At 36.9% G+C, this 144,179-nt stretch overlaps 7 protein-coding genes and 1 long non-coding RNA gene across 10 annotated transcripts; 5 read left to right on the forward strand and 3 right to left on the reverse strand.

Moving 5' to 3' along the window:
* The first annotated feature begins 13,350 nt into the window (after window positions 1–13,350).
* On the forward strand, window positions 13,351–13,929 carry LOC141350933 (uncharacterized). The gene is made up of 2 exons (XR_012359022.1): window positions 13,351–13,610; window positions 13,790–13,929. It is a non-coding gene; the product is annotated as an uncharacterized lncRNA (long non-coding RNA).
* Window positions 13,930–18,664: 4,735 nt separating this feature from the next.
* On the forward strand, window positions 18,665–20,692 carry LOC141351200 (junctional adhesion molecule-like). Its single transcript, XM_073857770.1, has 3 exons — window positions 18,665–19,219; window positions 19,841–20,185; window positions 20,271–20,692. Exons 1-3 carry the CDS (start codon window positions 19,168–19,170, stop codon window positions 20,648–20,650), a joined length of 777 nt encoding a protein of 258 aa, XP_073713871.1. The 5' UTR covers window positions 18,665–19,167; the 3' UTR covers window positions 20,651–20,692.
* Window positions 20,693–25,513: 4,821 nt separating this feature from the next.
* LOC141351201 (uncharacterized) lies at window positions 25,514–31,963 on the forward strand. Its single transcript, XM_073857771.1, has 10 exons — window positions 25,514–25,682; window positions 26,997–27,083; window positions 27,396–27,488; window positions 28,704–28,750; window positions 29,459–29,486; window positions 29,708–29,821; window positions 29,908–30,042; window positions 30,391–30,471; window positions 30,856–30,954; window positions 31,550–31,963. The coding sequence occupies exons 2-10, from the start codon at window positions 27,017–27,019 to the stop codon at window positions 31,666–31,668; spliced, it is 783 nt and encodes a 260-aa protein (XP_073713872.1). The 5' UTR covers window positions 25,514–25,682; window positions 26,997–27,016; the 3' UTR covers window positions 31,669–31,963.
* A 5,954-nt stretch (window positions 31,964–37,917) lies between these two features.
* On the forward strand, window positions 37,918–55,609 carry LOC141351202 (dual specificity mitogen-activated protein kinase kinase 4). 3 transcript variants are annotated; one of them, XM_073857772.1, is made up of 12 exons: window positions 37,918–38,102; window positions 42,948–42,980; window positions 45,712–45,814; window positions 45,900–46,074; window positions 49,158–49,277; window positions 49,359–49,478; window positions 49,572–49,623; window positions 49,715–49,842; window positions 52,084–52,161; window positions 52,270–52,418; window positions 54,791–54,836; window positions 54,950–55,609. In XM_073857772.1, exons 1-12 carry the CDS (start codon window positions 37,988–37,990, stop codon window positions 55,061–55,063), a joined length of 1,233 nt encoding a protein of 410 aa, XP_073713873.1. In that variant the 5' UTR covers window positions 37,918–37,987; the 3' UTR covers window positions 55,064–55,609. The 3 variants fall into 3 exon arrangements, with proteins under 3 accessions (XP_073713873.1, XP_073713874.1, XP_073713875.1); XM_073857773.1 differs by lacking the exon at window positions 42,948–42,980; XM_073857774.1 differs by lacking the exon at window positions 42,948–42,980 and having other exon boundaries at window positions 45,724–45,814.
* Window positions 55,610–58,442: 2,833 nt separating this feature from the next.
* Window positions 58,443–60,362, reverse strand: LOC129436725 (PC4 and SFRS1-interacting protein). Its single transcript, XM_055194960.2, has one exon. It carries the CDS (start codon window positions 60,256–60,258, stop codon window positions 58,981–58,983), a length of 1,278 nt encoding a protein of 425 aa, XP_055050935.2. The 5' UTR covers window positions 60,259–60,362; the 3' UTR covers window positions 58,443–58,980.
* A 1,240-nt stretch (window positions 60,363–61,602) lies between these two features.
* Window positions 61,603–66,561, reverse strand: LOC141350934 (uncharacterized). Its single transcript, XM_073856771.1, has 2 exons — window positions 66,348–66,561; window positions 61,603–62,960 (listed from the first exon to the last, which is right to left on the reverse strand). Exons 1-2 carry the CDS (start codon window positions 66,433–66,435, stop codon window positions 61,960–61,962), a joined length of 1,089 nt encoding a protein of 362 aa, XP_073712872.1. The 5' UTR covers window positions 66,436–66,561; the 3' UTR covers window positions 61,603–61,959.
* Window positions 66,562–72,900: 6,339 nt separating this feature from the next.
* LOC129436726 (zinc phosphodiesterase ELAC protein 2) lies at window positions 72,901–92,196 on the forward strand. The gene is made up of 24 exons (XM_073857775.1): window positions 72,901–73,317; window positions 73,529–73,579; window positions 73,675–73,745; window positions 73,827–73,891; window positions 76,520–76,577; window positions 76,667–76,735; window positions 76,828–76,986; window positions 77,103–77,158; window positions 77,308–77,366; window positions 77,458–77,530; window positions 77,983–78,095; window positions 78,845–78,943; window positions 79,018–79,156; window positions 79,394–79,479; window positions 80,816–80,937; window positions 81,846–81,936; window positions 82,831–82,969; window positions 83,220–83,258; window positions 83,332–83,441; window positions 83,531–83,630; window positions 84,542–84,662; window positions 85,281–85,359; window positions 90,492–90,636; window positions 91,502–92,196. The coding sequence occupies exons 1-24, from the start codon at window positions 73,064–73,066 to the stop codon at window positions 91,742–91,744; spliced, it is 2,541 nt and encodes an 846-aa protein (XP_073713876.1). The 5' UTR covers window positions 72,901–73,063; the 3' UTR covers window positions 91,745–92,196.
* A 27,417-nt stretch (window positions 92,197–119,613) lies between these two features.
* On the reverse strand, window positions 119,614–136,096 carry LOC141350865 (GTPase IMAP family member 8-like; the record flags this gene model as incomplete). Its single annotated transcript, XM_073856705.1, has 2 exons — window positions 119,614–120,934; window positions 135,220–136,096. Coding segments are annotated over 2 exons (2,124 nt in total), but the record flags the coding sequence as incomplete, so codon positions are not given.
* Window positions 136,097–144,179: the final 8,083 nt, after the last annotated feature.

The following is a 144,179-nucleotide window of genomic DNA, read 5'->3' on the forward strand; positions in this document are numbered from 1 at the left end:
CGAACCGCTCCACGCTCATATTCGCAGGAACCTCTGACCAATATTAGCATGCTCAAAGTCTATTTGCGCCTTTGTGATGAAGAAACTTTCCTTATGTGTACTGTACCCGGACCAGTTTGTTTACGCATACTTGGGTGTACACGCACAGTCTTGCAAAGCATAGTTAATTTGACTCGTCTACGTACACAGACATTCGACGCATGCGCATTGTGACAATTTGCAATACCTTTCCTGGCCTACCTACTATATACTCATGTATATTTGCGGCACGTGCACTGTGTGCTGACCCTCGCATACGTGTACAAACTGTACTATACTTCAGGCTTTAACCCTACCCCTCATCCTAAACTGAATCAATGAGGTTAGCTGCAGGGTGGGATTTTCGCTGAACTACATTTTGGGAAAATATCTGCACATGGCAAACGCAGTGAAGATATGCTCTTATGTGAAGAGTAGGTTTTTGTAATTTACGCTTATAACTAATGTTTTATACATGCCTGTGTAAGTCAAAAACTAGATGCTAGAAATCTGGACCTGTTGGTGATTCAAAATCATGCCATGTGAAATGTATTCTGACTGAAAATAACATTGGCGATGACCTACAGCCAAGACTTACAGAGAGTAACATACAGGGCACCTGGAAGTTCGGGGAGGAGTTATGATCCCAGTCTCATGTGAGAACTCCGTATTGCTTTCACTTGTTTATTCACAAGATACAACCGGAACTTCAAACAGACACTAGATGGCAGTACAACTCAATGTAACTCAATAGCACCACTCATTGTCAAAATTACTGTATTACAACACTCCCACTAAATTTTTACAATGGCATTAAGGCACTTCATATTAAATTATATTACTAAGAGCCGTGCTCTCCTTCATATACAGTATCAAGATAATTGTTATTCAGACTAAACAACAACCAAAAAAAAAACTTTGTAAGAATCCCTTTTTCTTACTTCTTTTACCTTAACGTTTACTATTCTTTTACTCAACACAAAAACAGTGCCTATACCAGTAATTACATTAACTTGTTTGACTCTGTGGACCCTGTACCGGGTCCAGAATTATCTTATTTTGACTTAATATAAAATATTCCTTTAATTTTTAATGGTCTGTCATGGACCCAGTACCACATATGAGATACTGTTTGAAAGCTTTGGGCTCTATCTTACACCCGGCGCAATGCAGCGCAATGCGCGACGCAAGTGTCTTTCGCTAGTTTCCACCTTAATTTTCACGTTTAGCGCCGCGTTGTTTAAATAGCAAATGCATTTGCGCCCCCTTTGCGCCCATGGGCGTTCTGGTCTGAAAATGAGGTGTGTTCAGGCGCATTGTTGGCGCGTTGCTATTTTGAGGCAACTAAAATAGACTACGCCATTGACCAACAAAAACCTGGTCTAAAGTCTAAAATCAATGGCGCAATGTGTTTTATGTTATTTAAAGAGCGCATTAGTATGCGCCTATAAACGGGAGGACAACGCGGGTTTGCTTATCACAAAGTACATGAATGCGCAGCAGCACAAAAATGCTTTTAAATATGAAAGATTAAAGGATTGAATGTAAAAGATTATTATTGAGTCTCTTGGACATATTTATAAATGAGGACTAATTATGAGACGTTAAAAGGCACAAAGAGCTGCTTCACCTGTAGTCTGGTAAGTAAATAAATGCTTTGCTTTAAACAAATGCGTCTGTTTTTAAATGTTTTTTTTTTTAATGCTACCTCACGGATTTATTGTATATGATGTACCTGTGGATATGGTGAGATGAGAAACATTTGTAAGTAAAAAAACTCTTTGCTAAAAAAAACGCTGTCCAAAGTGCTGAAACGTGAGGAGAGCCGTTTGTAATTTCTTTATCTCCTGTTTGTTACAAATAAAGTATTTTTAGAGTACAAACCTTATCTTACATACTTGTAAATTATGTTTTGATGATATTGGATAGCCATACATTTAAAGCAATTACAAGGCTGCTTTTAACTTCCATGACGGGTTTTAAAGGTTTTAATAAAAAAATAACAATTTCAATACAAGTGAAAAACAACACAATTATTTAACATTAATCTTAAACTGGGGATCTTCTTCCTCCGCTTAGTTTTTCAGTTTACAAAGTCCGTCATCTAAATAGGGATTAGACATAGCGCCAGCGCAACTTGCTTTTAAAGGGAATGAGAGCTGTGACTCTCATTGGTTTACTGCACGTTACGCCCAAAATACTCCCATTACAAAAGGACCTACCCTTTTCGACCATGCGCTCGGCGCAAAAACAATTTTTCCCGTCGTTAAATTAGCAAAAGTGGATTCAGACACGCCCATTTAGACGTTGCGCTGTGCGCTTTAGACAATGAGCTTAGATCGTTAAAATAGGGCCCCTAGACTCTCTACTTTCTGCAGATATGCATCACTTTGAGATATGTTTCACTGTAAGAAAGTTATTTACACTTAATTTACACTATCACCCCCCCATAATTTTTAATATCATTTAATATTCACATATTTCATATTTTTCAAGTATGACAAACATGGGCAAGTCTTATATCAAATGAAAGCTCTCACTCTCAGGAATAAGGCTGCAGTGTTATTTTTGTCCTATTTTTATCACATATCCAACAGTTGTCGAATGAATAATGATGTAAAAAATCGTCTTTTGTAAACATATGGGATAATTGAGTGTGGACTGCCTCAGATAGCACATATTGCCACAAATGATACACCATCTTTTCTCTTAGGTCCTACTCTAAAAATGAGTCCATTCACAGCATTTTCTTTGGTTGTGTGCATGAATAATCCCTTGCTATTTATCATATGTGCAAAACAAAAAATTAATATTTATATGAAAAATGTATTTTCGCACACTTCAGTAAAATGAGAATAACTTTTGAATGCGACATGCTAAAAAGTTCATTCTTTTTTTGGGTGTTTACTGTCTGCTGCTGGTAACAACCAGAACTGTCTGCAGTCTGCTAGAGCACCCAGAACCAGAGTTATACACTATCAGAAGCAGTATTTACAACATAAAAAAAGAAAATTTGGTGTTTTATCATATGAAAAACCACATAAATAACAATATTTGTCACAAACAGCAGCTTTTTATGTAACTTCAAAGGGTTTTCTGCAAAATGATATAAAGATATTGGATTTATTCCACTGTATGTGGTTATGGGAGCACTTTAAATGTTTTTTGGCAGAAATTGTACTCCATAAGCGTATTATTCCTCCCATCAGTTGGAGTAAAATAACTTTTGCATTTATAAGGATAGAGAAAAAATTTCTTTTTCCTCTGTAAGCTGGCAATTGCTGGAATCAAATAAAACTGTCTGCAGGTTTCGTTCCCACTCAGGGCCAGAGTTATACACTTTTAAATACAGACTTTAGAAAAAAAACATCAAAAAGCGCCTATTTATTTTTGTGTTTTTTAGAGGACTGACAACACATACAACCATGTTGAGCACTTTTAACAGTGTTTTATGTAATTTCAGAGGGTTTCTTGTAAAATGATACCAAACTTTTGTATGTGCACCTCTGCTTGTGGGTATGAGAAGCTTTTGAAATTGGGTAGGCCAAATCCAGGCGAAAATCCCCAAAATAGCCTCAGAGTGTAAGAGGTTAAACAATTACATGGGAAAAAGCCCAATCTCTCTTCTAAGATATTCAAACTTCAGTTTAGTCAGTGGCTTGGTCAGGATATCTGCCTTCATGCCATTTGTTGGACAATATTTTAGTTCTATTTGCCCATTCTGCACACATTCACGAATGTAGTGGTAGCAAATGTCTATGTGTTTAGTTCTTGAGTGGTCCACTGGATTCTTCGTGATTCCAGTAGCTCCTTGGTTGTCCTTCAGGATCATTGTAGGTGAAGCATCCATACCCAAATCATTCAGTAATCGTCTCAGCCAGGTACCCTCTTGTGCAGCTTGACTGAGTGCTACATATTCAGCTTCGGCTGTTGAAAGTGCAACTGTTGCCTGTTTCTTACTAAGCCAACTCACTGCTCCACCACTCAGTAAGAATATGTTGCCAGTTGTTGAGCGGCGATCATCCTGATCACCGGCCCAGTCAGCGTCTGAGAAGCCGATCAGAGTTCCAGACTCTGACCGCTGATACTTGAGAGCAAGGTTTGCTGTACATTTTTTAAGTAATGAAGAATTCTCTTCACTGCAGTCAGATGTGCAGTATCTGGATTTGTGTTAAACTTTGAAACAGCACTCAATGCTTGAGTTATGTCTGGTCGTGTGGCCATCGCAGCGTACAGCAGACTCCCAACCATGGACTGATAGATGCCTTGGTCCACCAATTTACTGACACCATCCACCTTTTTTAATTTCACATTGGCATTGCAGGAGTTGCAACAGGATTTGCATTGTCCATCCCATATTTCTGAAGAATGGCTTCAATGTAACTCTTTTGACAAAGACAGATGTAGTTATTTGCTTTGTCTTGGACAACAGAGATGCCCAGGATATAAGACAGTTGACCCATGTCTTTCATCTTATAGCGTTTCTTGAGAGACATTTTCAGCTCGTTCATGCTTGCAATTGACTCCGTAACGAGAATTAGATCATCCACATAAACAGCAAGAATCTCAAGCTCTTGTTTTGATCTCACAAACACACAGGGATCTGATGTGCTCTGTTTGAATCCAATGTCTTTCATGTACTCCGTAAAAGCCTTGCTCCAACAGCGCGGAGACTGCTTCAGTCCATAGATTGACTTATTCAATTTGCACGCCAGGTGTTCTTGTCCTGGTTTGATGTATCCCTCTGGTTGCTCCATGTAAATTTCTTCTTCTAGGTGTCCATTTAGGAATGCAGTCACAACGTCCATATGGTGCACATGTAGATTATTCTGGATAGCATACTGTAAGACAGTAATGTACGAATTGAGCTGAATCGTACCACGGGTGAAAAGGTTTCATCATGGTCAGCACCATACAACTGTGAGTAGCCCTTGGTGACTAGTCTGCACTTGTATCTCTCTACTCGTCCATCACTTTGATGCTTGACTTTGAACACCCATCTTGATCCTATGGCCTTCCTATCCCTTGGTAAGTCCCACGTCTCATTTTTCAGCAGTGACTCATATTCCAAGTCAGCGGTCTCCTGCCATTCCTTTCCATTAGGACTCATCATTGCTTCTTGCAGTGTGCGTGGCTCTGTAACACAACACATATTGGCATAGTGATCAACAGTCACCATATCAGCAAACTCCTCATATCCATATCTCCTCGGAGCCCTTCTGATTCTGCTGCTTTTTCTAACAGCTTCATCAACTGCAACCTCTTCTTTGTGTTCCACTCTCATTTGTGTTCACAGTTACCTCGTTCTCTGAACAGGTTACTTCCACTTCATCTCGTAGGGTGTTTCTGACTTCAGAAGAGATGTTGGAAGCCTGTTCTGCATGTAAGCTGCGGTTGCTACAGCCTCTGCCCAGTACATCTTTGGCAACTTAGCATGAGATAGCATACTTCTAGCTGCTTCTATTAATGTCCTATTCTTTCTTTCTGCAACTCCATTTTGCTGTGGTGAGTGAGGTACAGTTAACTCATGGTGAATACCTTGAACCTTCAAATATTCTTGAAACTTCTTTGATGTGTACTCACCACCATTGTCTGTTCTCAGTTTTGTGACGTTTTGTCCACATTCATTGGAGTATGTTTTCTCAAATTCCTTGAATTTGTTTAGGACCTCACTTTTCTGTTTCATGAAATATACCTTGCAGCATCTAGAGTAATCGTCGATAAAAGTCACAAAGTACTTTGCTCCACCTATAGACTCAGTCTGCATGGGACCACAGACGTCACTATGGATCAGCTGCAACTTGCGTTTGGAGCGTATTTCTCCCACTGGCTTGTATGGCTTTCTAGAGAGCTTGCCCTCCACACATCCTATACAGAAATGAATCTCTTTCTCTGCAGAGAACTCCACTCCATTCACAAGATCTTTCAGTTCCTTCAGCTTTGTGGTGTGACCCAGGCGCTGGTGCCACAGGCTGGCGGATACTGATACACTTGATGCACCATAACAAACAGACAAACTTCCTTCATCGTCCAGCTGATACAGTCCATCAGATCTTTGTGTTCCCATTCCTTGGAGTGTTCCATCTTTCCAACGTATGTAGCAGCGAGACCACTTGAACTCCACTGTGTTTCCTTTTCTTGTAGCAGCTCCCACTGAGAAAAGATTTCCAGATAGCTTTGGAACATACAACACATCATACATTGTGACATTTTTGCATCACTGATTTTAAAAGTCATTCTCAGTCTGACATTGCCAAGTCCTAGGGCTTCAACCACTCTGCCATCACCGAGTTTCACAGACTGTGCTTTTGAAAATTGCTGGTAGTCATGAAGAATTTCTTTATCACATGTCATGTGCTTTGATGCTCCTGAATCAATCAACCATTGAATCGGTTGTGGCTTCTTAATCGGGTTTGCCTCTTCAGCAACAAAGGCACATTCAGACGAGTCATCTGCATCTTTACACATCATACTTTTGGCCTTGTGGGTTTTATTTATTTTTTTCAACTTGGACAAATGTGTCCTTCTTTCCCACATTTGTAACATCTCCACGGGCTGGGTCTTTCAGTTCCCACTGCTTTGGAGTTAGCCTGCATATTTTCACGAAACTGTGATGACATGGCGGATGCACCACCTGACGTAGCATCATTGATATCAGTAGCATTCACTTGTTTTTGCTCTTCATTTATTAATGCTTGCTGAACAAATTGCAGTGTCAAATTGTCTATCTTTGTTTCTAGAGCAGTGACAATTGCATGGGCGGAAATCCCGGGGGGGTCGGGGGGGACAGGACCCCCCCTATCTGAGGGTTGTCCCCCCTAAAATATCATTAGAATATGTGTATTGAAAATAATTTAATGATTTATAATACTTAAAATAGTTGTGTAAGAAGTGAAACAATACAAATTCAAACGGAGCAACAACAAAAAAACTTTTAAACATTTTGATTCCCCCTCCCTTGCCTCACAGTGGTTTGGTCCACTGCCCGCGCCCCTTTTACCTCACCACTGACACACAGTCCGGTGGTAGAGAAGTGTACGGAGCCGACGCGTTAATCAGCTATATACAATACAACGTTTCCCATCACTTATCAGTTTATCCTCATATGTTTTAAAACATTTAAAAATTGACTATTTTGACGTATAAACATGAACATATTTCGTTTTCTGAGAACAGAAGCAGATAAACGATCGAGAAAACATTTTTATGCATTCATGCAGAGGTGAGGCAGAGCTGAAAGTAACAAATTACATTTACTCACCTTGCTGTACTGAGTTTTTTGTGTACTTTTACTTTGAGTAGTTTTTAAAATCTGTACTTTACTTTTACTTAAGTATGTTTAAAGTATTGTAGGCTACTTAGCTACATGTTAAATCATATCCGTTACTGAGTAAATAATAAATAAAAAATTAAGGTGATAAAGATGCGTCACGGTCGGATGATTGATTGATGGGCGGGGGAACGCGCAAAAAGAACCATGGAGAAGGACGAGACAGGCGCGGGCTAATGCAGACCCTCAATTCAATTCTTACGAAAGAAACCCCTGGCCATTGACGCAAAGCGATTGTTTCATTCAGGTAGGGTTCATGCTCTTGAGTACGGAGTTTGAGAATTGCCGTTTTTAACCGCTAATTTGCACGATGCGTTTTTAATACATGCGCATTATCTTCCGAGGTCTAGCAGCTGCGCGTCAAGTCAAACAACTTAAGAACGTCCTCGAGAGTGCGCAGATCATTAGACATTGCAGAGAGAGAGAGAGAGAGAGAGAGAGAGAGCGCATCTCATTATATGCTCATTTATGTATATAGTTTAATAACATAATGTATGTTACCAGCAATACATCAATTACAACCTTCATATAATGATTGTATTTACTAGCTGCTGACCTCATATTATTTTTGCTTCAAAAGTGCATAACTCACCTGTAAAAATCATTAAATAATTCCATAAATGTTTCTTAGTTATAAAAAAGCTTTTTATTTTATTAACATTTGTTATTGCACTTTAATTGCAGAGATGTTTACAATTAAAAACATAGTTTGAGATGTACATATCCTTCCTTTGTGAACTATACTAGAAACCTCTCCCCGCTGTAAAAAAGTAACTTTTACTCTTAAAATTAAAATGAGTTACTTTTTACTTGAGTAGATTTTTAGACCAGTAACTTTACTTTTACTTAAGTAAAATATTATTAAAGTAACTTTACTTTTACTTAAGTAAAATATTATTAAAGTAACTTTACTCTAGAAAATTTTATTACTCTTTCCACCTCTGAATTTATGTGTATTAAAATTAAATTTGCGTCCGTTCATAGAGAAAGAGAAACGTTTTCTATCTGTACCTATTTCCTTGCAAGTACAATTTTGCCTGTATTATTGGTGTCCCCTTCAAAAATTGTTCTTGAAAAAATTTATGTTTATTGTCCCCCCCAACATTTAGATGAGATTTTCGCCCCTGGACAATTGTAGCATAGCTTGGTGGTAAGCTACCCAGGAGTGTTACAATCTGGTCTTTCTCTTCAATCACAGAACCTATTGCTCCTAGTTGATCAGTAAGTTCCTTCATTCGTTTTAAATGTTCATTTAATCTTTCTCCTTCCTTCATTTCACATCTGAAATATTTTTTCTTCAGAAACAATTTCTTTGCCAGAGTATCTCTCTCAAAATGTCCTTTTAGCGTGTCCCACGGCTCTTTTGGAGTCTTGCAGCTTGTTATCAGATACAACTGGGGTGTACTTACATTCAGCACTAACATAGAGAATGCCTTCTCTCTCCGTTTTGCGAATTCAGCTTGTGTGTGTGCGTTAGCATCATTAGCTAGGACATCTGTCTCCATTAGCATGCCCCATAGTCCTTTCGCTTTCAGAAAATGTTCCATCTGAAATTTCCATGTTACCCTGTTCTCTGGTCCGCTCAGCTTGTCAATAAACAGCTTATCTTCCATTGTGAATTCCACAACACTGTGTATCTAACACAAATCTCCATGTAACACAGCTTTTTAGCGATGCACTGGGCCCATAACCTATTGCTTTCCCTTGTTTATTCACAAGATACAAACTTCAAACAGACACTAGATGGCAGTACAACTCAATGTAACTCAATAGCACCACTCATTGTCAAAATTACTGTATTACAACACTCCGGTCTTGCATTGTTTCCTTGTCACTTCTTGCGTGCGTTTGGTTGTGAGATGTAGTTTGCAGACCGGGACAAAGTTGTCGGCGATTCTACCTATGGTTAAATCATGCAAAGTCAGTGAAACCTCCTGTCGCCAATCCATCGTGCAGTGTAAAAACAGCAGCGACTGAACGCTACCCCAGATAGTCATGCAGTGTGAAAAGATCTGTGAGCCGACTACTTTGAAAATTGTGCAGTCTGAACTCGGCATTAGAAGCACCTGGGCTTCTTGTTTGTTGCCACATGATGAGATTTGGGAAGCAAAACCCTATGCTTTTTAAAAATTATATTTATGAAAATAAATCACGAAATTTGGGACTTGACTATGGAGCCCTGCAATTTCAATTCCAGTTAAATTTTCCTAATAACATATTATCAAATGTAGCTTTGCACACTGTTGGCATTTAGAACTGGAATTTATGAACTTTTATTGTTCATACAGTAGCAACTTAAAACTTTGGATAAGATTTTGTAAGATTGTTGCATACCCCGAAAGCCCCCCACATATCAAATCCAATTTAACCCCTGAAAATAACCCAACTTTTTTGAGTGTACATAAACAAAATCTATATATTCATTTATTAATTCAATTCCTTGTTTAAATTGTTTGAACTTCAGTCAGTGTTTTAAACATTGCCTTTCATTACAGATTTTCCTCGTTATATCTCTGTGTATGTGTTTGGATCAGTTGGTGTTGTTTTAATCAACGCTGTTGCTCTGATAACTGAACTGACACTGAAAACAAGTGAGTAAACACTTTAACATCTTAAACATCAGGATTTTTTATCATAGAATAATAAAATTGATTCTTTATTGTGTGACTGTATACAGAAGTATTTTAATGTTTCATCTCAAAATGATTAATATTAAAGTATTATGAGCTGAATCACTTTATGTAAAGCAACTAAAAAAACATGCAAATAATAATTTATCATATGTTTATGCTATAAGAGTTGAATTTGTTTGCTTTTAACATTGAAATATAATTGTGTTTTCTGTTTGTCATGAGTTAATGGTGATCGTACCGTGATGGATCTGAGATTTATTGTCTTTCCATCTGAATGTTTCTTCATCATGTCTGTGATGATTTCAGGACTACTTTCAGCCAGTGAGTAAAAACTGAAAATGTTTCTTTAAACTATCAGTTCACATTATATGAGTTGCTCTTCATATGGTTTCTGTCTTTCACCCTGAAAGGTTTAAGACGGAAAGGTTACAAGGTGTTTGGACATAAATTTGTATGAGACACAGCAACCCTACAATGAAAAAATCTACCCACTCCTCATTTTTAATCCCCATTAAACCAAAGCAATCTCATTCGACATGCTGTTTTGATTCTCTTGTCAATGTGATGTCACACAAACAAAGCCCCATCCACAGCCACTGATTAACTGCTTAACATTCTCCAAAAGCTTTTCTAAATGTGTTTGTTAGCACCTTGTAGCATTATTGCAGCTAAAGATACTAATGTCCAGAGGTGGAAAGTAACGAATTATATTTACTCACGTTACTGTAATTGAGTAGTTTTTTTGTGTATTTTTACTTTTTTGAGAAGTTTTTAAAATCTGTACTTTTACTTTTACTTAAGTATGTTTTATTTAAAGTATTGTACTTCGCTACATTTTAAATCATATCCGTTACTGAGTAAAAAAATATTTTAAAAAGCAAGGTGATAAAGACGCACAACAGATGTAAATGGGCGGGGCCCGGGGAACGCGCAAAAAGAACCATGGAGACGGACTAGACAGGCGCGCGCTAATGCAGACGCGCCTCAGTTCAAATCTTATGAAAGAAACCCCTGGTCATATTTAAGCGACCACTTTCCACTGACGCGAAGCGAGTGTTTCATTTCTATGAAAGGTAAGATTCATGCTCTTAAGTACGAAATTGCACGACGCGTTTTTAATACCATGCGCATTATCTTCCGAGGCCTAGCAGCTTCGCGTCAAATCAAACAGAACTTCAAAACGTCCTCGAGAATGCGCAAGTCATACATTGCAGCGCGAGAGAGAGAGAGAGCAAGAGAGAGAGAGAGAGAGAGAGAGAGAGAGAGAGAAGAATAAAGGTCATCAGGTACCCAGGTCAGGGAAGTAAGAAGATAATAAACGTGTCAAAAGTAAGACATGGCACTCATCTCATTATATGCTCATTTAAACTATATATTGTTTAATAAAATAATGTATGTTACCAGCAATACATAAATTACAACCTTACTATAATGATTGCATTTACAAGCTGCTGACCACCTTCAAAAGTGCATAACTCACCTGTAAAAATCATTAAACATTTCCATAAAGGTTTCTTAGTTTAAAAAAGCTTTTTATTTTATTAACTTTTTGTTATTGCACTTTAATTGTAAAGATGTTCCTTCAATTAAAAACAACTAGTTTGAGATGTATATTCCCTTGTCGTTTTTGAACTATACTAGAATCCTCCACCTCTTCCCGCTGTAAAAAAGTAACTTTTACTCTGAGTAAAGTTAAAATGACTTACTTTTTACTTTTACTTGAGTAGATTTTTAGACAAGTAACTTTACTTTTACTTAAGTAAAATATTATTAAAGTAACTTTACTTTTACTTGAGTACAATATTTTAGTACTTTTTCCACCTCTGCTAATGTCACAGACTGTATTAATGGGAATCAGATCTATTTTAACCAAAAGTAGTAGCTAATTTAAAGATACACACATGAAAATAGCGCCTTTTTGCTCCCACCCAAATAGGAGCATTGTGGACATGCTATAACAAATGATCTGTGGGATATTTTGAGCTGAAACTTCACAGACACATTCTAGACTCACTTGGCACTAATATTAGATCTCTTAAAATGGGGATAATATGTAACCTTTAATAAAGCTTATTTTGTATAACTGTATAAAATTTTGCCACAAATCTGATCAATCATGTGCCTCTACTTGATCACTAGGTTTGTAATATCACTGAAAATGTCAATGTTCACCACAGAGTTCTGCCTTACACACACAGTACCTGTTGGAGACAGTTACTTTAACTCTTGTGCTGTTTTCAAAACTTCAAAATCACTTGTTGTGCTATGTTACCACCCAAAACTGGATTACTTTTTCTTTCAGTTAAGACTGGTTTTGCATTTCTATTCTGAATGAATTAATCACAGGCCAAGTTAACTTGAGCTCATGCACCTCAGGGTTTTTTTGTGTGAAATGAGCATTATTTGATTGACTTTTTCTGATCAAAAGCTATGGCGCATAAGATCAGATCAATTAAAAAAAGTAATACAAAACCAGTCCTAAATGAAAGAAAACAAGTTGACAAAAAGATTGAATCCAATATTTGGTTCTGTTTTTTCATAAAGAGTGATTTATGAGCTGTTTTATGTAAGACACTCGGAAACAGCACAAGTGTAACAAGGTGGAAAATACTCACAAAAAGGTGAAATGGGTAATACATTTTTTTTGTGAGAGGTTCTTAGTCAAAGCCCTCGGACTGTAATTGTTTCTCGTGGGGACGTAGGGTATTTTCATTATTTAAAGGGGTAATTTTATTGCCGTTTCGAATACAGAATGTCTGTAGATTTTCTCAGAAACCACATCTCTTAAGTTTATAAAAAGGGATTAATGCAAAAGTCATTTTACATGTTTGTCCTGTGGCAGCTACCATAGCTTGACTTTGCTTTTGCAATTTCACCACTAGATGCCGCTAAAAATACACATTACACCTTTAACCTCTAACCTTAACCCTAAAATGTCCAATATATCATAGCAGCAACAGGTACTAAATACAATTTTAACATGTATTCAATTCACATACAGTATACATATTAACCAAGTATCCGGGTCATGTGAATGATCATGTGATTAACTGCATGAGCAGCGCATTTCCATGTGTTTCGAATTATAAACTCACACATCCACCCCAAACTTATCTTCATCAGAATAATAGACTGTAAAAAAAGATGGATGACACAACGTCGCTTCCTTCCATTGTAATAAATTGAAGACAAAATGTCTGACCATGCGCGCTGTCTTGTACTGCAGCCAGCCACCAGGGGGCGATCTAAGAGCCAGAGGCTTCACTTTTCAAGATGTATGAGGCACACCTGGCGATCCAAACTCATGAGTTTTATCACTAAGGAGCCATTCAAATGTACTTTTACAGACATCCTCATGATAAACAATTACTGTCCGAATTTTGTGAACAAAATCATCAAATTTCAGTTTAATGCATTAGCATCATCTAGTGTTTTTGTATAAACAAGGATACTCTCCTGGTCATTTGTTAGATCTACTGTAAGAGTGTGCTATTGTATAGTAGGCTACATCTGCATCAAAACATCTGTGCTTTAACTGAGAGGATGAACAGATTTCTAAACAGATCCACTATCCTTTCTCTCACTGTTCTGATCTTACAGATATTAAAACCTGTCTACAGTGTTGTCAGGTTAGTATCATTTATAAATATGCATTCATATCAGACTTAATAGCTATTACACGATCGTCCAAAATCATATATTAATTTTACAGCTGACCTGGATTACAATTCAATTGCTTATATCTTGTTGAATCACTGTCCTAAAGCAAATCGATTTAGTAATATTGTTTTCAACATCTTGCACACAGAGAGCAGCAGGATCAGCTGAAACTCCAGCTACTGCAACAATCCAGAACACAGAAGAAAATGAACTGAATCCTCAACTGGGTGAAGCTCTCATTCAGTCTCACGAGTGTAATGAAAGAATAACACAAAATGTTTAACACAACTACAACATTGTTAATAGTGATTACACACAACAACTCAAAATGCTTCACCTTTGTTCATAGGCGCAGGAAGATATTTTTGGTAAAGGGTGCAGGGTGGGGGGGTTATAGAACGTAGAGTTATAGAATTCTAAAGGTGTTCAAAAGCTCTGTACTCTGCAGACCACTATGTCTTCTTTTAAAAACTCACTCGCACCTCCCATCCATAAAGTACAGCTGAGCTGGTGCATACAAACTATATAGCCTATTGCAACATAGTAGAGTTAAGATTCTCTGCCCGGGCCGTTATTTTCCGCTACTATCCTTGGGCCGGGCCGGGCCGGGCTGTTGATTAACCATATTTTTAATCATCACTTTATTAGCCTGGGTGGGGAGAAAGCTATGCCATATAATCAGAAATATTACATATAGACTATATTTAGGCTAAAGTAACAAATGTGTCCAAAAAGTTACACAAATTACAAAAAAGATTTGTAAAAGTTACAACTTGTGTCGTGTGGAGTCTCCTCTGGCACCCATCACGCACCAGGTCTGCTGTGCTGTATGCTGTAGCTTAAGTGCAACATGGAGTTTGAAGATGTAAAGAAAAACAACCCATGAGAATTACCTTTGAGCAAGTTTGGAGGAAAGTCAGAGGTATGGAACCAGTTTATGAACACGTATGCATTCTCACTCGTGCCAGTAGCCTAGATAATACGCCTTCTTTGTTGTCCTTTTGCTTAAGTTGTTAATATTTCTAAATTCTAACATGGAAACTTTATTGACATCACTCGAGTTAAGGCGATTAATAGACCTTTCAATTCATGGGTTTCATTTAATTCAATGTTTTAAACGTAAATGTAATATTTGTGTTTTAAGTTTTGTTTCAGTTTGCCTCCGCACGGCGGTGTAAAAATAAGAAATTTTTTGACTTAAAACATCATATCTTAAATTATGAAATATATTCCATATGGATTCATTTGGATTTACAGATGTTTAACATTAAAATCGATGCATGAGAATAATTTATATTAATTTTTAAAATACCCACCACTCTTAAATGTTGCATGTTCCTTATTGTACATTAAGGCTTTAAAATTTTGTTTCTTTCATGACGTTTTAATCATTTAATTCAATCGCTTTTACTTTCATTCAATAAAGCACGTTTTGTAACATTTACATGTGCGTTAATCACAGAAAATAAACAACAAAACAAATTGGCTATATTTTTTATATTTTTTGAAAAGATGACGAACTAGAAAATCGTTTCCTGAGCTTAGGTTGGACACCTTTTTGCATCAGAATAGGCCTAAAATGTAAAAATAGACCAACATATTTTGTTTAAAATTTATTCTTAAACCATGTTAAATTATTTTAGAGTAGTAGGCCTTCTCCTATATGCCATCCACACTCCACAGTTTATTCTTGTTCATTTTCTGTGTGTATCATTGTTGCATGCGCACTTTTTACGCATACAAACTAAAATGTTATTTATATAGTGCGACCATTGTAAATCATATATTAGCAATACATGCATAGTCAAAATGTTTGTTAATATAACAATGAGCTTGATGCACCAGGATCAGGGGCAAGTTCAATCTCACACCGGTGCGCAACGTTTTGCTACGGTTTCCGGGTTGAACGACATGTTTCCTGGAAACGGTGTGCAACAGGTTTTAGATGCGTTTTCCCTTGTATGGTGGGTGTGTCAGAATTGTCGGCCCAATCAGCGGCAAGATGTATATAAACCACGCAGTACTAAAGAGACAGCTTGTTCAATGGGTTCAAGTTGGAATGTTGTCTTTCATTCTGGATGGCAAGGTCAGTGACTGTAACACTGAGGGTATTTTACAGTATTAAACACACATTTATAACGATTTCATCAGGCTTCAGAAACATTTCATAAAGAACACATAGAATGTCCTCTCAGCTACCGTAGTTGCAACTCTTGTGTCATTACAACAGGGTGTTCAACACATCACTGTTTCTGTTTAATAAACGTTGTGCAACGTTTTGTCGGGGCTGAACGCAGCCCAGGTTTCAAGATGACAATGTATTTTTTTAAACATATTTATTTTAATTTGTTTAATTTATTAATTTTATTTATTTTTATTTCTGTTGTGTAATTGAAAAAAAAATCAAAATTCTCTTCTGACACATTGCGAAGCTGATAGATACAGATAGCCTAGTAAACTCATTCGTCATTCTATGTGGCTGTGAGGGTGCTTGTGTGTTATGCTTATGCGTATTCGCAGCGTATCGGCTGAATCGCAATCATGTCGTCAAGGCAAATCTGAATGGCTAATACACACTGAAATTTTAAAATTACTAACCTTATCCCTCTCTTCATCACACACCCCAAACATGTTTTGGAACAGAAACAAACAACAATCAGAGATATAGACCAATTTAGGGTAGACGTCACAGTTACGTCACCTCAAGCTGCGCATGCAATGCGGTTGCAGAAAAACAGTGGAAATGAATTAGACATGAGTGAAAAGAGCAAGATAACTCACTAGAAAATGTCTTGTTGTGCTGTTAAGTGTCAGAATAAGAATGCCAAAAAAGATGGCTTTCATTTTTATAGAATACCATCGTCGAAGACACCATTTGAAGATAAACGTAGTTGTTTATGATTACAATAAGCCCTTAAACGGACAGAATGGAGCGAGGAAATCATCTGGAAATCTTTTAATAATTAGAATAGAAAATAAGTAGAGAAGATGTCCGGTGTTCTGTTGAAGTCTGATCCCTTCATGTGTTTCTTATAGCGTTTTTATCACGTTACAATTATAATTTATTCAGAATAAATGTTTTTTTATACTGAAAAATCAATAATATCAAAATTTTTTTTAATATTTCATAATTTTTTCGTTTTCTATTATTTCTTTTTATTTCCTTATATCTTAGCTTATGTCTTCTTCCTGTTTGTTCTAAAATTATTATGTTTACATACTTAATAAATATATATATATAGCACACACACACACACACACACACACACACGATGTAAAGTGTTATTAATATATAAACAGGCCTTTTTAATGTATGTTTAAACATAATACTTTTATAATAGTTTAAGAACAAACACGTAAGATAAATATAAGGAAGAAATAATAGAAAACAGGAAAATTATGAAATATTTAATAAACGCTATTATATATAATACATGATAGTATTGCTTTTATATGTACTTTAGCTATTCAGACTGTAAAAATAATTGATTTAGCAAAAAAGAACAATACATATACATTACATACATGCATATCAGTAGCCAAGCCATTTAAACTTTTTATCCATCTAAAAAATAAACGTAACGTGATTAAAACGATATAAGAAACATTGCACTAAAGGGAAACATAGGGGAATCAGACTTTGACAGAACACCGGATCCATAAAAATCACGGTTTAATGCTAAAACACTTCACAACCCTACTGTGGAGCAGTCACTTTCTGCAACCAGTTTGGCTCCGCCCGCAAAAAAACGTCATCTCTGTTTACAAACACGAAATTGGTCTATTTATAAGCTATCTTTTTATTGTCATCACAGGTGAAATCTTTGAGACCAGGGCACTTCCGGTGCCCATGCCTTTGTTTCTTTTTATGTTTTTTACCAATTGTATTATGGCTTTAGAAAATACATTTTAAACCTTGAGAATGAAATGTATATTCTATATATATATACTTACTATGTATTTGCAGCTGTAGCATGGTTGAATGATTTGTTGTAAATTTCAATGTAATTTTATCAATAAACAAAATGTTAATGCATCTTAAATATTGTCTTAATTGTGGGTATATGGCGGGTGGCACAATTGCATTTTGCCCTAAAGCAGCAGTTGAGCTTGCGCTGCTGTTCTGTTGCTTTGTGCTACCTTACACTGGACAGAATGATTTTTGGAGTACTGTAACAGGCTTTTTTGTCATGTTTTTTTTTTTTATTACAGCTCAATTTTTAATTTGTGGTTCATAAATCAGTTAATGTGTTCTATATTTCATTTACACCTGTGGTTAGCACTAAAACGCCCCCTTTATCTGATTGGCCAAATTTTCACCTAACTTCTTTCTGTCTGGCATTTGGCACTGTCAAATCCTTCAAGTTTGCAACGTGAAGCAGAAATATATTTTATGCTGCTGCAAAGCTTTGCTTCTAATGTACAACAATGGAGAGATTGCAAGCCATGCAATATGCTGACACTGAATTTGAGTTTATAACAATTATTATTTCTGTTAGGAGCATTGTGACATTTTTGTAGTTTGTCCATGAGTAGATATTTTCCATGTCCCAGTGATAAATGCAAAAGTAAAATGTACTGTATTACCCACTGGACGGGAAATGATTCAATGTAAAAATGAATCATTGTAAAAATGTTGATATTTACGTCAAATCAAATAGTGTGAAATATGTAAAGAGTAATTTGATGACAGGCCGTTGAATTATTGAAAAAAATAATGCACACCCAAGGTGGTAATGTGTCATGATGCAAAGCAGAGTGAGCATTATTTTCAAATATTACAACACTTTAAAATTGTCTGGATGATTTTTGACCCATAATGGGTTAATATTGGACAGAACACAACGCTGGGTTAACATTGACCCAATGCTGGGTTGTTTTAACTCAGCTGCTGGGTTATTATACCCCATGGTTGCATAACAACAACCCCCTTGGGACTTTTTTTAACCAGTGGTGTGTTCTGTCCAATATTTACCCATTATGGGTCAAAAATCATCCAGACAATTTTAGAGTGAAAGGACGGGAGACAATTATTCTGCTTATATTTGTATTGTCTTCTATAATATATAGATCTACATAATGAAATGAATTGATATTGATCCTTTGCTAATTGTTTATGAATTAAAAAATGTTGCACAATTGCTTAACAATAACAACTATGAAGATTATTTAACACATCTCAGTTCAGAGGTCGGTTCTGTTAGGTCTGACTGATGATGGCTCACTGTACAGATCTCCCCCTACTGGACGCATCAAGAACAACAGGGGACTAAAACTGCCTGGGCCGTTATCTGCCTGGGCACCTTGGTCGTATATCTGCCTCCTCCAGGTCTGTTAAAACTTGAAAAGATAACAGTCTGACCCAACCCAGCCCTTACAACAAATCGAAAGTCAACGTAATTTAGCTAAATGTTCACCGTCCATCAACATTTTATGAACATGATCGTCCGTCAGCGCAAAAATACTTTAACGATAAATTATAGTAGACCTGATCATTTAGTTTAATTGTGTATATACAGTATAAATATGCATCTGCTTTATCTTCTTTTAATGTCAGTATTGCTGAGGATCGCTGATGGTGAGTGAACTCATCTGTTTACTAAGAAAAAATGTATATGACACACACACACGCACACCAGTATGGTTGGGTGAATCCTGGTTTTCAGGATTTTCTCAAAAAAGATCTGTAGTTCAGTGGTGTTCCTCTGTTCTGTTTGTGTGCAGACTTCAGACTTATATGATGTATACACTAAAGTTAAGATGTGCAATCTTACTAAATTTATAAAACAAGTTAAAACTCACCTACCACCTCCTGAATTAAGAAATATTACGAATCTCCATAATACAACATGCTTGCATAAAAAATGTAAATGAGTGATTATTTTACTATATTACCACAGATTAAGAATGTGGCAGACTAAAGATATGTTGTTGTTGTTTTTTATAACTTAAACTAACACTTTATTTTGATGTTCCACTTTGAAATTCTGTTTAAATAAAAAGATTTGACAAATGCAAAAATGCATAAAAGCTCACCTGAAACTGCCTTTACAGTCAAAGTAGAAAACAATTTTCATTCAGATCATTGATGAATGTGACTTTTATTTAAAGTGAAACATAAACAGAAAGTAAACTTTTTATAAAAACTGAGCTTGAGCATTCTGTGATATCTTTATTTAATAAATAGTTTGATGTTTAGGCTTTACACTGAAGGGTTCTTCAGGTCCTCTGGTTGTTCCTCTGGGAGGTTCAGTGGTTCTGCCCTGTTCTGTTGATTCACTCTTATCACTGGAGGATCTGGAGGTGGAATGGAGAAGATCAGACTCACAGACTCTCATTCATCTGTATCAAGATGAAGATATCAGACCAGAGGCTCAACATCAGGATTATCATGATAGAGCTCATTTCTTCACTGAAGACATTAAACATGGAAACTTCTCTCTTCGACTAGATCATGTGAGAACTGAAGATGAGGGACAATATACATGTAAAGTTTACATTGGACACGAGTCTGGAGAAGCTGTGGTGGAAATTAAACATGTTGGTGAGTAAAAATCATACAAATTCAGGTTAAACATTAAACACTACGTTTTATGTTGTGATTATTCTGTTCTGTTCAATTCTTTCAGAGCGTTTGATAGTTTCAGGTTCAAGTCCCTCCATATCTGCATCTGTGGGTGATGATGTCACTCTGAGCTGCTCTGTGAATTCTCACATCAAACCTGAAGAGATTGAAGAGGTTTCATGGAGGAAAACAGATAAAGATGAAGAAATCCCAGTTCTGCTTTATCAATACAATGAAACTTTATCAGACGCTTCAGATGAGCGATACAGAGACAGAGTTGAGTTCTTCACTGATGAAATCCACAGAGGAAACTTCTCTCTCAGACTGAAGAGAGTCAGAACTGAAGATAAAGGAGTTTACATCTGTCAAGTGTTTACTGGACGACTTTCAGCAAACACAACTGTAATACTGGAAAGACTGGGTGAGTCAATGAAGAAATTATAAAAACACACTGTGCAACATTTTGAATTTTTCCTACGATATCTAGAGGTTGCTCAAAGCCTTTAAATATTTCCAAAATCACATATTTTTGCAAAAACGCACAACACACATAAAACTTGCTTTTTGGAGGGTAACTTTGTTCCAGTTATTTCAGTCTCTTCTGATCCGAGTAACCATATAGCGGTTACAGACTTGCTTCATGTTGCTTCAGCCATTGTCTAGTGTATATTGTGTTATTGTGCTTCATTCACGCTTTCTTGAAGACATATCACAACTAAAACAGGAGTTTTAATTGCATGGAGCATGGTCAAATAAGTCCATTGCTGCCATAAGTATATATTATTAAAGCAATAAGCCCCAAGAAGCAGTGGGTTACCACTTCGCGTCGTGCCTAACAACGCCCCTTAGTTGTTATAAAATGCACTGTAACCCCACTGCTTCGCGGGGTTTATTGCTTTTATAAAACGGTTACTTCATATGCCATTCAAAACACGCTGTTTTAGTGTTGAGTGAATGCGTCAGTGTTTAAGTTGGGTAAGATCGCCACCTAGTGGATAGCGGAAATATGAATTTGAGGTAGAAACAACTCAGGGAGCGTTTTCTCTTTATTGATTAGATGAATCAACAATATTTATTGACATGTATCTGGATATCGCCATAATTGTGCAATTGTATACAAATAAAAAATATGATTAAGACTGTGGTGTTTATTTTCATAAATCAGTACGCAGCAACAGTGGCGCAGTGATACTTATGTAATGCGGTCTGAACCGTGGGTTTACCGGGGTATTTTATCACGGCTTATACCACGGGTCTGTTGAATGCTGTATTCTGATTGGCTGAGAAATGTTCCGTGGGTATGCATTAATTTCTGATAACTGCACACCTAACTTGTCAAATGTCTTAAAAATAGGCACCAGAGCAATGTTTGTGGTAACCGTGGTATAAGAGGAATAATTGACTCCGGTCCTTTTAATTATTTGAAAATAATGCACACCCGCGGTGTAACTCCGCTTCGCATCATGCCGCATTTCACCTTGGGTGTGCATTATTTTCTTATAATTCAATGGCCTGTCGTCAATTATTCCTTACTTAGAATGCGTTTCATCAGAATGAAGAACCAGAACTGCCCGTTTTATAATAATCAATTATACATGCTAGCACAAAGTTTCACATAATACACAAATGTGTTAAACTTCAAAGGTCTTGAGCAACCTCTAAATATTAATTAATATTTCAAAAAATGTTTTTTAATTCAAACATATTGGTGGGGTGAGAGCATGAACTTTTAAAATGTGAAAAATAAGGACCACCCTAATGTTGATTGTGTTCCTTTAAGGTTTTAAACAGATCTTTCTTATAAAGAACAGTACAGTAGGTGTCAGCATTACTCAACTGAATCTAAAGGTGCTACAGTGCAGCAGATTAAATGTGTTTTACAGCTTTATGTGTTTACATGCACAAAATTTTGTCAATCCGACTGATTTTTTTATCCGATTTCAGGTCACGACAATACAGTTTACATGCACCCTAAACATTGCAATCTGATTAAAATGTTAGTTTACATGTACATTCTCTATAATCTGAACCGAATGTCTGCCCAAGCGCACAGCCAGGGTTGCCAGATTCGCTTATCAAAGCCAGTCCAATGGACATTCAAAACTATTCCAAAAGCATCCCAATGACCATATATAGCCCAAATACCAATAACAAATAAACAAAAAAATTCTTAGTATAAAAGAAGCCCAAATCTGAACTCCCCCCAAAAAATTGAGGACTTGGCAACGCAGTGCACATTATCTCTCGTTGAGTTCCCGCTTGGATAAATGTATAAAAAGTTGAAGAAAGTTGTTCTTAAGAAGTGATTCAGATATAGGCAAAGAAAATTTTTTCTAAAGGCACAGTGCTATTTTACTGCTTTATATGTAATGTTATGAAAGTACACATGAACGCTGCAAAATGTACAGCGCGTGACCCCATTACCTTTATTAATTATTAATAATGTGTGTTGCTATTGCCGTGCTGTTGCATGTTTCTGTGATGATAATCATGTGATAAGAGGTAAAGATAAGGCGTAAACTTAAAGTCACCATGAAACGGAAGTAGCGATTGTCTTATTTTACCCGTCGTGACATATCTCCGAGTGAAATGGCTTCTGAAATTAAATAAGATTTAGGGCTGGACTTTAATTAATCCATTGAGATCTGATTGGATCATTGAAGTTGAGTTGTGTTGCTAACTGCTAATCGCTGCGACCACCCACTTGCCATACCATATGACCGGAAGTAAAGAGAGATTCGCGTTTTTATTAAACATAATGAGGGCACATTAATTTTCACAAAATTATGAAGCTCACAGATCAAGTCATTTGTAAATTTACCACAAAATTCCACCAAAAATAACAGTTTTTCATTTAAATTTCATTTCGACTTTAAGCAGAATTGTTCTGCGTATGTGCACAATGTATTTTTGCATCCGAATAAGAAAATACCATTCACTACAATTGATGATTCCGATTTTGTATTTACTTTGTAAGCAGCAATGTATTGACTTTGTTTCTGTGATTTATCGCTGCTAATATCTCGCCAATAATCATTACATATCGTGTGTTTGTGTGTTACAGGTTTCTCAGTTTTACACATATTGGTGTTGATTCTCTGTATTACTGCATGTGGATCTGCTCTTCTGTTCTGCTCTCTCATCTACTGCAGACCAAACACGGGTATGTTTACATAAATAAATTCTTTAATTCAGAGACTAATGAATCATTTGTTCTTCACATAAATAAAAACTAATTGAAATTATCTCCTGATTTTAAATCTGCACTCCTGATAAAGAGTATACCATATTTGCTCAATGATTATGTACAAGTAAGCTTTATTTTAAATTCATTTTATTTTTAACTAAATGTCAATTTTTTTTAGGGTTCATTGTAGAAGGTTATAACTGTGTTCATTTTGGAGATGCAGTGGTTCTGCCCTGTTTCATTGATCCATGTTTAATAAAAGAAGATCTGAAGGTGGAATGGAGTAAATCAGGCTTGGAGAGTCCAGTGTGTGTGTATGAAGATGGAGATATGAGACCAGAGGTCCAGCATCAGGATTATCATGATAGAGCTCATTTCTTGACTGAGAAAATGAAACATGGAGACTTCTCCCTCCTGTTGAAGAATCTGACAGCTGAAGATGAGGGACAATACACATGTAAAGTTTACTCTGGACAGAGATCTGTTTTTTCAGTCAGTGTGAGATTGAAACACAAAGGTAAGTAAAATAAATTGGGTATATAATTGAGTACTTTAGTGTTATATAATAATATTAAATCTGTGTCCAGACAGTAAAGTGAGGTTGATTTCATATAGTTATAAATGTAACAGTCATTTATGGATGTGCGGCAATGGGTGGGGTTTTATTAACAATTTAAATCCCCCCCTAACCTAAAAAATGCACTTTTAAATGTGTTTCTATCAGAAAATAAATTACGAGTTGCAGTTCCCCTGACGCAGGAAAGCACCTAGACCCGACGGACTCCGTGTCCTACTCAATAGAAAATGGGCTCGTGTTCCCTCGCTGTTACGCCATGCCAAATTTCGAGGCCCTGCGAACATCAACCCCTAGGATATAGGCCTTTCCGTCTGCCGCTTAATAAGTTACAAATGGACCTTCGCGAGACAAAGGAGGCACCTGTATCCGTGGAACTCTGGGTCCCGACACGGTTTTCAGGCCCCTGTGACCTTTGACCCCCGAAATATTCATGTGATAATATGACAGATCAAGTCATTTGTAAATTTACCACAAAATTCCACCAAAAATAACAGTTTTTCATTTAAATTTCATTTCGACATTAAGCAGAATTGTTCTGCGTGCCAAACTTTGGGGGGTTTTTTGGTCAGGGGGATAAAATAGGCTGTCTGCAGGAGCGAAGAAGACTGCGGTGAGGCTAGGGGGTCAGGGGGATGAAGTGATGCTCCCTGGACGAGATGAAGAAAACTAAGCAATCAGGGGGATAAACAATGATTTTCCCATAATCTGTGCCTGCATTCACACACATACCGCAAAGATCATGGTAAGACACATGACGTATTTAAAATCCTGCACTTGGTAGGTTTTTTTCCACAGCGTCTGAAGTTTGCTAATTATCTGTGATTTCTCTCTCAAGAAACCACACACGTGCATGTTTGTTTATGCCAAGATCATAGGAGCGCGTGATGCGCTGTTCTGTCACGCTGGTGAATGATCTCAGCTTCAGCACTGATAGTGACGAACTCCCTGATCTCTGCTTTAGTCCAGTTTACAGACATTTCTCATCGTGAATGATGATCTGTGTTCAAATCTTTGTGTCAAAGAAATGAACATAACTTCTGTTTGCGATGACATGTGTCTCCTTACACCATTGTTTCTGTGTCTTGTTCACACCGAATTTTATGGAAATCTTCAATGACCAAAGTGTTGTGTGAATGGGGTTCATGTTTATTTTACACTAAACCTTTTTAGTTCTGCCCTCCTAACACGGATAAATGTTGATGTAGTTTTAGATGCTTCCTTACTGAAGTTGTGTTGATAAACATTTAGCTAACTGTACATTTCATTCTGTATCGGTCACCACTACAAACTCTTCAAAAACATTTGCTGTGGACATAATTAAGTATTAAACAACTTTACTTTGATTTTGTTTTTACAGTCTTTTTTGGTTCGTGGTTCAGTGTGGAACATTCTAGTGATCTGGTTGTTCCTCTGGGAGGTTCAGTGGTTCTGCCCTGTTCTGTTGATTTACTCTTACCACTGGAGGATCTGGAGGTGGAATGGAGAAGATCAGATTTAAAGAATCCATTGTGTGTGTATCAAGATGAAGATATCAGGACAACATCAGGATTATCATGATAGAGCTCATTTCTTCACTGAAGACATTAAACATGGAAACTTCTCCCTCCTGTTGAACAATCTGACAGCTGAAGATGAGGGACAATACACATGTAAAGTTTACATACAGAAATATGAGTTTTCACTAGGCAGAAAGTTGGTACCGAGACTTCTAGGTAAGCAACGGATAAATTTTGAAAACTACTTTTGCTACAATTTTTTCTTTTTTTTTTGCTGTTACAAACATTTTACTTTTGTCTATGTAGTGTTTTTATCTCTGAAAAACTTTTACAGTCATGTATAAAACATAAATTATAAACATAAAAGCTTAAATTAAACAAAAACGAACTCTTCACGTGGCTAAAGCATAAAAATTCATAAATGTGCGGAATTATTTTCCAGTTTAACCAGTTCAGCGAAAGTCCCGCCTTAGAGCTAATCTCATTGGTTAAACCCATATAGCAAAAATACATCTTTTCAAATATAATTTTAAATATATTCAACTTTTTAAAAATTCCAAAATTGCCAAATATATTTAACATTATACATTCACACGGCACGAAAGTGTTAACGCTTGACGGAAGTCTTGTCTGAAGCGTGACGAACAGCCAATCACAGTGGCCGCAACATATGTTCAGATCTTTCATGAACATAATTGGCTGGCTCTGCCTAGGTTATTTGCATAAGGCGATCTGATTGGCTGACGCACGCTTTGCCACTTGAAAAGTTAAGAAATGTTCAACTTCTGCCGCGAGCAACGACAGTGATGCAGCGCCGACAGACCCACAATTCAATTCGTCAATGCATGACGTCACCCATTAAAAGTGAATTTGATCCACTTCGAATGTTGATTAGTGTATATTTTAAATTATGTGTACAAAAACGTTTGATTAACCAATATATTTTTAGCCATTTTTTTTGTATGTTTCCTCTTTCTACAAAATGTATTTAGTATATATTTATATCATATTTTTGGCCAGACAAATTAATTTTTTGTCGTATAGGAATTAGGGGTTAAACACAGGTGTTTATGGGTCGCGTGCGAGAAGGGAGCTTTGACGTAATCTTGTAAACTACATGGCAAAGCGTGAAGCCTCGTTTCTATAGGAATGAACGGAAAACACTTTGCTCGCATCACGTCAGTGCACACGACGGGTCGTTGCACACCAGAGAGAGACGAGGCTTAATGCCACGGACGGCACCCTCAGATATATCATTTACTACCTGTATTTCATGATAAGTGTCATCTACACAAACAGTTGAACCGAATAACAAATATTATGTTGTTTGCATTCCTTAAAAGGGTCTAAAAGGTCATTCGCTGTGTCGCTGCATAAATAATTAATGGGAAACACTTATAAGGATTTTTTGCACCAGTGGTAATTGGATTCAGAAATGAAATTAGAGACTTGAAATGAAACTGAAATAGAGATTTATTTGAAAATTTGATGACTATACATAATGTTTTTAGATTGTTTACAACTCTTCAGTTTCAGGTTTCTGTCTTCAGATGCTTTTGGTCTTCTGTCCAAATCTCATCATGTTCTTTGCTTTTATCTTCTGGGGTGTTTCTGAAGGTCAGAGTTTATCATCATTATATCCCTCAATATATTTACTACACATCCCTGTGCAATGAGTCAAACAATGACATAAAATCTTTTATGAGCCCAAAATGTCCACAAGTAGCAAAGCAGTTATTGAAAGATTGTCATTATTACCAGTGGTGTAGTGGTGTCTGGAGAAGTGGTTATACCCCTAATTTATGCCCCCATTTTTTAAAAGTAGAAGTGTGTATACTTCATGCTATCAAATAAAGAATGGGTATACTCCGTATACCTGTGTATGCCCTTCTTTACACCACTGATTATTACTCTTTGTTTGTGTTTTAGGATCTGTGAATGAGATGATCAGCTGCTGTGCTCTTTATTTTCTCAGACCTCTCACTTTACTCTGGGCGGCTCCATATATAAATGATTTTAAAGGTATGAAGTGACGCTATGGTAGCGCCTCTGCGGGATAGCATCACAGAGATGCTTACTTATGTTTCAATTCTTTCGCAGCACAAGAAGATCCTGAGATTTGCTTTTTGGGGAAAGCATACAAAATATCGTGTCCTAGTCTTTTACTCCCCACATTCAATAAATGTATTAGATGCAGTATTGGCTCAGGGTTCCCACGAGTCCTTGAAATCCTTGAAAGAAAAAATTCAAGGCCCTGGGAAGTTTTTGAAAATATACATATATAGATAGAGGTAATTGAAAATGCTTGAATCTACTTTATGCAAGAAGTTTTTTTGGGAAAAAAATCCCTATTATTCCCTGTGTAGTGTAGGATAATATAAAAATTCTAGACTTTTTAATCACACGTGCTAAACTGTTCGCTTTAAATGGTTATATCTATATGTATGCGAATGCTGATTCATACCAAAATGCTTTTTTGCATAGTTGTGTTTGACACTTGAAAACGTCTCGGGTTACGTATGTAACTGTTGTTCCCTGAGAAGGGAACGAGACGCTGCGTCTCCCTTGCCGTACTTCCTACGTCCCTGTAACGCCGTCTTTGGCAATATTTCAGATAGTGATATACTTCATGGTTCCCACGTCACCCTGTCTTTGTCATTAAGCCTCACCATTGGTTGAATTTGATATACACATTCAGACGCACTTACCCATGGAGGCGTCCCCAAAGTGTCACCGCAGTGACGCAGCGCGAGTTCCCTCGAAAGGGAACTGTAACAATGTATCTTAAAAGGTAACATGATGTAACCTTGCTCTCCCTTGAAATGTGTCCCCACATTTAGTCCTTGAATTTGAGGGTATTGGACCTGGAAAGTCCTTGAAAGGGCCTTGAATTTGAAGTTAACTAAGGTGTGGGAAAAAAAATACACGTTTACAAAATACATGCAAGACACTCCCTTAACATGAGATTATGCGATAATCTGACAAATGTGAGCGTCTTTTATCATAAACCCTTTAGGCGCATCTGCAGCAGGCACTTTTTTGACAAGACACGTGATGCACATAGGTCACTTGACGTGCAGAACACATATTTTGAAATTACGAACCACACACATGACGGGCTACATACATGTTGTGACAAACTTTGCATCGAGCGCCTTAGACATAATATTAGTTTGCGTTCATTTAAACCCGCCATTTCTTCCTCTCATATTTAATTATATCATTTTTGTTTTAAAGACAAAATTAAAACGCTGATTTTGAAGTGCAGTTATGTTGCTGAATATTAGGTGTGTTCGACTTCATGCGGCGCTGCGCAGACCGATCGGCGGCTGACTTGAAGCAGTGCATTTTGGTTAGTACTTTTGTCCGACTTCAGCTGGCGCTGCAGGCACGTGACTGTGTCATATGGTTTTTAAGTACCGCGAGAGCGTTTCGAGAGTAGCCGGCTAGCTCAGCCGGTGCAGCTTCTCCAGAGCGGCTGCCCGGAGTTGTGATGACGTAACAGCTTTACTTGATTGGTCGCCTCATTGATGACAACGATCACGTGCGTTTCAAGTTTAATCCAACCTTTAGTTTCACTAATAAACATTATAATTTCATGTTTTAAAACAGGAAAAACCACTTTAATATCCTTAAATATTTTATATTGTGTCGTGTAATAAAATAAAAATGAAAATAACATACTCTATTGGTATTTTAATAATATATGCTTGTTTCCCGTTATTTTCGGGTATACAGTATAAGCAGCAATTAAAATATTCGATATAAAATGTTTCTGGTTGCAACTTTTTATTAAAAGGTTTGTTTTTATCAAATTCAGCATCTAAGTCACTTCATTTGCGATTACAAACAAGGAAACACGGCGCACACGTCACTACGGCAAGCAGCAGGTGTCCGGCTTGACGGCTCCGTCTTCAGTTCCTCCCTCGACTGCAAGCGGCAAACCTCGCCGATCGGTCTGCGCAGCGCCAGATGATCTCGAACACACCTAATGTCTTTTGGCAGCTGTTTCTTATTCAGGTAAACAAATGCGACACAATCATCATACTGTACATTATCATGAACGCATTCAAATAAGCAGTCACACTTTTTACAAATCATGGTTGTCAGAATTATAGTGAAATATTTTGAAAATTAGTTAGGATAATTTAACAAATGATGTTCATGTTGATCTGTATTCATTTTTAGCTGTGGTTGTGTGTTGGTTTGAAGTTGCTGATTTTGTTTTCTCTTTCCTTCAGTTCTTCTTACAAGTACTTGGGAGAAAATTCTGAATTATGCAGATTTTGACAAAGTTGTGATAATAATCCTGTATGTAATATTGTTTCTGTCCTGCTCCTGCAAATTTAGTAACAGTAAGTATTTCTGTATGAATATCTTTCCATACGTCTTCATATATCACAAATATTCAATAATGTCAATATCAGTATTTGTCTTATAGTTTCAGTTTCACAGATTGGAAATGGAAAAGGACGAATAAATGATATATTGGAGATTGTGGCTGATCTGACTTTTGAAATACTACCTACATTAAAATGCGTCATTCTGTTTTATACATTTGCATCGAGTGGAGGAGGTGAGTTTACATTTATCATTGATCTGAAGTTAATAAATAAACTTTGACTTTGACAGAGAGCAAAACTCTCAGACAGAACACAGACAGGTGTTACAACAACTTATTGCAGTGCATATTCACATACTTTAAACCATTTAATAATGTTTATGATAATGTCCAAGGCATATGAGATGAAATATTAGAGAAAGCTGACAGAAGTAAGCAGAAACAGAAAGTGCCCAGTCTGCGAGTGGTCCTATTTTTTATTTTTTTTTGCTAATAAATAAATACACGTCTGTGGTGAATAAATGTGTTGATATATTGCATCACTATTCAACATCTTTATTAATAGTTCTTTTTTGTTTTTAGGACTCGTCGCTATTGCTGTTTTACTAGTTTTACTACTGATGGCAAACGAAAGAACGTTTTATAAATGTGGCAGGTTGGGCTGTAAGTATACAGTACACAGTAAAGTGAAACCTCAGTTTCGAAACGCAAAGAGAAACTACGGTAGTTTCCACGGGACAAACATGTCGTCGTCTGACACAACATAGGGACAAAATGTGCTCTGTAGAGCAGTTTGTCCATTTAGAGCTACTGTAGAAACATGACAACAACTTCCATGTAGGGAGACCCGTGGTGTACGGAGATAAAAGCAGCTCATAATAATGTAATAAACACAATATGGTTCATTATGTAAGGTCTTTATACACCACTGATAATATAGTTATGTATATTATATTCCATTTCTGTCAAGAGATCCTTCTTAAAGTTAAACAATGCACCTTTAATATGAAAAGTTTTATTAATGAAAACATTCTCACACTTTTTCAGGGTCATGGCCCGTTATAAGAACAGTTTGGCTCCTGGTCATAATCATTTTGAATATAGTGATGATCGGTCTTTACATCTTTACACTGGAAAATGAAACAGGTATTTCAATGTTTTTAATATCATTAAAGAGATACTCCAGCCAAATATCATATATACGCTATGATTTACTCACTCTCAAGCTTTTTGTTTGTTGTTTTGCACTCTGCTCTGTGCCTCCACATTCATCACGTCCCTATGCATTGTACCGATGATGGCAATGAACGCTCACTACAATGAAACACAGTCCTGAAAGCAGAAGAGGTCAAGATGACGGTGTTACTGGAAGCTAAATAAATAAATATGATATTTGGCTGTAGTGTCCCTTTAAGTAGTCGTATATGTTATTATCTAGCAAATATAAGGAGACCCTTACAGACTGAGTTACGCTAAAGTTCATGAACTTAACATTTATGTACAGGAATATACAGTACTATGCAGAAGTTTTAGACACTTGTGAAAAAATACCATGAAATAAAATTGTCTAAATGAATGCAAAGTGAGGTGAATACGAAGTGATATAAACATGATACTCAGACTTATAATATAAATATCTGTTGTTTATGATTTTCTGTCTCTCTCTCTCTCATTCTTCTCCTGTCTGCTGTATAAATGTCATTTAATAAAAGCATAAATATTTTCTCTTTTTAATTCATAGATCCTATTGGATGGTTTTGTGTGATGCTGTTTCTGCAGATACTCTGGGCAGTTGTGAGATTTACAGATCAGTCTTATTACACTTTTCATCTGGGTACAGTATTGATATATCTTCTTTAAATATTTGTGCTCCATTCTGGCAAATCGTTTCACAAAGAGCATATTTTCATAACTGAGTTATTATTATTTTCAAATACTCTTTCAAAAAACCTTCAAAACGATAGATGGTGGTTGGAATTAATAAAATGACAGTGCTGCACTTGTTTGAAGTTGATAGGGTCAACAAAGTCAATTTTAAGAAAAATGAAGTTAAACATATTTTAAGGATCCAAAACAAAATCACGGCCAACATACCTTAAATAGACTGAGGAAGAAGTAGTAGATGACGAGGAAGAGTAAAAGAAAAAGAGTGTACGAGGAGGAAGAGTATGAGGAAGAAGGAGTGAATGAGGAGGAAGAGTATGAGGAAGATGTGGTAGATGAGGAGGAAGAGTATGAGGAAGAAGTAGTGGATGAGGAGGAAGAGTATGAGGAAGAGGTGGTGGATGAGGAGGAAGAGTATGAGGAAGAAGGAGTGAATGAGGAGGAAGAGTATAAGGAAGAGGTGGTGGATAAGGAGGAAGAGTATGAGGAAGGAGTGTATGAGGAGAACGAGTATGAGGAAGAGGCGGTAGATAAGGAAGAGTATGAGGACGAATGAGTAGATGAGGAGGAAGAGTAGAAGGAAGAGGTGGTAGATGAGGAAGAGAAAGAAGGAGTGAATGAGGAGGAAGAGTATGAGGAAGAGTATAAGCCAGAGGTGGTAGATGAGAAGAAGGAGGGGATGAGGAGGAAGAGTATGAAGAAACGTGGTAGATAAGGAAGAGTATGAGGAAGAAGGAGTGGATGAGGAGCAAGAGTATGAGGAAGAAGGATTGAATGAGGAGGAAGAGTATGAGGAAGAGTTTAAGGAAGAGGTGGTAGATGAGGAAGAAGGAGTGGATGAGGAGGAAGAGTATGAGGAAACGTGGTAGATAAGGAAGAGTATGGGGAAGAAGGAGTGGATGAGGAGAAAGAGTATGAGGAAGAGGAGGGGATTAGGAGGAAGAGTATAAGGAAGAGGTGGTAGATGAGGAAGAGTATAGGGAAGAAGGAGTGAATGAGGAGGAAGAGTATAAAAAAGAGGTGGTGGATGAGAAGGAAGAGTATGAGAAAGGAGTGAATGAGGAGGAAGAGTATGAGGAAAAGGTATAAGGAAGAGGTGGTAGATGAGGAAGAGTATGAGGAAGAAGGAGTGGATGACAAGGAAAAGTATGAGGAAGAAGGAGTGGATGAGGAGGAAAAGTATAAGGAAGAGGTGATGGATGATGAGGAAGAGTATGAGGAAGAGGTGGTGGATGAGGAGGAAGAGTATGAGGAAGAAGGAGTGGATGAGGAGGAAGAGTATGAGGAAGAAGGAGTGGATGAGGAGGAAGAGTATGAGGAAGAAGGAGTGGATGAGGAGGAAGAGTATGAGGAAGAAGGAGTGGATGAGGAGGAAGAGTATGAGGAAGAGGTGGTGGATGAGGAGGAAGAGTATGAGGAAGAAGTTTGGATGAGGAGGAAGAATATGGGGAAGCAGTAGTGGATGAGGAGGAAGAGTATGAGGAAGGAGTGGATGAGGAGGAAGAGTATGAGGAAGAGGTGGTGGATGAGGAGGAAGAGTATGAGGAAGAGGTGGTAGATGAGGAGGAAGAGTATGCAAAAGATGTGGTGAATGAGAAGGAAGAGTATGAGGAAGAGTATAAGGAAGAGGTGGTAGATGAGGAAGAAGGAGTAGATGAGGAGGAAAAGTATAAGGAAGAGGTGGTAGATGAAGAGGAAGAGTATGAGTAAGAAGTAGTGAATGAGGAGGAAGAGTATGAGGAAGAGGTGGTAGATGAGGAGGAAGAGTATGAGGAAGAGGTGGTGGATGAGAAGGAAGAGTAAGACTCCCCGAACAATTAAAAAATCCTTTTAAAATGATATGGCTTCACACCTTGGGCCCTAAAATTTATTTTTATGCCTCCAATGTCAATTTGTGCAGTAATTGATGCAGTAATCTTAATTTATTTGTTTGTTTACACGTTGTCTTTTATTCTAGATTTTCATCGTTTTGTCGCTCTGTATGTGTTTGGATCAGTTGGTGTCGTTTTAATCAGCGCTGCTGCTCTGATGACTGAACTAATACTGAAAACAGGTGAGACAACACACACTTTATTAATATCGTCCTCATCTTCAATAATGAAAGCATGTTTGTAATTATTCTCTGATAAAACCCAAATGCAAAATGGCTGGATAAATGACGTCACTGGGTAGGTCAAATGAAAATGAATCTACCCAGATCAAGATAACTTCACCTACTGTTACATCATCGCATCATTTGCTCCACCCACTGGTGTGCAGTCTGAGGGGCGAGTGCATCTGGAGCCCGTTTCTGAAAAGAGGTTTAGTAAATACTGTGTATATTATTCCTAAAATTAGTCTTTCTTCTGTTTCTTATCAGTGAGTGGTGAGCATGTAATGATGGATCTGAGATTTGTTGTCTTTACCTTTGAATGTGTCTTCATCTTCTCTGTGATTTTAGGACAGCTTGCATCTGGTAAGTAAAAACTGAATGTGTTATTCAAATCATCAATTTTCATATTATAACCTGATCTCTGGTTTTCCGTCTCTCACTAAATACATTCTGTATTATCTATCAAAACAGTATAGAAGTGTATGAATGTTGACACAAATCTGACCACTCGTGTGTCTCTTTTAACTGAAACAACAATTCATCATTAAGTGTTGACTTTTTACAGTCTCCCTCTTTTGGAGATCTTTTTAGTAAATATCTTTTCTCTCACATTTCTGACCTTACAGAGATTACAACCTGCCTGCAGTCTTATAAAGTTTGTATCATTTATAAATGTGCATTAATCCAAAACATTTAGCTTCATATTACAAGATTCGTCAAAATTTATACAAATATAAAAACATGTTTTGCTCTTAACACAGAAGACATTGAGATCTAAAGTAAATTCATCCAGAAGATCACAACAGAACAAAAACCAAGATTCACAGGTGAGGATTTTATAAGATTACATCGATGTTTTAGTTAATCGACAATATAAGACGTCATTTATATCCAATCTATCCTCCAAAACATATGATTGTTTTGGTCATTTGTCCATCCTCCCAAATACGACCAACATGCGTGTTTACTAAATTATTGCCTCTACCGGCAGCAAGTGAAATTTAATATATTAGGGAATGAAATTAAATTTGGGGGTATAATTTTGCTGTGAACTGCTGGCCACTAGAGGGCAGTAATTCCTTACACGTACCTTGACGTTGTATTATATCCTATAAATCTTTATGTTTGGAGGACAATTTATTAATATCATGTTGAATTATTGTACAAAAGCAGACAAATTTAGTAATATTGTTTAAAACATCCTGATAATAGGAGGATCGGGTGACACTCGAGCTACTGCATCAAACCAGAACACAGCAGAATTCAATAAACAGAATCCTCAACTGAAGACTGAAGATCACGAGACTCAGATTCATGTCTGATTCACTGATTCAATGAACAATGAAAGAAGATCATTCATCCAGATTCATCACAAACACTCTGATCATTAGATCAAATTCTCATTTTTAGTGTTTAATTTTTTTCTACTCATTTTTACTGCCTTTTAATGTACATATGTATGTTTGATGGAGTAAATGCTAAATATATATGTGTAACTGAACTCAAATGTATTTCTTCACTATACTGTACATTGCTGATATTGTTCAGCTGTATTATATTTGATATTTTTTATATATATTTTCTTTTATATATTGATGTTATGGTTCTTTGGAGTTCAGTTTTCAGTTGTACAGTTTTCAGTGTGATCTCAGCTCTGTGTTCATGTTGTAACAAATAAACAAATTAAATTGAATGGAAACATTGATTCTCACAGCAGTGAACAACATCTCTCTGAATGTCTACACTAATAAGCTGGTGTGTGGTTGGCGTTCTGGAGCAATATGGCTGCTGTCACATCATCCAGGTGGTGCACATTGGTGGTGGTTGAGAAGATCCCCGTTTCATAAAGTACTTTGAGTGCTCTGGAGAAAAGTGTTATATAAATGTAACAGATTATTATTATCATTAAACAATAACAGCCAGAAAACTAGACTCTAGAAAATTCCAATAAGATCAGATGGGATAAAACGTGCATTGATACGAGAATGAATCAGACTAAGGTTTTTGTATATTTAAATTATTTGTATTTAAAGTGTATGCTAACTGGGAAAAGCAAAACATGTATTATAATTTATTGTAAGGGTTAAAGGGGACATGGCACAAGTCTTTTTTAAGATGTAAATAAATAAAATATAATAAATAAAATAAAATAAATCTTTGGTGTCCCCAAAGTACATATGTGGAGTTTTAGCTCAAAATACCATATAAATAATTTATTATAGCATGTTAAAATTGCCACTTTGTATAGGTTTAAGCAAAAATGTGCCGTTTTGGGTTTGTCCCTTTAAAAAGCAAATGAGTTGATCTCTGCACTAAATGGCAGTCCTGTGGTTGGATAGTGCCGATTAAGGGGTGGTATTATCACCTTCTGACATCACAAGGGGATTTTTTCACATGCTTGCAGAGAATGGTTTACCAAAACTAAGTTACTGGGTTGATCTTTTTCACACTTTCTAGGTTAATAGGTGCACTGGGGACCCAATTATAGCACTTAAACATGGAAAAGATCAAATTTTCGTGATATGTCCCCTTTAAGTGGAATGTGTTTCTATTGCACTCCACTAGATGGCACTGTCGTGTTAAATTTAACTGCTGTTATTCATTCACATTGTTTTGTTGCTAATAAATAAAAATCAAATAAAACAATTAGACCACAAAAATGTTTAACAGCTTATGCTATAAGTTAAAAGCCTTACAATATGAATATCAGATTGTTTTTTAAACCAAAAAGGAGCTACGTGGTTTAAGACACAATTGTATTATATCAAACAAAGTTGTTTGAAGGCTTATCAATAACAACCTTTACTCTGTTTAAATAATCATTATAATAATCTAAACACACTGATCTTTATAATGGTTTTGTTTTCTGGTGGATTAAAGCATTATGGGAAAAATGATGTTTACAGCATAAATAAATCATAATGTAAAATGAATGCAAAGAAAAACAAATAAATACATCTGTAAATGACAAAACATCTTTGTCCTTTAACACATACTTGGTTTATCTTTTAGAAAAGATTTGTCATTCTTGTGTGAAACTAATAAATAAAAAGAGCAAACTAATGTGACAAACAGCTTACATCAGATCATGAGATCCTATATCTATACACTCACTGAAAAAAATCACTTTCTCAGTATTTTTGTCTTGTTTTCAGTAAAAATATCTAAACATTTTTTAAAAAAGACACCACAATATACAATTTAAGTGAATTAAAACAAGCACAAAAACAAATCTGGCAATGGGATAAGAAGGTTTTTCTTGAATTGTTCTCGAATTAATATAATATAATGATCATAAATCTGTCTCTTTTTCTATTTCAGTGTTATAATTGGGTCCCGGTGTGATAAATGTAATACGTATCAACCCAGTTACTTATTTTTGGTATACCACACTCTACAAGCATGTGAAAAATAGGTCATTGAAATTTGGCTCCCCTTGTGATGTCAGAAGGGGATAATACCACCCTTTATCTGCACTATCCAACCACGCCACTGCCAAAACGGCACATTTTGAACATGTTATAATAAATTATGATATTTTGAGCTAAAACTTCACAATCATACTCTGGGACACCAAATATTTATTTGACACTTTAAAAAAAGTCTTGTTAAATCTCCCCCTTAAGTGCTTAAGAAAAAGTTTACTTATTTCAAAATGTTTTTTTTTTTCTTACCCCATTGGCAGATTTTTGGCTTGTTGTTTAACTTAAATTTCATATTTTTTGTCTAAAATCTAGACTTATTTTCTTAGCTAATATTGCTTATCAAGGAAATACAATGTTAAGATATTTGTACAAAAACAAACAAACATGCTTTATTGAGTTTTTATTTATTAGTTTTAAAAAATGTACACTCACAAACACTTACACTTTGTTTTATAATGTATTTTTCTACATGATTAAATGTTCACATTTTAATAATTTGTTTACATTTTATTTCTTACTACTATGTACCATTTTTATATTAATTTAGATGGCGAATTATTTTATTTAGCACATTTTTATGCTTTTTTTCTTTATTTGTTACTTCATCTGTACCTTTCAACACAGAGAGAGAGAGAGAGAGAGAGAGAGAGAGAGAGAGAGAGAGAGAGAGAGAGAGAGAGAGAGAGAGAGAGAGAGAGAGAGAGAGAGAGAGATTGCTCGCTCGCTCTAGTTTCTCACTGCATTGCAGCCCGCGCTGGCTGCTGGAACTCAAACCCAAATGGCGACTTCCAGCTCCAGCAGTAATCCACTATCAAACTCCAGCACCAACACGCCACAGCACCATCAGAACCAGAGCCAGAGCCAACACTTCAGCACCATGAGCAGCATGCAGGGTAAGACAACACAACCCGACACACTTATATCCATCTGATGTGATTTCTGGATCGGTGTTTATCAGTCTGATAATGAATCTCTATGTGATGTTTAATGACTGTACTCGCGCATTTGTGTTGAAATGACAGCATACATTTATATATTTAAAGGCTTTTTATGTCTTACATTTAACGTTAGCTTTAGTGTTTCATGTATGCAACGCTAAATGTCACCTTTAGTTTTTTTACTATCACCAAATAAACCTGTTTAATCTAATGTTTACCTGATCCGAGTTTAAATAAACATCCGTTTCATATCTTCAGTTATAATTTCAGTCAGTGTCATGTTAGCCGCACCGCTAACACAGCTCGTGACAAACACTGACAGGCCTGTAAAAATGTCATTTTCTCACACTAAATGCGTTGTTTACTAAATATACTACATTGAAATTCATATTTTGTATTTTTGTGATGTTATTAGTGTTGTATTGATATATTTATCATCGCTGTTAGTTTTCTGTCACTGGCGTTTGTTGACATTATTGTAACTAGCTGACAGGCTAACATGCTAACGGCACGTCATTGCTAATGTAAACTAGAAATAAATATGAGTGTTTTAGGGATTTAAAGCTTTAGATTTAAAATGTGTGTTGTTTAAATAATTGTGTTGATCACGTATCTGTTCGTATAATACAAAATGACACTTTTAAATGGAATATAACCTTTATAAGGACATAATGTACCAGAGTAAATGAATGTATGAATGAGTTTGTGTTAAAATATGCTAATGGTTGAGTTGTGTTTGGTGTTTGGGATAGTAACTATAATAGATTGTGTTTTTGATTTAATGCTGGTTAATTTAGTTACATTGATTAACCACACAGTAATATGTGTATGTGAGTCCTGATGAAAATGATATTTTAAACATCTGTGTGGAGATCTGTGTACATCACAAACAGTTTAATAAGTTGGCAGGATCTATTAACTGCTACCCTCTTTCAGTGATTTTAGGGTTTATTTTGGTGATTGTAGATTAAGAACTGAGCTGATAACTAGATGGCTGTGGGTTCGAACCCCTCAAGAGTTAATTCTGGATCAAAACAAGTACCTCATTTTTCTCAAGAAAGATCCTGTTATAGGTTTACTGTAAGACAATGATTTTGCAAGACCCCATAAATAAACAGTGCAGTGTAGACAGTTCAAATATGAATATTATTATTGTTTTGTGTGGTTTGATGTTAATTAAAGGTCTTGATGATTTATACTTCAGTTTTATGGATCTGTTACAGGTATAATATATCCACTGATCCAGTCTCAGTTCATTGATATACTGTACCTGTGAGTGTTTAGTACAAACAGGTGTGTTTGTTTTGTTTGCAGGTGTTAGAGTGATTCAGGTAGTGATTGACATTACATTCAATGAATTGGATTATTTTGTAGTCATCACATCCTATATTTCAGGAATGCTGTATTATGTTACTGTAATACATCAAAGAGTACCTAATAAAGATGAACCATTATTGAGAATTTAAACTTGAGGTAAAGCATCCATATTACAGTGTTAAAGGGGTCATATGATCTTGCTGATTTTTATTTTTTTTTGAGGGGTGGGCGATAAATGGGTAGGTATGATAAACCAGTAGAAATTTTTCAACCGGTGGAGATTTTGGACTATCGTCTCCATTTAGATTATTCGCCCACGTCCCATTGCTGTGTGTCGCATGGTCACGAAAACTTAATGTTTGTTTTTTGCCGCTTTATTTGCTTTAAATACACATATGTAGGGCTGTAACGATTTATCGTGCAAATGCGCGTTTTCTCAATGAATGAATTTGAATGAATTACAGTGAAATGCCGCCACATCCAAAAGCCAGGGGGCGCTCTCGTGCAGAAACACCCTTTGTGCCACAGAAGAAGTAGTTTTACAAACACTATTCCAGGAAATGTCTACAGGAATATGTATATCGCCGTTCTTCAGATTGTTTCAGGTATTTTCATGATAATAAAGAATATTTTAAATGATTTTGTTTAACGAGTGTTGCTTTTTTAAATGCACATTATAAACGACTCAGACTCGTATTGATTTTAGATTGATAACGGACTTCTTACTGACCAAAACGCCATAGTACACGCACAAGCTGTGCATGAAACACAGAATCGCGAAGCCGTTTCGATTTTAGACAGGTCTTTTTAATGGAACATGCGATATATCGTTACAGCCCTACACATATGCATGTGCGTATAAGCCCCTCCCACTTGTCGCGCACTGATTAACCAGTGGGAAAATTCTGTGACCGCAACAACCCTAGTTGAGACTTCAATTATTGCAAATTTGCAGATTTTGTAAATGCAGCTTTTAACACACCAAAGACATGAAGTAACATCATATGACCCCTTTAAAAATTGTGCACAGGAATTCTAAAACGGGCTTTATTTTTCCTACAAAATCCTTTGGAGCTGAAATATGACTCAGACGTGTGTTTGTGCGATTCATCCATTAGCTCATGTACAGTACTACATGATATATTTTTCTGTGGAGTTACTGCATTGTGTTTTGTTTTGTACAGAGGAACTGCAGTCAGTTTCGTTCATTCAGTTTCAGACCTGAGTTTACTGTAGAGGGAAGCTGAATCTCATTGTAAAGCCTTTCATTCTTGAATTGTCATTGTTAGTGAGTTTTATTCCTCCAAAATGTCTAACATCACTCAGTAGTTATCTGAGGTGTCTGTAGGGATTCAGATTGGGAAGGTTATCAATTGGTTTGATGATTGAACTTTGTATTAAAGCTGAGAAATTTACATAGTCACCTTTTATTTTTAGAAACCTTTAATGTCAGTAATTTTTAGTTGCACATGCTCTCTGGATTTGAAATTTATTTTGACATTGTTGTCTGTTATAAAATAACCTAACATTAAACTTTTTCCCAAAATATTTGTTTTTAGGGTCCGAAGTTCCCAATCGGATGTGTTTTTTATGATAACCCTATCTTTTTTATTGAACTAACGAAAGAAAATATTTCCCCTCATGATGTTTCTCTCCCTTTATCTCCTGCCTCTTACCCACAATCCTCTCTGACGCTGGACCACGGTGAGACCCTACAAAACTATTTCCATCAGAAGTGCAGTTTGTTTCCCCTCCAACTGCAAGTGTCCTTCATAGTTTCATCTTTATTTGCAGTAGATTTCTTCATATTCTGTTGGTTTACTTCTGGTTTTAGTTTGATGTTTGTTGTCGTGTGTGATGTCTCTCTGCATGTCGATATACTTCCCATGTTTACCAGTTTACTGATGCACATCCTGGCACAAAGGTTTGGATTATGTGAGATCATGTCAGCTTTATTAGACTCTATATGGGGTTTGATTTAAAGCTGTATTGTTTTGAAGAGCAGGTTAAGATGAACTTGGTTGTTGTTTGTTACATGGAGGTTGATAACATTGTTTTGATGTCTCTCGCTCACCACCGGCACATCTTTTAAGAATCCATAAAAGACGTAGCTGTAACATTCTGTTGTTTGGGTGTAAAACGTTGTTCCAGTTAATAAAAGATTTTATTAGCGATTGTGTTTTTTGGATTAACATGAAATCAAAATGTTAACGGGACATTCACACGGGGCGAAAGCGTCAATGCTTCTCATTTACTTTAAATGGGTGATGTCATGCATTGCCAAACTGAATTGTTGGTCCGCCGCCGTTGCGTTAAGCCCAATTTATAGTTGTGCGAATGTGCGTAAGCTCTACGTCGTAGGTTATCCGTAGCCTGTGCATTCCTCTGCGTAGCCTGACCTGCACCTAGCGAAATGTTTAACAGCGTGTCAGTTCTACGCGGACCACAAGCGCTGTGATTGGTCCACCAGAACCCCTCCCGTCAGGTAAAAACTGCGTCATAGATATTTCAGTTTGCGACGGTGAAAATAAAGATGGGCTAAGTTGAGGAGTGATTTAACTCAAACTGCAACAAAAGTCCCTGTTTATTTACATCCATCTTTGCTGGTCTTCTCAAATCATGCACAACAAGTTGCTGTATCTTTTTCGTTTTTGGGTTAACTTGCCAAGCTTCTCCTTCGTTGACGGCCGCGATGCTAATGTGGTTACACGCGTGGATACTGCCTACCAGTGGTCTGTGCGTGTGTTTGCATGTCAACGAAAACCGACACATAATGTTCAACTTCTGCCGCGAGCAATGACAGTAAAGGGCTCATTATAGTTGTACGTAGGTCCTAATGAGCCCTTTACTGTCATTGCTCGCGGCAGAAGTTTAACATTTCTCAACTTTTCAAGCCCCAACGCGTGCGTTAGTCAATCAGATTGCATTATGCAAATAACCTAGTGCGAGCCAGCTTATTACGTTTAAGCAAGACCGGAGTATGTTTGGCATATGCCACTGTGATTGGCTCTTGGCCACGCTTCAGACAAGCCTTCTGTCAAGCGTTACACTTTCGCCCTGTGTGAGCAGCAAGAAGGAGAGTCTAAGCAGCATCCATACATAATATCTATGATTCGAACTACTAATCCACTTGTTCAGTTATGATTGGTTACATGTTTGTGACTTAAAAAGATAAGAGACTCTCTTTGGAAATCTCCAATTTTATGGAGAAAAGACCCAGCAGTGGTCTCAAATGATCAATTCGCTCATGGTTTGTTCTAAAGCATATTAAAAACACCACATAGACATCTAAACAACAATAAAACTTGATTTTCTCCACAAGGGGATTTTAATTATATGTATATTACCTTATTACATAAATAAAATGGGTTACCACAAATTTCATATTGAGTTACATTAATATGAATGATGCAGGCAACAAAGTTAACATTTGTTCAGAGGTTGTGAGTGTTGTGAAGTGTTAATTGTTCTTCTCATCACCAGGGTTTCAGATAAACCTTTCTGGAGCTCCTCAAAGTAAGCCAGACTTTCTGACCAGTATTTGATCCCTATGCTGTCCTCTGATCCACACACACAAACTAATCTCTTCACACGTGGATCTGCTCGACTTGTGTCGCTCTGGGACTGACCGCTCTGCATGCTAGAGGTGGCGGGTGTTTGCTGCTCTGTCCACAGACATCAAACAATATTACATACTGTTATGAAATATGATCTTTGATTGACCTTCTGGCCACTGGATATAGGAATAATGCAGTTTTTAATGTGCCAAGAGGTGTAGAGTAAATATATAATACCGCCTGGTTTCTATTGAAACCTCTCATTTTGACCTCAATTATCTTTTTAAGTTTTTCATGCACTTGTAAAAATTCTTTGTTGCACTTCCAATTTTACGTTTAATCAACTTAAAAAACAAAATTTGGATCAACTTAAAACAATGACTTCAATTGCTAACGCGTAAAAATGTAAAAAAAAAAACTGGTAACCTAAAATATTTTAATATTTTTAACTTAACATTTTCACTTAAAGTGATACAATTTAAGTTACAAATATTTAAATATTTTAGGTTATTCTAGGTGTTACCAATTGAAGTTGATCCAACTTTTACTTTTTACAGTCGGGAGGTGCTATAAATTAAAGTCGCCATGTAACGGAAGTAGCGATTGCCTTATTTTCCAAGTGGTGATGTATATCCGAGTGAATCCGGCTCCTGAAATGGACGACTGGATTTGAATGTGTCCATTGAGATCTGATTGGATCATTTGAAGTTGGATTGTGTTGCTAATTGCTAATCGCAGCGATGGTCTCCTAGGCCCCGCCCACCTGCCATACCATATGACCGGAAGTAAAGAGAGATCATTTTGAGGAGATTTGCGTTCTTGATTAAAGATTATGAGGGCACGTGTTTGTTTTTTTTTAATAATGAAGCTCACAGATAACTAATTTGTGAAAAAATACAACAATATTACAAAACAAATTACATTTTTTTTCATGGTGACTTTAAAATAAAGTTGAATTAACTTATTCAACTTTATTTTCATTATAGCAACTCCCCACTAGTAAAAAAGTTTAAATAAATTGTATATTGAAGTTGATCAAACCTAAAAATGGAAGTGCAACAAGGAATTGTTTACAGTGTGATTAATGTATACGTTTGGGGGGGGGGGTTCACCCAAAAATCATTTATAAAATTATTCACTGCATTGAATTTAAGCCACTTCATTACAGTACAAGAGCGAAAATCATTTAGGTCTGCAATGACATTAAAGTAAGGAAAATAAAATATATGTTTTGGGTGAACTGCTCTTTTCAGTATTAATAGTGGCTCATGCATTGTAAATATTGAATGATTAATTGTGTAGTTTTTTTGGGCAATATTACTTGTCACTGAACGGAAGCATTAGTTCCTGTTTTATTTTTGTAGTCTACCCACAATCTTGTCGGAAGATATTACGTGTGTCTCTTTCCAGTCTTAGTAGAGGTTTCTTATGAATTGTGTAAAATAAGACTTTGTTTTATTGCATAAGTTAGTCTGCCTCAGTTCACATGCCACGTTATCGACCAAGTAGTCATTAAAATCAACATTATTACAACACTAGTCAGTATTACAATTCAATTAGATTATCAATTTGTTTTATATATATGAACCAAATATAACGTGAAGTTTATGAAAAATCTAAAAGTCTAATGCTTATAGCTTCAATTGACTTTAGAGAAAAATAATTTACATTTAGACAAACAGTTTGTCCTCACTTTCATTTATTAATCTTGTTAAGTTGCAAATTGCAATTAACATTTACTTTTAGTCAAGTTCATTTTCAGATTACTTTAATAATCATACACATATCCGTTTCAGAAACTCACATGGGTTTTGATTCAGGAATTGCTACTAACCAGTGAAGTCAAGATTATTTTGGGGTTATCTGAGTTTTTCCCTGTCTCTACAATCTGCATTTTGTTTTGGAGAACTGAGAGAGATGTTTTTGGCATGTGAAGCTCTCAGACAAACACAAACTTGTTGGGACATGGACACACATGCCGTGAATTCAGAAATGAATGTTGTTCCTCTGGTATTCAGATCCAAACCTTTATGTGGTACTTTTTGCAGTAATTTAAGTTTGCATCTAATAAGAATCTTTAATTTAAAGTCATGGTATCAACAGATAAGTTTGATTTATGTTTTTTTTTCATGTTATTTGCATTGGATTGGTTATTGTGGTTTAAAAATACACTGCACTGCTTTCACACTACATCTGCACTACGGCTGTCTCGCACACCTCTCGCTAAATTACAGAATCAGTGCATTGACGATCATGTGATTGATTTTAAAGCAAGTTTGTGATCTTTTTCGTGTCGGGATGTGATCAGATCTATTCTAAAGTTCTGTTCTCTGCTCTGATTGGATGACGAAGGGGAGAGATGTGATTGGTTGGTTGTGATAAACGCAGGGTTCAAGCATGTTGGACCACAATCGCTGCCTCCTGCTGCCAGATTTGCTAAAGCTATGAATCACATTGTGTAAAAACTGCAACATGTCCAAAATCTGATGGCTTTAGGAAATCTGGTCCCTGGTTTTCCTCTTTTGGTGCTCAGATGTGCATGACTTTAGTGATTATCTGTACACTCATGACCCTCCTTCATCTTCTGTGGCTTAGTTAGAGATCTCATTTATTGGTGTCTGTGTTTGTTTATGCTGTTTTCCCTCACTATACACCGAGTCTCAACTAAAGGTGTCTTGCTCTTCTATTAGGTAAACGTAAAGCCCTGAAATTGAATTTTGCCAATCCTCCGATCAAAACTACTTCCAGAATCACCCTGAACACGGCCGGACTTCCTTTCCAGAACCCACACATGTAAGTACAGCTTTGTGTCTGATCAAGTCTTTAGTTTTGTGTCCTCATATATTCAGCTGTGATCCTCTTCTTCTGTGTGTTTTAGAGAGAGGCTGCGAACCCACAGCATCGAGTCGTCTGGGAAGCTGAAGCTCTCACCAGAGCAACACTGGGACTTCACCGCAGAAGATCTGAAGGATCTCGGAGAGATCGGACGAGGAGCGTATGGCTCGGTCAACAAGATGGTGCACAAACCTAGCGGAAAAATCATGGCGGTCAAAGTAAGAGTGATGTCATCTCATATAGCAGACGCTTTCATATCTATATATATATATATATATATCACAAAAAGTTTATACGCTGGGGTTGCGTGGTTTTTCATGCAATTTGAAAAAGAAATATATCGCAAAACCAATATAGCATGATATGTTTAGTTGAAGGACAAGACAGATTGAGAAGTGTGTTCAACTTCATGTTGCGTCACAAGAACCGGCATATAGCTGACATTAATACAGCAAGAGTGAATCATGAATTTCATTGATGTAGCCGTTTCCATTACCCTTCAAATTGGGCATATTGAGCAAATTGAAATGGCGAAATGAAAATGCACCCGATGGAAACGTGTTAAATTTTGCATAAATTTGCAAAACCCATATGGCATGGTATGTTTGGTTGGAGGACAAGACAGAAGAAGTGTGTTCAACTTTATGTTGCATCACAAGAACAGGCATACAGCTGACATCAAATACAGCAAGAGCAATTCATGAGTTTCATCTATGTAGCCGTTTCCATTACCCTTCAAATTGGGAATATTGAGCAAATTTAAATGGCGAATTGAAAATGCACCAAATGGAAATGTGGTAAATTTTGCATAAATTTGCAGTAAAGGTTGTTATGCTCGAGTGAGGGGGTTTTTCAGGTAGTTTGAAAAAGGAGCATGTCGCAAAACTGCAATGGAACCATTTTTTTAATGCATTGGTGCGTAAAAGTCACATGATCATATTAAAAATATGGCATGATATGTTCGGTTGAAGAACAGAACAGAAGAGGTGCACTGCAAAATATGACTTTCTTACTTAGTATTTTTGTCTTGTTTTCAGTAAAGATATAAAAAATTCTTAAATTAAGATGCATTTCCTTGATGAACAAAATGACCTAGGAAAATAAGTCTAGTTTTTAGACCAAAAATATAAAATTTAAGTGAATTTGTACTAGGGATGCACAATATATCGGCCGACATATCGCTATGGGCCGATAACTGCTTATTTTTACTATTATCGGTTATCGGTCTGATAACAAAATTAGGCCGATAAATGAAAGCCGATAAATGATGGATTATTTTGGTTTGTTGAACCACTTCACTTGCTCATTGCTGGTCATGTGAAGTTTTGATTGGTGCTTTCTGTGACATAGCACGAAGATGACACATGTTGCGGGCTTAAGAAGAGTATGCTAGTCTAGCGCAAAGACAAGATGTCCGCGGTCTGCGAGTTTTTCATTGTGAAAATAATATGAATATTTATCGGCCTATAGATATCGGTTATCGCCCCCCAAATTTAAAGAGTTATCGGTATTGGCCAAAATTTCCATATCGGTGCATCCCTAATGAAAAAATCTGCCAATGTAATAAGAAATATAATAAGTGTTTATGAAAAAAGTAAACTTCAAATTTCAAGAAAATTTTTCATATTCCATTGGCAGATTTTTTTGCAGTGTGTGTTCGACTTCATGTGGCGTCACAAAAAAAAACGTCATGAAGCTGACATCAAATACATGAAGAGTGATTGGTGAGTTGGCTGCTCTGTACGTTTTCGAGTCGCTCTTGCGGTATTTTGATGTCATGCGCTTGTTGATCTGCACGGTACTGTATAAAGCCAAATACACCAGGTGCCAACAAGATTATGCTTGTCGCATGACATTGGTTAATGGAAACGGCGTAATTTCGCAATAGTTTTTGTCAACATTTAGAATATAGCGATAAAGTTTTTCGCGAATCTATGTAGATGTTTCCATTACCCTTCAAATTGGGCATATTGAGCAAATTGAAATGGCGAATTGAAAATGCACATTAAAAGTTTTTATGCTCGGATGAGGTCATTTTTCAGGTCGCAAAACTGCAATGGAACCGTTTTTTTTTTTTGCATTGTGCGTAAAGGTCACATGATAATTTTAAAATATCCCACTATATGTTCGGATGAAGGACAGGACAGAAGAGGTGTGATCGACTGTGATCACAAAAATAAGACCGTAAATACAGCGAGAGCGATTCATGAGTCGGCTGCTCTGTATGCTTTCGAGACGCTCTTGTGTTATTTTGATGTCATGCGTTTGTTGGTCTGTGCGGTACTGTTCAAAGCCAAATGCACTCTTTGCCAACAAAATTACGTTTTAGTCAAATGACGTCGGTTAATGGAAATGGCGTGAATTTGCGAAATAGTTTTTTTAGAAAATATCGCTAAAGTCTTAAGCAAATCTATGCAGCTGTTTTTCATTACCTTTCAAATTGGCCATATTGAAAATCCACCCAATGAAACACGCTCGAGTGAGGTGGTTTTTAGGCAATTCGAAAAAAGAATAGATCGCAAAACCTGCAGTGGAAACTTTTCACATTTACAGGTCACCTGCCACGTGTTAACGTCACATGATCATTCTTTAAGTATGATTGGTTGGAGGACAAGACGGAAGAGATGTGTTTGACTTCATGTGGCATCACGAACCGACATGCGCATGACATCAAAATACAGCGAGAGCATCAGAGCCGATGGTGTAGTGCGCAACGCTCTGACGTGGTGTGCTTTTGGTGACACGAATTCGATTCCCGGTTCGTGGTCATTTGCCGATCCCATACGCCTCTTTCATCCATGTACTTTCCTGTCCTCTCCGTAATTACTGTTAAATAAAGGCAAAAATGGCCAAAAAATATTAATTTAAAATACAGCGAGAGCGATTTGTGAGTCGCCTGCTCTGTATACGTTACTTTCGAGTCACTCTTGCGGTATTTTGATGTAATGCGCGTGTCTTGCACGATACTGTATGAAGTCGAATACACCTGTCGCCGTGTTTTTTTATGACTTATAGTGATAAAACAAAATTGCATACATTGGTTATTAGAAACGCAGTCATTCCGCAATATTTTTTTGACGACATTTAGAAAACAGCGCTAAAGTTTAGAAAGTTTAAGAATGTGATCTCGTCTGTTTTAGGTCCAACTAGGTTCTGATCACTCATGGACCTCAGAGATCTTTGATAGATTTTCAAGAAGCTGGTTTTAGTGACAAAATACGCAATGCATTTTCAAGTTTTATCTGTGAAATAATGGGTTTCCATCTCATGTAAAGTTGATCTGTGTGTGTTTGTCTGACAGAGGATCAGGTCGACGGTGGATGAGCGAGAACAGAAACAGCTGTTGATGGATCTAGATGTGGTCATGAGGAGCAGTGACTGTCCATACATCGTCCAGTTTTACGGTGCTCTGTTCAGAGAGGTGTGTTCCCCGCCTATGCTTCAGTATCTTACACGCCTGTTTTGAAAGATGTGAGCCAATGAGTTTCTGTTTGTCTTTCAGGGGGACTGCTGGATATGCATGGAGCTCATGTCTATCTCCTTCGACAAATTCTACAAATACGTTTATTCCTCTTTAGATGAAGTGATTCCAGAGGAGATTTTAGGAAAAATAACATTAGCTGTGAGTCATTATTTCTTTCCATCTGACATTATAGTAAGTGAAGCATTTATTGTTGTGATCACTGATGTTCTCTGTTCTTCTGGGTCACGGCAGACTGTGAAAGCACTTAACCACTTAAAAGAAAGCTTGAAGATAATTCACAGAGGTAAGATGACCTTTCAGATGTGAGATGGTTAGGGTTTAGTCCTGTTTATATCTGTTCAGTTTAGTGAAGCTCTCTTCTGGTCTCTCTGCAGATATAAAGCCATCAAATATCCTCCTGGACAGGACAGGTAACATTAAGCTGTGTGATTTTGGCATCAGTGGACAGTTAGTGGACTCCATCGCCAAAACCAGAGACGCAGGCTGCAGACCATATATGGCAGTAAGACCTATTCACAATATCATTTTTCTAACCTGTCAACCATTTCTTCACTTTATCGTTCGTTCACTCATTGGGTTGATCGTTCATTCATTTGATTGTATGTTTACTCAATCGTTCGTTCGCTTGTTCAGTCACTCAGGCCATTTTGCAAACGGAGGCTGCATCCTCTGAAGGTCACATATGCAGACTTTATAATTTTTTATATTCCAAAATAAGACATAATTAAAGACTTTGTGAAATATGCAGGCTACAAATGCAAACTTCAAAGGATGCAGCCTTCCATTTAAGAAATGGACCCTAAAATTTCGTAACTCATTTATCCGATTGTTCGTTCGCTCGTTCATTAACTTGATTGTTCGTTCATCGTTCAGTTACTTGATTGTTTGTTTGATCGCTCAGTTATTCGATCATTCGTTCCCTCATTCATTTACTTGATTGTTGTTCGCTCGTTCATTCACTCGATTGTCCAGTCACTCATTTATTCACTCAATTGTTTGTTTGATCGTTCAGTCACTTGATCGTTTGTTTGATCATTCATTTACTTGATTGTTCATTTGATTGTTTAGTCACTCGATTGTTCGTTCATTTATTCATTTACTCGATTGTTTGTTCCCTCATTCATTTACTTGATTGTTTGTTCGCTCGTTCATTCACTTGATTGTTTGTTTGATTGTTCAGTTACTCTATCATTTGTTCACTCATTAATTTACTTGCTTGTTCGTTCACTTGATTGTTCGTTCACTCATTAATTTACTCGATTTTTCGTTTGATTGTTTAGGCGCTCGATTGTTAATTTCATCGTTCAGTTACTTGATTGTTCGTTTGGTCATTCAGTTACTTTATCATTCATTTATTTACTTGCTTGTTCTTTTGCTCGTTAATTCATTTACTTGAATGTTTGTTTGCTCGTTCATTCACTCGATTGTTCGTTTGATTGTTCAGTTACTCTATCACTCATTCACTCATTCATTTACTTGCTTGTTCATTCACTCGTTCATTCACTTGATTGTTCGTATGCTCATTCATTTACTCGATTTTTCGTTTGATTGTTTAGGCACTCGATTGTTAATTTCATCGTTCAGTTACTTGATCGTACGTTCACTTGTTCAGTCACTCGATCATTTGTTTGCTTGTTCAGTCACTCGATCGTTTGTTCCCTTATTCATTTACTTGCTTGTTCGCTCGTTCATTCACTCGATTGTTCGTTTGATCACTCAGTTACTCAAACGTTTGTTTGATCGCTTAATTACTCTTTTGTGCATTCACTCGCTCAGTTACTCGATCGTTCATTCGTTCATTCAGTTCCTCATTCATTTGTTCACTTGTTCAGTCACTTGATTGTTTGTTTACTTATTAATTACTTGATTGTTCATTCCCTCGTTCATTCACTTGTTTGTTTGTTTGCTTGTTCAGTTACATAAATGTTTGTTCTAAGTAAGTCACTTAATTATTCGTGTACTCATTCATTTACTCGATCGTTTGTTCACTCATTCATCTACTCATTCGTTCGTTACTCAATTATTCATTAATTTGATTGTTTACTCATTCATTCGAGTGTTCATTCACTTCATCACTCAATCATCCATTCACAGATAATTACATTGTGTGTGTTATAGTGTCTGTTCCTTTGTCTCTGTGTCTGTGAATGAGTCTCGACTCTGCTGTACAGTTGTCTGCAGTAGTAGATGATGTCATCCTCTAATCCGAGCAGCATGATCTCATTCAGAGAATCTTCCCATGAGGACAGACTGCATGATGATGTCATCAATGAGTAGACATCAATAATGTGTGTGGGTGTTGCTTATGAATGAGATCATATATGTACAGTTATTATGTAACACACAAACTCTCGTGTCTGGAAGGAAGGAAGCACATCTGTTTTTCACGTTGTAAAGTGTCTGGACTCACACTCACAGTCTGATATCTTTGACACAGATGGGCTGCTGTGATATCATAATGCAGAGGATGACAACTGTCAGCACACAGATGACTCACTGGCATATGAGCCAGAATTGTTACAGACATTAATATGATGTGTTGACATATAAACACTCCAACCTTTCTGTAGTATTGATAGTATTAATAGAGCGTTAAAAATGTGTCTGTGACACTTTAGTATGTTTTGTGCATTATTCTTTGCCATATAAATGCAGACCTGTCGCTGTCTGTAATGTAGTTAATATTAAATAACACAAATGACTTTAACATTGACTGTATATTTAATTTCTGTCTGTCTGTTAGCCGGAAAGGATAGACCCCAGTGCTTCCAGACAGGGTTATGATGTCCGATCTGATGTGTGGAGTTTGGGAATCACGCTGGTGAGGATCATACGTCTTTTAATGTGATTAACAGTCTGTATGACTTCAGATGAGAAGTTTGTGTATGTGTGATATTGAAAGTCATTTATTTGTGCTTTTGTGTTTCAGTACGAGTTGGCCACAGGACGGTTTCCTTACCCGAAGTGGAACAGTGTGTTTGATCAGCTGACACAGGTGGTGAAAGGCGACCCGCCTCAGCTCAGCAGTTCAGAGGAGAGACAGTTTTCTCCCAAATTCATCAACTTTGTCAACCTGTGGTGAGACATCTCTTGTAGTTAGTTTTAATTAATGTATTTTGATATGAAAATTAATATTTAGTTTTAATAAACACCACAAAAACGTAAGATTTTCTATGATGTGATTTCCGTGTGTACCTATGATGAAACACACAAAACTACAACTTACTCAAAATAAAACCCTTAAAGTTTACTGTTATTTGTCATTCGCCACATCCCACATGTCGTCTTTCTGAGCCATCTGTGGCCTTTAAATCAGCAGAAGTTGATATTTGACGGATGTTGACTATTATGGAGTTTTTTATGATGCATTTTGTATAAATGAAGCATAACTCTTTCCCTGCCATTGACAAGTAATCTGATCAATTAAGAGACGAGGATGCTAAAGACGAGTTTTTAAGGCAATCCATATTTTAGCTATTATGCAGTAGGTGGCGCTGTTACCTATCCAGCATCCACGGATCAAACAACAGTAAATACTCTTTTTATGTTTGGATCACCATTCTGAATCTTGATTTTTAACAAAAGCCTTTAACAAATTGTGACCCGTGCTGGAAAAATGAGTCGCAATGCGCACCGTCTAATTTTGAGCTAGATGCAAAAGAAAGTATAAATGGGTCAATGACGTGACGTTAATTCTTTTGTAACCATATGGATAAATAAATTTTTTTTAAAGTTAAAATTTCTGGTTTTATTTCATTTTGAAAGAATAGTTGGGGGATAATTGGAAAAATGTCAATGTGATGTAACCAGTCTGTGTCAATTGGTGTAACTAGTATTTTTTTATTAAAATATAAATATATTCATAAAAAATGTGGAATAACAGGGCTCCAGACTAACTTTTTTCACTAGGAGCACAGTGGCCCCGACTGAAAATTTTAGTGGCGCAACCAGAAAATTTAGGGGCACATACCGTAAATCAACATCAAATATTCACATTTCTACTAAGTAATACCCCGTATTACTAATAAATACTTTGATGATAGATGCAGAAAGTCTGTTTTAAATTCCGTATCACATCACAAAAAAAGGTCAAATTTACTGGTCGCACATTTGCGACTGGATGTAAAATTCAGTGGCACACTCTCAAATTTTGGTGGCAAAATGCCACCATTTGGTGACAGTCTGGAGCCCTGAATAAAATATAATCATCGAGTTTAGTGTAATATGATTTGTTTTTACATAATTTGTCAAAGATTATTTCGAAAACAGAGCTGTTTTCAGCATATGTCAGGACAATATTACAAAAGCGCATTAAAATTTACATATAGAAATGACTAATAAAATTATATTTTAAAAGTATTATTTTTTTTACGCTTACATGCCATCAAGGTGGATAAAATATTTAATATTTCTCATTTTTTGGCGCAATTGGAGGTTACACCATTTGACCTTTTTTAGGTCCATTCAGTCTTAACTTTCATAAAAATAATGCAAATGTATATTTTATTACATAAAATTAACATAAATACACTGTGCATTGAAATAAACCTGATGCATGCTTTAAAAACTATTTTTTTATTTATTTAATTTCTCATCTTGCAAACTGGTTTTGTCCTGACCCAAATGTCGATTTTGGTCAAAATTGAGGTTTTCATAAAAATAAGTAGATTAAGCCCTCATCTAGCGATCTCAATGATCTTAAACATCTGGTCATTTAGTCATTAAACATCTAAAATGATCTTTATTTGTACATTTTCTAAAAAGTGTACCGTCCTAAATCTAATTCAAAAGATGCGTGCATCCACATGTGCTTGACATTTTGGTTTCGGTTTTAAAACATGCAGGAATTAGAAAATAGAACGCAGGACTTGCTTGATGTTAAAATTGATATCAAGAGCGACAAGACATGAAAACAACCTTACCGCAAGGTGATAAATAACATAAAGATAGCATGAAATGTTTTTTTTTAAGCAGAGGGTCTGTTATTTCATTATTTTGATATATTGTATGTTAATATATTTAAAGAAGAAACATTTTCTTGAAGGCATTAACATTTTGTGACAATCATAAAAAATGCTGGCGCTGGCTGGCAACCTTTTGAAAAAAAATTGCTGGTGGGGAAAGAGTTAATTGATGACATTTGTACTACTATTTACTGGAAATGTTTTGCATGATTTAAAATTCACCTGCTCTTAAGTGTCCTACATTTTCTTGCAAAGTCGCACCTTTTCCGGTAAGTGGTTTTATTTTGGTCATTTGTGGCTGGTAAGAAATTGCAAACTTGGCAAACAGGATGTTATGGCCCAGATTTGTTTTGTCTGGTCACATACAGACGCCCCCTGCTGTTCATACAGAGGAACTTTCTGATTAAGTTTCATAGGAAATTGCATTTGTAATAAACATTGTGATAAATCCCTCTTTAATCTTGTTTTATTGTTCTTGTTTAACAGCCTTACAAAAGACGAATCTAAAAGGCCAAAGTACAAAGAGCTTTTGGTGAGTTCCTGATAAAGTGACACTTTTTTTTCTTATGCATTTAACAGATGCTTTTATCCAAAGCGTCCTAGTTTCGCCATGTATTTCCTAACATTTCTCTCGTTTTACTGCAGAAACATCCCTTCATTCAGATGTACGAGGAACGTAATGTAGATGTGGCCAGCTACGTCTGCAGGATTTTAGATCAGATCCCTGCGTCTCCCAGCTCACCGATGTACGTTGACTGATGAAGACGCCGCTGGATATCAACACGGGCAAGAAATGTTGTAAAGATTTGCTCCATCACAGAACTGCAGTATTAAACCATGATAAAAACCCATCCAGAAACACCGTCTGCAGAAGAACGGTGTTCGACTCGAGCTCAACTGTAAGATACCTCCAACCCATCTCACAAACACACACACACGCACACATCCGTTAAGAGTAAATATAATAGTGTCTGAATAAACGTGACGGTCTTGTGGTCGGAACGCCTCTGATCTTAAATATGGATGCAGAATAATGATTTTAAACGATTATAAAATGAAATATTAAGCCTGGAATTGTATTTATACTTCTGAAATCACTTGTGGAATATATGATTTGGAAAAGCTTTGACATACTGGAATATTATTTGTGTCTGGTCCCCTCCTCATCATGTATGTGCTATTAAACATGTTTTGTATGTTAAAGAGGTTTGTGTAAGGATGCAGGTTTGCCCTGGGTTTATATCCTCATCCAGTATGTGTGAGTATGTGCTGTTATATCAATAAAACTGAGGACGATTCAAACCACTTCGTTCGTGTTCTTTTACTTCTTATCTAACACTATAACGCAATTTTGCACATTTCGAGGGAACTACTACATAATGCATTTTAATTTGGGTTTCACGTCACCTTTTAGTGTTAAATCTTGTTCTGTACACACACACACTTCAGTAGTTTACGGGACTCATAACTACAGCATTCTACTACCGTATTTAGTCCTGTAAAATGCAAGTAGGGGTGTAACAAAATAACCAACCAGTGATAAAAAAAACAACCATGATTGCAGCAATTGTGTTGGTACTAAATGATATGTGACCCTGGACCACAAAATCAGTCATAACTTGCACAGGTATATTTGAAAAGTTTGGTTCAAAAAAGCGATAAACGCCATTTGAAAAAAAATGAGTTACTGCCACAATCAGTATTATATCAGGCCAGTATTTAAAAGTAAATTCCTAATTTTAAGCAAAAAACAATATCCACTGTGTTATTCTGTCATCTTTTCTCCCTTTTTTCCCAAAACGCAATAAACGCCACTCCTCCTTTTCTGCAGAATGCATTAAATCTGCTCCACAAATTACAGCGCACCGTTCCACGCAATGTAAACAACAATGGTGGCACATTGAGTACAAGTTTTCCTTATCTACTTTGTACTTTGTGATCAACAAACAAACAAAAACAAAATAAAACTTTAATAGCATTGATAAACCTGTGATGGGAAAGAAACGTAAGCCATCAAAATCTAATAATTTACGTGAGAAGCACTCGAGACGGTTGCTTGCATCAAGCTTCCCATGCACATTGACCCCAGGGGATCTTATGAAAAACTTTCCATTATTTTACTTTAAGTCAACGAAAATCAAGCAGGACCAAAACATTTCACAGCTGTTTGCTGTCAAAAAAGTTCAGCGACGACGTCTTAAGTATAACCGCAGCAATGACAGTCTTCTTAATATGACAAAGTGTTTTGATTAATGTCATTGTTTATTTTTATCCGTGTACCACTAGTCAACTAAATGAATATAAAATGGCAAAGATGAATGTACATTATATATATATATATATAGATATATATAGATTTAACAGATTTATAGCATATTGAAGAAAAAAAAACTTGTCATGGATTTATTGCATTTTGTGAAAAAATAATCCGTTTTTATAATAAATCTTTGAAAATCATGAAAATTATGGATTATAATTTTTTATGTTATTATAACCTAAAGATGCTATGTGAAAGTTTGTAACAGAAAATAGTTTTCATCTTGTCACTTACTTTGTATAGAAAACAAGTCTTTACTGAAATTAGTCAAAATGGATTTATTGTGTTTTGGAACCAAATTCTTCATTGTATTATTAGCTATCACTACAACTGAAATGTTTTTAATTCCAAAAAAGAAGATATTTGTACATTTCCTAATCTCCATACATGTTTTCTAAGTATAATTAATTGGCTAAAACAGGTTAAAACAAACAATACTAAACATGAATACGACCGATACCCTTATTTATTTATAATAAAAACCTAACATTTAAACGGATATTGCAACAATATTGTTTGCGACTTCTTTCGGTGTGATAACCATGTATTGAATGTCTTAGACCGTGACAGCCCTACTTAAAAGCAATTTTATAAAATAAAACTGTCTTTAAAAACATGAAGACTACAATATGTGTGTGATTATATAATGGCAGATACATTAGGTGTCTAAAGTCATATTTTTTTTAAATTGTTATATTTTTTATTATTTTAATTTGGAAGGGGTGACCGGGGCACAAACTTACACAGGGTTATTAGTAACACGGCTACTTTACATATTTATCCAGGGCCAAGGAAGTGCTTTTGTTTTTTTTCTTTTACTGTCTCCTGTGAATTTGTGAAAATGTGTTGTGTTAGATATTGAATGAAGAGTGTTTTGGAGGCATAGAAAAAAAATCTGAGTTGGGTGTGTAAGTCACCAAATTCAACCTTATATTATTTTAATCACTGTCTTGTTATCTAAAACAGAACACCATTTTAAAACATGCCAGCAACTCCTAGTAACTGATAGCTGGTATTAAAAACATTTATACACAGCGGGGTTAGTTGTCACACCTCAGGTATACAATAATGACATGAAATGTAAATGCTATTCATCAAAATGATAACTCTTAATGCAATATCAGGGGAAATAACTCACAATTATGATTTTTTTTGTCTTAATTTATATACATTGATGCATAATTCAAGGATGGTTAGATGAAGGATGATGGATGGATGAATGTGTGGATATCTATCTATTATAGGCAGATATATAAACAATATCCACCTTTAGTATATAGACAGAATTGTATTGAATTATTTATGTTTAAACAACATTTTCTAGCAGATGTTACAACCCTCTGTTTGTTACAATGAACCCCACCTATGGGGTAACATTTGCACTCCTGTCGCTTTCGGGGTAATTGTACGATAACTGTAGGTCCCACACACAAACTTTAAGTGTTCATTTGTAGCAGACATGGTGTATGTTGATTGTGTAAAAAAATGATTAATCTAACTTAAATACTTTTTGAATAATAGACAAAAAGCAATACTTTGTGCCCTGCTCTCCCCTACTCATTGTCATGGACCAGGAATCGTTGGAGGTCATAACAATATATTTTTTTTCCTGTAAAATATGTTTTCATAATTTTTTGCTGTCTGAATTAGTGTCAAAAAAGTAGAGTAACAGTGTTGACCTTTTGTTACATACTGTCCACACTACATTAATGACTGACAACAGGAAATTGTGATTTTCAGCTATATAAGACACTTTACGTAACGTATAACATAAGAGCAAACGTATAAACAATATAAAATGAACTGCAACTGAAAGAAGTCTTAATATTTTGAGGCGAACAGTGCTTTATTAAAATGGCACAGGTTATATAAACAGGTTTCATGATGGCAGTCTTATGGGCACGAACACTAAAACAAACAGAAATAACAATCTGAACGTGAATCAAAATAAAAGTGTAGCAGCAGAGCAAAGCTAAAACATCTAACTCATGTAAACGTGACAAAGACACCAAAGTCACTGTTAAGCATGTTAGTTGCATACTATGCAGTTATTTCGACTAACATTTTGTAAGATAACACTCTTTATGGTTTGTCTACTAAGCTTTATCCTTATATATACTTTGCTATATAAAATCTACTTGTTTACAAAACGAAATGCACAAAAATAACACATTACAACAAGCAGCTCTCTGGTAAAACGACAAGTTTAAAACAACTGCTACTTGTGAATGCACTTTTGTAAAAAAAAGACACTTGGGTGTGCAAATATTAAAAAAAAAAACATGAAACATCCAGTGGTCAGGTGACTTCAGAAATGTTTAAACCTTGGACAAACATAAAATGGTAAAAAGTATGTGTGTTATGACATATTGCTATCTATGCTCTCATTGTTTTTATCCAGAGACGGAGAATCCTCTCCGGATTTCTCGGCCACAGCATCCTTCTCAGGATTGGAGTTGTTGTCGCTTTGCTCTTTGGACTCTTCTGTTTTTCTCATCGTTCCCTTTTTGGCGTCTTCGAATTGTCTCTGTTCAGCCAGACTTTTATTCAACACGTGGCTGAGCGCCGCTTCGCCTTCTCCCATCAGAAACATGCTCTTGAACTTATTATACAGCATTGCGGCTTTGTCCATCACGTCCTGGCTGGCCTTGAACCTCCGGATCTTCTTCAGCGTGGCTATGAGCTCGCAGTGTTTCTGAAGATGTTGTGTGGTGACCTGCAGCGAGCTCAGCTCATCCAGCACAGACAGACATTTCTTTACATCAGGGTTATTCAGTTTTAAAGATATCTTGATCTCGGCGTGTAACTTAAGAATTCTGGACTCTGTAGATACTTCTTTTCTTTTGTCTGCTTTCTTTACATCTTTTCCTAAATCTTTCTGCTGGTCTGGTTTGTCTGTTTCTACAGGTGGCTCCAATGCAACTTGCTTGGTTTCTTTGTCGGACTCTGAAGAGCTGTCGTGCTTCTTCTTCTTTCCTTCTGCATCCTTTTTATCATCTTTACTGTCATCCTTCTTCTTCCTCCTCTCTGTCTTCTTGCTCTCTTCTTCATCTAAGGTCTGAATATTGGTCACGCCCCCTTGTGGCTCCTTTGATGTTTGTTGTTGTTGGAGCAGCAGCATGCTTTTGGGTTTTCTTCCTCTGCGTTTCTGGGATGGGATTTGTCCAGCAGTAGGGCTTGAAACAGGGCTCGTGTTTTCAGTGTCTGAATCATGATCATCTCCAACCTTTTTCTTTTTCCCTCTCGTGTCATCTGTGGTGTCTTCTGGTTGCTTTCTCTTCTTCTCTTGAGTTTTCTCCACATCACCGCCGCTCTGCTCGTTATCTGAAGCAGCTTCGGCGTGCATGACTTTAGGTCCGTCCAGTTCCGCTTTAGGGTTGTTTTCAATCTCCCACAGACCTTCGTTGAAGCCCTTTCTCTTGTTGGGTTTGCCATATTTGTCTTTGTTGGGTAAATAAGGAAAGATGTCTTTAGGGCCCAGAAATGCAGTCTCGTGTGTGCCGAAGAAGAAGATTGGAAACTTTGCGTTGGATGGTTTGACAGCTCCATCCGGAAGCTCGTCGATCCTCGCGGGCCAGTGTGGATAGCCCTTCATCTTAGCGAATATAAGATCTCCAGGTTTGAAATCTCGAGCCATGTCAACACGGTTTGATCAAGTTTTACACGCCTTCGTTTCCTCTGCGCGCGAGTTGCGATTCTGCTTCTTCGCGGGGCTTGACGTCATTATCCCGCGCCGGAAGCGCGCCTGTCGTCGTTGTTGTTATTATTATTATTATTTAACATTACATTTTTATTTATTCAAAACAACATGTTATTTTCTTCATAATATAATAAATTCCTGTTTACAAAGCGTGACATTTCTTTTTAGGACTTCAGCGTTAAATAAGAGTCTGGACATGCGCACTGTCGTTGCTCAATCCAAAGGCAGCAGCCTGCGGAGGTCGCATATGTATGCTGCATACGTCACCCCGCCTGGTTTATTTAAGTTAACTGAGCATTACATTCGCAAGCCATAAGCATATTACAACAATTTACGTTAACTCAGAATAATAGTCAACTTTATAAATTGTTGATATTTTCAAATAAGACAGTATTGATGACGTATGCAGCCTAGATATGCGACCTCCTGAGGCTGCAACCGTCGGATTGAGAAACGGCCCGAGTCTTCATTTCCACATAAGACTTTCAAATAAAAAGCGTAGAAATGAGGAACCTAAAAATTAAAAAATATATATTTGCAGTACACAATATCAAGTTTATGAGCAAGATTAGGACACAAATAAGAGGACAATGTAGAGGAGAAATGCAGTTGTTTGATTGTGTGTTGATTCATGATGCTTTTTATTGCATATAAATATATATAACAACAAGATAGACTTATAAAAATGCATTGTACATAAATGCCAGCAGTATACACATGTAAATGATTTACAATAACATAAAAATAGCCTGGGAAAGAAGTCCCCCCAGATGTGGTTGAGTTTATTTGTCTATTTCAAATTTGCAGATAATATCATAAGCTTTTTTATTTTTTCATTTATACATCACATTACAGTATTGCTTAAATTTGTTAATAAAATGGAAAAATTGGCTTACCACCAGACCATTTAATTGTTTGTGTCTTTATTTTTATTGACGAAAATCATAAAAATGACAAGAAAGTGGCATTCAATTTACATTTTACTTGCTCCACAAAACAGTGACTTAAACACAATATGTAAAAAAATGAAAGGAGAGGTAAAAATGAATCATAATAAACAAATGAAATCTGCACATGCTCAAAAGAATAAACAATATTAAGAATGAAGAATAAAGAATTGACTAAATTATGAGTACACTTTTTAAACAACACGAGTTTAATACAATATTATCACGTGTTAAGGTTAACCAAAGATTAAAATAATTATAAATAAAAAAAATCCCAGCATATGTTTTTACACGGATTTTAGAATTTGTACCAAATTATTTTTAAAGAATATAAATAAGTTTATACAAAAATTATTGCTATGTATGCAATACATGTATTTCTAGAAAACCCAAGATGTTGTAGTCAATAATATTTGTGGTTCTTAAAAATCAACTCATGATTCCTAAAATGAACCGTTAATGTTCTTAAAAAATGAATGCATAACACAGACCCTCAGAGTAAGTCAAATCAGAGTTCAAGTTTAAACTCAGAGTTGGTTGTACCTCCTTATTGAAATGGGCCCCAGATATTTTTGGCTTTTGTGTGCATGTAGACTTTTAGTAAGGATCCTCCAGACAGTTTTATTAATAAGACCTCAGCTGATTTCTAAACTTTGTTGCCATATTCACATTATTGACACATGAATGGTTTCTATCGAGTGTGGATTCTCATGTGTGAGTTAAGGTTAGATTTTGTTACAAAACTCTTTTTACACTCATGGCATGTGTAAGGTCTCTCTCCAGTGTGAATCCTTGTGTGTATCTTAAGGTTTCTTTTAACAGAGAAACTCTTTCCACACAGATGACATGTGAATGGTTTCTCTCCAGTGTGAGACCTCATGTGTTTCTTAATTTCAGCTGCAGATATAAAACTCTTTCCACACTGATGGCACACATGTGGTTTCTTTACTGTGTGAGACATCACGTGTCTCTTAAGTTGACTTCTATCTGGGAAACTCTTGCCACAATGATGGCACGCGTGTGGGTTTTCCTCACTGTGAGTTTTCATGTGCCGGATAAGGCTCGTTTGATGTGTGAAACTTTGTCCACATAGTCGACACGTGTAAGGTTTCTCTCCAGTGTGAATTCTCAAATGTATCTTAAGGACACTTACAGTCGCAAAACTGTTTCCACACTGATGGCACCCATGTGGTTTCTCTCCAGTGTGAGATCTCATGTGTATCTTAAGTTCACTTGTAAATGAGAAACTCTTGTCACAATGCTGGCACGCGTGTGGCTTTTCTCCCTTGTGAGCTTTCATGTGCCGGTAAAGGCCTGATTGAAAGGTGAAACTCTTTCCACACTGGTGGCACTTGAATGCTTTCTCGCCAGTGTGAATCCTTACATGTATGTTAAGATGAGCTTTTGTTTTGAAACTCTTTCCACACTGTTGACATGTGTAAGGTTTCTCTCCGGTGTGAACCCTCACATGTATGTTAAGATGAGCTTTTGTTTTGAAACTCTTTACACACTGTTGACATGTGAAAGGTTTCTCCTCACTGCGAGTCCTCTTGTGATCTGCAGGGCGTTCATCTTCACTGAAACTATTTTCACACTTTATGTCTTCTTTCTGTGAAACATTATGGTTTATTTTTACAATCTGATGTTTTTCATCCACTTCAGCTTGACTCTCCTTTTTCATTTCCATATTATCTAAAATTAAGACAGTAAATAGTTTATATTAATAAACTTAAGTGACAAAACACCATTAATATGTCATGTATCCATGTTATTTTTAATGTGAAGTACGTTATGTCATTCCAATTGTAAATTTCTGCTCTTGTAGTTTAACTGTTGTGCGCTGTTCAAAACCCTATAACATTTATGGTATTTCCAATATCTGGCCATGGGTAAAAAAGGTGACTACAAAAGTGATTACAGAACGCTTACAGAGAGAAGAATGTGCTTTTGCTCCACTCCAGGCTTTGATCACATCCCACTTAGCGTAGTGACAACACACTTCAAGATGCGTTGTGTTCGCATCTGCGAGTTATATGTACAATAGTAAAGTCAGTGGTTTGGCCACGGTACAGGCAAAAGGAGCCCCAACTAAGTATATTAAGTGCTGTACATGCTAATACTTTTCAGGTGGCAAAGATTTCTAAAAATCTTTTCTTTGTATTGGTCTTATATAATATTCAAATTTTTTGAAATGCTGAATTTGGGATTTTTTAGTTGTCAGTTATAATCATCAAAATTAAAAGAAATAAACATTTGAAATTTATCAGTCTGTGTGTAATGAATTAATATAATCTACAAATTTCACTTTTTGAATGGAATTAGTTAAATAAATCACCTGTACACACACACACACAAATTATTTTAAAGTTTAAATTCACATAAATTTTGTCTTTGATATATATTCTGTCATCTATGAATCATCTATGTCTGGCTCTCTCTGTCAATGTTTTTTTCTTCCTAGCAGATTTTTTCCTCCTAGGAGTTTTTTCTCAAGCCCTAGGGAGTCAGCTGACATTGGTTTAAATTAGATCTCTCTTCGGGGCTGTTTACACTTGGTATTAAGATGTGTTTTCATCGATCGGATCACAAGTGGACGAGAGAGACACATTACGTTTACACCTGGTATTTAAATCCGTCTCTTTTGTCCACTTTCGACCGCTTCTGTGCTGAATACTATGAGGGGGTGGTCTGTGAGACGGTGGGCGAGTCTCTCTGCTGTCATTCAAACACGAGCGGGAGTAATTATGAGTTTATATGGACGCAAACTAATATTATGTCGGAGTGCACTGCTTGTTTAGCAAGTAAACATGCTGCACAGTGTTTTGTACGCGAGTATGTAAGAGCTTTCTTTGAATTTTCAGCGCAATTGATGAAATAGGATCGCACAACTTTCACACGCTTTCAAAACGAAACTACGGAGATCAGCCGATTAGTTTTATCAATGAAAGGCTAAAAATAGCGCTGTTCACCGAATGTTCACGCCAGAAGTCAAAAAAGACGTAAAACTTGTGTTTAATACCTCAGATTAGATAAATGGGCGGAGAAAAGGCGGTCGCGTGTTGCTGTTCGAACGCATTCAACCACATGTGCGTTCCGCAACTCCAAAGCGATCCGATCGAAAGTGGTTTCGACCACCTCTGGATGTGGTTGAAAGTGGTCGAAAGTGGACGAGCTCAAAACGTTTTGAACACCGTTTACACCTGGCATTAACGTCGTCCACTTGTGATCCGATCGACGAAAACACATGTTAATGCCAAGTGTAAACAGCCTCTTCTATACATTACATTATTACTAGTATGGTTTAATCTTAGCCACTGTACTTTGCTGTTTATGTTGTCCAACGATTTTTCTGTGTTTTCTTTTTTGTTTTACATACAAAATAAACACATCTCAAAATAGCTGTCTTTGTGAGTATCGTAGTACATAAATGATTCACCAAATAACATGTTTACTGGAGTGAAACCATGTTTAGCTAATAGTAATCAATACACCAAAAAAACATGGTTACTACACTTTTACCATAAAAACATGGTTTATTTTCATAAGGGTTATAGTAGGCCTTCCTTTTGAAGTCTCTGTCAAGTAATCAGTAATTATGAGAATCTTTCATGCTTTTTGATACAGGTTGCACATTGTTTTCTTTCAATGACTATGTAAAGTAGCCTTGGCCACCCCATTTAAATCCAGCTCTGCCACGGTTCATATATAGACCTAACCTTACACTGTATACATTTTTTAAATTAATTTAACTACTGTTGATCACAACCCCCTGCTGAAAAAAAACAATAAAACCATTACAGAAAATTCTAATGGTTTCCATTAATATAACAATAGGAACCATTAGCTTTTACCATTAAAACCACTACACTGTAGTGTGTTTTGGGCAATAATCCATAACCAACACATATTCCATTAGAGACTAACAAAAACAAATACACTGTAGTGTGTTTTGGGGAATATTCTATTAGAACCAATAAAATTCCCAATAATGGTTTTATTCAGCATGGTAGTCTACTTTAATGTTTAACTAGGAAGTTTGCTTTTATTCTGTACACTATTGCACAGAGTCATTATCAAATCTAAGTCATTAAACCAAAATGTCAGCAACTTTGTGTGAGCTCATGTAAATAAATCATGCATCTAATGCATTTACTGAACGTATGCACATGAATGACAATAGCATATTTCATGTGCCTTGTTAATGGGTGCTTTGCATTTAAATCAGACAGTGCTTGTTTAGACATCTTTTGGGGCACACAATGTGCATCTCTTCCTCTGTTTGAGACATTAGAAGACCCTGTTATAAACTACTTTCTGTAGGGCGGTAATTTTGACTGAGAACACCACAAGTGCAATGTTTACCCTCGTTTTTTTAATTCGCCGTCACGTTTCCTTTTTAATTCCCTTTTTTGGCAACAATGATTCCCTCTCCTGTGGCTCGGCATAAGTATGATCCTCCATTATGAACTAAAGTGCAGGCTTTCAAATTTGCAGTGACAGGCGCCTCTCACTTATTATAGCTGGTTTCAGTCACATGACTTTGGCTCTGAACGAAAACGCCTTGAGGATTAGTTAGACAAGTAGGCTAGTGTTTTATGTCCCACTCTGCGACCTATAGTTTCAATGGCATGGATACCGCCATGGACTTACCCATCCTATGTATATACAAATAAGAAATTCTTCGTTTACGAGGAGAAGTCAGATCCTTTTACACGAATGAGGAAACATTTATGAATGAATAAATTGATTTTAGCTAATAAAATACTTAAACTATTACACAGTGTCCCTTTAATTTCTATTTTTTTTGGGTAAAAGAAAATTCTCTCTATAATGACGTGAACACAACATGAGGTTTAACTGTAGTAGAGCATTGCATGGAGATCACAGTGATTCAATCCACTGAAGGTTGCTTTGGATAAAACTCTTTACCTGATGTTTCAATCTAATTCTACTGAATCTATTATAGATGCAGAAAGTTATCATCTCATGGATTTTAGTTTATTTCCCCCTCATGTTTCTCAATGTTTTTATGATTATTTCTCAACCATCAATGATGAAGATTGAAAAATAGACACCAACCTATTTGTTCCTCAGTATCTTCATCCTTTATTCTGCATGGTTGTGGATCTGTCATCTTCTCAAGCTCCTCCTTCACCAGCATCAACATTATGTCATGAAGATTTCAGTTGTCACACATGGAGTGATTTCTCTGTGTTTGACTCCAGAATTTATTGGTGGATTGTTGTAGGAGGAGCTTCACTGAAGGTCTCAATCACTTTCACCCTATGGGTGTGAACTAGAGATGAAAGAAGAGACATTAAAACATTTCATGTCAGTAAAACATTCACCATCTGAATTACCGGGGGTAATTTTTTGACACTACTTTTTATTATCCCACCTTAGAGTAGAAATTCAACTGAAATTGCCTTAACCTCCTAAGACCTGGAAGTCCACATATGTGGACATCATTTTTTTTATGTTTGCATAATACTTAATTTTGTGTAACTGGAACCTGTTGTACACAAACCTGGACAAATACACTGCTTCATTGTTGTAGAAAAATATTTGGTTATTATATTTATTGTTTTTTCCTAACCCCAAAATAGCTGGTAGAAATCTGAAAAAACAAAGTTTGGGCCTTAGGAGGTTAAATCTTGATGTTTTAAACAAAATTATGCTGCAAGATTTTTTTATCCAAGTTTTAACCACGGTCTTGTTAAACATGTAAGCAACTCCTAATAACTGATAGCTGGGATTGAAAACATTTTTACACAGCGGGGTTAGTTCACACAATGTTACAACAATATTTTTATTTTGAATAAGCCCTTTAGATTACCGATGTATGTAGGTGTAGTGATTTGTGATACAAAAAATTCATAACATTTGCCTGCATGCACTGTTGATTTGATTTTTGAATGTCAACGTCAACATTGTTGCTCTTTAATTATATCGGCAAATTCATCATGGCGGACAAAATAAATCGAGAGTTTTAATCTAAGATTTGTTAATCAGTATTTACATTTAAGTGATGAAACACAACTCAAATTCAAATTAAAGGGGACATTCCAGAAGACGTTTTTAAGATATTAAATACATATTTGATGTCCCCAGAGTACATTTGTGAAGTTTTAGCTCAAAATACCATATAGGTGGCATGTTAAAATAGGCCTTTATGGGGCTGAGCAAAAATGCGCCGTTTTTGTGTGTATCCCTTTAAATCCAAACAAGCTGCTCAGGTGGGCGGAGTCTCAAGCGCTCGCGCTGTAGAGCTGACAGAGCATCAAGGGAGATTCTCTCACGAAAGAAGTTAGTGAGCGATGTTAAGCATTTTAAAAAGTCAATCATCTGTTTTATGCATACTAAATACATGTTTATCAGCAGATGGGGAACATTGTGGAATAAAAATAAAGACTTTAAGGTCTCATAGTGTTTTAAACGGGCACAATGATTTTCAGCATGTCACAATAAATTACACTTCCACAAACACTCAGTAGTTTACTTTTTGACCAAACCACACGAGCACATTTAAATGATCTGTAATAAAACAACACGTTTAAGGCTTAAACTTTAGAGAAACAGATCAAATGACATGTTTAATTTTATTGTGTACACATATTGAACACATTCGCGTTTCTGTCAGTCTCTCATCTATCTTGTAACTCCTCGTATTCATTTGAAACTTGAGAGAAACATTAAAGGTGCCATTTGTAATAATTGAGGTAAAAGATTTTTAAAAATTAGCCACACGCATCAAAAGAATGAGAAGAAATAAGGGCAAAGATGTCATTAAAAAAATGACAAGGTATAGTGCTGCAGAAATATCAATCTGAATTAGCATGCTAAATTACTAGCTACAGCCCGACTGGTGTTGTAATACCAGTTTCGACCATGGGAGGCGGTATGCGGGCCACGCACATAACCACCAGCCAAACTGCAATACACGAATAAGTCGCATGTGTGGGAGTACAGCCCTCTACTACTACAGCTGCGTCCGAAAACTAAGGCAGCTGACTTGTTGACTTAAGAGGCATGAAGGCAGCTCAGAGAAATGCAATTCGGACAGCCATGGATTCGGACATGCCTTGATGCCTTCCTGCCTTGCAATAGGGTTTTCGGACGTATTTCAGTTCAGGGAAGAGAGCGGAAGAATGGCTAAAGCAAGAGACATTTACCACTACCACAACCATTCGCTGCAGAGAACAACGCGCTCGGAATCAAAAATAAAATATGATAAATAAAGGAACCGAACCAGAGTAAATACTGGCACTGCTTTTCATCGCTGGAGACAACTAATGGACATGAAAGAAATGAGGTTCGACTCTGAAATGACAACATTTCTTTTCGATTGGTAAGTAAGATGCTGTATTTCGCTAGAAGTTCACTTATAATAGGCCTTGGGATAACCTATGCTCAGCTTGTACATGAACTACGGCTTTGTGCAGTAAATGTGGCTCCATCTGAAAGCAGCTGATGGCGATTCACTTTTAATCAAGAAACCGGCTTCACTGACGAGAAGCGCAATGAATGACTATCGCATGCAAATTATCGCGCATCCTTAGCTGTTAGCATTTAATAGTTAGCTCTACCCACGGATCCGATCCGGTTTTCACCCGTTATCTACCAAGCTGATGCTAAAATGTAACATTAGCTAAGAAGCTTGAAATGTCTTCGATGATAATGAACACCAAATGGACGCACGAAACGTAGCGGAAAACATTGCAATTTTAATGAGACCGAATGTTTTTTTTTGTGACTAATGATAACTTAGTTGCTAATGTAAATCAAACTTGATATATGCTGCTAAATTTGCAGCTACTAAATTAAAATAGACCAACTCACTTTCTGGAGGTATACTGCCCCCGTCTGTTTGGAGTGTGGAGTATGAATTTATTTATTTTTTGGGGGACATTTTAAATGGTCCCTTTAAACAACATATTTACTTATTGTGTATGATAGTGAATACGCGTTGTTCACTCACTCTGTCTCGTGCAGTGCATTAATGTTCATTCGTATAAACTTCAGAGAAACATATTAAACAACATAACTTACTTGAAAGCGAACCGTCGCGTTGCTCTCTCTCTCGTTCGTTCGCTCACTCTCTCTCTCTCTCTCTCTCTCTCTCTCTCTCTTTCTTGCACTAAGGTAACGTTAATCCTTTAGAACGTTAAATCAATCTTTAGAAAGATTATTAAAACTACAAGTTATAAGATTGTAGGCTACTGTTTGTGTTTGATGGAATACAAACGCGTCATGCTGTCAGTCACTTTCTCTCGGTTGCTCGCACTAAAGGTAGCGTCATGGTTGGTTAGCGCAGTTGAAGGGGCGGTATCATTATAATAAATCCGCATGACCTATTTATTTACATGCTTGCAGAGAGAGCCTGACCAAAGCAAAGTTACAGGGTTGCTATTTTTCATGTTTTCTGGATTGGTAGAAGCACTGGGGACCCGATTATAGCACTTAAACATGGAAAAAGTCTGTTTTTCATGGAATGTCCCATTTAAACTGGGATCAACAAACCCTAGATTATTTTAAAACTCTACTTAATTTAATCATTGTGGGTCTAGTCTAATCCCTGTACTGGAAACAGCAATTTAATAATTAATATTGTTATTATACGTACTGGACGAGCACTGGATCCCTGCAGAGCCAACAGTGAGTCCTGGTCAGATTTTCAACTTCATCTCACTGCTAACGGTTAGCGTATTAAGAAATCCTGTCTTCTGTTGACAAACCACATAAAAAAAAAATCGAAGATGGCTTAATTATTTCTGTGCACACCAAAGCATTTACACGTCGCTAAAGACACCAGGCTAGATGGACGCCTGAAACACTGATTCGGCCGGTGTGAGAGGCTTCGAAACCTTTACAAATGTTTCAAATCTTCTTCTTTTGTGGGTTTACTGGCGGGTTGCAAACCAACTGAAAAGGTGCATATTGCCACCTACTGTACTGGAGTGTGATAAGGATAATCTGCATGATGCGGGTTAAATTATATTAATTAACGCGGTAAGAACCTCATTTTTGCTATTATTTACATACCCGCTTTTGTCCCTTCATTTAAAATATTACCCATTGTGAATTTTGTAATACCTTTGTCTTTTACTTCTCTAATATAAGGTATTATTTCCCGCTCACCCATGTCATTATAATGCTCCAAGACTCGGAGCCAGCAGCTACAGTCCTCCACCCAGTGACCCGCATTCTCAGACCACTCGTTTTTCAAGACAGCGCCCCCTGCCGTTTGTAAGATCGTATAACACCCTTATCCAAATGCCATTGAAAACAATAGGATGCAATATTACGGTCTCGTTTTATTTAAAGTTATCTAAATAAATATTTGGATTCCCTGCTTAATGCATGTGCCAAAAAACTCATTGTGTTCTCTGACTAACAAATTACTGAGTAGTCTGTAATATTTTTTCAGCATGTGTGTAATTACAAGAAAATTTCTGATGGAAGGGACACAATTACAGATTAAACTCTTTTATGTAAAATATTATGTGATATTATATTGCTGCAATGTTTTTTATGCAAATTCCAATTTTTTTCAGTTCAATCTATAATGGTCTTATTAACATTATATCACGCTAACATTACAAAACCTGTTTTTTGATATTTTGAATGCGAAGCAATATTTTAATATTTTATTACTAAAATAAGAATAGACAAAACACCAATAATAAACAATTCTGTACTTTATTGAACAATTACCTAAACATCATCTTGCTGTAAACAGGAGAAAGCAAAGAAAAGAAAGAATTGTGTTAGTGACTTTAATTTTCATATTCAATTGCATTAAAAAGAACTCCTCATTTATATAAGTCATTTTGGATGAAAGCATCTGCTAAATTAGTAAATGTAAAATTATGTAAATGCATAAGTAAGTAATTCCTGCAGGTGATATTTCCTTCTTTTTCAGTCTTTTGGAAAATGCTCTGTCAAATTCCTCGACTTCACTACAATAAAAGATGAATGCCATTGTGAAAAATATTGTGTAATAACAAATACCTTTTTTTTTTTTGTAAATGCAAATTACAAGCATACCTAGAGTGATAATAAGGGTCTTGGAGGAACACCTCCTCAGCTTCCTGCCAGGATAATGCCTGCATTTCACATAGGCCATGAATGATGGCCTGTCCATATAAATTACTACATCAATTAATTAATATAAAAACATTGCATATATGACAATAGAAACAATCCAATTGATAAACATGTTTGGGTCTACTTCAGGAAAAAGAAAACTACAATTAAACCCCACTTCATTCTTGAAGTTCAGTTGAGTTTTAGATTTATAAAGCTTTGAGGTATTGAAAAAGAATAGGACACCGCTGCTCACTGTCCTTGTAGACAGGCACACGTAGCTTTAGGGGGAACCACTTTGATGGTAATCAAAATCACTGCAGCATTTGTGACATTTTGGAATTTCTGGAAGTGAATTCTCCGTTTGAATTGTTATATCCATCTTTAAAAGAGAGAGAGAGAGAGAGAGAGTCAAACTCAAATTCAAATTTTAAGACCACCCCACAGAGTACATATAAGGAACCCAAACAAAAGGCCAAATGACATTCTAGCTGACATGTTAATACCATAGGCTGGTTAATAAATAGTGTAGGCATAGTGTAGGCAAAGAATAATGCCATTTCCAATTGCTCCGTTTGATTCTTTCGAAAGTCTTAGTTTCTGAAGATGCCAACGTACAGTCTGCAGCATCCTCTCAACATTGACTAATCCTAATAAATTAATAAAAAGCAAAAATGAAAAGAATAAAGTAAGAATGAATTAGGTCAGTTAAATGTCCAATGATCTTGCAAAAAGCAGTTCTGCATTGAATGGTCGATTAATGAAACAGCGGGCGTGAAAATATGTGTAATTTAAATGATATATTTCTATTGAATACAAAAATTAAAGATACAACAAAGGCAAATGTGTTTATTCTACATGAGAAGATTGATATGAAAGGCTCAACACAGTATAACCAATACATAGAAAAGACAAAGAAAATAAATACAAATTTGAAATCATAACTTACATGAACTTAAATGGAGAGTAACAAGAAAGGAAAAAGAAAAAAAATAAGGTCAATCAATCAAATTATATCAAAAGATCAAACAGGGTCATTTTATCAAGGCCTTTGGAAAAACACTTTAAATAATTTTTAATATAATGAGTAGTGGAAGAGATTTTAAGAATCTACATTTATGAATAAAATATTTTGCAAATATTACAATGTTATAAGCAAATAAAAATGAACACAGCAGTCTTTGGGTATTTCAATAAAATATGCTTTATAAAAGCAAAACCATCAACAACCACCACCCCTTTTTCCATTAACCAGTCCTGAACTGATATCCAGAAGATTTTGGAAAAAAATGCATAACAGAAAAGTCCTTGTTTAGCTGTGTCAACTTATACATTTTCCTCCCTTATAATTAAAACCTTGCACTTATTTTCTTGTCATGTGTTTTATTGTTGCTGCTAATTCTTTATTATTATTATTATTATTATTATTATTATTATTATTATTATTATGGGTTGTAACGTAAACTGTGTAAGACTTATAAGTAAAGTTACTGTTTGTAAATAAAACCATTCAAGTAAATAAATAAAAATCTACGGTAGTCTCGACGTCATCATCCCACGCCGGAAGCGCGTCTGGTCTGTCATCAACACACATGTGTCAGTTCTTCAACTTCTCTCTCTCCAAAGACACAAACTGCACATTTCTCGTGACATTTCTTACTTAGGGGCTTTATGGCTTGTATAGACCGCTCATCATAGCCGCCTGTATTATGCGTTTATTCCGCTGGACATTATTTACATGTAGAGCAATTAGATGCATTGAAAAGTATCAGTGTGTGAGACTCATGGCCACACAGACCTCCAGAAAGCCCAGACCTCCTAAAGATACCCTGCGACATGTGAAGATGAAGGAGAACCGCAGGCAGGGAGACCTGCACGGACCCTCCACCGTCTACGTGCAGGTGCTCGGGTCTGGAAGTCGAGATAATGGACCTTCTCTCTATGTCTTCTCTGAGTATAACAGGTGAATATATAGCGAATACTCATCTGATTCAACAAATAAACCACTGGTATTTCAATATTATGTTTGATAAATATCAAAATAAATACGATAACGTCACGTGAGTATAACAGGTATAGTGATTATGTCACTGTGTGAGTATTTACAATGACGTCATGTAATATTATAGAAGTGCTGCTAAACTATTACTAATAAATGATCATGTATATTGCAGGTATCTGTTTAACTGTGGTGAAGGAACACAGAGACTCATGCAGGAGCACAAGTAAGATTAAAACTTACACACAAAATCCAATCCAATAAATTACCTAATATTAACACCTGTTTGCATGTTTTCTTTGTGATTTGTTTTGTATCCAGAGTCAAAATTGCACGCTTGGACAACGTTTTCCTCACCAGAATGAGATGGGAGACAGTAGGAGGTTTATCAGGTCAGAATCTGACTTAAGTCATAGGTAGCTCATATATTTACTTTATTCTTAGTTTGACCGAATCTGTATTTTTTTTTAAAGGAATGATATTGACTCTTAAAGACACAGGAGTACCTCAGTGTGTTCTCTCTGGACCGCCACAACTGGTACGTGTGTGAAAGAGAGATTATATCTGTATGCAAAAGTCAGGTGCTGTTTTATGGGTAGGGGTGTCCCTGACTAAGGATTTACATATTCAAATCAAAAATGTAAAATCTTTCTATAGTCGACTGATAGTCATCTATGGGTGTGCGTGGGTTGGGAAGTGGACCAGACCAGGGGTCTCAGTTTTCATTTATAAAACTGCGTAGTATCTTTACTAAAAGTTACAAGATAACCACACTGTTTTCCATACATTTTAAAACGTTTATACCTGTCGAAAAAAATCAATCAACACCTAAATATGATCTTAAATATGACACGCAGAACACCTAGCTTATTAGGCTAAATTGCATGTGCCAGCACGCAACAGCGCAACATCAATACAACAAAAACAAAATGAAGTCAGAGTCAAGTAACAACGTGCAGAACAGGTGTGCAAAATGCATAAAGTGCAGGGGAACAAAACATAAGCCACAAATAGTTACAGCGAGGAAAATAAGTATATGACACATTAGCATGTTTATCACTAAGAGGATCTCCAAGTGTGCTACCGACACAAAATTTCCACCAGATGTAGCCATCAAGCCAAATATTGAATTCATCCAAAGAAATCAGAACATTTAAGTATACAAGTTGAGTCATAATAAATAAAGTGAAATGACACAGGTAATAAGCATTGAACCATGAAGAGAACAAGGTGCAAAAGGGCATGTAAAGCTAGGAGATCATCTGAAATCTGTCAGTATTGAGAGAGAAACCCTGCCCCCTATCAGTACTAATTGATATCGGGTGCTCCAAGAGCCACTCGGGCAAATGCTGATGTGTCAGATGCTTATTTTCCCCACTGTAAATCAGACCTGAGTGACCTATAAATTGAATAAAATAAAGAAATGAAAATGTGACAGAAGTATAGCCAGAACTGCCAACTTTGTCTTTTTAACTGCAGAAACAAAGAGACAACTGCTATATGGGTGATTCTCACGAAAACTTGGTTTTAAAAATGTCAAGCATGAAAATGTAAACATTGCTTAAATTTACTTTTTTTCCCACCAGACATTGAAAAACAAAGTCTGGAGTAAATGGGAACATTAATTTAAAAACTTTTACTTATCATTTAACACTTTTTGTAACATAATTAAAAAAATTAGTCCTAAAAAATCTCATTACCGCAACAGTCAGAAAACATCAACACTGACATATTTTCAAAATGACATGACAAACCTAAAAGAACATAATTTGGAGATTCTGCACATGCATTTAAAATCAAAGTATTATGCTTCTATTAATTAAATTAACATTTAATAAGCATCTGTTGCGGTAATGATAACCAAAATGTCGTGTAAGCATTCTGACAAGACAATATTTCAAATTAACTGTAAAAAAATTATCTTACCTGGTAGCCATCTTGAAGTAACTGCTCCATGTGCTTGGTCACTCAAAATCAAACTTAATTAAAATTCTGTATGTGTGCTTAAACTGTTCTCAAAAAGTGTTGCGAAGGATGAGAACATCAGGCATGGACACATCATTTTCCTAATTTTTCTTCATTATTATTATACATGAATATTCAGTAAATATTTTTTCTGTCATCTAAAGTAGTCTAGCAAAACATCCATTTATTTTTTATCTTAATATTTTTGTGTTAATTTGATTAAATTACAACATAACGCATGTTCAAACACAGCCGGACACATTGCGGTAATGAGAATTTCAGCAGAAAATTAGATAAAATTTCCAATTATAAATTCTTATGTTGAAATCACACATTGTGCAAGGTAGAACACAGTATTGTGTTAATTCTGATGATTTTTAATGTTACTATATTACACATTTTAAAGCTAAAATCATTAGTGCCGTGGTGTTTCAATGGTTTCGTGAGAATCACCCATATAATGGTTTATTGACCTGGAAACCTCTTACTATATGGACGTGTAGCCCGGTCACAGGAGTTGTTGGATTTATTAACGCACTTTAAAAATATTTATTGAAAGCAACTTTGTCACATATTATTTGGATAGCATTATTATAATAGGCTGTATATTATTATATTGGGAGAAAGCTGTTGTATGTGAAATCAGATAATGTGCACCCTTATACAGCCAAAACTAAATTATCTTCATTTTATAACACATCTGGGACGATTCGACTGTGAAATTGTTAGTCCAATCAGGCTTCTCCTATCAAAGCATCAAATCTTCAACTATTCGGGGTCACCCCTAATTATGGGTGTGCCTTTTTTTCCATTATTGGTCTAATAGCCATTAATACTGGCAATCATTGAATGTAACTGACATCATTGGTGGTCAGCATAATTGCTAAAATGTCATTACTAATGATGAGATGTATTGTTATTAAAATAATATGTCATTCTGTATTGACAAGAACTCACTTTTAATGCACCAGAAACCTTATTTATTCATGCATTCAAGATTTCGGTGGGAAAAAGTGTAAATAGAGGTGCATGATTTATTATAAAAAAAGAATGATTAATAATGCATAAATTAAATTTAGTTCCTGATGTGCTTTTGCATAAAACATTCATATATTAAATGATGTCAGAGATGAGCTGTGTATGTAAAATCGTGCTACAGTATCTAACAGATTTAATGCTGATGTTTCTGCTGTTATTTCAGGAGAAATATTTACAAGCTATAAAAGTGTTTTCAGGACCGCTGGATCACATTAAACTTGGTAAGAGTTACTTATCATTCTTATATTTCATTATATTAAAATGATTTCTTCAGAAAATGTAACAATCTAGTTATTTTTTCTGTCCATAGCTGTCAGACCTTACACAGAACCTCCATATAAAGACGACACAATGACGGTCACACAAGTTCCTCTTTTCTGTGAGTGTCAAACTTATATTTATGTTAGTCATTTATAAAGCTCGATCTGATCTGTTACTGTAAGAATAAATATTTTGTGTGTGTTATGTAAGCCGAGCGTAAGGCAGATGGTGGCAGGCGGTCCCCAAGCTTTGGTCGCAGCAGTAGTCCTAACAGCAGCACCGGAGGGCTCCAGCGGGGGGCGCTCAAGAGACTGGAGGATTCAGAAGAAGATCAGACTGAAACATCTAACAGAAGATCAGTGAGTCCAGGTGAGAAGTTAAATCATTTATTTAACAGACCTTTTCATGTCTCACATATTATTATTTTGTTTATAAGGCTGTATGAGAATGAATGTGTTTAAGCAGAAATGTGATTTATTTTACAGATGGCAGAGGAAACGTTACTAGAGATTCGTCGGTCGTTGTGGCTTATGTGTGTAAGGTCAGCAGATCAATATTTTATTAACCATACTGATTTACAAATCAAATGCAGGAATCTCATTTGCTTAAAATAAATTTTAAAGTCCAGGTAATATTTAATACTTTTTAATCAAACATGTTATGTGTCAACCTCATTATTATTTTTTTCAGTTGCATGCAAAGAAAGGAAACTTCCTGGCACTGAAGGCTAAAGAGATGGGTCTGCCAGTGTAAGTCTGTGATATCTGTGTGTTTCGAACTCTCTGTTTGTAATAAAACACAACATATTGATGTTAATTCAGTCTCTTGGTTTCTTTATAGAGGTACAGCCGCCATTGGACCCATAATAGAAGCTCTGAAAGGAGGAAAAACTATAACACATGATGGGAAAGAGGTGACGCTGCTACACTGACATATGTCATTTTTTTAGCCGCTGTACTTTGCCACTTTTTGTTTTCTTCTGTTTTTGTTATGTAAAGCTGCTTTGAAACAATTAAACAATTGTGAGAAGCGCTATATCAATAAAATTGAATTTAATATTTGAAATCCAGGCTCTCATAATCTATTCATGACTCGCATCAGTACACATCACCATGCTGCAGCCATTTTTGTTGTTTAGCGACCTCTAGTGGCTAAAGTGATATATTGCGCTTTAAACACAATACATTTGGTAACCTTTGAAATTAGTGTAGTTTTTTCTCTTCCTTCATCGTTCATTAAGTGAACAGCTTTTGTTATAAATTATCCAGATTCAAGTGCAGATTATTTAATTTTTGTGTCAAATATTCCTTCGCTTTAATATTTTTAAGCATGCATCATCTATACAATATGTTGTGTGTGTTTCAGATTCGACCTGAGGAGCTGTGTACTCCATCTGATCCTGGACCTGTGTTTGTAGTGGTCGACTGTCCATCAGATGAGTTCATACAGCCGCTCTGCACCAATCAGATACTCCAGAGGTGAGGAGATACTGATTTTATGAATATGCAATAGTAACGCAATTTAATAGACATATTTACATAATATATAAATCAGTGATATTACAAAGTAGATGGAGATCCCAGCTTAACTCTACAGAGGCAAAATTAAACCAAGCGACTGACAAAATGTCATGAACAGATTGTCATGGTCTGTTTAAAAATCTTCTGAGCTAGACTAAATGTATTTATAACTAGACAACATATCACGTCATAGGCGGTCCTAGGTCCCTGTATATAAACATTTTATTGAAGACAACAACAATTTTTAGAAAGCAAGAGTCTTTTATTTTTATGATCCAGCTACAATTTTATAAATAAATAAATAAATAAAATCCTTCATAACGTTATTAACCTTCGCCTTTGTTATTGTGAAATAGCGGCCTCTAATGGTGTAAATCCTACATATTGTGGCTTTAATTGACTAAACATCCTAAAGTCTCAGAAAAACTTTATAAAATTTTGGTAGATTACAATCTTTCTAAGAGGATACATTTTTTTGCAATAACACTATATATTGTATTCTTTACTTAGGTTATGTATTTAATAATATTCCAAATAATTTCTTTTCATGCATAGTTATTTTGAAACAATGCAACAAAAGTGCTACATACAGTAAATAAATTAGAATTGATTTTATTTTGGTTGTTGATACCTTGTTCAGTTTAAAAGTAAAACCTCAAATAGTCTTTCTTAAATTAATACTTGAGTTTTTTCCATTGTGTGTACAGATATCAGACGGGTGGATCTGAGGACGCGGCCGCTCTTGTGGTTCACATGACACCAGAATCAGTTTTAAACACAGATCAGTACAAGAGATGGATGGAGAGGTACATCTACAGATTAACATATTATGATCTGAGCTGCAGGTTGAGATCATGATGTGATGGTTTTTGTCTCTCAGGTTTCCCAGCAGTACTGAACATCTGATGATGAACGAGCAGAGCTTCACGTCACACAACACTCGCAGTCATAAACTCCAGACACAACTCAACCTCATTCATCCTGACATCTTTCCTCAACTTAAACTCTACAAATCAAAAGTACAAAAAACACTCCTCAATGTTGCACTATTACACTACTGACTGTAGTAGTATTTTTACCTCATGTCCAGTTATTCTTAAATATTTAGTGAGCTTTCCTGATTAAATATATTTTAAGTTTGATATTTATTGTTGTTTTATTAATGTAATATTTATTTATTATGTAGTATTTATTTTATATCCAGTGCAGAATGTAAGAGGTGTTAGTAATGTGTGTAATATTTCTATGTGTTGCAGGAGTCTCCGGCGTCTCTTCATGTTTCAAATGTCAGAGCCGAATGTCTGCTAAAGTTTCAACTTCGGCCCAAACTGGAGTGGCAAAGGTTTGTTCAGCTTATTGGTGCTTTCATAAAGGGTTTTTTTTATTTATTTATTATTAGATTTTTTGGTCAACAAAAAAATTCCATTTGCATCATTGTGCACATGAAAACATAAAAACGTATAAGTACATACATAAAGTTATGCATATACACATACAAAATCATTCAAAAAGAAAAAAAATATTCATAAAAATAAAAAATAAAAATAAATTCCATTACACTTTTATTGACCAAAAGGTGTAGGCTAAAGCAAAAGCTTATTAAGCCCACCCTTAACTCCATACAAGCAGCAGTAATTTTAATTATTTAATATGGCGAAATAAAATATTTTCATTATATATTTAGAAGTACATGCATTATTATTATTATTGTTATTATTTTCACTATTAATTTTATCATCGCTATTCAATATATCTTTTCAATACCAATCCTTTATAAAGTATTTTAAATTGTATTATTTCTGGTTATAATCTGAGTTAAGATCTATAAATGTGTAATATGCAATTATTACCATTAATAATTTAAAGTTGTCCCACAGTTAAAGTAAAAGCAAAAATAAATCATGTTTATGACAAAAGTTGGTTTTGCATGGAAATTGTTACTGTGCGTTCACACCAGACGCGGAAGAGGCGGCAAAAACGCGCTATTCGTGCGTTGTTGGGCGCTTGAACATTTTGAGTTTACTCGCTTCATTCGTGCGTGAAATTCTAGTCATTTGAGACATTCACGCGGAAATGTGCATCATGGAAGTGGCTGCTTCTGCCTCCGCTTGCTTCCTGTAATGGTGACGCCAATATTCGCCAACGTTCAGATTTTTCAACTTGCGCCAATCACGCGGCAGCGCTCAATTCGCACGGACTGCGCCATTCACGCTTACAGCGTCGCAGGATGCTTATTCGCGTCTTTGCATTACCTTACCAGGTAAATCACTCACGCTTGCCGTCTCTTTCGGGGCTGGTGTGAACACTACATTAGCTAGCAAGCATTTTTCCTTGTGTGATCCTTTAAAGAGAATAAAATTAAATCCATAAAAAAATTTGAAAGAGAAAACAAATTTGAAAGATAAAAACTAATTTTTTAAGAGAGAAAAATTATGTATATTGAAAGAGAAAAAATAAAGAACTTGAGCAATTTTTCTTCTTTACGTAGCACTTCAGGGCTTCCGAACTTTACTGCTTTACTGTAAGCAATCATAGTTTATTAGGTTGCTTCAGTCCATGTTAAATTGTTTATAAATAAGACAACATTGTTTATTGAGAGGCATTTCCATAAAAATTGTTTTATATTCAGGAAAATACAGTACATGAGAAACATTCATTCACTCTTTTTGTGTGTGTAGAGATGCCATCCCGTCCTGTGACACTGAAGAGTTTTTAAAGGAGGCCACTGAAGTGCCAAATTTCTTACAGGAGGTTGAGGAGTGCAGGAGGTTTCAGTCGTCTGCATCTGTCTCTGTGTCTGGTGAGATTTTGACTGCAGCGGGGGTGAAAGTTTTTGGATTAGAAGAACAGAAACACTTACAGATGACGTGTCATTTTCTCAAAGTTAAACTATGTGTAGTTTTTATTTTATGTGAGAATATGTCATATTAACTCATTCACCGCCAGCCTTTTTGAGAAAAGTTGCCCACCCGCATTTTTGTGGTCATTTAGGAAAAATAATCTTCTATAAATATATAAACATACAAATATATCAAATGAAAGAACACACCATCTGCTTTCAAACAAACAATAAACAAACAAACAAAATGTGGAAAAAACGTTTCATTATATATTTACTTTTTCCAGTTAATTTAACCATTGGAATATGGATATTATGGACATTTTGAGCAAAAAGCTTAAAAAATTGCGTTTTTGTAAAGGAATTTATGTTAGAGATCAGACTCAGAATGACTATCAAACACAAAGGCAGTTAAAATAAATCATTAAATCTTTTTAACTTCCTTTTTGATAAATTCGGTTCAAAAAAGCGTTATTACACTTTCACTTTGAAATTCGTCCAGAAAGGCATATTTATCAGCTAAATATTAACTCATAATTGACGAGATAACTTGTCAATGGCTGGGAAAGAGTTAAAGAAAAGTAACGTTACAGCGACTTGTGAGACACTACATTACTCATCATCAGGGTAATTGGTAAAGCACTAAACCAGCTTTTATAGCTGTTGATGGTTAATATTATTGTGATAAAGTTGTGTTTTTGAAAAGCATGTTTGGTAATGTCGTGTGCACTGGATACAAATCAACACAGTCATATTTTGACCTCAAGGCATTATTATGAAATCTAGACACTTTCTGTATGTGATCATTTTGCTGATTTGATCTGATTTCAAGATGTTTATTGTATTATTGTGTTTCTTTCCTGTTAAAGCCGAACGGTTTCCCGAGATCTTGTTTTTGGGCACCGGCTCGTCCCTGCCGATGAAGATCAGAAACGTCAGTGGAACTTTAGTGAATATCAGGTATTATTAAATCAATCATTGCCTCTCTTACATTTTGTTTGGATGAGCCAAATCTAAAGCTTTTAAGGGTAGAGACACACCAAACCAACAAAATATTGCACCTATGAAAGCAGACTGTGAGGTCGGCTCACGTTGACTTCATGTTGGGTTCAAAGTTGCCCTTACACCAAGCAGACGTCGGGCAAGTATCACGTGCGATAACTTTCTGTACCAGCAGGTGGCAGTAGTTGTTTAATTATTATATACAAAAATATAAAAATATAAACAAAGCAGCGCTCGCTTACCAGTTTCACACAGATCCTGCTCGCCACAGATATATTTCTGATTAATCTTTAATGTCTTATGAGCGGTATTTAAATATTCACATATAAGAATAAGATTAACGTTCTGTGCGTTCGCTCTTCATCTTTGTTGTTTGCTTGCTTGCTTAGTCTCTTCTGTTTTTCTTCATGTGCACCGGTGACTATGACAAACTGCCAATCAATGATACGACTCGAAGAATGGTGCCACCGCCAATGTGACATTGGCCAAAAAGAATTGGCGACGGTGTTGAACACATCGAAAAACTAAGGGGGGCGTGAACACCAAGGCGTTAATGCCAGCGTATGTTTTCAATTGTTTGCTTCTCTCTGCGCTTCGAAAGGGAGGGTTGAGCTGTGGACTGAATCGTTGGTTGCAATTCACAATCTCACCTCTAGATGCTGCTAAAAATCTACACAGTGGACCTTTAAATCATTTGTGCAATATTGCAGTGTTCTTATGCCATTTGTTAGTTACACAAACAGCCCTCAAACATGGTAAAATCAACACACACTGTTTGTGTTATATAACCCTGCAGATGTAGTTGTGTTTATTGTGCGTCTGTGCATGACTGATCCTCTCTCTGCTCTTCAGCTCATCTCAGTCTCTTCTGTTGGATTGTGGTGAGGGGACGTTCGGTCAGTTGTGTCGTCATTATGGTGATGATGTGGATGAGATCCTCTCAAAACTCTCCACCATCTTTATCTCTCACCTGCATGCGGATCATCACACGGTGAGGTCATCACAAACACCTGCCTGTTTATCTTAAACCTTTACACGGCTCTCTGGAATACTGCACTGTGATTGGATAATCTCAGCATTTAGATATTTTTGTATAACAATCCACATTTTTGTTACAATTATTTGCTAGATTTAATATTACTATTCATTAATAATAATAATAAAAAATTGAAATTTGAAATTGTGTTTATTTGTGATTGTCATAACTTACTAATATTTCTTTATTTTTTTTGTCCACTCAGGGTTTGATTCATTTATTACTGGAGCGAGAACGAGCATTGGTTTGTACTTTTATTTCTTTTTAGATCAATTTGTACATTTGTTTATGAAATAATCATATTCTGTTGTTTGTAGAAAAATTTAGGTAAAGCGTTCAGTCCCGTGTACCTGATTGCACCTGTCCAGGTTATGACGTGGTTAAACCAATACCACGACTATTGCCAGGAGATACTCAGCCACATAAAGTACGACTTGATTTTATCTTCATCTTTGTCTTTCCTGTTTATGGTTGTGATGTGTTTTGAGCATGTTTGTTTGTTTTTGATGCTTTCAGTATTATCCCATCAAAGTTCTTGTGTGACGGCGCCGAGACGCCCAAAGTCAAAACCAAATCCTTCATTCAGGCCGTGCTGAAGAAGAACGATCTACTCAAGGTCTGTATGAATCGAAACCATTGACTTTCATTTATCTGCATGTGAACGCGTCAGGAAATTAGGGCTGCGCGATAAATCGCATACGATTGTCATGTGCATCTCTTCAGTAAAGCCGGTTCATTGACTAGTAGTAAATCACGAGGATCCGACCCCCTTAGTTACTGTCACTATGTCCGACAAGATAGAGAGGACACTGACAACGCGCTGACACACAGGACAGACCAGGTTACTTTTTGGTTACATGTGATATTAAACATATTAAACAAAGTCTCACCTTTCAAATCATCTCTTCCTTCTAGTTAATTTATAGCATCAAATAAACATGAACGATCATAAGAAGCAATGTTGTTTTAATTTGGCTGTCCTTGTGATGTCATAAGTAACTCTTATTATAATAATACCGCCCCTTAATCTGCACTATCCAACCACAGCACTGCCATTTAGTGCAGAGAAAAGCACGATTGAGTTTTAATAGCAACAAACCACCATCATTGTGATCAGTGTTTGAATTTCATCAGCTAATTTGCATTTTAAAGGACACACCCAAAATGGCAAATTTTTGCACACACCTACAAAGTGTCAATTTTAACATGCTATAATAAATTATTTATATGGTATTTTGAGCTAAAACATCACATATGTGCTCTGGGGACACCAAAGATTTATTTGACATCTTAAAAAATTATTGTGCCATGGCCCCTTTAATGTGTAATTTGATGTTGAGGGTGTACATCTCGACTGTGACATCACAGTTGGTGTTATGATGAGATTTGTCTGTTTTCCAGTGATCTTTTGCATGTACGAGGTTTACATAAGGAAGAAACAATGGTGTTTGAGGTTCATGATTTGTCATTACCATGTACAGAACCCATTTAGTAAAGCACGTGTGTTGTTTGTGTGTGTTTGTGCAGTTTCGGACGTGTTTAGTTCGTCATTGTAAGAACGCGTTTGCCTGCAGTTTGACGCATCAGTCGGGTTGGCAGCTTGTGTTTTCTGGAGATACGATGCCCTGCGAGGCTCTCGTTAATATAGGTATGTAACACACACGCGCACATCTCTGATGAATCACATATCAAACTATATGATTTTGACCATATCTTAATAATATGTGACTCTGTCAATGAAATTCATTTTTTTAATTATTATATTAGAGAGACTTTTACTGTTAATGAAATATAAATATGCTGTGTTTTTTCACAATAAGATGGCCAAATTAAAGCATTTTCTTAATAAAACCCAAGAGTTGGTCTTTAAAAAGCAAACCTCCATTAGTTCATCAGTAAAGAGTTTGTGTAAATGAATCAGTGTTGTGTACTGCTCACAGATCAATATGAATGAATGCTGTGTTTAAATGCTGCTTCCTGTCTTTATCAGTGATGTCATCGATCACTTAGAGTCACTGAATACGGTTTAATGATTCTTAAGGGAGGATGTTTAGTATGAATCCCCTTTCAGAAAGAAAGCTTGATTTCTTCTGATCTTTGGGACAAAGCTTTTGTTGTCTCAGCAGATGTTGGGCCGCAGGAGTTCTCGTGATTGATTTCTAGAGGAAAAATAAAGTGTGTGTGGATGAGGTTTTTACAGTATCACTGTCATTTATCTGTGTTTGGTGTTTGTGATTCATCTCATGGTGTGATCGTTTGTTCTCAGGAAAAAATGCAACACTTCTGATTCATGAAGCAACACTGGAAGATGGGATGGAGGAGGAGGCGTTAGAGAAAAGACACAGGTACATCAACACACACACACACACACTTTAGCACACATACACGTGCATTTTCAAACTTTTTGTCTGCTGAACCCCCTTTGACCTACATTATTTATTTGAAGTACCCCCTAAGATTTTAAGTAAATATTTCCACATTTATTTTTCACTGATTTTAAAGTTTGTATCAGAATATTTAACATAGTTATTGTTATTATTACCTGTTATTGGATCTTCATCAATTTTTTTTATTTTTTATTGGTACATTAAATGTATTTGTCCATTTCGCACGAGTTCTAGTTCTGTGCTTTCTGATATATTGCAGAGTTGCCTTATGGTCACATGACATGCAGATTAAACAAGTAAAATATATATTTTGTTAGTTTTATTTATTTTTTATTTTTAAATTATTTATTTAATTGTAATTAATTATTTTTCATAAACTCACAAATCACCTGCAATTCCCCCACGAACCACCAGGGTCCGGGAATCCCAATTTGGTTTTGCATTAAATGATAAACTCATCCCAAAATGAAAAAATTCCCCTTATGTACTCGTCTTTTCTTTTTACCTTAACCTTGTGTTGTTCAACCACTGGCTTTCATTTTTTTTTTTTTTTTTTTTGAAGTGTTTCTGTTTTTGATGGGTTGGACTGTGACTAACTTTTCTCAAGTATCAAAAGGAAACAAAATTGCCATGAAATAACTCTACGTGCTGTATATTCTAAGTGTTTTGAATGCCTAAAAAAAATCGGTATTGTGTTAAAACAAATAAAAAATACTCTCTTATTCACTGAAGGTTTTGACCTTTGCCTCTTCTCTTACTTCACGAGTAACAACACAGTTTACCTTTGTTTTATATAAATATTACTGATGCATTTCAGTTTTAAAGCAATATTTAAAAAGTAAACTTTCTAAAACTAAATAAACAATGAAGAGGTACGGCTCAAGACTTTCATCAAATGTTTTTCATCAGACTTGTTCCTTTGGTTTCAGGATAGGGCAGCAAGATATATAGACAGAAATTACAGAAATATCACAGATTTGCATATGGCAATATTCATATTGCAGTAGTTTGTAATAACTTAAAAATGTAAGGTTACGTTACGTATATACTGGCACACAAATGTTAGTCAGTCGGTAATGATTTTACAAACCTAAAGCATTATTTTATCGCATATCGTATATAACAACATTTAGCACTTTAACCCCCCTCCCCAAGTATTATGCACCCTATTTCAGGACACTAAAAATATATGGTATCTGCAACAACTAATTGATTATTATCGATTATGAAATTTTTAATTTCATTATCAATTAGTTGGTCTGTGACGTCACATGCATGCGGACCACCGTCAACATTTATCAAGCGTTTCTTCTTCTCACTGCGCGACGGAAGCAAAAGCGCAAATGAACGCTGGTTAATAACGGTTTAATTTCATCCTTTAATATAAGTGAGTTTGTATTTGAAAAGTTTAGTTGCAAAACTTGTTCAGAAATCTCGTTTTTTGGTTGTGCATTCCAATTAATATCAATTCAACTGCAGTTGGTTTGTTTTGATTTAAACCTTCATAACTTAAAAAATACAGCTAAGTAGCACCATAAAACAAAATAATAACATGATAACATAATAATAAACATGTTTTGACAAAAATGTAAAAAAAATGGATTTATCTCGTTTTGCAACGAAACTCTTCATTTGTTTAATTGTTGTTAGGTTTTTATAAAAATAGTACTAAACATCTGTTTTAAAGTAAGGGGGAAATCCAGGTTTTTATTACTCTAACAGTGCAACCATGTAGGCTGTATTATTTTTATATCATAATGGCTTATTTATTTTGTTAAAGGTGTAGCGGAGGATTTTCTTAAATTTTAGAAAAGAAACGCCTTCTCCACTTTTTTAAAAAATGCAATTGCGCAACACTCCTGATTGACAACTAGGAGGACCAATAATCTTGATGATCCACCCGGAAAAAGAAAATCCTCCGCAATACCTTTAATAATGAATAATGTTAATTATCATCAAGGTCTAAAGTTAAAGATTAAAGTGATTTTATTAATCTGTGCCAAAAATGTATTCACCAGAACATTCCTGTAGACTCAATATGTTTTGTTTATATAATTTTTTGGAAATTTAAATATTTATTTATTCCGATTAGTCAATTAATCGAGAAAAAAAGTATTGCCCAATTAATCGATTATGAAAAAACATTAGTTGCAGTTAGGGATGGGCGATATCACAAACATTTTATCTAGGGAGGGCTTACGTGGGAACCGAGGGGCAACCTTCCGATATCTCTGATGAAGTCAATACGGAAGTGACTTAAACTGCAATTCATTGACTGGCCACTAGAGGCAGCCTCCAAAAGGGAGTCAATCCCTATAGACCTCCATGTTAAAATGCCCAAATTTACAGTAGAAAATAATGTGTCTACAGCCTGGTACAAAAAGGGTTTTTGGTCTGTATAGCTAATTTTGCCCTTCATGACACCTGTGAGGGTGTACATTTTTTTTGTAACTCATCCATTTAAATGATATTAAGCCTTTAATTTCTGCATAATTAAGGGCGTGGCGCTTGAGTGACGGTTGAACAGCCACTGCTGTCACCAGAATCGAGCTGGGCGGGCGTGGCCTCAGCAACCAGCCACCTCAGCTTCACCCATGTCCCGCCTCTTTACCCATTTTTGGATATCTGCAAGTGATGCGTGGTGACGCGCGGGCAAGATGCCGACGGCAGGCAACGCCTACTTTAAGCTTCAAAAACCATCTTCAGAAACCTATGGATGGCGTCACGGACACTACATCCATATTTGTTACAGTCTATGGTGGGAATGCACATGAAGAGGGATAACGGCACTCTTTATTGTTTCTCCCACAGTGTGCACAGAACAAAGTGCATAAAATAATAAAGCCTAATTGGTTTTGGATTTCCGAAATTTTCATTTTCATTGCAGGAAAACCCTGCTGTGTAATCAGATGATGTCTGCACCGTTTCATTTTGACTGTAATGAACTATCATTTAGAAACTCAATTCCCTGATTTAAATAGAATTAAAATCGCGTCAAAACATAAATTCGACTTAATTGGAAAAAATCTGGAAAATCGCCCAACCCTAGTTGTAGCCCTAATATATGCCATTAGTTATTTCATTACACTTTAACACTATAATGTCCTTTTGAAGCTCTTCATATCCAGACCACAACAGTTGTTCAAAGGAACAAAGAAAGTCATTGGGGGTAACTATGGACCTTTTTATCATCATCAGTGATATAGTTAACATGATACAGGGACTGTACATGTAACCAGATGACAAAAATACTGAGCTAAATATACTGGAACCTGTATAGTCTTGTGAGATGAAAGTGGTGTGTTGTGGCTAATATGTTTCCTGATGGGAGGACTCATCTGAAGCAGGTTTCTTTTGAAGTTTGGAGATTCTCCTCTTATATTGAGCATTGATTGAGTTCTGTGTGGTCTCCACAATCCCCTGATCTCCGGCTTAACTCGATCGTGTCCCACTTTCACACCCTTTTCCATTTAAGAGCTAAATAACCCTCTGAGTTTCTGTGAGGATCGATTTGAGGTTTGGTGTGCGATTCATTTGTGTTTTAGTGAAGAATTGATCGTCTGAATGAGGCTGAAGAGTGTGTGAGGAGCTCAGATTCAACTGCTGATTTTCAGGGTCATTATTTAAAATTAGGAATAAAAACAGAAACTAAAACAGCATTTTAATGAGACCTCGTTTGATTTATACAGGAAGTTATTAGTTTGATATTAATTTACACTGTTGAATATGATTTATCAACCAATCATTGTTCTTCACCCTAAAAAAAATGCTGGGTTGTTTTTGGCGCATGCTGGGTAAATATTGGACAAAACAGACCACTGGGTTAAAAATGACCCAATGCTAGATTGTTGTCACCCAATCATGGGTTGTAATAAACCAGCAGTTAGGTTGAAACAACCGAGCATTGGGTCGTTTTAACCCTGCGGTGTGTTTTGTCCAATATTAACCTAGCAAGGGTTAAAAGTAACCCAGCAATTTGTATTGTGTTTTATTTTTTTTGGTTAGTGTCAGGCCTGTGATTGGTTGATACTTAGCATGCAACAAAGGGTTTTGGTTTTTGGATTTTGTTTTTTTTAGAGTAATGCTGCATTTTTTTTTAGGAATCTGGTGATTTAATGTTTTTTTTTTTTTGTTCATGTTAATCAGGATGCATGAAAAAGCTGCAGAATCAAATTTTTTTACATGCATATTATTTATTATTAACATTATTCGTTATTAACAAAACAAAAAAAGATTTATGACGCAATATACTCACTTTGTAACACAAATAATTGAAAGACCTCTGAATTTCCCCTTACTTGAAAACAAATGCTTAGTATGTGGTAATTATTGATTTTTTTGAAAGAAACAACAATTAAATACTACAATGATAGACTCACTAATATTAAACAAACAAACAAAAAATGATTAACTTTTATGTAACGTACACTTGTGCTGTTGTCTCCGCCATTGTCCTGTCAATCATAGCACAGTTTCACAGCAACTTTATGGAGCAGACATGCATGACTTCTGCATTACTTAAAAAGTCTTGTATATACCTGATTAGTGATTGGTGTGTGTGGCAAAAATGATGTAATTGTGAAATAGGTGGTCCCCATTTCGCATGCTGGTGTGCACAGCAATTTTTGTAACTGCACGCGTGGCTTCGCATCCAAAAATGGTCGACCTCAAGGCGATTCTGTCCAAACAATAACAATGTTATAAAATAAAATTATAATGTATAATAAAGCAGATTATTCATGTTCTCATATTTACATATTTAGCTCTAACATTACAAGTGCCAGGGTTGTTTCCTCTACTTTGTGTTGGTTTTGGACTCGACTTGTGAGTATAAACGCCTCGTTTGCGCATCTCCTGTCAGCGGGGTGCTTTGGAGCGTGTTTTTTTCCCGATTTACTGTGTGAAATAATATATCACTCGGCACTGTTTTACCAATTTTCTAAAGGTTTTGAGATTGGATCAGACCCACAGTCGGCTGATGCTCATCGTGTTATTGGTTTATATGCAGATTTCAGGATTTAGGTTGTGCATTAATGATCAGTAATAATGTTTCTGTCAGTGATGATGTTTGTAATTGTCTGTAACCACAGCACTACATCACAGGCCATTGATATCGGTATGAAGATGAACGCTGAGTTCATTGTGTTGAATCACTTCAGTCAGCGCTACGCTAAGATTCCTCTCTTCAGCGATGACTTCAACAGCAAAGTCGGGATCTCCTTCGATCATATGAGGGTGAGAATTACCAAAATATCAAATATTTACTTGGACCGAATTAGGGCTGCAAAACGATTAATCGCGACTAATCGTTTGCAGAATACAAGTTTTTGTTTATATCATAAGGTGTACTGTGTTTAATAACTATGTATATATAAATACACACACAGCCATATTTACATGTGTATATACATTTTTATATTTATATTAGAGATGGGCATAGATTAATCTAGATTAATCTCATACAAAATAAAAGTATTTTTTTTTTGCATAACATATGAGTTTGTGCTGTGTGTAATTATTATGTATATATAAATAAATACACACACATTCATGTATGTATTTAGGAACATTTACATGTGTGTATATATATATTTATTTATATTTTTATATATTCTAAATTATATATAAATAAAAAATGATATTTAAATAAAACATTTCTTAAATGTATATATATGTATGTGTGTGTGTGTGTTTAAGTATACATAATATATACACACATCACAAACTCATATATTATGCAAAATATTACTTTTTTTTGTATGAGATTAATCTAGATTAATCTATGCCCAGCCCTAATTTATATATTTTTATTATATAATTATACATTTCAAATATATAAATAGATTTTTTTCCTTAAAATTATACAGGACTGTGTGTGTGTGTATTTATACATAATTATTATACACAGTACACACACATATATATGATGTGAACAAAAGCTTTTATTCTACAAACAATTAGTTGCGATTAGTCATTTTACAACCCAAGACTGAATTTAAATGAGTTGAATCAATTAAATTCAGTCCTCGATCTTTACCGATAAATGTTGAGTTTAATTCAAGTGGAAATGTAAATGTGTTGATTGATTTTTCCATCACAGATCCGATTTGGAGATTTTCAGATTCTCCCGCGTCTCATTCGGCCTCTGAAGGTTTTGTTTGCGGAGGAGATCGAAGAGATGGAGGAGAGGAGAGAAAGGAGGGAGATGAAGAAAAACGCTGAGCTTCCATGCGATGGAGAGTCGTCAGTGAACCACAGACTCGAGGAGACGAGCAGAGGAGACAAGAGAGAGCAGGATGACGTAAACCAGGAGACGACTAACAAACGACTTAAGATAAACTGATGGGTAACCAGTGCGAGTTAAATCAATCATAAGCCAGGAAGAAACTGAAAATGCTCAAAAATGAAGTGTGTTGTTTCTGGAACTGAAACTCATCCCAAACCATCCATGCAGATTTAACAAAATATACACAGGAAGACACAATACCTTAATTGAAAGTTTGACTTTTTATTTTTATTTCCATCCTTGTTTCAGGATTGATAATGTGTTTACAAAATATAACTTTGGTTTGAAACAGGTGGGTTTTGTTTTGGATTGCTGTGATGAGTATATAAGGCACATGTATATTTGTGTATGTAGGATTTCATTAGTTTATGTACATGAAATGGCCAATTAACTTAAGATTATTTTAGGCAAATAAACTTTGACCTGGAGAAATGCTTGTCATTATATGATTCATATTGATTTAAACATTTATTCGAATGTTATTAAAAGGATGGCAGAAGAACATGAAATCGTGTGTTTATGATTATTTCAGCTGTTTTGTGTATATGGTGGTTCATTGCACTCTCACTGACAATTGGTTACGCATCCAAGCTTGTGTTTCAACAACATTAAATCACTAATTGAATAAGTTTCGATTGAAATTGACTTGTGGTCCAGCTAATGCACACATGTACTTTAGAGTAAAAATGATGAAGTGAGACCTCGTGCAATACTTACAGATCTAAATCTTGGATCTGTAGCAGGACTTTTGCACATTATATTGTAACCCCGGGCCACAAAACCATTCGTAAGTACAATACATTATATGGCACAAAATTAACTAACTAAAAAGGTTCTTTTTATTGCAAAAATCATTAGGATTTTAAGTAAAGATCATGTTTAATAAAGATGATTTCCTACTCTTAACCCATTAACGGACATTGTCTTGTGAGTGGGACACCTGTGTTTACTTTAATATTCTGCATGTAAATTTTAATCTATCACAATAAACTACATATCGTTGGAAAGGTTTATATTTTAAAACCTTTTAGGAGTAATAATAATAATGCAGTGACAGTAATTTATTAATTTGTGACAAGAGTATGCAGTAACCATTGACACCTAGTGGCCATTGTTGGTGAAACCACTAAAAGTGTAATGCTGCGTTCACACTAGCCGCGGTACAGTCGTCAAGCGCGAGTGATTTCAATGTTAAGTCAATGTGAATACGCGTTGATGTGCGTCTGGAGGTCTATCTGCGTGAATGAGGCATTTAGTCATGGATTAAAGTTTTCCGTCGCTAGACGGATTTCCGTCAACTGCCAAATTAACTTTTCATAAAGATGATGTGTATATTCACCTTTTTAAGAGGAATGAGATCAAAGCCTGAAGTGCAGCCAAATCACGTTCCTCTCTCCACTGTAAGCGTTCTGTAATCACTACGCACCGGATCCACTCCGGGATTTCTGATTGTTTCACGTTAAGCTGAGGTAAAACTTTATTTCAGCTAGCATGGACAAACTGATAATGCAGGAAGGTTTCAATGTTTTGGAGATCGATAAAGGTGTAAAAGACCAATGAAGATTGACTTGGCTTAGCGAAATGATGAAGATTGGCAAGCCTTTCAGTGCGGCACGGTTTACACGATTCCGCCTCATTCGCACGTCTAGTTTGCGAATGGCACAATTAAAGCGTTGCCGCGGCAAACACGCGTGTTGAAAATTTTGAACTTTGGTGGAAAAATGTGCCGTGTTATCAGGAGCTTGCTCTTAAAGGATGAGAGCAGAGTCGCAGAAGCCCTTTCCATGACGCAAATTTCCATGTGAATGTCTTGATGACTAGAATTTCACGCCTCAAACGTGGCTGGTGTGAACCCACAGTAACACATCTCATTTTTTGTGATTTATTTTAATTTGATATTTTCACCTCCAAACACTTCCGTGTAAACTTTTAAGTGACGTCTTTAAAACAAGACCAAAATTATGCTTCTAGACCAAATAAATGCCAGAGTTTATTCATTTGAAGGGGTACGTTAACTTTTCACCACCCCCTTCCCCACTTCAAAAAGGGTTGCACCAGTTAAGGCGTAAATATATTAAAACTTTATTTATGTGAGTGGATTCAGTTGCTAAGGACTTTATTTGGCCAACTTTAAAGGTGATTTTCTTAATATTTAGATTACTTTGCACCCTCATTTCAAGTAGTTGTATTGTATCAACCAAATATTGTCCTATCCTAACAAAGCAAGCTTATTTACTTAACTTTCAGATAATAAATCTACAATTTTAATTGACCCTCATGGTTTTGTGGTCCAGAGTCACCAACAGGCAAAGATGCTTTGTTATCGATTTTCTCTTAATGAAAAGTACTGAATCTGGTGCTAGGGTTGATTGTTGATTTAATATCACAAATGTATTTGTTATTTGGTCATTAAATGATTTCCCAGTGTAACACAGAAGATAACTAACTTGTCCTTGAGTTAACAGGATTATATAATTTTATAGGATATTGGTAATCTACCACACTAGACTCATATTAAAGTGTAAGATGTAAGTCCAGCAGATTTGCTTGAAGCTTTCTCTTGTCCGTCACTTGAGGGCGCTCTTACCTCACAGTTACTCTGTGACATTAGATTCCCTCTACAGGAGTAAACTTACAGTATGGTTACGTGATTGGTTAATGTACATCTCTCAATGCAGATTCACATCAAACATTGAGAAGTGATGAAGGCAGGTGATCAATCAGAAGAAAATCAGCAGGGGTCTCATTTATAAAACTGTACGTAGGATCCTTACTAAAAGTCTTTGTACGCACAAAAGCCAAAAATTATAAAACTTATAAAACAAAGCAATGTTCCCTTTATAAATTAAAGATTCCCGGCAAGTGTGCATACATGATTCATCCTCAGATCCCACCCTGCAAGCCCATTCTCCCATTAAGTCAGTTCAGGGTTCCCACGTGTCCTTGAAAGTTTGTGAATCTAGGGGAAAAATTTGAGGCCCTGGGAAGTTTTTGAAAATATACATGCATAGATACAGATCATTGAAAGTGCTTGAATCTATTTTATGCAAGTAGTTTTCTGAGAAAAAAAATCGTAGTGTAGGATAATATCATAAAAATTCTAGCCTTTTTAAGTACACGTGCTAAACTGTTCGCTTTAAATGCTTATATCTTCTGTATGTGAATGTTGATTCATACCAAAATGCTTTTTTGCATAGTTGTGTTTGACAAATGAAAATGTCTCGGGGTTACATATGTAACTGTTGTTCCCTGAGAAGGGAATGAGACGCTGCGTCACCCTTGCCATACTTCCTGCGTGCCTGTAACGCCGTCTTTGGCAATATTTCAGATAGTGATATGCTTCCTGGCTCCCGCGTCACCCTGTCTTTGTCATTAAGCCTCACCATTGGTTGAATTTGATATACACATTCAGATGCACTTACCCCTGAAGGCGTCCCCAAAGTGTCACTGCAGTGACGCAGCGCAAGTTCCCTCAAAAGGGAACTGTAATAATGTATCTTAAAAGGGAACACGATGTAACCTTGCTCTCAATTGAAATGTGTCCCCACATTTAGTCCTTGAATTTGAGGGTTTTGGACCTGGAAAGTATTGAAAGGTCCTTGAATTTGAAGTTAACTAAGGTGTGGGAACCCTGTCAGTTTTTTATACATCACAACCTTTGCATAAGAACTGGCGTACGCACATTTCCAGCCCTGTTTTGTTTGTACGCATGCTTTATAAATGAGACCCCTGGATATGGTTTCTTCCTAGCTTTAAAGTTAAGTCTGTGTCTAAGAATGAGTCTGATCAACTAGCAGTTAGTTAAGGCTAATCAAATATTTGGATTTAAATTAGGCCGATATATCTTTTTATATAACATACTTCAAACAGTTAAAATCACTCTTAAAGAAAAGAAAAACGGAAGTTTTTTTTAAAAAAAACCTTTTAAAACTAGTCTATGAAGTTAATGCAAGTGGCCAGCCGGTCTTGCCTGCTATTGCAGACATGACAAAAAGTCCCCTGTGTAAATCCCCTGTGATTCTCATAATTGTGTTTTTTACAGTATTTGTCAGTATGATGTTTTGGCTTCATGTTTGTTCTTTTACACCTGCCTGGTCCAACTGTCCTGCTAGGTTTTATTTGCCTGTGTTTTGCTCTCTATGGACAGAAAGTGTTATGATGTGCTGTGATTTGTACACGGGGTTATGACTTTAATGACCTGATATCTCTCTTCACGGTCTCTGGTGTAAACTCGGCTCTGTCATATAAAAGCAAATGCATGTTTTGCTCACTCTGTTCGCTTTTGTTATAAGCAGGTGCGTTTTCTCAGTATTTTTTCATACAGGAGACATTTGTGGATATGGGTTGGACCCATAAAGGATTACCTAGTTATATAAAGCCAAGCTTCTCCTCCGCTCAAATGTTGCTCATTTAAAGATTTGCAATGCTGTCAGTTTAATAATAGTATCAACTTTGTTTTAGATGTTTTTCCTAAAATTCCCATAATAAGTGGATAGTGCAGGGTATGGAGAGTATACCCAATACTTTGTTAGATGGTATGGGGTAAACCCACTTCTAAATTCTAAATATTAACCTCCTAAGACTCAAGCTTTGTTTTGGCTTGCATTTTAGATTTCTTCCAGCTTTTTGGGGTTAGGAAGAACTAATAAATATATCATAATTGAATGGGGTTAAAGCTATGTCATGCATAAGCCCTTAAAGTGATAGTTCACCCAAAAATGAAAATTCTGTCATCATTTACTCACTCTCATGTTGTTACAAACCTATATAAATAGCTGAGATTCTTGTGATTCGAATGATGTAAACCCTTTTAAGATACAAGCAACACAATCCTTTTTAGGCAATTTGAGCCATTTTTAGAAATGCTAGGCAGATTAACACTGTTTAAGAGTTGGATTCCTCATGCTAAACATAGACAAAGTGTCAAAAAGCAATTGGACGTGTGATGGAGTATTTCTGTGCCGAAGAGTTTGTACAAATTTCGGAAAGTTTTTTTGAACATGAGAGATTTATACATAACAATCTTCCTTTCTTTTTTTAATGCGCAATTTCAGTGCTGGAAGTACAGTGGAAGTCCTTATATGGGCGGTTAACCAAAATAGCACACGTGCACACCAACGAAAAGAGCTGACATAAAATCAGTGTCAACGAAGAAGTGTGTTGTTATTTGTGATGAAAATTTAAACTTGTTCAGCTTCCCAACGAACCCAGCCTTATGGGAACAATGGATATTGTTTGTTTATCCGGGGTAGCAGAGGAGTTGTGCGTGTGTGTTTCTGTAAAGATGGATTTCATTTAAATGGGGCGGTCCCAAGTGGTTCATGAGTCGCAGGCGGTAAGTAAAACTGGATCAAATGTTTGTATTTGCATATAATGTAAAGTACATAAATGTGTAGGGAATCATAAGTTATCCAGAGATAGTGGGATAATGTTTTATGTGTGTTGCTTGCTTGTGACTCGCTCCGCTCGTGGTACGCTTCGAGAGGATGGGGTCTATTTGAAAAGGTTGGTACAGCTGATATGTCTTGTATAAATCTGATAAAACTAAAGACTCTTCGGAAATATGAAGAATGTAATACACACAAACACAGAAAAAGGTGTCAGTGACCGAGAAAATCAACTCTACTGTGCGAAATTTGTTGCTCTCTCTCTCTCTCTCTCTCTCTCTGTGCAGGTGAGCATGTGGTAATACCGACAGACTCGTGTGTGTTATCACACCAGAGATCATAGTCAAAATCCGCAGCACTTCAGCTCACTCGGACAGGCCGGTAATTACTGGTAGACTCCAAAAAAGCCTGACCTGTCCGTCAAATTAGAGACGCGGGCGCTCGTAGTTCATCTCCTGTTCTCAAAGAATATGAAGAGTCGTCAATGAAGAGAGACAAACTGGTTAGTGAATGTGAAGCAGTTAGATCTTTGATAGCTGAGCAATGAAGTGAAAATAATCTCTATGCATCAATCATATGGAGCGTTAAGACACAGCACTTCCATCGCTATCTCATGGCAAATTGTACGTATTTACAAAGGTGGCTAATTCGTACGACCACATTCGTAAATTTTTGTGCGAGGTTGGAGTGGGGTGTCATTCATTTTTGTACTTTGTACGTATTAGCCAATTAACTTTAACATTCATGTTCCTCTATGGGATCATCGTTAGTGTAGTTTGTTCCTCTAATGGTTTTAAAGACACTAAGATGTGTAAAGTACAGCATGTATGTGAATAGCAGGCGGGTGGACATCAGTATTCAGGGTGGTCGTGCGTTTCCGTCTCTTGTTTTCACAGCAGGCAGGTTTGTATTAGCAGACTGCTGAGGATCGTGGCGAGTCTCTGGGGAGCGAGTGGAGAGCAGACGCCCCGCTGGTGCTGAATGTAAAATCAGCTCTGCGACTGAATCTCATCTCTGTTTCAGACAGACAACTGAGAGAAAGAGAGAGACAGTTTAGGGTTTGAGTATATGATGCATATGAATTTTATGACTGATGTGCTCAGGACTTAATGCACAAATGTGAATGCTTGTAGCTACGCAAGTTCGGTAACACTGCTTTCTAAAACAAAATTATAATGGGTATCAATTTCAATTTGGGCCAATGTTTTGTCTCAAGACGGCGGTCCTCACAAACAGAAAATCTGAAAAGGTTAAAGTTACTCGAACTATCGACGCGCTTATAGCTGAAGCTACAGATATTTGAGGGAAACAGTGTTGTTTAGTTGAGTATTGAGTTTTGTAACCAATACACCAATGCACCGACGTTTATGTTTATGTATTTCAGCGTCTCTGCCCTTCGACGTCAGCTGTGCCATTGATCTCTTATTTAAACGTCAGATAGGGTAAAATGTTAAAAACGATCGGGACCAAATGTTAGTGTTGGACTATTTTTAATATCCCCGACCGCCTGAAGAGAAACGTCAATAGATGCCGAGAGAACATGTTTTCCTAAAGAGCACCCGGCCGAGAGAGTCTTGTTTGCTGAATACATTAGCTAATGGACACATATTGATGACGTATAGTAGGCTTTTGTCCAAGTGACTAATACATCCACATTTACATAAACTGTGCTAGAAAACATATTTTAAAGCCTGTTTTTGTTTTGGGGTCTTATGGTAGTTGGACTGGTCGAAATTGGGAAAATTTCGGGCCCTGGAATGCCTAGGAATTACTGTGCGTTCACACCAGATGCGAATAAAGCGAATAAATTGCAGTATTTGCGTGTAGTTGGATGCTTAAAATTTTTTAGGTAACTCGCTTAATTTGCGCGAAAAATTGGTCTCATTCGCACGTGAAATTCAGACGCGAATACGACTTTAGCTAGCTTGTAGTCTCACTATGTATATATAGCTCAAATTGGGTAAAGTGTTTACTCACTTTCTTCCAAGCAAGATCTTTTTTATTCCTGTTTTTATAAAAGTACAAAGATGTGTCGTACAGCTCCGGGTGTCCACATACAGCGACAATGATTTTGTCCTCCATTGTTGTTTCGTATTTCTGCCTCTGCTCGCTACATTGTAATCACGTCATTACTAGAACAAGCTACTGATTGGTTAACGTGGTGCGAATGTCAACCAAACTTTTGCGTGATTTGCGCAAAGCACTACAAACACACGGAACGCTCAATTCGCACCGCAGGATGTCTATCGCGTCTTTGCTTTGACATAAGATGTAAATCACTCGCGCTTAGCGCTTTATTTGCGTCTAGTGTGAAAGCACAATTAGGAATGTACCGATGTATCGGTCTATAATTGGTAATTTTGCCCAATATCAAACATCAGCCGATGGTTAAAAAACAACTGATGATTGGGGGAGATTATATCCTGGCAAACAAGGAGTAAAACGTATCGGTAGATGATGAAAGTATCGTTATTGTGGGTAATTGAATATCGTTATCGGTGCAATTTTGGTTTTTATTGTGCGTTTCTTTCAGAAATGAGCTGTGTGAAGCACAACGGATTATGGGTAATGTTAACCAAAACTACATCATGGGGAGATGGGTACAATAAAAATGTGCTAAATTGTTTTTATCGTACAAATATTTTAGGATTGATATGATTGATGAATGATTTGCCAGTGATCTGAAAGTTGTGTTGATTGTATGCAGATCGTATGGAGGTGTTCAGCAGACTGACATGAAAGTGTCTTAAGCTGTATTTGACTAAATTAAAGAGTCTGCAGGCTCAGAAACTTGAACTAATCCTCGGCTCATTACAGAGAAAGCCGTGTGTTATATTGGTTCTCTGTGAATGGTTTGCTTCATCAGCGTTTCGGCTCCACAGAGACTCTGTTCCTCTTGGTCTCTCAGAAATAATTGCCTTCAAGCAAGCGTTTTTGCTAAACGAAGGGTTGAAGAAGTCCAGACTTAAACTCCTCGTTTTTCATGATGGTAAATATACAGGTCCTCCTCAAACCTTAAAGTGTTGACTTTTATCTGTTTTGTCTTCTGATTGAAGTAACTCTTAGCAGATCTTCTGTCCAGTCATTTGTGTGTGAAATCATTTATGCCTCATATATGAAACTCAAACTGAACTGCAATGGGGAGAAAGCTAGAAAACTACTAGAAAGTGATGTGTCGCCTACTTATGAGAGAAGGTAAGGTTGTGTCCAATTACAATATGTTTAGAAAAGCACACTACTAATTATTTGTGCAGTATATAGTATACACTAGTGTTGTAGTACTCAATCTCAAGATCAGTTTTTGATAGTCTTGGACTTGAACTGTCTTGACTTTCTTTGGTCTTGGTGTTGTATTATGATTTTACTTCAAGACCGATCAAGACAACAATTGCGCCAATTGCACTTAAAAGAATAGTTCACCCAGAAATGTACATTTTGTCACCATTTACTTACTCTCATGTTGTTAAAAACCTGTATACATTTCTCTGTCCTGATGAACAACAAGGAAGATATTTTGAGGAATGTTTGTAACCAAATCGATCAGAGACCCCATTAGTATTCTGCTTTCCTACTATGGAAGTCAATTGAGCTTCTGATGGGTTAACATCATTAATGTGATTGGATGTAAAACTTCTGGCTTTAAAAGAAATCATGGACTCTTTCCTTATTTGATTTCATTTGTTACTGTTGTGCCGGTATAAGATAAATGGGGTATTGTCCAAACAGAAATCTGTCAACAATATGAATACAAAGGCCCACAATATCCAAGATGTAATTTCATCCACTTTATGATGGTCTTGGTCTTGTCTCTGTCGCAGCTGTCTTTGGTCTTGCTTTGTCTTGGTCTCCACACCCTCTGGCCTGGGTCTTGTCTTAGTCTCGATTTTAGGGGGTCTCGACTACAGCACTGGTATGCATAGTATTCAATATATAGATCTCTTAAATGAACTACTGCGTCATATGTGGCATATAAGCAAGCAGACTGTATCCCAAAATGCAATGTGCTCAAGCGGGTTTTTAGTGCGACAAATGAACTTAAGTAAAATCAACCACAATTTTTTATATCTTACATTTACATCTGTTGATTTAGCAGACACATTTTTCCAAAGTGATGCTGTGTGCACACCACCAGCGATTTCGTCACTGTGTGTCACCTGTCCCTTTTTTTTAATGAGATTGTTAGGAGGCGTTTAGTCTCAGCCTCAAACGTCACGCCCACAGAATGTTGGCTAAACGTCTGATGTGTATTATACACTTAAATGGAAACCCTGTGGGGATGTTGACGTCATCTTCTGATTTGTTGAAATAAACCGGAATTCCAGGGGATTATTCCCGGTCCCCAGGGGAAACAAAGCTTTGACGTTCGTACGAGGATGAGAATCAGTTGTGTTTACATGGCTGATACTTCAATCCCATTGGTAGTCGCTCCCGAAATTCGTTAAAATTAACTTTTCTCAACTTGTCACATCACTGGACACGGCCAATTCTTGTCACCAACAGTCACTATCGCTTGTGTTCAGGGTTGCCAAGTCTGCGGTTTTACCACAGAATTGGGCTACTTCAATATTGTTGCAGTGGGCTGTTTTTCATCTCCGCAGGTTGAAATGAACCCAATAATGTGATATTTAGCTCCGGGAATGCATATTTTTATGCAGTTGGGCTTTGAATAGGAATCTGGTGCATTTGGCTGTGAAAACCTGGCAACCCTGATTGTGTTGCCGGAAGTCCCCAAGCTTTCATTTAAATTAATGAGATCGTGTCGCTGGCAGTGTGAACACAGCTTTATTTACAAATGAGGAATCAATCAACATTTTGTCTTAAAATATCATATTTCTGACCCATAATTTGATCAAACTACTATTTTTTCTGAAATAATAACCAAATTATAACTGTTGGTTATATATAACCACTTGCTTTATATATTTTGGTTATAAACTAAAAGTAACAACTAAATCCCAATTTATATTTGGACCAACAACAATAATGAAGCATAGCTGTGCGAGTCTTATATTTTTAATTAGTTGACCATTAACCATTCTAGCTATAACACCAATACTCTTTTCAGATGTTGTTTATATGATGTGAATTTCACAGTCAGTAAAACATCTGTCATGTCTTTACCTGTGGCTGTTTGATATCACGTCTGTTTTTAAAGATGGGATGTTATCGCTCGTTTCTCTCTCTGAAAGTTTGTGATAATGAGTCTTTCAGCAGAGACCTTTATTCTCCATCTGTGTTTCTCTCGGCATCTTCTCATCCTGGACAAGATCAGCTTCCAGAAGCTTGTTTTATTCCCTTTGAGGAAGCATTTTCAAAAGAGTCTTTGAAGTAACGTTGGCATAAATGTAGCTGCTCAATGAGGACATGTTCTCCAAAGGTTTTGTAATGAGAGTCACCTGAGCAACCAACAATATCAGGAAAAAAGGTATGCAGTTTTTAGAAAGCATTATTCTTAACAGGCTTGTGGACACAAGATAATAATATGGTCATAATTTACTTATACAATACTTGCTCATTAATGCGTGTGCAACAAGATGCATTGATTTAGGGTATCTGTTCTTCCTCATGCTGAAGAGAAGAACATCCTTATAGGAGAAAGAAAGGTCCACAGACTAAAGGTGGGCTAAATGATGACACAAGTGTCGTTTTTAATTAAACTATCCCTTCAAATTTGAAAAAACATGCTTTCAAGAGGTGTGTGAAAAGACAGAGGCATAATAAATGTTAATAAAAGGCTTCTCGTAGTGTCTTATAATGTCGTTCAGATGAATGGGATTGAGTGAGAAAGGTCACTGCTCAGATTTATTATGAAAATGATGAGTTTTAGCAGCTACACACCAATAACAATGGTGTTGAAAAGTGTTCTACCAGTAAAACCCTATATAATGACATTGATCTGTGATTATTGATGATATCCAGCTGTCCTCATGTCAATACGTCCGATTGCTGCCCTTCACAGCGGCAGAGAAACTAAAAAAAAAAAACACGTCCCTTCAATAATGCATTGAGCTGGTGTTTGACTAATCCTAACTTCTGCATTATTTAACTTTACTGTGGGTCTGGGTTATTTTGAGTAATAATTCCCTTTAATTATCTCATTGTACTTATGTGACCTGTTGCATGGTTAAATGCTACATGCTAACACTTTCATGTAACTAACCCTTCAATATTTGTGTTATGGACATAGTTCATTTCAAATTGGTATCTTTTTAAGGAGAGCTGTGGTATTGCTCAACTAAGTAATCATATTTTTCAGTTTTTGTCTGGAGGTCTAAGAAAATAAGAAGCTAGAATTCATCAAAGGTCCTATAGAGTTACACTGAATAAGGAACAGGATATCATATCAGATTTGGTGGTGCCATATTTTAGTTTTCAGCAATTAGCAATGGTGCAGCAGTGCCTTAGCAACCGACTAGCAACTACAAAACGTACTGTATTGATTAGAAAATAGATGCAATGGTGTCTTGCCAGCCCTAACACTGTGGCAATTCGTTTTGTATGGTGTCTTGCCAGCCCTAACACTGTGGCAATGAGTTTTGTATGGTGTCTTGCCAGCCCTAACACTGTGGCAATGAGTTTTGTATGTTGTCTTGTCAGCCAAACACTGGGGCAATGTGCTTTGTATGGCATCTTGCTACCCCTAACACTGTGGAAATGTGTTTTGTATGGTGTCTAGCCAGCCCTAACACTGTGGCAATTCGTTTTGTATGGTGTCTTGCCAGCCCTAAGACTGTGGCAATGAGTTTTGTATGGTGTCTTGCCAGCTCTAACACTGTGGAAATTCGTTTTGTATGGTGTCTTGCCAGCCCTAACACTGTGGCAATGAGTTTTGTATGGTGTCTTGCCAGCCCTAACACTGTGGCAATGAGTTTTGTATGTTGTCTTGTCAGCCAAACACTGTGGCAATGTGTTTTGTATGGTGTCTTGCCAGCCCAACACTGTGGCAATGAGTTTTGTATGATGCCTTGCCAGCCCTAACACTGCGGCAATGTGTTTTGTATGGTGTCTTGCCAGCCCAACACTGTGGCAATGTGTTTTGTATGGTGTCTTGCCAGCCCAACACTGTGGCAATGAGTTTTGTATGGTGTCTTGCCAGCCCTAACGCTGTGGCAATGTGTTTTGTATGGTGTTTTGCCAGCCCTAACACTGCGGCAATGTGTTTTGTATGGTGTCTTGCCAGCCCAACACTGTGGCAATGAGTTCTGTATGGTGGCATGCCAGCCCTAACACTGTGGCAATGAGTTTTGTATGTTGTCTTGCAAGCCCTAACACTGTGGCAATGTGTTTTGTATGGTGTCTTGCCAGCCCTAACGCTGTGGCAATGTGTTTTGTATGGTGTCTTGCCAGCCCTAACACTGCGGCAATGTGTTTTGTATGGTGTCTTGCCAGCCCAACACTGTGGCAATGAGTTTTGTATGGTGGCGTGCCAGCCCTAACACTGGGGCAATGAATTTGTATGGTGTCTTGCCAGCCCTAACGCTGTGGCAATGTGTTTTGTATGGTGTCTTGCCAGCTCTAACACTGTGGCAATGTGTTTTGTATGGTGTCTTGCCAGCCCAACACTGTGGCAATGAGTTTTGTATGGTGGCGTGCCAGCTCTAACATTCTGGCAATTAGTTTGTATGGTGGCGTGCCAGCCCTAACACTGTGGCAATGAGTTTTGTATGGTGTCTTGCCAGCCCTAACACTGTGGTAATGTGTTTTGTATGGTGTCTTGCCAGCCCTAACACTGTGGCAATGAGTTTTGTATGGTGGCGTGCCAGCCCTAACACTGTGGCAATGAGTTTGTATGGTGTCTTGCCAGCCCTAGCACTGTGGCAATGAGTTTTGTATGGTGTCTTGCCAGCCCTAACACTGTGGCAATGAGTTTTGTATGGTGTCTTGCCGGCCCTAACACTGTGGCAATGAGTTGTATGGTGTCTTGATAGCCCTAATACTGTAGCAATATGTTTTGTATGGTGTCTTGCCAGCCTTAACACTGTGGCAATGTATTTTGTATGGTGTCTTGCCAGCCCTAACACTGTGGTAATGTGATTTGTATGGTGTCTTGCCGGCCCTAACACTGTGGCAATGAGTTGTATGGTGTCTTGATAGCCTTAATACTGTAGCAATATGTTTTGTATGATGTCTTGCCAGCCTTAACACTGTGGCAATGAGTTTTGTATGGGGTCTTGTCAGCCTTAACACTCTAACACTGTGAGGGTGTGCTTTGTATGGTGTCTTGCCTTGTACTTACATTTTTAAACTAATGAAAAGTAAGTACAACAAGGAATTTATGTGTACCATTACAGACATTATTTACTTTGAGGTATCAGTGTGTACCTTCAGTATATCGATACCTTAGGTGACTAATACTGAATGGACTCTTTAGGTACAAATGTGTACTTTTTAAAAGGGTACCACCCCAGTGATTGCTTTTGTACCTTTACTTCTTATAGTGTATAGAATAATCTACTATAGTACATAATGTAGTATACTATAGTATTTGTTCTTGTGGGAAGGGTGTTCAGCAGTTTAGGGAACAAACTGGTCTGTTTCAAGATGATCAGATACATTTAGTTCACTCAGCAGTGTTGTGTACAGACTTGCGCTATCAGCTTGAGGTTTGGTCAGTTTTCTGAACTCCTGATGGGAATAAAGAGTATGATGTTTTGGTCGTGACCCTGAAAAAACAGCAACAACAGGAGTTTCAGCATCAAGGCTACAGACTATCGCTCACGGTCGCCCTTTCACTCCATAAACAACCGGATACACAAGGATCCCTCTCATTATTTCTGCTAGTTTCCTCCTACCTTAGTTTGAATTTTTTTGTCAAGCAATGCGCCGTAGTGGCCTTCGACCGCAGAATAATTTCACAGCCTCTTACACCCGAGATAAATCCTCCAAACATCCTGATACCCTGCTGAATATCTTTTTGTTTTGTGATGAACAGATTGTGATAGCTGAGCTGAAGCTGTTTATTGTATGATCGTGTTTGGAAAGTCTCTTGCAAATCAGCGTCTTTGTTTGCATGCGTTCTTCAGTCCTGCGGGTGCTTGTGTTCTTCACGAACGTCTGTATCGAGGAAAAGTCTTTTGTTCAGCGAGTGTTTGTCTTTTTGTGTTCGTCTATTGTGCGGATTGAATAGAGTCGTACGGCTCTCCGCTCATTCAGACACTGGCAGTCTCTCAATAAGGACGTGTGCTGCCAAATATAAGACAATTTTACAAAGTCACCCCTTTTTCATACACATTATTCCGATGTGTTTCTCATGAATGGAAAGACAAGATAATGTCATTTCTTTCTATCCATTCAAATAATTAGATTAGATTCTAATTTATATGAATGCTTTCACATAGAAACCTTATGTGATTAGGTTCTGTAAAGTTAAGGTTATGTATTGTCATAAATGACTCTGGGTGTTAAACTCTGAACGTTTTTTCAATGCCTTTTTCTAAACTATTTTTACATTTTTTTTTGTTGCATTACTCCCTAAAACGATTTGGTTTAAAGGGTTAGTTCACCCGAAAATGAAAATTTGGATAAATAGTAAAGTTTGTATCCCATGCATATTCACAAAAGCAGCGCATACATGCATCAAACATTGGCGTTGTGCATCAGCCATAGACATGTATACTTACATAGATGCCTTGTTGGATCACTCAATAGATGCGAGCAGTAAATGGAGCATCTATGTATTTTATGTCTATGATTGATGCAAGATGACAGTGTTTAAATCATTGCGTGTGCTGCTTTCATGAATATACTTAAGAGACTAACTTTATGGCCAAAAAAGGTATTCTTGTCACTTCATAAAATGAAGATTGAACCACTGTAGTGGACTTTTTTATTATTGGAAAATTGAAAAATTATAAATTTTCGTCTAAATGTGCAAAATGCATTAAACTACTTATGGCCAGATGAATAGTAAGAGTTTTCTTGAAGTTCAGATGTGTTTGTAATTGTACAAAGTTTTCTTTATCAGTCATTGTTTGCATTTTAACATTTAGTTTGACGGGTCTTGAGGTCACAATGGCCTGAACAACAGACAAACAGTCTCGGCAGTAAATTGAGATGGCGCTGATAATCTACACAGATAAACAGACGTAATGAAATGATATGAATCCATAAAGCTGCGTCCCGCTGTAATGAGGTTTGCTCATGTCTTGCCCTTTATTTTAGCCGATGTGCATTATAGAGGTTATTATCCCCAGAGAGAAAGAGAGATTTTATCTGTCTTCACCCCACCATGTGCCCGCGTCCTTGGACAATTTTGTTTAAGGGCATCCGTAAATACTTTGGGCTGTGTGACTATTTAGGATCTTGGTCACATACTGTTAAGCCAAATAGCAATGTTCAAAATTAATTCTAGCTTACTATATACTGCACAGTATACACTTTACATGGTCTGATATTTTTTAAAGTAAATGTTTTATCTTGTGATAAATAGTTCAGACTGTTATAAGCTGTGTTGTTGTCTCATGACCTCATCACATTACACAAAAAAGTTCATTCAATCTGATTTAATTAAGGAACACTTTTGCACAAATTAGTTTAGGCTTGTACAACGAGAATAGAAACAAATTTAAACAAATAACCTTTTGTTGCACCAATTTAATAATCATATCTTGTTCAATAAACTTCAATTAAGGAAAACTTTTCCATGCAATAAGTCCTGGTCTTTTCAACTAGGACAAAACAACTTAATTCAAACGAAGTCTTAAAAATCATTATAAACAAACATGAAACACTTTAAAGTCTTTCTTATTACCTAAAAATGCATAAAATAACACTTAATTTAATTTTTTAAGCGGTTTTATGCAAAGCATGCTGGGAAATACATCCTCAGTAAAATCAACAAAAATCATTTATGTAGTCCCAACACAAAATGACTAAGGTAAGTGGGTTGCACATTCAATTTAATTCAATGCCTAAATATTTAAAAATTAAAATTGGAATAAGAGCTACTGTAAATCAGGAGTTATTATTTTAAATGTAAAATGAGTAAATAGCAGAAGAGCATTGGAGACGCATCCTCATCCGAGGCAGACGGTGTCTGTTCCGGCACTGATAGCGAAAACTTCATCTTCACCTTCTGAATGACGGACAGAGCGAGAAACTGACAGTCAAACTCGCTCATTAAACTATCAGAGGAAAGAAACGCAGGGTTACTTCTTACCTTAAACACGGACACAGAAAACAATAGACAGAGCTCGTACACTTTAATTGTTTTCTTTCAACACAGAAATGATTGACATTCTGTTCATTTGAGGTTTCTTGAGCGTTTCGTGAAGTTTAAACGAATGGTTTTCTAATCGGTACATGGGCATTTAAATATATTGTTCTTGGTTGTTTAAATACACCCTGGAAGTTTCTAGTAGATTACATTAAACTGTAAAGACTCATTCTTTAAGGCAACTGTTTTTAAATCACCTGGAAATCCTTTATTGTTTCTTCAGGTATTTGTTTAAACCTGCTAAGATAAGCCAACTTTCTTGTGTCACTTCAAATTTTTACTTCTCATTTTAAAAGCAGCCTTACAGAAAGTCTGAATGTGCAAGTTTTAGTTAATCACCATATAATATATACAAATATCGCTATCTCAGGGCATTTCTTACATATTTTACGAGTTCGTACGACCACATTTGTAATTTTTTTAATGATTTGCTTTTACAACTGTGACGTTTGGGTTAGGGGGTTGGTGGGGTTTCGTTATTGTTTTTTTACGATAATTATATGTTTTTGTCTGATTCACTTTGTAGGAATTCATACAAATGAGTCAAATTCATGTGAGATCAGGCTAAAATATCAGTCGTATCAATCGATTCTCTTGTGTGTTGTATGTAAAGAGCGCTGTTTATATGTACAAACTTGCTGTCTGTTTAATGCATTAAGGTGCATTCAGACCATAGACAGTAAAAAAAGATGGACGACGCCCGTTCGCTCTCTTCCTTTGGTGAAAAGTAAAGCCGTCAGATATGGCACTGACAGCTGCGCAGTAGCGATTTCGGGACCAGTCCTGCGAAGTAGTGAGCAGTAAGTAAAGCCGCGAAATCAAGGCCCCGCCCTCACTGTCGCAGAATGCGGATATAACAGCTGTCAATCATGATGTGACAACTAAAAACAAACTTATTTTAAAAACAAACATTTGAATTTACATCAGCGTGATAAAAACTACAGTAAATGACAGAAACCAGCTTCGGAAAAAAGATAATTGAAGTGTAAATAAATTGTTTAGTTGGTCTCAAGTCCCATTGAATTACATGGGGAGGCGGGTTTATGACCTATACTGGGACCAGTCACTGGGGGGCGACCGAGACGTTTTGGCTTTACTTTTCAGGGCTTGTGAGGCATGCTTGATTCAGACTAGCAGGACCACAAATTGAGATTTATACTTCATCTGAAAGGTAAATAAATAAGCTTTCCATTGATGTATGGTTTGTTAGGTTAAGAGAATATTTGAGGTACAACTATTTGAAAATCTGGAATCTGTGGTTGCAAATCATAATATTAAAGGGGTCATATTATGAGATTTTTTAAAGATGTAAAATAAATATTTGGTGGTTCCCAGAGTGAACTTTTAGCTCAAAATACCCCACAGATAATTTATTATAGCATGTAAAAATTCCCATTTTGTAGGACCTAGCAAAAAATTTGCCGTTTTTGGGTGTGTCCTTTAAAATGCAAATGAGCGGATGAAATGCAAACACTGATCACAATGATGGTGGTTTGATGCAATTAAAACTCCATTGTCCAGTCAATAATTTTTTCTCTTTCTTTCTCTTTGCACTAAATGGCAGTGCCGTGGTTGGATAGTGCAGATAAAGGGGTGGTATTATTGTAATTGGCCTTGCTACCATCACAAAACAGACGAAATCTGAACGATCTAATTTTTCACATGCTTGCAAAGAATGGCTTACCAAAACTAAGTTATTGGGTTGATCTTTTTCACATTATTTGATAGAATCACTGGAGACCCAATTATAGCACTTAAACATGGAAAAAAAATCACACTATGACCCCTTTAAGAAAATCACTTAAAGTTGTCCAAAATCCTTAGCGACACAAATTACTAACGATAAATACATTTGATATATTTATGGTACACGGTCAGAAAAAAAAGGTTTAAAGGGATAGTTCGGCCAAAAATGATTTTAAACCCATGATTTACTCAACCCGAAGCCGTCCGAGATGCATATGTCCATCATTTTTCATGTTTTAGATCTTTCAGTTAATAAAACGGCGCTACCGGAAAGTAGTTATTTTGGTTTATAAAGTTTTAAATATGGATATTTCTACAATAGCACCCCGCGGATTACCCTCAGAAGACCCTTATTTATCATCCTGGAGCCGTTTGGATTTTTTTTTGAAGGATGGATTCACATTTTTTGGACATGAAGGTCGTGGACCCCGTAACTTCACATTTAATTAACTGAAAGATCTAAAACATTTTCTAAAATAACAAAAAATGTGTTTGTCTGAAAAACAATGGACATATGCATCTCGGACAGCTTGGGGGTGAGTAAATCATGGGTTTAATATCATTTTTGGCCGAACTATCCCTTTAAAACTTTATATATATTTTTTTTATTGTCGCTGGGGTGATACCCTAAGGTTCAATTTTGTCTCTTTACATCATATGCTAAACATAATACAATGTTTATATTTGATTACCCCTAAACAGTAACTGGTACAAAATTGTTCCTTAAGGCACACAATAGGTCCTTAGGGTATAATATTGTACCCCAAACGGTACAACATTTTAATGTGCTGTATAGCCATAAAGGTACAAAAACGAACCTTTGAGGATATTACTCCAGTGACAAATTTTAATGATATTTGGCACAAGAAAATCCATAATTTTGTCCCATACAATGTATTGTTGGCTATTGCTACAAATATACCTGGGCAACCTATGACTGGTTGTGTGGTCAGGGTCATTTCATTTTATTTGGGCTGCTGGTTTAGTTCAGCTCACTGTTTTGCACAGAGCTATAGAGAGAGAGATTTTGAGATGTTTTGTGTGTGGTCGGGGTTCAGTAAATCCCTCAGGGGTAAAAACACCATAACTTTAGTAAACAAGACACACAGAGAGAAAGAGAGACAAAGATGTCAAGAGATAAACAGTGTTCGTATACTGAAGTTGTTATTACGAAATATACTTTAGGGCACATGATCTGTTTGATAGCATTTTTGTTTGCAGAAAGTTGTCATGTTAAATTCGTTGTAACATAAGTAAAAATGTATAATAGTAGTTCTGTTACGAATACTTAGATTTAATGCTGAAAAACTTTGAGCGAGTATCGATCGTGACATCTCTGTGGAGTTTAATATGTAAACTCAGTTTGATGAAGCGTGAGAGGTGATCTTACCTTTAATTATTGACTCTTCATTTATTGATTTGAGGAAAGAAAGAAGATTGCTGTTTAAATCGGCTGTACCGGGAAGGTTTTTCAGTATGGTAAGACAGAAAGCTGTAGATGCTTCCTCAGAGATATGAGTATGAGATACATGAAGTCTGCGGGATCAATGACTCGGTAGTGTAAAATGAGACTGTATGATTTAACCTGTGATCTCACCCTGCAGCTCAGATATAAAGTGTGATGTCACGCCGCAAGGATCATTTCACACGGAAGGATATGTAAAATCTGACCCTAGACCAGTCACATGTAGCACATGTATAGTTGTAGCAAAAGCCAACAATATGGGTCAAAATTATAGATTTTTTTAAAATGCCAAAAATCAAAAATGTATCTATCACCAGTAATATGCGTTGCCAAGGGCTTAATTTGGACAACTTTAAAGGCGATTACTTTCATGACTTTCTCTCTTGAAAAGTGTGCATGGATTTAAGTTGACTCCGGGCCGAATCTGGACCTGATCTGCACCAAAATCTGTAGCTCTGGTGCATATCCGGCCCGGAGTAGTGTGCTGAAAATAGCTGAAAACTGCAGTTGTAAAGCTCAAAATGACAAAAAAATGATACATTACAGTATAACAAAACAGTATTTTATATGACAAGTACTGTATTCTTTCTGTTTAATAATTGTTATAAAAGTGTGTAAGCTGAAATTAACTTCTTATAATATTGCATCCCTAAAATTAATGGCTTTCTCTTGTAGTTTGCTTTGCATTAAAGTGTCTGTCAAATGTCTAAGTGTAAATGTAAAATTGATTTCAGAATATCAAAAAAGAAAAGTTTGTTTTCCTTTATAAGTGTGGCCGGGAGGAAGTGCAGTGAGGATTTGATGTGGGCTCAAGCAGTGAGACTTGATGTGTGTGACACAATACTAGCTGCAGGTCAATGTAAAGGCTAAAGAGTTGATTCTGAGCTCCGTTTTTTCTGCAGTAGCTCAGATTCTCCTGGTGGACGTGTTTGTACATTGGTGAGGATGGATTTTGGTTGTTTTTCTCACGGTAATAGGACATGATGCAGTAATGGTCTCAGTATAGTAGGAGAGAGAGAGAGAGAGAGAGAGAGAGAGAGAGAACGAGAGAGAGAGAGAGAGAGAGAGAGAGAGAGAGAGAGAGAGAGGACAGTAATGGATCCTGAACTCCACTCTGCTCATTATTTTACCAGCGATGAGACCGAGAGTTTCTGCACCACTGCAGTCCAAATACATCCCGCATACATCACCTGTGTGTGTGTGTGTGTGTGTGTGTGTGTGTGTGTGTGTGTGTGTGTGTGTGTGTGTGTGTGTGTGTGTGTGTGCGTGTGTGTGTGTGTTTGTGTGTGTGTTGTGAAAAGACCAGAAATAAGTAAGACGTGTGTTGTGTACTGTTTCTGTGTGTTTGTGCTTGATATGTGTGTGTGCGTATGTACGTGTGTGTGTATTGGGGTGAAAAGGGTCTCAGCAGGTTTAATTGTAATTGATTGTATGGTAATTGATTATTAATGAATATTCAGTAGTGTGCGCTGCAGTACTGTGATATGAACTTGGCCCTTGGCTGCCGTATAGGCATATACATTAACAAATACACACTAGGGCTGCACGATTCATGCTAAAATGTGAATCACGATTTTTGTCCATGGGAATTGAGATCCCGATTCTCTCACCTGATTCTCTTTTTTTTTACAAAAACATTTATTATGCACTAAACTTAAAAAAAAATGTGCTACAGGACTTTCAGTTATAATAACGTCTCTTTTAAAAGTCTCTTTTCCTTATTTAAAGGAATAGTCTACTCATTTTCAATATTAAAATATGTTATTACCTTAACTAAGAATTGTTAATACATCCCTCTATCATCTGTGTGCGTGCACGTAAGCGCTGGAGCGCGCTGCGACGCTACGATAGCATTTAGCTTAGCCCCATTCATTCAATGCTACCATTTAGAGATAAAGTTAGAAGTGACCAAACACATCAACGTTTTTCCTATTTAAGACGAGTAGTTATACGAGCAAGTTTAGCGTAATAGCACTTTTGGGAGTACTTCGACTCGCCTGAAAAGTCCGCTCCCCTTCTCCCTCTCATAATGGGAGAGGGAGGGTGTTACTGCGCCGAGTCGAAGTACTCCCAAAAGTGCTATTACGCCATAAAATATAGTTCCTCTTTTAAATCCGCTTAGAAAAATGCTACGTTTTATTTTGTACTACCAAACTTGCTCGTATAACTACTCGTTAAAAAACGTTGATGTGTTTGGTCACTTCTAACTTTATCTCTTAATGGTACCATTGAATGAATGGGGCTAAGCTAAATGCTAACACATTCAATAAGCACTGTACACAGATTAAAAGTATGCATTGAAAAAAGGTATGTTAATTCATATAAGTTGCGGTAAGAACATAATAAAATATTTAAAGCTGTAGATGTGTATCATGTGAAATAGCCATTAGAAGCGTCTGCAGGAGGTGTGTATTGTGACATGACACGTGATTGTTTACATGATGTGCCAAACACATATTTTGACATGACGATGCTTAAGATGCTTTAAGATAGGATGCCTTTATCCAAAGCGAATTACAGTGCATTCAAGCTATGCGTTTCATATGTTTGTGTGCAAAACCCTCAACCTTTCATCTTTTAATGCAATGCTTTACCAATCTACTCCAAAATAGCTGTCACTGGGACTATACCCTTTCAAAAAGTACCTCAACATATGAACACATATCTGTACCTAAATGATACATAAAGGGTACTGCGCCAGTGACAGCTAAGGACCATTTTTCTGACAGTTTAATCATTTACATTGCATGTGTTAAAGCCCTCACTGAATATCACAAACACAGTCTGTATATGTGTGGATTTCCAAAATGCTGTACAAAGAGGAGCTTTAAGTCCCCCTAAAGCTTGTACAGGTCCGCCCCGAGGTATCAGAGACAGATGACACATACTGTTAACTGTGTCCAGTGTGTTTAATGGCTGAAGGTGAGAGATAATCGTGTGTTAATGAGCGTGAGGTGTTGTTAACGTGTGATGTGACCTGTGTTAACCAGAATTACAGGCATGACGGGATCTGGTCACGGTGAAAATCTCATTCAGTATGTTTTTGCATACAGAAAAACTTCACGATTAAATAATCTGCAGTCCCAAAAGCCACAATCAGCGTTTCTTGATGAAAACTTGGGATGTGATGTTTATGTTGATAGGCAATTCATCCGTAAGTGCTCGGAGAAAACAGCATCTTGTTTCTCCATGTTTACTGATGAGACAATTTCTTCTCCATTCTTTTCTTTTGCGGCTTTAACTAAACTGAAGAAGAAGAAACTTCTCAAGTGGCCATCAGGAAATTATTGCACTTGAGATGTCACACCTGACTCCATCTGGATGAGAAACGCTGAATGATTTTGATTGGATGGATAACCGTCCAATCAGACGTGTCTCTTTCCTAACATCCCCAGGTAGTGTACTATAATTTCTTCATAAAGAGCTTATCAGTGGTTTTGGTAGTTTTTCTTTCTTCATGTTCAATTTCTCTTCAGAAGAATTAAGCAGTCATTTAAAATTATTTTTAATTAACCCTTAACATTTTGTTTTGCATTTATTTATTAAATTATTCGGTACGGACATGAATAATAAAAAAAAACAAATCAATTTGATCAGAAGTAAAATGTATAACAAAAATAAAATATTTCTTAAAAGAATAAGATTCAATGTTTATGTAATGTCTTTTATGAGGCTGTGTACTAACTATGGTGCATTGCAAATAATAATACCACAATTACAACATTTATAGATTACAAGTTTTGTAAAACAAAAAAATAAATATGGATGATCATTAAAACTTTGCTAAAGTTGGTAGTGGCCTAAGACAGTACCTTACAGTGCTGTGAAAAAGTGTTGGCCCTCTCCAGATTTCGTGACCTCAAGCTGAAGTAAACTTGGATTCTGCAGCAGGACAATGATCCAAAACACACCAGCAAGTCCACATCTGAATGGCTGAAGAAAAACAAAATGAAGACTTTGGAGTGGCCTAGTCAAAGGCCCTCTCCCAAATGACGCACTTCATGTGGACCTTCAGTCTTGTGGCCTTGAATTGTGTGTGCTCGCTTAGTCTACGAGTCCATAAGGTGTCCCATCTATCATTTTTACGCTCCAAAGTGTACTCATTAGTGTCCCCTTTGCCCCCTTATTGTGGTCTTCAGCGAAGCCCGCACTGTTGCCGGCTTCATGCACTTTACCAACCCAGAAGTCCTTGCGAAAGAGCATTCAGACGATGGATGGGAGGAGTTCACACTAATGGGCAACTTCTCTTCCTATTTCCGGTGTGACGCTCAAGTGTGTCCCAAAATACGACTCCGGTGCACCCTCGTGGACTCGCATCAAGGGTCCCTAAGGTCTGGACTACATGATGTCATCAAAGTATGGGATCTGAGGAAGTCCAAAAGTCTGGAGTGTGCCATTTGGGACAGGGCCAAAGTCCTGACCTCAATCCTGTTGAGATGCTGTTTCATGGTCTTAAAAATGTGATTCTTGCTTGAAAACCCTTTAATGTGGCTGAATTACAATAATTCTGCAAAGATTAATGAGCCAAAATTTCTCCACAGCGCTGTAACAGACTCATCGCAAGTTATCACAAACGCTTAATTGCAGTTGTTGCGGCTAAGGGTGGTCCAACCAGTTATTAGGTTTAGGGGGGAAACACTTTTTCACATGAGACCATGTAGTTTTGGATCTTGTCATAAAAAATCTGGAGGGGGCGACACTTTTTCACACCACTGTATATAAAATAACTAAATTGAGACTTTAGTAAAAGATTTGATGACATCACACCCAAAGCTTTATGTGATTGGACAATCTCTGCTGAGTTTAATGCGTAGTTCTCGTCTCCATGGTAACAGCGACTTTTCTGATGGATCCAAGTCGGATCTTCTGTCAAGATTATATATAGTGTAGTTATTCTCCAGGAAATTGGCTATTAAACACATATTTTATATCACACTAACTAGTGGCAGCATGCGGCATCATTTAATAACCTCTGTGCTGATAGGTTTATACATTATTGCTAAAAATCAATATCTCTATGAAGAAAATAAGTGTAATTTTTTTCTCCTCTCTTGGGTCTGCTGATGAATACACGGGGCTCGCAAACAAGCAAAACATCACCAAAGTTTTTAAGCAACAGTAAAGAGGAAAGTTTTTGAAGTCTTTTTTATCTGTCACAGGTTCTTAATTCAGTTGTCTCATGTAAGGACATCAACAACATTGGTTCTTCTCATTTTCTTTAGTTCAGTGAAATGGAGGAGATGTTTCACCTCAGCAGTGGTTTGTCTCAGAAAAACAGTAGCTGTTGGTGACAGCCGAGTGAATACAAGTCATCAATCAACACGGCTGAAAAGGTTTCTAGTTGTGACAGGTTATCAGCATCATGACAGATGTGCTGGGAAATCTCCAACGCATTCATTTAGTCAAAGTGTCATAGAAATCTTTATAAACACATTCATTCACAGAGAGAGAGAGAGAGAGAGAGAGAGAGAGAGAGAGAGAGAGAGAGACTGCAGCTTTCTACTCTTTGCTTGCACTTTTGTATCTTCATTCTAGAAAATATTTGTGTCTTTATAGTGTACTTCACTTGTTATAATGTACAGTTCTTTTGAGATAAAGTTCTTAATGTTTTATTGTAACTTTAAAGTGAACATTATTTTAGTATTTGTGTTCTTAATATACATTTCTTGTTCTTTTGTGCATTACTGCTCGCAAATATTTACTCTAAGTTCACAAGTTTTTGTCCACTTAATATCTTCTCATTACATTGTTGAATGATATTTAACTTATAAAACTATATCGTAAAGCACAAATTGATAGCATTACTGCGGGCATTAACTTGGGACTAAAACAATTACCCTTTATACTGTACTTCACATGATAGAAACATTTGGTAATACTTAAAAAAAAGTTTGTATTTGTTGGCATTAGTTAATGCATTGGTTAACATGAACTAACATTAAAACATACAGCATTTATTCATCTTCATGTTAAAGGTATTGCAGAGGATTTTCTTTTTCCGGGTGGATCATCAAGGCTATTGGTCCTCCTAGTTGTCAATCAGGAGTTTTGCGCAATTGGATTTTTTTTAAAAAGTGTAGAAGGCTGTTATTTTATAAAATTCGAGAAAATCCTACGCTACACCTTTAGCATTTTAACATTTACAGACATATTTTGCAAAATCAAAAATTATACCTGCACAATAAACTAACATGAACGATAGTATTAACATTAACTAAACAGTTGTTATCAGTGGGGTATTAAGGCTATTCTCAAGGACACTGAAGGATGTCTAGGGAAGCTCAGCTTTGTGTGTATCATGTCTGTAGGGTGTAATAAGGGAATGAGACAGTTACTTATTTCCCCAAGGAAAACCTATAACACTCCTAACATGAGAGAGAGAGAGAGAGAGAGAGAGAGAGAGAGAGAGAGAGAGAGTGAGTTGAATTTTTACAAACCATGACTATGATTACATCTAGCTAGTTTACTATCTATACCTTTTAGTTTAGCGAAGAAACAGTTGTATGATCACAGAGCTTGCTTGATTTCAAATGTTTTGTTTAATAATAAGGCCAACTAGTGGTGCAGGCATATCATCTTTTTTTGTGTGCCCATACATCAGAGGATCAAATCTGGTAAAACAAAATGTATTTTTGTTGCAGAGTTATAAACATTTATGTCTAAAAACACACAAAAATTAATGTAACTTTGTTTTTTTGGAATTTTCGGCCATTTCGGCCTCCTGTGTTGGTTTCGAGTCAATCGAAATATCACGTGCAGAGATGTTTTTCTCATTTTTTAAGCGCTATTTTGCTGCACATGGTTAACCATAAGGCGAAACATGCCATTTTTGGTATCAGTGGACTCGATTACGATTTAGGACCCAGAGGAAAGAAGTCACATGATCGCAGTCGAAGTCTTAGGCATGTGAAATATTTATCTGTCCACTAGGTGGCGCTGTGACAAAACAGTGCATGCACCTTCAGGTCCTTACTGCTATCACAAATACCAAGTGTCGTGTCAATATCCATAAGTTTTGCGAAGATACAGCGTTAAATCCGTTTTTTCACACTCTACGTAAAATTCATTGACGTGGTATACGGAAAAAGATTGGCGAATGGACACGAATTCTATAACTTATTGCCTTGAGTGTCTCTCTATGCTACACACTGATTTTCAAGCAAATCAGACAAAGCTCTAGGAGGACTTTAAAAAAGGAGGTTTAATTAATAATTCAAAATGGCGGATAAAAATGTATGACGGAAAATTACGTCATAGGGTGCAATTTTGTGCAATTTCGGACTTTTTTACTATGGTAACTTCTTGGATCTGTGGGTAAAAGTGCCCAACATAAGTATTTGGATAATGCAGGCAAAATGTCTGAACAGTAAAATGTGAATATGTGAGTACAAAAAGGGCATGGCTGAACACCAGTGTAAAAACTTACATTATTTCATAGAGTACTATTGGTAAGACCATACAACATCACATTATCTTTAGTATCATTAGTAATGTAATCTATTACACATAAAACCCCCAATGTCATGTTATCAATACCAAAGTAACTCTTGACTTTGCCTCATATGACATCAGCATCAACCATAGCAACATGACTACACACCCTTTATTCAACATGACTACACACCCTTTATTCAACATGACTAACTGACAAACAGTTCTGATATTTCATCAATCCCATATAGCCATTATACTTTTCTGGTTTCTCATACAATGGGAGGCTCATTTTGAATACGTGAATAGACTGAAATGTATAGTTTGTAAAGAATAAAGCAACAAGGTAGAATACAAGACTTTAAAATAAAGATTAAATTATCCAATTGACATAAACCCATACCCAAGAAAAGAAGATACATTCTTACCATAATTATGGAACAATCACAAGAAACACATAGGTACATAAATAAAAACTAATCAGTGGTAACCTCACACAGGTTAGTACAATAGTGTGGGGCAACAACGATAGGACTACAACTAGAAATTTGGACACGTAAAACTGTATAGGAGCTGACTAAATACATCCACTGAAAATCACCATGACACCAGTTATTATGAGAAAATAAAAAGGGCAGATACGATTCAGCACAATCTGGCTGTTGTCCGTTTATCTCACATTTTTTAAGTGATATATGAAAACATCTGCCAGTTAGTGTTTAAAAATCTGCTCTACTTTAAGTATGGCCATCAATGTTATGGCCTGCCTCCTACAGCAGCTGCTGCACCTGCTCCGGCTGCAGCTGCGGCACCTGCTCCGGCTGCAGCTGCGGCACCTGACCCGGCTGCAGCTGCGGCACCTGACCCGGCTGCAGCTGCGGCACCTGACCCGGCTGCAGCTGCGGCACCTGACCCGGCTGCAGCTGCGGCACCTGACCCGGCTGCAGCAGCGGCACCTGACCCGGCTGCAGCTGCGGCACCTGGCCCGGCTGCAGCTGCTGCACCTGCTCCGGCTGCAGCTGCGGCACCTGACCCGCTTGCTCCGGCTGCAGCTGCGGCACCTGCTCCGGCTGCAGCCGCTGCACCTGTACGTGCTGCAGCCGCTGCTCCTGCATGTGCTGCACCTGCATTTACACCTGCATGTGCTGCAGCTGGTGCACCTGCTGCAACTGCACGTGCTGCACGTGCTGCATGTGCTGCAGCCGGTACACCTGCTTGTTCTGCTGCATTTGCATGTGCTACAACTGCATGTACTGCACCTTCTGCACATGCTTGTACTTCAGCTTGTGCACCTGCTCTACCTACACATGCTGCACCTACTGCACATAGTACCAAGGTTCCTCCATATATTGCTGCTTTTAGTCCTATGTCTTTTATTGTTTGGATTAATATGCGTCTCTGAGCTTGTTTATAAATCTCATTAGTGTAGTACTTTTTTCCATTAATGTTCACCATTTCATCAATCTTCTGCAGCAGCTCTGTTACCGGAGTTTGATCATTTTTATCTTTATTGTTAAATCCGTGATATCTACCCCCACACTTCTCAATTAATGCCTGTATTTCTGGACTCTCTTTGATATATTCATCTAATGATTTACGATTCAGCAAATCTACATGAGTGAACAGAATGATGGTGTACTGTGCCGCATCTTCACCAAAATTCTCCTGAATCCACTTCACTGTCTTCTGTTCCTCCTCTGTGAATCTCCCCACTTTGATGACAAGGAGAAACACATGAGGACCAGGAATGGACATCTCTATACACTTCTCTATTTCAGACTTCAGTTCTTCATTAGTGATTGATGTATCAAAGAGTCCTGGGGTGTCAGTCACTGAGATTTTTCTATTCTCCATTATTGTCTCTTCTTTTTCACAATGTCTAGTAACAACATTAGGGGAAAAATCTTCCTTAAACGCATCTTTACCCAGTATCTTGTTTCCTGTTGCACTCTTTCCTGATCCAGTTTTACCCACCAGCACAATCCTCACGTCTATTAGAGAATAAGAGTGATATATTAGTAATGGTTATGTTTATAGAAATCAAATAATGTTGCATTGTTATTAAATAATATAGTAAAGATGAAATATCATTATCATGCATATTAAAGTAAGCAAGCATGAACCTACAGACGATTCTTCTAAATGTATTTATATGTCATTATCAGTTTTTCTATCAGAGATTCATATATATAAGTCAAGTCATGAAATGGTAAATCATTTAAACATGAACAAAACAAGCATGACCATCTGGATAAACTGGTATTGTTTTTTGACATATCTATCATGTGAGCATTTGTTCTGAACAAGAGAAACATTCCTTCCCTTTTTACTTTCCTATGCCAATAACTATTTGCATACAGGGTGAATCCCGAGGGACTTAAAGGGCCTTAAACAGAATTTATTAATAGAATTTAGTAACATTCAATATGACACTGGTAAAAGTATCATATTGAATGTTACAAAACACTTTTAAATATTAATTAGAGTAAAGTATAATCCTAGCTTGCATAAACTTGTTGTAATATAAACACTGCATACTGTAATATATCACAATGTTTATCTATACATTTAATTCTTTTTAACACTTCTAAATCTCGTGTGTCTTCAAAAAATCTTCAAAAGCACACCTCTAATTATAATGTTGTAATGCTAACATTCTCTGTAATCAAAGAAACATGATTTATGATGATAGATTTACTAAGTGTTATACTTAATATAAAATTTAACCCTATAGTGTGTATGACTTTCTATCATTGTGTGAAAGTTTGACTGACCTTTAGTTGTTGATGCCATCACTGCTGTGAAATCTGCTGCTGTTGTGTTTAAGAGGACGACTGCCTGACTGTTTGTACTGGATACTTGACAGGAATAAAACTTTCCAACATGAAAGTGAAAATAGCTTTGCTGTCTCTTTAAAGGGGCATTTCACCTGTAGAAACATTAATCTTTATTGAAAGTGCGTCATATTTGTAGTTGAAATGTAACATACATTTTGAATTTGGTGCTTATTTGACCAAGAAAAGGGGTGTTTGTAGTCTCACTCCCTCAACAAAGATATAGCACTTCCTTCTTTCAATGATGCAAAATGATGATTTTTACATCATTGAAAGAAGGAAGTGCAGCACTGAAATCTGTATTTCTCCTGTCTCAGTGGCAACTGAGGAAACGATGCACAACCATTCAAAAACATGACTGGGGTTCTAACTATACAAAGATTAATCCAAATGGGTGAAGTGTCCCTTTAAGGGTTAGTTAACCCAAACATGTACATTGTTTTGTAGTTCTAGACCTGTATTGTATATTTTAAGAACTTCATAAGAAACTCATATCCAAAGGTACAAAGTCATATACAATAAATCCATGGGTAGCATTAAATTTTTTTTTAAAATAAATGCAATATTTGCACCTTTAAAATAAAAAAATCAGCTTACCTGGCTGTAGGTAAAGCAGCTGCTCACACCTTCTAACTTTTCGTAATCTGTCCTCATTTATGTTCAAGAGATTCAGTAATAATCTTTTACATTTTCTGTTTAAATAATTTCAATCTGGGTTCTGTTCATTACACAGTACAGAAACTGCAATTAAAACGACTAAAGATCTACTTATGGCAGCTGACTCTGGACAGTTGACTATATTAATTTCACGTGATTTAAGTGCTGCTTTCATACCATTCACACATCATTCTCTTGGAGAGACTGGTTTCCCTGTGATTTAGGGGTGATTGCTTATACGGTATTAAATCATATCTCTCTGGTCGAACCCCATCGGCATAACTTAAAAGTTACAGATCTGAAACATCACAAGTCACTGTTGGTGTTCCCCAGGGCTCTGTTTTGGGCCCTCTTTTGGTTATTATGTATTTACTTCCCCTTGAACAAATATTCAGGAAGTTTGGAATTCTGTAACATTGTGGAATAAAGGCAGGCAGAGGTGGGGGATCCAAACGCAAGTGCTCTTTAATAGATATAAACAGAGTTATTCAATAATAAAACTGAATAGCTTAAACAGAAACAAAACAAGAAACCAAACCCAAATAACCACATGCAACGACTGATACCACTGTGTCAGGATCTTGTCTTGTATTACATCTAGTTCATTGTGACAGGGTTCTGACAGTACTATGTTTTGTGTGGGAACACGTGGCTATGGATTATTTATTATCAGGCCACGTGTTTTCCTTGTCTCATCGCTCCCTTACTTGTTATTATTTTCACCTGTTCCCCTCATTAGTTCTCCCCATTTAAAGTCCTTGTGCTCTTTGTTCTGTCTGCTATTGTACTGCTTTGTTCCTGTCCTGTTCCAGTCGCTATAAGTCAAGTTTACTGTTGAGTGTAATTCAAGTTAGTCTAGTTTTGTCCAGTTCATTGTCTAATGTTGAATATAGTTTAATTTAGTCTTCAAAATAAAAGGAAGAGACGGGGTTACACAGATCATGACCGTAACATAGCCAACGAGTGGCTTCCAGACACAGAAAATACTTGGAAGGTTGAATGGGCTAAATATTCCAGACAAGCCAACTAGCATGAAGTTCACAGGCTCGTCATTACACATCACTGAATTCATAAAATTACATAAAAACAGGAACAGCATATAGCAGACTCTCATGGCTGTAGAAGGTAATGTTTGTGTATTGCCTCATAAATGTCAACTTTAATTCATACTGACTTACAAGGCACACCGTGTAGAACGTTGCGCCCTTGGCCTCCATGTAGAACCGCCACTGATGTCTCTAAAATACAGTTTGTGTTTCGTTCAAATGTTTTTTTCTAGTATCATAAATAGCCATGTTAGCCTAACCTAGCACAATATTCAGCATAGCTGAGACTGAAATCAATGGCCGCGTTTACATGCACCCTAATAATGCGATTATAATGGGATTTTGTCAATACTGCGATTATACTTTACCTCATGTAAACGCAATAATTCGATAAAAATATGGCGATTAAGCTCATAACCGCAGTAAGTATAATCGCATTAAAAGAGGTGGCGTACGCCGTTTATAATCGCAGTATGCGTCTATGTAAACGCTTTAATCGCATTTATACCGCACTAATTAAGTGCACGTGTGTTTAAGTCACGCACCTTAAGCACAAATTCGTTTTAAACTTGACATTATGAAGTTTTACATGAACTCTGCCAACACGACTCGCTGTCAGCAGTCTGCCTTCATTCAGAAACAGATCAAATAACACGACAGCAGTGTATAAAAGCTTTAAGGGACATTATAACGATAATTATAACGATAAATATATTAGTGACCACATCATAATGATAACTTCATGCTAATTCGCTCAACGAGCGCGGCATTACCTAATATTGGATATTTCTTGTAATCAAAACTTTTTTGCAATTGTTTACATGTCACTGAATGTATTCTGTTCTTGTTGCATTTACACAGCGGGAAACCAGCAGATGTCCTCAACTCGCTGCGTTTCGTGTAACTAAACAATGAATGTAGTAGGTTAAATCTTACCTTTTGGCGTAGTCAGTGTGGTAGAAAAATGTCACAGCAACAACTGCGATCAGCTCTGGATACCTAAGGTAATTTTATGTTATAACCTCAGCAATGAATGAGCTTTCTACTGCATTTTAAGTGTGCGTGCACTTCGAGTTCAAATAGATTTGATTGGCTGTCAATGGTTTATCGTTCATCATGTGCCAAAATCGCTATCGTTATAGTTGTTGTGTGAGCTCTGCTATTATAAAACGATTTTTAAAACTATATTTTTATATCATGTGAACGCCCTTTACAGGCACTGTCATATTTATATCTTCATCACGGCACCGGATAATGAAATACATCTATAACAACGTGTTTGTCATTTAACGTAAGTAAATTAAAACAGTGGACCATATATGTGAGTTCATCATTTGTGCTCTGCATTGGGTTATGTGAATAATCCGAAAATAAAAACTGCATGTAAACCAGAGTGAAGAGGTTAGCTCCAGTCATGTAAACATCTTACTGCGATTAAGACCTTACTCGTATTATTGGAAATAATCGGATTATTGGTGTGCATGTAAACGTGGTCATTGACGCACACGCGCGAAAAAGAACCTTTTGGACCCGTATCCGATCGGTTCTCGGGTCAGACTTCGGGTTTTTGGCTCTAAGTGGACCCGTGAAGACCTCTACCAGGAAGTTCCTCACAATTTCTAAACAGAAAGGACTATTCCAGGACCTTCCGTTCAGAATCCCTTCTGCACCAGCAATAGACCAAATATTACAGGGTCGGCCAGTTTTTAAACTGAAATAAAAGTATTGACCGCAACTGAATCATGTAAAATTTTCCATTGTAAATCTCAGGCCGACCTAGTAGAAGTTGAGGTTTTGAAGGGCCAAGGCGAAGATGATGGCCTAGGTGATAGAGAGATCTTTTGAAGAAATTTGTGACGCAATTTAGGACCTTGTTCTTAGAAAGCATCCTCTCGTTACTAGCAGATTTTCTGAACGTAAGATGTCCCTTTGCCTTACATTCTGGTGTAGATCTGTTAATGACATTGTTTTTTTAATGCTAATAATGGTGCAATATCTATGCACAGCATAGCATCATGATAAGTAATGTGTTTTTTAGTGAGTGGCAAGTTTAATATGTGATTAGATTTATTTAAGTGTAGTACATAAGGGATAATGTACAGCTATAATGTACGGGTCATCAGTACGTAAATATCACCCTAAAGCAGTGGTCACCAATCCTGGTCCTGGAGGGCCGGTGTCTCTGCAGAGTTTAGCTCCAACCCTAATCAAACACACCTGACGCAGCTAATTAAGGTGTTTCAGGTGTGTTTGATTAGGGTTGGAGCTAAACTCTGAGGAAACTCTGCAGCTTCACGGACCATGAACGAGTGAACGGAGACGCCATTGCCCAACATGAAAGCGATTGGGAAGCTGTGGAGGAGCCGCTGCCCGGGTTTCGCAGATTCAGCATGCCCCACATCACCTTGGACCCAGATGTTCGCAGGCGACTAAGGAGGCGTGTCACAACCGAACACCCCACGCGATGCAGCTCCGCGGAGCACGCTCGGGTAAACGAAGACGCCATCGCCCAGCATGAAAGCGGTAAGACTCCGCTTGTTATTGTAACATGTACTACTTGCCACATGTATAGTTTAGCTTCTGCTGTTAGCATAGAGGGGTTTACATGCACTAAGTGTATTGAAGTATTAAGATTAACTGAGAAGGTTGCTGAACTAGAATCGCGCATCCGAACGCTAGTTGAGGATAGCAAAACCGCTAATGTTACTGTTGTAAATACTTTATCGAGCGAAAAGACTAATGGCTCGGTTCCGACATCAGATGCTAATGTAAACACTACAAATACTGTATCGAGCGCGCATAGTGTTTATCAAAATACACATGGCTCGGTTCCGACATCAGAGTCAAATCGGCGGTCTAACTGGGTGACTGTCAGGCGGCATAGTCATATACGGGGTCCATCTAAGACCCATAACGTTACGGTAATTTCTAACAGATTCGATCCCCTAAGGAGTACATCAGCTGAAACACCTGTTAAAAGTGCCCTGGTCATTGGAGATTCTATACTCAGGAACACTAACATTGAGGCACCAAACACCCTAGTCGATTGTATACCGGGAGCCAGAACGTCTGACATTAGATCCAAACTTAAAGTGCTGGCTAATGCTAAGCGGAAGTTTTCTAAGATTGTTATTCACGCCGGCACAAATGACACCAGACTCCGACAGTCGGAAATCACCAAAGATACTATTAAGGAGATGTGTGAAATTGCAAAAACAATGTCAGACAATGTAATATGCTCTGGTCCCCTCCCCGCCAACCGGGGAGATGAAACACATAGTAGATTAGTGTCTCTAAATGGCTGGATGTCAAAGTGGTGCCCTCAGCATAATGTAGGGTTTATAGACAACTGGAAACATTTCCCTAACCCGAGATGGCCTTCATCCGACATCAGAAGGAAGTGCTATACTTACCAAAAATCTGATTAATAGTCTTAATTCTGATATAGTCTGACTATCCAGGGCCCAGGTCAGAAAAAAGACGGATCAGCTTAACCATCCGTCTGTCAGCTGGCATGATATGTCAAGATCACATATATCCCAGCACTTCGAGTCGATCTCACCAGAAACTCAACACATTTCAACTGTATCTGTTCCCCGAACAAGCAAATACAGAGCACCGCTTGCCACATTACGTACAAATTTGATTAACATAAAATTAGAAAACAATACATTACCAGATGAACCTCAAATGTTAAAATTCGGCCTTCTTAACATTAGATCGCTTACCAATAAAGAACCTATTGTTAATTAAATAATTAATGACCAAAACTTAGACGCACTCTGTTTAACAGAAACCTGGCTTAAAGCAGATGACTACATTAGTTTAAACGAATCCACCCCACAAGACTATTATTATAAACACGAACCTCGATTAAAGGGGAGAGGGGGCGGTGTAGCTACAATATACAACAACATTTTTAAAGTTAACCAAAAATCTGAACTAAAATTTAATTCATTTGAACTAATGTTATTAAATATGGAAATAACTGATCGTAACAACAAACAGCTTTCTTTTGTCTTAGCTACAATCTATAGACCTCCGGGCCACCATGCAGATTTCCTTAAAGAAATAGCAAATTTCCTGTCTGAGCTTGTAGTCACTGTAGATAAAGCTCTTATCGTTGGTGATTTTAATATTCATGTGGATAACCCAAAAGATGCACTAGGACGTGCGTTTATGGATGTTCTAAATTCTCTCGGTATTAAACAAAACGTGTCAGGGCCCACGCATACTCGTAAGCACACATTAGACTTAATTCTGTCACTCGGACTCAATATTAATGACATCGAAATATCACCTCAGAGTGATGCAGTTTCTGACCATTACCTTGTGTCATACACTGTACTTCTAGATAGGATCACTCAATCCACAACATCCTACCGAATAGCCAGAACAATAATTTCCACCACTAAAGATAGCTTTATTAGCACTATTCCAGACCTGTCCCAAATGAAACATGTAGCAGATAACTGTGACGATCTAGATACTGTAATAGAAAACCTAAACAATGTCTGTTCTAACACACTGGATGCCGTTGCTCCCATTCGAAAAAAGAAAATCAAAGAAAAACCGCCAGCTCCATGGTATGACCATCACACCGCTGCTCTTAAAAAGGCAGCTAGAAAAATGGAAAGAAATTATAGAAGCACAAAGTTAGAGGTATGGCGTGCAGCATGGACAGATAGTGTTAAACACTACAGACAGGCTATAAAAACGGCCAGATCAACCTATCTCAGTACGCTTATTAAAGAAAATCATAACAACCCTCGCTTCCTCTTTAGCACAGTCGCAAAACTGACAAGAAACAAAGAACAAACAGAAACCAATAGTAAACTTCAACACAATAGTAACGATTTCATGAACTTCTTTTCTAACAAAATTACGGCTATTAGGGAAAACATCGTAACTACCCAAGCAGCCATCACTCTACCCATTAGATTACCATATGAACATCTAGAAACACTAGATTACCATATGAACATCTTGATTCATTTAAACCTACTACAATAGATGAGCTCTCTAAACTAGTCACATCATCCAAATCATCGTCCTGTATATTAGACCCCGTTCCCACAAAACTACTGAAAGAGGTATTCCCTGTAGTGTCAACCCCGGTACTACAAATCTTTAACTCATCGCTAGAAATAGGATACGTTCCAACAGCTTTCAAACTAGCAGTTATTAAACCGCTGATTAAAAAACCACAGCTTGATCAGGGAGAGCTTAATAACTTAAGACCAATCTCAAATCTCCCTTTCCTTTCGAAAATATTAGAAAAGGTAGTGGCAAGCCAGTTACGCACATTCTTGACACATAATAGTACGTATGAAAAGTTCCAATCAGGATTCAGGCCCCACCATAGCACAGAGACAGCGCTGCTTAGAGTTACAAATGACCTCATGTTAACATTCAATCGTGGTGAAATCTCAATCCTTATATTACTAGACCTTAGCGCAGCCTTTGACACAATAGATCACACAATCTTACTCAATAGACTAGAAAACTATGTTGGTATCAGTGGTCAGGCGTTAGCCTGGTTTAGGTCGTATCTAACCAATCGCTATCACTTTGTTTATGTAAATGAGGAAGAGTCATATCACTCCCTGGTCAAATATGGTGTACCGCAGGGATCAGTTTTAGGTCCTATCCTGTTCTCGTTATATATGTTACCCCTAGGAGACATTATCAGGAAACATAACATAAGTTTTCACTGCTATGCGGATGATACCCAGCTTTACATCTCCTCACATCCCAGCGAAACCCACATGTTTTCTAAGCTAGCAGACTGCATTAGCGATGTTAGTGACTGGATGGCACATAACATTCTTAAGCTGAACTCAAATAAGACAGAGATGCTTATTATTGAACCGAATCGCTACAAACATAATATGTCAGATTACAAGTTGCACATAGATGGCTGCACTGTGGTGCCATCTTCCTCGGTTAGGAACTTAGGTGTGATGTTCGACAGCAACTTATCCTTCGATAGTCATATCGGCAACATCTGCCGCACAGCATTCTTCCATCTTAGAAATATCTCAAAAATTCGCCACATGCTGTCTACATCTGACGCAGAGAAGCTTATCCATGCTTTTATGACCTCTAGAATAGACTATTGTAACTCGCTACTTGGGGGATGCCATGCAAATCAGGTAAACAAGCTGCAGCTAGTTCAAAACGCTTCTGCAAGACTGCTTACTCGATCTAAGAAGTATGACCACATAAGTCCAATTCTGGCATCTTTACACTGGCTAATTATCGCATACAATTTAAAATATCACTTATCACCTACAAAGCCTTAAATGGCCTAGCACCCTCATATCTTAGAGAATTACTATCAGAATACAATCCATCACGTGCACTGCGTTCGCAAATTCTGGTCTCTTAGTTATCCCTAAAATATCAAAAGTGTCTAAAGGTGGAAGATCCTTTTCCTACTTAGCCCCTAAGCTCTGGAATGATTTGCCAACCGTTGTCCGAGAATCAGACACAATAGATACCTTTAAATCTAGACTTAAAACTTTTCTCTTTAACAAGGCATTCACATAGTTGTTTTATTAATGGTACTCATCTCACAATAGATAGCTTGAACAACCTAATAAATAAATGAACTAAATCCTCATTTTCGTCAACACTTCAAAGCATGGTAAATGCTATTAATATTCTTAAGAAAAATGTTTAATCTCTCCTTACTCGTTTACATATGTGCAGCAAACCATGAGCCGGGCATAAACTTTTAAAAACAAATGTCACGTATAAAATAGAAAAGGCTACATACAAGGAAAAGAAACGCTACTCTGTGCACATGCAAACCACAATACAAGGCCAAAACTTCAAAACTACACCAATAAATCCCCGAATCGGGCCATTAATTGCCAAGCACAGAGGAGTGATTGAAAGTTATGTATGGCATTATGTTATCACTTGCTCGGCCCTTCTCCTGAGGTTTGTGAGTCGAGTAGGGGAGTACTGTGAAGCCCAGACAGGCATCAGGGAGATGGCTGGCGCAGTCACGTCCCCGTCTCCCCTTTACTCCCTTGCTCGTCCGGATTTCAATAAAGCACGATGGGTATAGATTTGTGGTGTTAAGCCCACTAGTCGGGGGCGGGACTTCAGTCCTTAAAAGGGTGTCACTGCACCCATTTCCAAAACATTCGCCGTCCCGTGCATTTTTCTCGTTCTCCCTAAACCAAACTGTGCAGAGTCTTTCACAAGGATGACGTTGTATCTTCAATACGTATATGTACATGTGTGTGTATGTATGTGTATGTATGTATATGTATGTATATATATGTATATGTATATATATATGTATATGTATATATGTATATGTATATATATGTGTGTATATGTGTATGTGTGTGTATGTGTATGTATGTACATATGTATATATAGATATGTGTGGATATATATAGATATGTATGGATATATGTTTGTGTATATGTACATGTGTATACATATGAATGGCCCCTACGCTAATTGGGTTTTGTTTTTCTTTCTTTATGTCTCGTCCTTGTCTCTGAGGACAATGAGACAAACAGACCCAGTTCCGGTAAATGTGAAAGTCGGCACACCTCTGACCCACCGGCAGACCTTCAACGTGATGCCCAGCTGATGCATGACCAACGACCACCGGCAGAACCCGCTTAACCTCCGCCTAATCTCCTTAATTGTTTCAATGTATATATAAATATATCTCCCAAGGGTTTTTCCCTCCTATGACTTTTTTTTACTTCCCCGGCTGAGCCTGGGTTTTTTTTTCTCCTAGGGGGTTTTTCAACCCGGGTTTAGGGATGCTAACAATTCATTGATCGGTGATTAACTTCTTCCACCCTGAAGCTATTTTGGGGATTTTCGCCTGGATTTGGCCTACCCAATTTCAAAAGCTTCCCATACCCACATGCAGAGGTTTACATACAAATGTTTGGTATCATTTTACAGGAAACCCTTTGAAATAACATAAAACACTGTTAAAAATGCTAAACATGGTTGTATGTGTTGTCAGTCCTCTAATAAACACAAAAATATATAGGCGCTTTTTGATGTTTTTTTTCTAAAGTTTTTATTTGAAAGTGTATAACTCTGGCCCTGGGTGCCTCAGCTCCCTGCAGACAGTTTTGTTTGATTCCAGCAATTGCCAGCTTACAGAGGAAAAAGGAATTTTTTCTCTATCATAATAAATGCAAAAGTTATTTTACTCCAACTGATGGGAGGAATAATATGCTTATGGAGTTAAATTTCTGCCAAAAAACATTTGAAGTGCTCCCATAACCACATACAGTGGAATAAATGCAAAATCTTTATATCATTTTGCAGAAAACATTTTGAAGTTACATAAAAAGCTGCTGTTTGTGACAAATATTGTTATTTATGTGGTTTTTATATGATAAAACCAGAGGCGATTCTAGGGTCTATAGGGGCCCCAAGCAGAAAATTTCCTGTGTGCAACACTTCTATACAATGTCCTTTGCTTAACCCATTATTCTACAGGGCAACAGTTACTGCGAAAGATACATATATACAAGTGTAATCATCATCATACCTAACATTATTAACATGTTTGGATGCATAAATGGCATAACATGTTTGGAAATAATGTCAGCAGATAAATATTTTCTACATTATACAATGATAGCAATGACTCATAACTTATTTTTACAATATTTTAAGAAACCAGTCATTTTATGACTGCTATACTAAATAATCTTAATCATAGTTACTGCTAACTGTTATGTAAGTTAGTGTCCAGAGTTAAATATTAGTAAACTAAATATTAATTTCATATCTGAAAATACAGAACAGTCTAACACATACATCTGTTGATTTTCTCAGCAACAATGCAATTTTATAGACTTGACAAAAGGTTTTCCTGAGATTTGTTTGATAATGTTTGAGACCTGACAGGGTGAGGATGTGGTTTGTCTTACCTCCCTTAAACTCATCATCTCTCCGTTCTTCTTCCCTTTCCCTGCTTTGCACAAAACATTTCTGATGTACATCTACAGAAGCCAATAGTGATCGAGTCAAAATAAGATAAGCATTGCTATTTAGAAACTTCCTTTAGTCTCGTCATGTTTTCATAAGCTAACTCACTCGTGTGGCATCTATTGATTGCGGTTGTGCGCGAATGAACGCAAAGACGCGCGGACATGAATACGTGCGTGCACGCGTCATTGCGACTGCTTCATCGCTTTTACAAGCGTAAATTGGGTAACTACATTGCATATAGATCCGTCTTTGTAAAGGATTGCACTATAACTGCTAAAATTTAAACTTGAGATTTACACCGGGGCACAAAAGATTTACACTTGGGCACGTGCCTGGAGCTGGACCGGACACATTAAACCACATATGCGTAAGAGGGCTGCTCACTTTAGCGCCTTTTTGTGGTTAAATTGTTTTAAATCACTTGAGTGTTAGCATTTCCAAGCCTTTGAAACACGTGCAAATGTTAAACTTTTCCTATTTAAATTTGCGTATTAATCTGGGAATCACATGCGAGCCGGACCATGGGTCGTGATCCGTACGGATCAACTGCGACAGCACGACTGAACGATACAACGTCACACATTCGCTACGTTCATTTTCAAAACTGGCAAGTTATCCACCTGGGTTGGATTTTGACTGGGCTAAGCCAATGTCAATCAACATTCCATCCAATCAGAATTTTGATATGCAGTCATGTTGAGTATCTATTTTCATCTACCGGGTGTAGCTGGCCATCCGAGAAACAAACTCGGGGGGCCCTCTAGTGGCTCGGGGCTCCAAGCAGTTGCCTGCCTTGCCTGTTGACAAGGTGCGCCTCTGGATAAAACACCAAATTTTCTTTTTTTATGTTGTAAATATGGTCTCTGATAGTGTATAACTCTGGTTCTGGGTGCTCTAGCAGACTGCAGACAGTTCTGGTTGTTAACAGCAGCAGACAGTAAACACCCAAAAAAAGAATGAACTCTTTAGCATGTCGCATTCAAAAGTTATTCTTATTTTACTGAAGGGTGCGAAAATACATTTTTCATATAAATATACATTTTTTGTTTTGCACATATAATAAATAGCAAGGGATTATTCATGCACACAACCAAAGAAAATGCTGTGAATGGACTCATTCTTTAGAGTAGGACCTAAGAGAAAAGATGGTGTATCATTTGTGGCTATCTGTGCTATCTGAGGCAGTCCACACTCAATTTTTACATACGTTTACAAAAGACAATTTTTTACCTTATTATTCATTCGACAATTGTTGGATATGTGTTGATAATAGAGCAAAAATAACGCTGTAGCCTTATTCCCGAGAATGAGAGCTTTTATTTGATATAAGACTTGCCCATGTTTGTCATACTTGAAAAATATGAAATATGTGAATATTAAATTATATACAAAATTATGGGGGGGGGGTGATAGTGTAAATTAAGTGTAAATAACTTTCTTACAGTAAAAGATTTCTCAAAGTGATGCATATCTGCAGAAAGTAGAGACTCTAAGCTTTCAAACAGTATCTCATATGTGTTACTGGGGTCCATGACGGACCATTAAAGATTAAAAGAATACTTTATATTGAGTCAAAATACAAAATTTTGTACCCGGGACAGGGTCCTCAGGGTTTAAGAGGTTAATAATAATAATTAAATTGATAAAACTTGGTGATGTTAAAAAAAATGACATGCACGTGTGTGCGGCACCTGCGCAAAAAAAAAAACAGTATCAATACCTTTGCTGAAAGTGTGCCGCAGGTCCAAGCCTAACTTCTCTCTTCTATGCGTTACATTATTACTACGCTCACCAGTATAATTTAATCTTAGCTGCTGTATTTTGCTGCGCTATATAAATTAAATTGAGTAGGCCTGCATTCTTTTCAAATGAGACATAGATTGCAATCCATAGATCCACACATTTATTTTTTTAAAGTAACACATACATGATACATGTTTGACAAATGAAAGGATTACATATACATCTATGTATCTTTTTATAATCTACAATTATCCCATAAAATATACAAAATATTTCTTCCTAGAGCATGGATGAGGGTATAAGTGCCCTCAATAAGTATTGGTACAATGCAGGCAAAATTCCTCTCTTTGGTTAGTCAAAAAATGTCTAAACAATAAAGTGTGAATATGAGACAAAAGTACATATAGAGCATGGCTGAACACTAAAAACTTATATTATATCATAGAGTACTATTGGTAGTAAGACCACGCAACATCACATTATCATTAGACATGTATTCTATTACATGTAAAAACACAATGTCATCACTGATATATTAATGACTGGATTGCGCATGAAGCCACAATTGTGAAGCCACCGCGCGCCATATTGTTATGCCCAAACATACATTTTAATGATACAGTAAAACACTACTTTTACAATCTAAGTCAATGACGCCCTCTGCCAGTTGGGCATAGCAAGATGGCCGCTCGAAGTCTGCGACGGCTTCATCTCCTGCTGTTACGTTCAGCATCTTATGCGCAATCCAGTCACAACTGAAAATGCTTAATTTGGACACTTAAAACTGTATGGAAGCTGACTAAATCAATCCACTGAAAATCACCTTGACACCAGTTATAATGAGAAAATACAATGGGCAGATATGATTCAGCACAATCTGGCTGTTGTCCATTTATATAAGTAATATATGAAAATATCTGCCAGTTAGTGTTTAAAAATCAGCTCTACTTTAAGCGTTATGCTTGTAATACAAGTTCTGAAGTAGCATCTGCTGCGGCCATCACTGTTATGGCCTGCCTCCTGCAGCTACAGCAGCTACAGCAGCTACAGCAGCTGCTACACCTGCACATGCTGCACCTGCTGCACCTGCACCTGCTGCACGTGCTACAACTGCATGTGCTGCAGCTGCTGCACCTGTACCTGCTGCAGCTGCTGCACCTGTACCTGCTGCAGCTGCTACACCTGCCTGTGCTACAACTGCTATCCCTGCACCTGCTGCACATATTGCCAAAGCTCCTCCTCCATATATTAGTGCATTTATTCCTATGTCTTTTCTTCTTTGCATTAATATGCGTCTCTGAGCTTGTTTATAAATCTCACTAGTATAGTATTTTTTTCCATTAATGTTCACCATTTCATCAATCTTCTGCAGCAGCTCTGTTACCGGAGTTTGATCATTTTTATCTTGATTGTTAAATCCGTGATATCTACCCCCACACTTCTCAATCAATGCCTGTATTTCTGGACTCTCTTTGATATAATCATCTAATGATTTACCATTCAGCAAATCTACATGAGTGAACAGAATGATGGTGTACTGTGCCGCATCTTCACCAAAATTCTCCTGAATCCACTTCACTGTCTTCTGTTCCTCCTCTGTGAATCTCCCCACTTTGATGACCAGCAGGAACACGTGAGGACCAGGAATGGACATCTCTATACACTTCTGTATTTCAGACTTCAGTTCTTCATTAGTGATCGATGTATCAAAGAGTCCTGGGGTGTCGATCAATGAGATTTTTCTATTCTCGATTGTTGTCTCTTCTTTTTCACAATGTCTAGTTACAGCTTTAGGGGAACAGTCTTCCTTAAACGCATCTCTACCCAGTATCTTGTTTCCTGATGCACTCTTTCCTGATCCAGTTTTACCCACCAGCACAATCCTCACATCTATTAGAGAATAAGAGTGATATATTAGTAATGATTATTATGACCACCTGGGAGTGGTCATTGATGATTAGCTTAGTTTCATGGAGCATGTTGCCAGCACCACCCACTCTTGTAGATTCATCCTTTACAAATTAGACCTTTCCTAAATGAGCACGCTATGCAGGTCCTAGTCCAAGCTCTTGTCCTGTCCAGGCTGGACTACTGCAACGCTCTACTGGCTGGACTTCCAGCCTGCACAACCAAACCTCTACAGATGTTTCAGAACGCAGCGGCAAGAGTGGTCTTTCATGAGCAAAAGAGTGCGCACGTCACTGCTCTCTTTGTCAAGTTACACTGGCTTCCTATAGCAGCTCGCATCAAATTTAAAGCTCTGCTCCTGGCCTTTAAAACCACCATTGGGTCAGCAACCCCCACCTTCACTTGCTTATACAGCTTTATGTATCGCGTACCTTCTCAGGAGCTGTTCCACAACTGTGGAATGATCTGCCGATCGTGACTGTCTTTAAGAATCGGCTAAAAACCCATATCTTTCACCACCACTTCACTTCCTAATATAGGACTTACTATCTTTCTTTACTTTCATTTTTTCCTTTATTTCTATCTGTACATTCTTACACACATTCTGAAAAAGTAAAAAAAAAAACTAACCGAAATACTAACCATAACAGTGCACTTATGTATTGCTGTTCTTGTGTTGCTATAATTGCTTCTATTGTTTACCTCACTTGCAAGTGGCTTTGGACAAAAGCGTCTGCTAAATGACTAAATGTAATGTAAATGTATTATGTTTATAGAAATCAAATAATGTTGCATTGTTATTAAATAATATAGTAAAGATTAAATATTATTATCATGCATATTAAAGTAAGCAAGCCGTAATCCACAGATGATTCAATATAAACCATTACCAAATACCACCTTTCTTGTACACTGTCAGAAAAAAAGGTTTAAAACTGTACCTTATCTGTCACTGGGGTGGTACCCTCAAAGGTTCAGTTTTGTACCTTTTATCGGTATACAACACATTATTACCATAGTGAAAAAATAGTATACTTAAGTACAATTTATTCACATGTACTTTAGTATAACTAAATGTATTTGTTGAACACTATATATTGGTATACTTCAAGTCTGCTAAATTGGAACAACTAATTTTGTACTTAATGCACTTTAGTTGCGTGAAAGTTGTGCTGGGGTCCAACCAAAATTGTGTTAAATATACTTTGTTGTGCTAAAGTGGAACTATTCAAAGTATTCTTAAATACAACTTAAGTATCTACCCTAATTTTGGACAATATACAGAACAGAACATTCAATGTGCACTTCAAATTTATTTTGATAACATTACAATTGCAACTAAATTACATTTTAAGAGTGTTCGACGTACACTTATGTTATACTTATAATAAACTGAGGCCATACTAGTATTTTACTAATAGTGACATTCAAATATATTTGAAGCATAATCAAATTGTATTGTAATAAAACTTTGAGTGAGATGTACTGTAGTATGCTTAAGACATACTTAAAATTGCTTGCAATGACATTGGAAATACCTTTAACTCAGACTTCTAGTGTATTTTAGGTAATACTAAAATGTGCTAAAAGTGCAATTTAAAGGTATAGCGGAAGATTTTCCCGAATTATTTAAAAGAACCGCCCCTCCCGAGAGGGAACACCTGTTAAACGCGTGCACGAGACAGAGAGAGAGAGAGAGAGCATGCAGGAGCCTAGTTCTTCTCTTCGCTCTGTTTACAAGTTACTGTGGGCATGTTTACCATGTCTGTGCGGTTCGTGACTTGTGCCAGGGCTACCATCGCTAATCATAGCTTACATCAACTTTTACTAGCAGTGATTTTAAATGGATTTCTCCAAATAGCATGACAAAATGTACCTTTCCAGTAGAAACTTTGCATGGGAAGCCCAACCTGTCCTTTTAGCTCACGCCCAGTGCTTTAAGTGGGCCGGAACGCCCCGGTACTCAGTACCGCCACTTCTAAAAATAGCTCTTGAGCGTACCACCACCTCTCCGTGCGCTCAGAACGTGCTTTTAGCGTACCGGAACGCTCATTTGCACATCTGTTTAAAAATCAGAGGTTTAATTGAATCCTTTGCTGCGCTGCGGCTTTTCAGTGCGCCCTTAATGTACGCTTCCTAATTCGTCCCACCGAGAGCAGAGACTACCTTACCCATACACCCTTGCGTTTACAAGTTAAAAGCGCATGCGTCGGACGGTCAGCAGTGTCAACGTGCTCTGGAGAGGTGTGTGAAACGCGCAACCATTGGTTAAAATGAAAATACAATGAACACTTAATATGCCCTCCTTGTTTTAGACTCTGAGTAGTAAAAGAACACGGTCAGAATCAGAGGACTCGCTGACATCCCACCAAGCCAGAATGATAGCTGCAGGTCAGACGCAAGCCTTGTAGGTACGTGATAATCTCCGCTGTCACGGCTGTCAGTTTGGTTCCCCTCGACGCAACTTCGGATTTCCTCAGGCGATGTGCAGAAAACATTCTTGAAATTGTAATAGACATTTAGTTTAATTGCTAAACTACAAGTGAGCGAAATTTAAATGAATTTGAACCACCTACACAGTAGTTTTACCACCCGCAAAATGGAAAACAATGGGACAAAATAAATGACTTTCGAGTTTAAAATTGCCAGTATTTTGTTATTCTTGAACCCATAGACATGGTCTTGGTGTCATTTAAAAAAAAAAATGTTAAGCTCTTTCTATCTGAACAACTAGTTTTAGCATTTAACCATGCTGAAAATGTTACTCGCATATCTACCTTTTGCACATTTTATTTATGTTCAAAAGCTCTACAGTAGCTCTTTCTACTGGTATATTTTTTCAAAATCCTTTTGCACATTTTATTTATGTTCAAAAGCTCTACAGTAGCTCTTTCCTTTCCAATGGTATTTTTTTTCAAAATCCTTTTGCACATTTTATTTATGTTCAGTGGCTATTTCTAGCTCAAGCAAATCCAGAAACTTATAAAAGGATTTATTATTTTTTACAAGGTCGTCTGTTGACTGCTGAATATAAAACCCCTTCAATATAGGAGTCGAGTCAGCAAAAAAAAAAAAAAAGATTATATATATATATATATATATATATATATATATATATATATATATATATATATATATATATATATATGAGTACCGGCACCTCTTTTGGGCCACTTAAAGCACTGCTCACGCCAGTGTGTGAAATAGTCTCCCATAAACACTCTGGTCTTGTTTCTTTCTTTATAGTCCTTTCTCTTCTTGTCATACAATTCGTAGACACTTTTTCTCTTGCGACCCTCAGACATTTTGAAAAAAAAAACACAGCGAGAATGTGAGCTTCAATGAATGGTTGAAACCGTAGTACAACACACATACGCGTGAAAGTGCGCATGTGCAGAAAGCAAACCTAGAGGCGAGCACGTACGACGGTTATAAGTCAACATATAATCAGAATGATTGACATCTGGGATGACCAATAGTCTTGATGATCCACCCGGAAAACGGAAATCTTCCGCTATACCTTTAATTGAACTTTAAGGAATAGTCTACTCATTTTCAATATTAAACTATGTTATTACCTTAAATAAAAATTGTTGATACATCCCTCTATCATCTGTGTGCGTGCACGTAAGCGCTGGAGCGCGCTGCGACGCTTCGATAGCATTTAGCTTAGCCCCATTCATTCAATGGTACCATTTAGAGATAAAGTTAGAAGTGACCAAACACATCAACGTTTTTCTTATTTAAGACGAGTAGTTATACGAGCAAGTTTGGTGGTACAAAATAAAACGTAGTGCTTTTCTAAGCGGATTTAAAAGAGGAACTATATTTTATGGCGTAATAGCACTTTTGGGAGTACTTCGACCACTTTGTATTCACATCTTGTGCTTGTCTGGATTTGAATCCAGGTCCCTCCTGTACAAAGGTACTGTCTTTACCAACTGCGCCACCATAAAATTGCAGTGAAAACTGAATACCAACATAGTGTCTGCCTTGGCACAACAAGATAACGTGCCTCTCTCTGGCTAGACAGTAAGCACCATGACAAAGACTGGTATAGGCACAAAAAACAGTATTGTTGTAATGCTGGATGTTAACTAATCAACTTTAAGTTTATTTATGAAGAGACACTATAAAACAATTAAACCTCAGGTGGTGTTGCTAACCTAAATTTGACTCTTAGGTGGAACTGGTTACAGACATGAAACTCTTGGTGCTCCTAATCTCTTAATCACAAAGGCTTTTGCACTGTTATCCTTTAGGCTCATATCACTAAGTTTCTGCTGAAATAAATGATGTAATGTATACATATTATGTAAGGGATAATGTAGAGGCAGCCGGTAGTTATTGGGAAATAAGCCCTGACAGTGTGATCAGGACCCGATGCGAAGCGGAGGGTCTTGTATAACACTGGAGGGGCTTATTTCCCGATAACTACCGGCTGCCTCTACATTATCCCGCTTATTACACGGCTACTTGCCACATAAGAAAAAAACTGGACATGAATATGAATTTGAAACATTTTATTATTTGTTTTAAATTAACATTTTTATCCTTCCGTGAAACTTTGCACAGATGCATAAAATGATCGTACTACCTTATTAAGATCCTCTGCTTCATAATTGTCTGTCTCCATTTTTTTCTCTTTTAGCCAGTCTTTTTGAGTTTCATTAAGTTTTAATGCCCATTCTGTTTTTTTTTTTTTTGGTGCTGGCTTCGTAGCTGTCATGCTCTATTTTGTCAAGTTCAGTCTCAGTAAGCTCTCTGTGTCTTGTAGTTGTTCGTTCTTCTATCCACTGTTTAAATGTTTTGTTTTTTTCCATACATGTAAAAATTAATGTCAAAATGTTCCATTCTTAATTGTGGTTCCCAGTGTTTGTCACAAGATGGCGCCAAACAGTAATCTTTATTGATCTTTATTGGCGCGGAGGGATTTTAACTTACAAGTAGTACCGGCTATGCGTTATTACTTTGGAGTGGTTATTATTTGAAAAGAACGAACCTGCAAATGTCTCAACTGACCAATCAGAATCAAGCATTCCAGAGAGCCGTGTAATAAGTGGTTCTAAGATTGTAATTTTATAATAATGTTTAGTATTATTTTAAAGCTCCATTGTGTACTATTTTTAGTTAATTCTTAGCAAAAACCCATGTTTTCTTTCAAAAGTATGTGCTCATTCATGTGTAATTACGCCCACCCCACTAATCAAAGTATTCTCGTAAGTGTAGAATCTGCTATTTAAAATACATACGATCGAGTCGCTCTCTGGCTGAATCCATGTTGTGCCTCCATCTTTGAAATACATTCGCCGACGAGGGACATTCCTGAAATTCAAGCTCCGCCTTTCGCGCTTTCAGACTACACTCAAGCTGGCCGCGAGCTGAAGCCTACGGAGGTTGCATGTGTAGGCGGTATATGTCATCAAGACTTATTTCAGAATATTAACAATTATAAAGCTGACAATTATTCTTAGTTAATTGTAAATTGATGTAATATGCTTATGACTTGCGAATGTAATGCTCAGTTAATTTAAATAAAACAGGCTTGATGACGTATGCAGCCTGCGACCTGCGTAGACTGAATCCTTCGGCCGCACGCCGTGATAAACCTGCGATCTAATGCTTTGATTTGAAAGCCTGTTGAAGACATATTCTCGAGGACATTAAAACAAGTCGCCAAGGAAGCGAAACGGGGATTTTAAACGACAACGGGACGGGAAAACATCAAGACCAAAGTCATATTGGAGTTAGTTTTCCAAGATGAGCCTCAATGGACAATGAAGTTGCTACATTCTATTTTCACCACAGGTAATTCAGCATATTTGTTTACATCTATACAGTCTATGTTGTAAACTTGACGTTTTATAGTTCTTTGGCTAACTATAGCATATTATGCAGTTAGTGTAAACATGCATGTGGTTCGAACAGCCACACGCCGTCTCTCCGCCCATTTATGTAATCTGAGGTACTGAGATAAATGTTTTTCATCTTTTCTGACCTCTAACGTAGCACAAACACACGGTGACAGCGCTATTTTTAGCCTTTCATTGATAAAACGCCGCTGATCTGCGCGTCTTTCGTTTCATTTTACAAGCGTGTGAAAGTTGTGCTATCTTATTTCACCAATATCAAAGGAAGCTCTTACATATACACGGACATGTAACGTTTACTTAAAACATAAGCATTGTACTCTGACATTAGTTTCGCGTCCATTTAAACCTGTCATTACTCCAGCTCATGAGTAAATGACAGGAGAGGGTCTCGTCCACAGACCATCTCTTCAGTAATCTGAAGAGAAGCGGTCGAAAATGGACAAAAAGAGACGGATTTAAACACCAAGTGTAAACGTAATGTCTCTCTCTCGTCCACTTGTGATCTGATCGATGAAAACACATCTTAATACCAAGTTTAACAGCCCCTGTGATATTTTTCCTCGCGTGGATGAAAAAGGAGTGTCTAAGCTACGTTTATGGTTGCTTTTTGTAACTTATGTGATTTTAAGCGGACATATCATGACAATCAGACTTTTTACATGTTTAACATAAATCTGTGTGCTTTGACGGATCACAGGCAAAGGACAATGCAAATTGTTCTTTTTTTTAATTGCTTTTGCTTTAGCTACTGGAAGCCATGTTAACCTTGGCATGACAGGGCCACCGTACTAGTTAAAACGCGTTCCGAATGGGGGGGGGCTAGAAAGTGATAATCAGTTGGTTGTCATATAGAGTTTTACCGCTAGATGGGAGTAGATCCTACACAGTGGGGCTTTAAAGGTCATGGTGCGATGAGTAAAAAGGGTCTCATTTCTATAAGTCTAAGATCAGATGGATTAAGGTTTTAGAACTTAGGATAAAAGATGCATTTCTTGTAGAGTTGGGGTTTTGCCAGGATACTTCTGGCTAGTTTGACCAGGTGTTCTTTAAGGTCACTTGGCACAGGTCAAACTGGATTTTGACCAGGTATTCTTTAGTATCACTTGATACAGGTCAAACTGGATTTTTGTAGTTTTCTCAAGCTGTGTATAAAAGGTGGCCTGGCAAAATATTCGGGGAGCCATTCTGTACCCAGAAGCTCCCACACTCTGTGTGTACTCAAACATCATGGAAGAAACCTTTAACAAGAATCTTCCTACACCATTTTGGGTGTATTATATTCATGATAGAAGTACTCTGTAGCCAGAGTGTCTATTGCCAGGCATGATTTTGTAACTTTTGCAACTGTTGATCATTTTAATTAATTGGAATTGAATCATATTCTGTATGATATTCTTTAATTTATGTTTGAAGTTGAAACCTGCCTGGTATAATAAATTGTTACATTTGTTTCATCCAAATTCTTCAGAAATTGTATTGATTTATTTTAATTCTTTCAGAAATTATTATTTCCAGTAGATTAGAAGGAGTCTGGTATTACCGCAACATAAGTATGTCAGGATATGATCACACTGATGTTTTAATGTTGAATGGAGCATGGGGCACATTCACCAGGACTCTCAGATTTATGTCTATTACCTGACTTAGCAAGTTGCATGATCGTGACTAAAGTAACTATTTTATGATCGGAGCAAGCATGGGGCGGCCAGACATAAAATATTAGTTTACCCGGCAACCTCTGACTAAGATCAGACTGGCAATTTTGTGTCCGTGAGATGTACGCAAACGGCCGGCGTATATCCTGTGCGATATCGGGTCCCTAATGAATGAATAACTAAGATTATGGGAATTTATAAATAATCAATATCTAAATTATGATCAACAGATAATTGGAATAATGCACTAAATTATTACTATATTAAATTGGAGTCAGATTATAATTTAAACACAGAGGTCAAAGAAATAGATTTGAAATCTAATAAATGGAGTTATTCTTCTAGAAGCGCTACGGACGACAAGAACACGTGATCCCTTCACCACGCCATTGGTCACCTTCGTTGGGCCGATGGGTGACGTCTTACAGCGTTAATAAAGATCTGCTTGCTATTACAGTTTTTCTTGATTGCTAAAACACTATAACCAGGCTTTTGAACTAAAAGTTCAAACCCATAACGCCATTTTTCAAGAAGCACAATC

This window comes from Misgurnus anguillicaudatus, chromosome 19 (assembly GCF_027580225.2).
Source record: "Misgurnus anguillicaudatus chromosome 19, ASM2758022v2, whole genome shotgun sequence".
Lineage (NCBI taxonomy): Eukaryota > Metazoa > Chordata > Actinopteri > Cypriniformes > Cobitidae > Misgurnus > Misgurnus anguillicaudatus.

Excerpts from the sequence above, each read along its gene's own strand:
- LOC141351200 (XM_073857770.1), top strand. The coding sequence starts at position 19,168 with ATGCATCTGCTTTATCTTCTTTTAATGTCAGTATTGCTGAGGATCGCT. Across the intron at positions 19,220-19,840 it reads ATTGCTGAGGATCGCTGATG|GCTTTACACTGAAGGGTTCT; the intron begins GTGAGTGAACTC and ends TTTGATGTTTAG. Across the intron at positions 20,186-20,270 it reads GGTGGAAATTAAACATGTTG|AGCGTTTGATAGTTTCAGGT; the intron begins GTGAGTAAAAAT and ends CAATTCTTTCAG.
- LOC141351201 (XM_073857771.1), top strand. The coding sequence starts at position 27,017 with ATGCTTTTGGTCTTCTGTCCAAATCTCATCATGTTCTTTGCTTTTATC. Across the intron at positions 28,751-29,458 it reads GCAGTTATGTTGCTGAATAT|TGTCTTTTGGCAGCTGTTTC; the intron begins TAGGTGTGTTCG and ends GAACACACCTAA. Across the intron at positions 30,472-30,855 it reads TAAATGTGGCAGGTTGGGCT|GGTCATGGCCCGTTATAAGA; the intron begins GTAAGTATACAG and ends ACACTTTTTCAG.
- LOC141351202 (XM_073857772.1), top strand. The coding sequence starts at position 37,988 with ATGGCGACTTCCAGCTCCAGCAGTAATCCACTATCAAACTCCAGCACC. Across the intron at positions 49,843-52,083 it reads GCTGCAGACCATATATGGCA|CCGGAAAGGATAGACCCCAG; the intron begins GTAAGACCTATT and ends TCTGTCTGTTAG. Across the intron at positions 54,837-54,949 it reads CAAAGTACAAAGAGCTTTTG|AAACATCCCTTCATTCAGAT; the intron begins GTGAGTTCCTGA and ends GTTTTACTGCAG.
- LOC129436725 (XM_055194960.2), bottom strand. The coding sequence starts at position 60,258 with ATGGCTCGAGATTTCAAACCTGGAGATCTTATATTCGCTAAGATGAAG.
- LOC141350934 (XM_073856771.1), bottom strand. The coding sequence starts at position 66,435 with ATGTTGATGCTGGTGAAGGAGGAGCTTGAGAAGATGACAGATCCACAA. Across the intron at positions 62,961-66,347 it reads AGATACTGAGGAACAAATAG|ATAATATGGAAATGAAAAAG; the intron begins GTTGGTGTCTAT and ends TCTTAATTTTAG.
- LOC129436726 (XM_073857775.1), top strand. The coding sequence starts at position 73,064 with ATGCGTTTATTCCGCTGGACATTATTTACATGTAGAGCAATTAGATGC. Across the intron at positions 79,157-79,393 it reads TTAAACTCTACAAATCAAAA|GAGTCTCCGGCGTCTCTTCA; the intron begins GTACAAAAAACA and ends TATGTGTTGCAG. Across the intron at positions 90,637-91,501 it reads TCTCCTTCGATCATATGAGG|ATCCGATTTGGAGATTTTCA; the intron begins GTGAGAATTACC and ends TTTCCATCACAG.